The 133,644-nt window shown below is 42.9% G+C and overlaps 1 protein-coding gene, 1 long non-coding RNA gene and 1 pseudogene across 3 annotated transcripts; 1 reads left to right on the top strand and 2 right to left on the bottom strand.

Annotated features, from left to right (window-relative positions):
• Window positions 1–8,628: 8,628 nt before the first annotated feature.
• Window positions 8,629–9,387, bottom strand: LOC145422485 (uncharacterized). Its single transcript, XR_013903773.1, has 2 exons — window positions 8,748–9,387; window positions 8,629–8,658 (listed from the first exon to the last, which is right to left on the bottom strand). It is a non-coding gene; the product is annotated as an uncharacterized LOC145422485 (long non-coding RNA).
• Window positions 9,388–50,773: 41,386 nt separating this feature from the next.
• On the bottom strand, window positions 50,774–103,761 carry galcb (galactosylceramidase b). 2 transcript variants are annotated; one of them, XM_026151948.2, is made up of 17 exons: window positions 103,000–103,761; window positions 102,779–102,847; window positions 102,640–102,703; window positions 102,201–102,314; window positions 101,564–101,703; window positions 100,634–100,672; window positions 100,320–100,447; window positions 70,209–70,364; window positions 69,879–70,003; window positions 69,367–69,494; window positions 69,191–69,280; window positions 69,016–69,105; window positions 68,783–68,927; window positions 68,496–68,676; window positions 68,159–68,322; window positions 52,302–52,378; window positions 50,774–51,667 (listed from the first exon to the last, which is right to left on the bottom strand). In XM_026151948.2, the coding sequence occupies exons 1-17, from the start codon at window positions 103,138–103,140 to the stop codon at window positions 51,524–51,526; spliced, it is 1,995 nt and encodes a 664-aa protein (XP_026007733.1). In that variant the 5' UTR covers window positions 103,141–103,761; the 3' UTR covers window positions 50,774–51,523. The 2 variants fall into 2 exon arrangements, with proteins under 2 accessions (XP_026007733.1, XP_026007732.1); XM_026151947.2 differs by lacking the exon at window positions 100,320–100,447 and adding an exon at window positions 91,473–91,603.
• Window positions 103,762–107,666: 3,905 nt separating this feature from the next.
• Window positions 107,667–125,090, top strand: LOC113012719 (GTPase IMAP family member 8-like; annotated as a pseudogene).
• Window positions 125,091–133,644: the final 8,554 nt, after the last annotated feature.

Below are 133,644 nucleotides of genomic sequence, written 5' to 3'. Positions count from 1 at the left end.
TGCCCTGATAAAGCCGTGACGCGTAAGGCGTGGGGTAGTGACTCCACAGTCACACAGAGTCGTTTAGCTAGTTCAGAGTCAATGAAATTTTGTTCTGCTCCAGAATCAATAAGCACAGAAAGTGAATGACACTCGGAGTGGACCAGCAGCTTAGCCGGCAGGGCTAAACGTGGAGGAGATTTATCCTGATTCAAACCGCCCACCAGTACTCCTACCATCACTGGCGGGCGCGGCCTTTTGCTTGCGACGGACAGGAGGCAATCATGTGTCCCTTATTACCACAATACAAACACTCACCGGCCGTGATGCGTCGCTGACGTTCTGCAGCGGTTAGGTGAGAGCTGCCGATTTGCATGGGCTGTACCTCTTCGTCGGCGCCCCCTGATGTCCGGGAGGACCGGTAATCGGCCGAAGCCTCCGCCCCTCGCGGCCCTGCGGCCTCCTGGGAACTGGAGTTCCGTGCTTGCCGACGAGCTCGTAGTCGCTCATCCACCTTAATACATAAAGACATCAATTCATTAAAAGCAGTGGGTAGGTCCCGCATAATCAATTCATCTTTCAGATCTTCCCGGATGTTATTTAACAATGTGCTCCTGAGCGCATCCGGTCCCCAGCCAGTTTCTTCTGCCAAAATCCAAAAGTCGATTGAATAATCTGCCATACTCCGTTTACCTTGCTTAAAGTTAAGGAGGCGGAGCACCGCAGCCTCAACTCCAGAGCCCTGATTAAACACAGTCTTAAAGTTAATCACAAACCTCTCAAAAGAGATCTCCGGGTTGGAGTTTAACACGACCTGGGCCCATTTCAAAGCCCGGTCACCAAGCATCTGTACCAAAAACGCAATCTTCGCCCCGTCATTGTTATGAAAACGCCGCTGTTCGCGGAAAATCAATGAACACTGGGCCAGAAAGCCAGGGCACTTCTCTGTCTCCCCCGAAAAGGGCTCAGGTGAAGGCAGAGGACCGTCAGAGGATGGGGTGGCTGCCGATGAGGGACCGGCCGCAGCCGCCGCGAGTGTCTCCTGCGAGGCAGGGCGAGCCGGCTGGGAGGTCCCTGGCTGTACTCCCCCTGGCGTAGTCAAACCGGAAACAGCTTGAGTTAGTGCAGCGATCTCACCTCGCAGCTGATGTAACATTTGTTCGTGGCGAGTCAGCGCCGCTTCTTGGGCAGCCAGTGCCTGACCGATGGTATTCTGATCTGCTGAGTCCATGTTGTGGCTGGATCGTTCTGTCAGGTTTCGTAGATTGGACTCACGCGCAGACCACTAGTATCTTCAAAAGGTGCATTTATTTACAGTGTTTCCTACAGTGAAATTCATATATACACATAATGGTGCCAAAGGAAAAAAGGGGTCGGGGTTCCAGGGTCCAGGAATGAAAGAGGCAGGAGTCCAGGAAGGGAAGGTTTCCATTCAGTCCTAACACATCTCCTCTCCTTTCCTCTGTCTCTCTTGCTCCCGTTCAGTCGCCAGGCACGGGGAAGAACAAGTCCAGAGGCAATCTATGCACAGGCAGAAAAAAAACATTAGTCTCCTGGTTCAGACATGCTCACAAACTGACTTTATAAAATACAGGACGACTGACGCTGAAGGCTCAACGATCCAGCGACGAGTAGAGCAGACTCGCCCTCTTAAGAAGGGTTCCAATCTCTCATGATCACCGACAGGTGTGTAGGCCAGGGGCAGGAGCCCATACTGAGCTCCGCCCAGGCAGGAGAAAGAGAATGGGAGAGGGCGAGAGAGAAAGAGAGAGCAGAAGTGAGAGAGAAAGGTAAACAAAAACAAAGCACCTGACGGCTGTCAGCTGACGAGGAGCGGAGACCATGACAATATCCATATTTCACCAGGGCCTGTGCTACTCGTTGATACCATCCACATTTCACCAGGGTTTGTGTTGCTGGCTGATGCGATCCACAATACACAAAGGCCTGTGCTACTGGCTGAAGACATTCACATTACACCAGGGCCTGTGGTGCTGGCCAATACCATCCACATTTCACCAGGACCACTGTTTTTGGCTGACGCCATACAATTTACATCATGGACAGTGCGTCCTGTGAGGCCATCTTCAACACAACAGGGCCTGTACTGTTGGCTGAAGCCATCCACATTACTCCAGGGACTTTGGTGCGGCCAATACCATCCACATTTCACCAGGGCAAATGTTGTTGGCTTCTACCATCAACATAACACCAGGGACGGTGCTTCCTGTGAGGCCATCTTAACCCGACCAGGGCCTCTGCTACATGTTGATGCCATCCACATTACACCAGGGCCGGTGCTACTGGCTGATGCCATCCACAATACACAAGGGCCTGTGCTACTGGTTGATGCCATCCACATTACACCAGGGCCAGTGGTGTTGGCTGAGGACATTCACATTACACCAGGGCCTGTGGTGCTGAATGATATCATGCACATTTCACCAGATCAAGTGGTGTTGGCTATGGCCATTCACATTACACCAGGGTGTGTGGTGCTGACCAATACCATCCATATTTCACCAGGGACAGTGTTGTTATATCAGGGCATCCACATTACAACACGGTCTGTGCTACTGGCTGATGCCATCCACATTACACCAGGGCCAGTGCTCCCTGTGAGGCCATCTTCACCACACCAGGGTCTGCGTTGCTGGCTGATGTGATCCACAATTCACAAGGGTCTGTGCTACTGGCTAAGGCCATTCACATTAAACCAGGGTGTGTGGTGCTGACCAATACGATCCATATTTCACTAGGGCCACTGTTGTTGGCTGAGACCATACACATAACATACTGGCTGATGACATCCACATTACACCACTACCAGTGCTTCCTGTGAGGCCATCATCACCACACCAGGGCCAATGTTGTTGGCTGAGGCCATACACTTTACACCAGGGACAGTGCTTCCTGTGAGGCCATCTTCACCACACCAGGGCGTGTATTTTTGGATGAGGACATTCACATTACACCAGGGACAGTTCTTCCTGTGAGGCCATCATCACCCCACCAGGGCCTGTGCTACTTGCTGATACCATCCACATTACACATGGGCCTGTGGTGCTGACGAATATCATGCACAATTCACCAGGGCCAGTGGTGTTGGCTAAGGCCATTCACATTACACCAGGGTGTGTGGTGCTGACCAATACCATCCACATTTCAACAGGGCAACTGTTCTTAGCTGATGCCATACACATTACACCAGGGACAGTGCTTCCCTTGACGCCAACTTCACCCAAGCAGGGCCTCTGCTGCTCGTTGATGCCATCCACATTACACCTGGGCCTGTGGTGCTGACCAATATCATGCACATTTCACCAGGGCCTGTGGTGTTGGCTAAGGCCATACATTTTACACCAGGGACAATGCTTTTGGCTGAGGCCATCATCACCACACCAGGGCGTGTGGTGCTGGATGAGGCCATCCACATTACACCAGGGCCTGTGGTGCTGGCCAATACCATCCACATTTCACCAGGGCAACTGTTGTTGGCTTCTACTATCCAAATTACACAAGGGACAGTGCTTCCTGTGAGGCCATCTTCACCCGACCAGGGCCTCTGCTGCTCGTTGATGCCATGCACATTACACCTGGGCCTGTGCTCCTGAATGATGCCATCCACAATACATAAGGGCCTGTGCTACTGGCTGAGGATATTTACATTTCACCAGGGCCTGTGGTCATGACTGATCCCATCCACATTTTACCAGTGCCTGTGCTACTGGCAGATGCCATCAACATTACACCAGGGCCAGTGCTCCCTGTGAAGCCATCTTCACCACACCACTGCCTGTGTTGCTGGCTGATACCATCCCCGTTTTACCAGTGCCTGTGCTACTCGTTGATGCCATCCACATTACAGCAGGGCCTGTGCTACTGGCTGGTGCCATCCACAATACACAAGGGCCTGTGCTTTTGGCTGATGCCATCCACATTACACTAGGGCCAGTGGTTTTGGCTGAGGACATTCACATTACACCTGGGCCTGTGGTGCTGAAAGATATCATCCACATTTCAACAGATCAAGTGGTGTTGGCTATGGCCATTCACATTACACCAGAGTGTGTGCTACTCGTTGTTACCATCCACATTTCACCAGGGTTTTTGTTGCTGGTTGATGTGATCCACATTTCACCAGGGCCAGTTTTGTTGGCTGAGGCCATCCACATTACACCTGGGCCAATGCTCCCTGTGCTGCTGGCTGATACCATCCACATTTTACCAGGGCCTGTGCTTTTGGCTGATGCCATTCACATTACACCAGGGCCAGTGGTGTTGGTTGAGGACATTCACATTACACCTGGGCCTGTGGTGCTGAACCATTTCATGCACATTTCACCAGATCAAGTGGTGTTGGCTATGGCCATTCACATTACACCAGGGTGTGTGGTGCTGACCAATACCATCCATATTTCACCAGGGACAGTGTTGTTATATCAGGGCATCCAAATTACAACAGGGCCTGTGCTACTGGCTGAGGACATTTACATTTCACCAGGGCCTGTGGTCATGGCTGAGGACAACTACATTTCACCAGGGCCTGTGTGGGTGGCTGATCCAATCCACAATATACAAAGGACTTTGCTACTGGCTGATGCCATCCACATTACCCCCGGGCCTGTGGTGATGCCCGAAACCATCCACATTTACCCAGGGCTTGTGTTGCTGGCTGATGACATCCACAAAACACAAGGGTATGTGATACTGGCTGATGCCATCCACATTACACCAGGGCCTGTGGTGTTGGCTGATGCCATCCACATTTCACCAGGGCCACTGTTGTTGGCTTAGGCCATACACTTTACACCAGGGACAGTGCTTCCTGTGAGGCCATCTTCACCACACCAGGGTCTGTGCTTTTAGCTGAGGCCATCCACATTAAACCAGGGCCTGTGATGCAGAATTCTACCATCCACATTACACCAAGGACAGTGCTTCCTGTGAGGCCATCTTCACCCAACCAGGGCTTCTGCTGCTCGTTGATGCCATCCACATTACACTTGGGACTGTGGTGCTGACCGATATCATGCACATTTCACCAGGGCCAGTGGTGTTGGCTTCTGCCATTCACATTACAACAGGGCCTTTGCTATTGGCTTAGGACATTTACATTACACCAGTGTGTGTGGTCTTGGCTGAGGCCAAGTACATTTCACCAGGGCCTGTATTGGTGGCTGATCCCATCCACAATATACAAAGGTCTGAGCTACTGGCTGATGCCATCCACATTACACCAGGGCCAGTGTTGTCGGATGAGACCATCCACATTACACCACTGCCAGTACTTCCTGTGAAGCCATCATCACCACACCAGGGCCTGCGTTGCTGGCTGAGGCCATCCACATTGCACCAGGGCTAATGCTCCCTGTGAGGCCATCTTCACCACACCAGGGCCTGCGTTGCTTGCTCATGCCATCCACATTACACCGGGGCCTGTGCTATTCGTTGATGCCATCCACATTACGCCAGGGCCAGTGGTTTTGGCTGAGGACATTCACATTACACCTGGGCCTTTGGTGCTGGCCAATACCATACAAATTTCACCAGTGCCAGTGTTGTTGGCTAAGGCCATCCACATTACACCACTGCCAGTTCTTCCTGTGAGGCCATCATTACCACACCAGGGCTTGTATTGCTTTCTGATGCGATCCACAATATACAAGGTTTCTGTACTACTGGCTGAGGCCATAAACATTACATCAGGGCCAGTGGTGCTGGCCAATACCATCCACATTTCACCAGGGCCACTGTTGTTGGCTGAGGCCCTACATTTTACACCAGGGAGAGTGCTTCCTCTGAGGCCATCTTCACCACACAAGAGCCTTTGCCCTGGGCTGAGGCCGTCCACATTACACCGGGGCCTGTGGTGCTGACCGATATTATGCACATTTCCCAGGGGCAGTGGTGTTGGCTAAGGCCATTCACATTGCACCAGAGACAGTGCTTCCTTTGAGGCCATCTTCACCAAACCAGGGACTGTGCTTTTGGCTGAGGCCATCCGCTTTACATCAGGGCCTGTGATGCCGACTTCTACCATCCACATTACACCAAGGTCAGTGCTTCCTGTGAGGCCATCTTCACCCCACCAGGGCCTCTGCTGCTCGTTGATGCCATCCACATTACGCCTGGGCCTGTGGTGCTGATCGATATCATGCACATTTCACCAGGGCCAGTGGTGTTGGCTAAGGTCATTCACATTACACCAGGGCCTTTGCTACTGGCTTAGGACATTTACATTACACCAGGGTGTGGTCATGGCTGAGGCCAACTACATATCACCAGGGCCTGTATTGGTGCCTGATCCCATCCACAATATGCAAAGGCCTGTGCTACTAGCTGATGCCATCCACATTACACCAGGGCCAGTGCTCCCTGTGAGGCCATCTTCACCACACCAGGTCCTTTGTTGCTTTCTGAGGCCATCCTCATTTCACCAGGGCCTGCGTTGCTTGGTCATGCCATCCACATTACACCAGGGCCTGTGCTACTGGGTGAGGCCAACTACATTTCACCAGGGCTTGTGTTGCTGGCTGACGACATCCACAATACACAAGGGCATGTGATACTGGCTGATGCCATCCACATTACACCAGAGGCCAGTGGTGTTGGCTAAGGGCATTCACATTACACCAGGGCCAGTGGTGCTGACCAATACTATCCATATTTCACCTGTGAGGCCATCTTCACCACACAAGAGCCTTTGCCCTGGGGTGATGCCATCCACATTACACCGGGGCCTGTGGTGCTGACCGATATCATGCATATTTCCCAGGGCCAGTGGTGTTGGCTAAGGCCATTCACATTACACCAGAGACAGTGCTTCCTGTGAGGCCATCTTCACCAAACCAGGGACTGTGCTTTTGGCTGAGGCCATCCACATTACATCAGGGCCTGTGATGCCGACTTCTACCATCCACATTACACCAGAGACAGTGCTTCCTGTGAGGCCATCTTCACCCCACCAGGGCCCCTGCTGCTCGTTGATGCCATCCACATTACACTTTGGCCTGTGGTGCTGACCGATATCATGCACATTTCACCAGGGCCAGTGGTGTTGGCTAAGTCCATTCACATTACACCAGGGTGTGTGGTGCTGGCTGAGGCCATCCTCATTTTACCAGGGCCTGCGTTGCTGGCTCATGCCAATCACATTACACCAGGTCATGTGCTACTGGCTGATGCCAACTACATTTCACCAGGGCCTGTGCTACTCGTTGATAACATCCACATTTCACCAGGGCTTGTGTTGATGGCTGATGCGATCCACATTACACCAGGGCCAATACTCCCATTTAGGCCACCTTCACCACACCAGGGCCTGCGTTGCTGGGTTATACCATCCACATTACACCAGGGCCTGTGGTTCTGGCTTAGGCCAACTACATTTCACCAGGGCCAGTGCTCCCTGTTAGGCCATCTTCACCACACCAGGTCTCTGCTTCTGGCTGAGACCATCTTCACCAGACCAGAGTCTGGACTACTGTCTGATGCGATCCACATGAGCAAGGTCTTCATTTGAGGGCATCTTCCCAACAGCAGGGCCTTTGCTTCTGGCTGATGCCATCCACATTACATCAAGACCACTGCTTCCTGTGAGGCAATCTTCACCACACCAGGGCCTGTACTGCTTTCTGAGGCCATGTACATTGACCAGAACCTGCGTTACTAGCACTAGGAAGGCCCAGAGCCCAGCCATTTGGCTTTTCTACCTTTAAAACCCGGAGAGCAGCCAAATGGCTGGTAGGCTTTTAGCTAAGCTTTAGCTTCAGGCAAGTGGAAGCTAAATTGGCTAGTCATTCATATGTAAATTGGGTTGTTACCTGGGAATTCTGGAGGGAGGGGAGTGGGGGTGTGTGGATGAGGGGGTGGGGGAGCTGCTAAAAGCGGTGAGCTTCCTTTTGTTTCATCTTGATGCATTCTCAATCATCCAGGGAAACAAATCTCCAAAAGTCACCAACTTGGAGTGTTTCAGTTTGCCATCTTAGGGAGAAATCAACACACATGGGTGTATGTCCTTTGTTGCTGAGATTTATTGATAAAAACAGTACAAAAAATCAACCATTTGTACACATTTTTACAAATAATTATAAAAAGTGAGTGAGTACATTTCAACATTTTCAGCAATCACTCACAATCCTGGCACTGCCATGGTATCTGTAGTCTGCATTTACCACATGTGTATCTGTTGCAGTGAACACATCGCACAGTGGCATGATTGTTCTTGCAATTGTGTTTGACCTGACACATGGCTCTTTTTCCAGGGCTCGGTGTGGAGGGTTGTGTCAAAGGCAACTGTTCTTTTCTTGCCTTCTTCGCAGCTACATGAGAGTGAGCTAACTCCCTTGCAAGCTCCACCAGGAAGTCCACCCGTCTTTCCTTCGTCCCGGAGCATGCTTGATACAGCACATGTGCATTCAGTGCTGCCATGTCAATCATGTTATAAAACACGGCAACTGGCCAGCGCCGTGTTCCTTTGCGGACAGTGTACTCCCGAACCATCTGGTCCATCACATCCACGCCACACTTTGTTTTGTTGTAAAGGGTGACAGTGTTTGGCTTCCTTTTGGTAGTGTTATCAGTCTGAACCACGCCGTGCATGCTGCTAAGAATATAGACTGTCTTCTTCCGTTTGGCCGCATACGCCGTCAGCGTGGCAGCAGAGGTTGAAAACACCTAAGAAATAAGATAAATTGTTATTTCCATAGCACTTTTACACACAATGAAACACATAAACATAGAACCAGAAAAGACCTGCAACATACCTGAGTGGTGAATTCATTGCGATCTGTCTGTCTAGTGGATTGAGGAATTTCCCTGCGAATCTTGTTGACTGTGCCGAGGATGGTGGTTTTCCGTCTAAGAAGTTTTTGCGCAAGTGAAAGCGATGTGAAAAAATTGTCCGTGGTAACATTTCTGCCCTTGTCTAGGAATGGTTCCATCAGCCTCATTACTACATTTTCAGAAAGTCTCTCCCCAGTGGGACGACTGGGGTCCTTGCCAAGATATGGGAAGACATTGCAAATGTACTTGGATTTTAGGTCGCAAGCCACCCAAAACTTGATCCCAAACTTGTCCGGCTTACTTGCAATATACTGCAGGAAACTGCACCGAGTCTTTGATGATGCCAAGGTAAATGCAGACTACAGATACCATGGCAGTGCCAGGATTGTGAGTGATTGCTGAAAATGTTGAAATGTACTCACTCACTTTTTATAATTATTTGTAAAAATGTGTACAAATGGTTGATTTTTTGTACTGTTTTTATCAATAAATCTCAGCAACAAAGGACATACACCCATGTGTGTTGATTTCTCCCTAAGATGGCAAACTGAAACACTCCAAGTTGGTGACTTTTGGAGATTTGTTTCCCTGGATGATTGAGAATGCATCAAGATGAAACAAAAGGAAGCTCACCGCTTTTAGCAGCTCCCCCACCCCCTCATCCACACACCCCCACTCCCCTCCCTCCAGAATTCCCAGGTAACAACCCAATTTACATATGAATGACTAGCCAATTTAGCTTCCACTTGCCTGAAGCTAAAGCTTAGCTAAAAGCCTACCAGCCATTTGGCTGGTGGCGGGTTTTAAAGGTAGAAAGGTAGAAGCCTGGGACTGCCAGTGCTAGTTGATGTCATCTACATTACACCAGAGCCTTTGGTGCTTGCCAATTCCATCCACATTTCATCAGGGCCAATGTTGTTGGCTGAGGCCATACACATTGCACCAGAGTCTGTGCTTTTGGAAAGGCAATCTTCACAAACCAAGGCCCTTGGATGTTGGCTGAGGCCATCCGCATTACACCAGAGACAGTGCTTCCTGTGCGGCCATCTTCACCCCACCAGGGCCTCTGCTGCTCGTTGATGCCATCCACATTACACCTGGGCCTTTGGTGCTGACCGATATCATGCACATTTCACCAGGGCCGGTGATGTTGGCTAAGTCCATTCACATTACACCAGGGTGTGTGGTGCTGGCTGAGGCCATCCTCATTTTACCAGGGCCTGCGTTGCTGGCTCATGCCAATCACATTACACCAGGTCATGTGCTACTGGCTGATGCCAACTACATTTCACCAGGGCCTGTGCTACTCGTTGATAACATCCACATTTCACCAGGGCTTGTGTTGATGGCTGATGCGATCCACAATACACAAGGGCTTGTGATACTGGCTGATGCCACCACATTTCACCAGGGCCTGTGGTTTTGGCTTAGGCCATTCACATTACACCAGGGTGTGGGGTGCTGACCAATACCATCGATATTTCAACAGGGACAGTTTTGTTAGATCAGGCCATTGTTACTGATTCAAATATTGGGGATGGATACAAGAGGAAAAACCACAATAACAACACTGGTCCATCCGGGTTGAGTCAAACGATGATTTTAATGGTCACACGCGTGGGAGATGGACACCGTACGCAGACAGCATCAGATCTCAAAATGGTGGAGCATTGATCAAACTCTTATAGCATCTAGTGGCCCCCACCTAATCATAAAAGCCTAAACATTCACATGCTTTCTCTCACACAGCGCCTAAGCTACGACCTTGGCTCCCTGTTTATCTGCTCCTGCTGAGATGGGGCAGAAAACTCCAGTATGTTCTGTTCTCTTCTAATCACACAAATAAGGCGACGACTTTCTGCGAACAGTATTTCTTATAACTCAGCAGTATAATGCATCATAAAACAATATCATTCATTCACAATAAATCAGCAGTCTAATGTAATGCAAATCAGTTTAACAAATGCAATAGTTACCACCTTCTTCTAATTCAGGAGAATAATGCAAACTAAAACTACATAATAATTCACAATCTTTAATTAGGGGTATAACATGGCATAAAATAATAGTGTAATCTCACACCATCCACATTACACCAGGGCTAGTGCTCCCTGTGAGGCCATCTTCACTACACCAAGGCGTGCGTTGCTGGCTGAGTCCATCCACATTGCACCAGGGCCAATGCTCCCTGTGAGGCCACCTTCACCACACCAGGGCCTGCGTTGCTGGGTCATACCATCCACATTACACCAGGGCCTGTGCTACTGGCTTAGGCCAACTACATTTCACCAGGGCCTGTGCTACTCGTTGATGCCATCCACATTATACAAGAGCATGCGGTGCTGTCCGAAGCCATCCACAATACACAAGGGCCTGTCATACTGGCTGATGCCACCACATTACACCAGGGCCAGTGGTGTTGGCCGAGAACATTCACATTATTCAATCCACATTGCTGCAGGGCCAGTGCTCACTGTGAGGCCATCTTCACCACACCAGGGCCTGTGCTGCTGGCCAATGCCATCCACATTTCACCAGGGCCAGTGTTGTTGGCTGAGGCCATCTTCACCACACCAGGGCCTGTGCTGCTGGCCAATGCCATCCACATTTCACCAGGGCCAGTGTTGTTGGCTGAGGCCATCCACATTACACCAGGGCCTGTGCTACTCGTTGATACCATCCAAATTTCACCAGGGCTTGTAGTGCTGGCTTATGCGATCCACAATACACAAGGGCCTGTGCTACTGGCTGATGCCATCCACATTTCATCAGAGCCAGTGCTCTATGTGAGGCCATCTTCACAGCACCATGCCCTGTGCTTCTGGCTGAGGCCATCCACATTTCACCAGGCTCTGTGTTTCATGGTTTAGACCAAGTACATTTCACCAGGGCCTTCGTTGCTGCCTGATCCATCCACGTATACATACTGTTTCGCCCGAAACAAAGTATATTCCCCAGCACAGGGATATTGATTTCTATAAGATAAAGCCATGAATACGTATATCTGAGTCTTCTATCAAAAGTTACAGCTATTTATATGAAGTAAACAATAGAGTAAACAATAAATAAAATATATAAAAATATACAGAGTTGAGACATGTGCAAAACAGTGGCATTACTGTACAGTATGGAGTGCATAATGTTGAAGTTCCAGTGGTGGAGGTGAGGTGTCTATGACGTGTTCAGCAGTCTGATGGCCTGATGGAAAAGCTGTCTCTCAGTCTGCTGGTACGGGACCGGATGCTGCAGAACCTCCTTCCTGATGGAAGTAGTCTGAACAGTTTATGGCTGGGGTGACTGGAGTCCTTGATGATCCTCCCCGCTTTCCTCAGGCACCGCTTCCTGTAGATGTCTTGGAGGGAGGGAAGCTCACCTCCAATTATCCGTTCAGTGCACCGCACTACTCGCTGGAGAGCTTTGCAGTTGTAGGCGGTGCTGTTGCCATACCAGGTGGTGATGCATCCAGTGAGGATGCTCTCAATGGCACAGTGATAGAAGGTCCTGAGGATGCGAGGGCTCATGCCGAATCTTTTCAGTCTCCTGAGAAAGAAGAGGCGCTGATGCGCCTTCTTCACTGTTTTGTTTGTGTGTACTGACCACGTAAGATCCTCAGCCAGATGTACACCAAGGAACCGGAAGCTGCTCACTCTCTCCACAGCAGCGCCGTTGATGGTGATGGGGGTGTGTACTTCTCTGCACCTCCGGAAGTCCACTATCAACTCCTTTGTCTTTGCGACGTTGAGGGTGAGATGGTTGTCTTGACACCAGTGGGTCAGGGCGTTGACCTCCTCCCTGTAAGCTGTCTCATCACTGTTGGTGATAAGACCCACCACTGTAGTGTCGTCCGCAAACTTCACAATGATGTTGGAGTTGTTAGTGGCTGTGCAGTCGTAGGTGTAGAGTGAGTATAGGAGAGGGCTCAGCACACACCCCTGTGGAGCACCAGTGTTCAGTGTGATGGGGGATGAGGTGATGCTGCCCAGTCTGACCACTTGGCGTCTGTCAGACAGGAAGCTAAGGATCCAGCTGCAGAGGGAGCTGCTCAGTCCTAGATCCTGCAGTTTACTGTCCAGCTTCGAGGGAACGATGGTATTGAATGCTGAGCTGTAATCTACAAACAGCATTCTCACATACGTGTCTCTCTTCTCCAGGTGTGACAGGGCAGTATGTAGTGTCAGGGCTATGGCATCATCAGTGGACCTGTTGTGGCGGTATGCGAACTGTAGAGGGTCCAGTGAGTCGGGTAGTGCAGAGCGGATGAAGTCGCTGACCAGCTTCTCAAAGCATTTGCTCACGATGGGGGTCAGGGCTACAGGTCGCCAGTCGTTCAATGAGGAGATGGTGGAGGATTTGGGTACAGGGACGATGGTGGCCATTTTGAAGCAGGCTGGGACTACAGACAGAGAGAGGGAAAGGTTGAAGATGTGTGTGAACACTCCAGCCAGCTGAGCCGCGCATGACTTGAGGACGCGGCCGGGAATCCCGTCCGGACCAGTAGCTTTGCGTGCGTTCACCTTCCTGAAGCACTTCCGCACATCCTCCTCAGACACAGTGTGCGCACTGACGTCATCCGCGGTGCGCACACTGTCCGGTCTCATGGTGTTCGCTGTGTCGAATCTAGCGTAGAATACGTTTAGATCCTCACACAGAGAGGCCGTGGTCTGCGGTGTGCTGGTTTTCCCTCTAAAGTCTGCGATCGTGTTTAGTCCCTGCCACATACTCCGAGGGTTGTCAAACTGTTGCTCCACCCTGTCCCTGTACTCACGTTTGGCTGCTTTGATCGTCTTCCGGAGTTGGTAATGTGCGTGTTTGTAGTCCGATGTGTTCGCGGAGGCAAAGGCAGTGCTCCGTGCCGCCAGTGCCGCGCGAACATCTCCGTTAATCCAGGGTTTTTGATTTGGGAAGGATTTAACTGTTCTGGATGGGACGACATCTTCCACGCATTTCCTGATAAATCCGCAGACTGAGTCTGTGTACTCATCAATGTCCCTAGCAGCCACGTGAAACATTTCCCAGTCCGCGTGATCAAAACAGTCCCGCAGCGCAGACTCCGATTGGTCCGTCCAACAGTGCACCGCCCTCCGGGTTGGAGCTTCCTGTTTCAGCTTCTGCCTGTAGGCGGGCAGGAGCAGGATGGAGCAGTGATCTGATTGGCCGAATGGGGCGCGGGGGAGGGCTTTGTACGCATCCCGGAAAGAGGTGTAGCAGTGGTCAAGTAGCCAGTCTCCACGAGTGTTGAAGTGGATGTGTTGGTGGAGTTTCGGTGAGACTTTCTTCAGGTTTCCCTTATTAAAGTTCCCGGTCGTGATAAACGCTGCCTCTGGGTGTGCGGTTTCCTCACTGCTGATCGCGCTGTACAGTTCCCTGAGTGCTCGCTCAGTGTCGGCTTGCGGGGGAATGTAAACAGCCGTAATAATCACTGCTGTAAATTCCCTCGGTAGCCAGAATGGCCGGCACTTAATCATCAGGTACTCCAGGTCCGGTGAGCAGAAGGATTTGACCGGGTGCACGTTCGCATAATCACACCAGCTGTTGTTGATCATGAAACACACACCACCGCCTCTGCTTATCCCAGTAAGATCCTGTGACCTGTCCGCGCGATGCACGGAGAACCCCGGTAGTTGTATTGCGGAGTCCGGTACCTTGTCCGATAGCCAGGTTTCTGTGAGGCAGATCACGCAGCAGTCCCGCATCTCTCGCTGGAATGAGATCCGTGCCCGAAGCTCGCACAGCTTGTTCTCCAGAGACTGCACATTAGCCAGTAATAAACTGGGTAACGGTGGTCTGTTAGTGCACCGTCTCAGTCGAACCAGAAAGCCAGATCTTGTCCCCCTGCATCGGCGTTTGCGGCCTCCAGGGCCAGAGAACAAAGGCGTCTCAGGTGAGATGAATGGGGGGTCTGCAAATGGAGCGTCCGTGTTGCCAAACTTGAACTCCGGAAAGTTATAAGAAAGACCGTCTTTTATGTCCAGTAAGGTTTGTCGGTCGTACACAAGGAGACATGTGCTACTCGCGAAAAAATGAAGGAAAAGTAAAATTAAACACAGAAAAAAGCTGTTGCTTGGGGGAGCTCATGACGAAGCTGCCATACTCGGCGCCATCTTGTTGTCAGGCTCATTCATTATGTGAATAACTTTAAAATCTTAGCTCAAACGGCTGCAAAACCTGTTTGCCCAACACGGGGATATTGAATTCTATAAGAGAAAGCCATAAATATGTGAGTCTGAGTCTTCTATCAAAAGTTACACATATTTATATGAATTTGTACAAAAATGCTGTCTTTCGTTAAGACAGTACGGTTCTTGCGTTTCCTGTTACATGCGCCGATATCATGCACATTTTACCAGGGCCAGTATTGTTAGATGAGGCCATCCTGTGCTACTGGCATCCACATTACACCAGGGCCTTTGCTGTGCCAATACCATCCATATTTCACCAGGGCCAGTGTTGTTGGCTGTGGCCATCCATATTTCATCAGGGCCAGTGCTCTCTGTGAGGCCATCTTCACAACACCAGGGCCTGTGCTTATACCTGAGACCATCCACATTTCACCAGGCCCTGTGTTTCAGGTTTAGGCCAACTACATTTCACCAGGGCCTGTGCTACTCATTGATGCCATGCACATTACACAAGGGCCTGTGGTTTTGGTCGTTACCATTCACATTTTTACCAGAGCCTGTGCCACTGGCTGATGCAATCCACATTGCACAAGGGCCAGTGCTCCCTGTTAGGCCATCGTCACCACACCAGGGCCTGTGGTGCTGGCTGAGGCCATCCGCATTACACCAGGGCCTTTGCTGTGCCAATAACATCCACATTTCACCAGGGCTTGTGTTGATGGCTGATGCGATCCACAATGCACAAGGGCCTGTGCTACTGGCTGAGGACATTCACATTACACCAGGGCCTTTGGTGCTGGCCAATACCATCCATATTTCATCAGGGCGACTGTTGTTGGCTGAGGCCATCCACATTTCACCAGGGCCAGTGGTGTTGGCCGAGAACATTCACATTTCACCAGGGCCAGTGGTGCTGGCCAATACCATCCACATTTCACCAGGGCCGGTGTTGTTGGATGAGGCCATCCACAATACACCAGGGCCTGTACCACTCGTTGATGCCATGCACATTACACCAAGGCTTGTGGTGCTGGCAAATACATCCACATTTCACCAGGGCCAGTGCTTCCTGTGATGCCATCATCACCACACCAGGGCCTGTGGTGCTGGCTAAGGCCATCCACATTTGAACAGGGGCACTGTTTTTGGCTGAGGCCATACATTTTACACCAGGGACAATGCTTCCTGTGAGGCCATATTCACCACACCACGGCCTGTTATGCTGGGTGATACCATCCTCATTTCACCAGGGCCTGCGTTGCTGGCTCATGCCATCCACATTACATCAGGGCCTCAGCTACTTGTTGATGCCATCCACATTACACCCGGGCCTGTGGTGCTGTCCGAAACCATCCACATTTCACCAGGTCTTGTGTCTCTGGCTAATGACATCCACAAAACACAAGGGCCTATGATACTGGATGGTGCAATTCACATTACACCAGGGCCAGTGGTGTTGGCTGAGGCCATCCACATTACACCAGGGCCTGTGCTTCCTGTGAGGCCATCATCACCACACCAGGGTGTGTGTTGCTGGCTGATGCCACCACATTACACCAGGGCCAGTGGTGTTGGCCGAGAACATTCACATTTCACCTGCACCTGTGGTATTGGCCAATACCATCCACAATTTACACCAAGGACAGTGGTTCCTATGAGGCCATCTTCACATCACCAGGGCCTGTACTGTTGGATGAGGCCATCCACATTACACCAGGGCCTGTGCTACTGGCTTCTACCATCCACATTTCACCAGGGCTTGTGTTGCTGGCTGAGGACCTTGACATTACACCAGGGTCTGTGGTGCTGGCCAATATCATCCACATTTCACCAGGGCCACTGTTGTTGGCTGAGGCCATCTGCATTACAACAGGGACAGTGCTCCCTGTGAAGCCATCATCACCACACCAGTGCCTGCATTGCTGGCTGAGGCCATCCACATTGCACCAGGGCTAATGCTCCCTGTGAGGCCATCTTCACAGCACCAGGGCCTGCGTTGCTTGCTCATGCCATCCACATTACACCGGGGCCTGTGCTATTCGTTGATGCCATCCACACTACGCCAGGGCCAGTGGTTTTGGCTGAGGACATTCACATTACACCTGGGCCTTTGGTGCTGGCAAATACCATCCACATTTCACCAGTGCCAGTGTTGTTGGCTTAGGCCATCCACATTACACCACTGCCAGTGCTTCCTGTGAGGCCATCATCACCACACCAGGGCTTGTGTTGCTTTCTGATGCGATCCACAATATACAAGGTTTCTGTACTACTGGCTGAGGCCATAAAAATTACACCAGGGCCAGTGGTTCTGGCCAATACCATCCACATTTCACCAGGGCCACTGTTGTTGGATGAGGCCATCCACATTACACCACTGCCAGCGCTTCCATTGGGGCCATCATCAACATACCAGGGCCTGTGGTGCTGGATGAGGCAATCCACATTTCACCAGGGCCTGTGCTACTCGTAGATACCATCCACATTTCACCAGGGCTTGTGTTGATGGCTGATGCGATCCACATTACACCAGGGCCTTTGGTGCTGGCCAATACCATCCACATTTCACCAGGGCCAGTGTTGTTGGATGAGGCCATCCACATTACACCAGTGCCTGTGCTCCTCGTTGATTCCATTCACATTACACCAGGGCCAGTATTGTTTGCTGAGGCCATCCAGATTACACCACTGCCAGTGCTTCCTGTGATGCCATCATCACCACATCAGGGCGTGTGCTACTCGTTTATACCATCCACATTTCACCAGGGCTTGTGTTGCTGGCTGATGCAATCCACAATACACAAGGGCCTCTGCTACTCGCTGAAGACATTCACATTACACCAGGGCCTATGGTGCTGGCCAATACCATCGATATTTCACCAGGGCCACTGTTGTTGCCTGAGGCCATAAACTTTACATTAGGGACAGTGCTTCCTGTGAGGGCATCTTCACCACACCAGGGCCTGTACTGTTGGCTGAGGCCATCCACATCACACCAGGGCCTTTGGTGCTTGCCAATACCATCCACATTTCACCAGGGCCACTGTTGTTGGCTGAGGCCGTACATTTTACACCAGGGAGAGTGCTTCCTGTGAGGCGATCTTCACCACACAAGGCTCTTTGCTGTTCGCTGAGGCCATCCATATTACAACAGGGCCTGTCCTACTGGGTGAGGACATTTACATTTCACCAGGGCCTGTGGTGATGGCTCATGCCATCCACATTACACCAGATCATGTGCTACTGGCTGATGCCATCCACATTACACCAGGGCCAGTGCTCCCTGTCAGGCCATACTCACCACACCAGGGCCTGCGTTGCTGGCTGAGGCCATCCTCATTTCACCAGGGCCTGCGTTGCTCGCTGATGCCATCCACATTTCACCAGGGCCTGTGGTGATGGCTCATGCCATCCACATTACACCAGATCATGTGCTACTGGCTGATGCCATCCACATTACACCAGGGCCAGTGCTCCCTGTCAGGCCATACTCACCACACAAGGGCCTGTGCTACTGGCTAAGGCCATTCACATTACACAAGGGTGTGTGGTTCTGGCCAATACCATCCACATTTCACCAGGGCCACTGTTGTTGGATGAGGCCATCCACATTACACCACTGCCAGCGCTTCCATTGGGGCCATCATCAACATACCAGGGCCTGTGGTGCTGAATGAGGCAATCCACATTTCACCAGGGCCTGTGCTACTCGTAGATACCATCCACATTTCACCAGGGCTTGTGTTGATGGCTGATGCGGTCCACATTACACCAGGGCCTTTGGTGCTGGCCAATACCATCCACATTTCACCAGGGCCAGTGTTGTTGGATGAGGCCATCCACATTACACCAGTGCCTGTGCTCCTCGTTGATTCCATTCACATTACACCAGGGCCTGTGTTGCTGGCCAATACCATCCACATTTCACCAGGGCCAGTATTGTTTACTGAGGCCATCCAGATTACACCACTGCCAGTGCTTCCTGTGATGCCATCATCACCACATCAGGGCGTGTGCTACTCGTTTATACCATCCACATTTCACCAGGGCTTGTGTTGCTGGCTGATGCAATCCACAATACACAAGGGCCTCTGCTACTGGCTAAGGCCATTCACATTACACAAGGGTGTGTGGTGCTGACCAATACCATCCATATTTCACCAGGGCCACTGTTGTTGGCTGAGGCCATACACATTAAACCAGGGACAGGGCTTCCTGTGAGGCCATCTTCACCACACCAGGGAGTGTACTGTTGGATGAGGCCATGGACATTACACCAGGGACATTGCTCCCTGTGAGGCCATATTCATCCTGTGCTGCTGGCTGATACCATCCTCATTTCAGCAGGCCCTGCGTTGCTGGCCCATGCCATCCACATTACCCCCGGGCCTGTGGTGATGTCCGAAACCATCCACATTTCCCCAGGGCTTGGGTTGCTGGCTGATGACATCCAGAAAACACAAGGGCCTGTGATACTGGCTGATGCCATCCACATTTAACCAGGGCCACTGTTGTTGGCTTAGGCCATACACTTTACACCAGAGACAGTGCTTCCTGTGAGGCCATCTTCACCCGACCAGGGCCTCTGCTACTCGTTGATGCCATCCACATTACACCTGGGCGTGTGGTGCTGACCTATATCATGCACATTTCACTGGCCCTGGTGGTGTTGGCTATGGCCATTCACATTACACCAGGGCCTTTGCTACTGGCTTAGGACCTTTACATTACACCAGGGTCTGTGCTCTTTGCTGAGGCCAAGTACATTTCATCAGGGCCTGTATTGTTGGCTGATCCCATCCACAATATACAAAGGCCTGTGCTACTGGCTGATGTCATCCACATCACGCCAGGGCCAGTGTTGTCGGATGAGACCATCCACATTACACCACTGCCAGTGCTTCCTGTGAGGCCATCCTCACCACGCCAGGGCCTGCGTTGCTGGCTGAGACCATCCACATTGCACCAGGGCTAATGCTCCCTGTGAGGCCATCTTCACCACACCTGGGCCTGCGTTGCTTGCTCATGCCATCCACATTACACCGGGGCCCGTGCTATTCGTTGATGCCATCCACATTACGCCAGGGCATGTGGTGCTGTCGGAAACCATCCACAATACACAAGGGCCTGTGGTACTGGCTGATACCATCCACATTTCACCAGGGCCACTGTTGTTGGCTGAGGCCGTACATTTTACACCAGGGAGAGTGCTTCCTGTGAGGCGATCTTCACCACACAAGGGCCTTTGCCCTGGGCTGAGGCCATCCACATTACACCTGGGCCTGTGGTGCTGACCGATATCATGCACATTTCCCAGGGCCAGTTGTGTTGGCTAAGGCCATTCACATTACACAAGTGTATGTGGTGCTGACTCATGCCATCCACATCACAACAGGGACTGTGCTACTGGCTGAGGCCATCTACATTTCACCAGGGTGTATGTTGCCAGCTGAGGCCATCTACATTTCACCAGATCCTACTTTGCTTGCTGATTCCATCAACATTACACCACGGCCAGTGTTGGTGTTTGATCCCATCCACAATATACAAAGGACTGTGCTACTGGCTGATGCCATCCACATTGCACCAGGGAGAGTGCTTCCTGTAAGGCGATCTTCACCACACAAGGGCCTTTGATGTTGGCTTAGGCCATCCACATCACACCAGGGCCAGTGGTGTTGGCTGAGGACATTCACAAAACACAAAGGCCTGTGCTACTGGCTGATGCCATCCACATTGCACCAGGGCCAGTGCTCCCTGTGAGGCCATCTTCACCACACCAGGGCCTGTGCTTCTGGCTGATGCCATCCACATTACATCAGCGCCACTGCTTCCTGCGAGGCCATCTTCACCACACCAGGGCCTGTACTGCTTTCTGAGGCCATGTAATTTTGACCAGAACCTGCGTTACTAGCTGATGTCATCTACATTGCACCTGGGCCTGTGGTGCTGACCGATATCATGAACATTTCACCAGGGCCAGTGATGTTGGCTATGTCCATTCACATTACACCTGGGTGTGTGGTGCTGGCTGAGGCCATCCTCATTTCACCAGGGCCTGCGTTGCTGGCTAATCACATCCAGAAGTGTATAATCATTTGTAGGTTGAAAGAATGTCTCATCCTAGGAGGTCTGTAACGGCTCTGAGTAGCATGAAGGGGGAGTGCGTTCACTCCCTCTACAGAGTGTTCTGGCATAGATCACACACCTCCTAGGAGAGGTCGTATCTTCTCTTGCTGATATATGGTATAGCAAACACACGTATATCTGTTTAAGTATAAGAGCCTTTTGTTCAGATGGACCCGCTCCTGGCACCAGCGTTTGGGGAGTCTTCACAGGGTCACACCTTGACCTCACACACACACACACACACACACACACACACACACACACACACACACACACACACACACACACACACACACAGTATTCTTTGTTCACATGTATACCTATGTAAGATGTCATATGTTAATGACCCTATGCATATTCATGTAACCACAATAAAAGGAGTGCTATGGGGAGCCTGGCTGAGAGTCTGACGGAGGCTAGGTGGTGAGACGACACTTGGCCCCAGCCAGATTTCCCTCATGCATGAGTAAACCAGCCTGCTTGTGTCTTGCTTTGCAGTGTAATTATATTGTCTTCAACGTTCCAGCGGATAGGTACAAGCTACAAACCTATCACCAACTACATATCAGCAGGGCCTGTATTGGTGGCTGATCCCATCCACAATATACAAAGGCCTGTGCTACTGGCTGATGCCACCCACATTACATCAGGGCCACTGCTTCCTGTGAGGCCATCTTCACAACACCAGGGCCTTTGTTGCTGGCTGAGGCCATCCTCATTTCACCAGGGCCTGCGGTGCTTCCTCATGCCATCCACATTACACCAGGGCCTGTGCTACTGGCTGAGGCCAACTACATTTCACAAGGGCATGTGATACTGGCTGATGCCATCGACATTACACCAGGGCCAGTGGTGTTGGCTAAGGCCATCTTCACCACACCAGGGCCTGCGTTGCTGGCTGAGGCCATCCACATTGCACCAGGGCCAATGCTCCCTGTTAGGCCACCTTCACCACACCAGGGCCTGCGTTGCTGGGTCATACCATCCACATTACACCAGGGCCTGTGCTACTGGCTTAGGCCAACTACATTTCACCAGGGCCTGTGCTACTCGTTGATGCCATCCACATTATACAAGGGCATGTGGTGCTGTCCAAAACCATCCACAATACACAAGGGCTTGTGATACTGGCTGATGCCACCACATTTCACCAGGGCCAGTGGTGTTGGCTTAGTCCATTCACATTACACCAGGGTTTGGGGTGCTGACCAATACCATCGATATTTCAACAGGGACAGTTTTGTTAGATCAGGCCATTGTTACTGATTCAAATATTGGGGATGGATACAAGAGGAAAAACCACAATAACAACACTGGTCCGGCGGGTTGAGTCAAACGATGATTTTAATGATCACACGCGTGGGAGATGGACACCGTACGCAGACAGCATCAGATCTCAAAATGGTGGAGCATTGATCAAACTCTTATAGCATCTAGTGGCCCCCATCTAATCATAAAAGCCTAAACATTCACATGCTTTCTCTCACACAGCGCCTAAGCTACGACCTTGGCTCCCTGTTTATCTGCTCCTGCTGAGATGGGGCAGAAAACTCCAGTATGTTCTGTTCTCTTCTAATCAGACAAATAAGGCGAAGACTTTCTGCGAACAGTATTTCTTATAACTCAGCAGTATAATGCATCATAAAACAATATCATTCATTCACAATAAATCAGCAGTCTAATGTAATGCAAATCAGTTTAACAAATGCAATAGTTACCACCTTCTTCTAATTCAGGAGAATAATGCAAACTAAAACTACATAATAATTCACAATCTTTAATTAGGGGTATAACATGGCATAAAATAATATTATAATCTCACACTCCCCCTGATGAGCTCTTTAGAATAGAGAGCTCACCTACACCCTGTAATCCAGTGTGGCCAGGTTCATTTCTTCTCACTCCTGAGGCCCTTTGTCCCCCTGTTTGGCGAACCATATGTGAGATGACCTCTGTCTTTGCACAGTTCAGATGCCAAAAAAACTATTATTACAACAATAGCAGGTACAGATGACACTCCCCAGTTCTTCCACAGCTTTATTTTGGTGCTACCTTATACCCTTCAGACGTACTCAGACTAGAACCTCTGTCCAAGGAGCTTTTAGTCTTTATTTTATTGCTGCAGCCACCAGTGTCGTCCAGTTGGGTGATCTTCTGCTCTTCTTTCTTCAACCTCAGGGGTTAGACAACCCTTCAGTCGTTGCACAGATCAGGGGATTATTCTGCCCCGATTTCAAACAACGACCTGTGTATCCTCGGGTCCTGTTTGTCCTGTGTATCCTGTGTATCCCCCAGAAAAAGGAACAGGAACGTGTCCCCCTTTTGCCCAAGAGCCTCTCGAACCTCGTTGGTCTGGTGTTCCTGGATTTCCGCCAACCCCTTCATGGTTGTGTGTTTATGGGATCCATCCTTTTGAGGTGACTAATCGGACCCCAAACGCCATGACAATTGAACCCATTTGGTGTCTCAGCAGTCACTGTGTCTGTCTCTGCTGCGAAGGATCCTCGTATATCTGTGACCTCGTCTGGTGTCTGTTCCTTTCTCTGTAAGAGACAGAAAACCAAAACACCTCTCTTCCTAGCTCTAATAATCTAATGTTGTTATCTACTGACCTTCTGGTGATTCAGAATTGGTTTAGAATATTCAGAATGTCCCAGGGACTTATTCTAATCATATCCTGTGTGTGTGTAAGCGTGTTTGCATTTAGCCCTCTGCACTCAAGGCATTTCCTACACTTTATCAGTCCGGACCATCACGCCGAACGAAGCTTATGACCTTCAAAAGACCAAGTGCTAACTCATTATAAGCACATTTGCAAGGTGTGTCTGAAAATTATTAAAACCACTCATTTTAACAAAAGACACCAAAAACAAATTAGCCATTTTTAATCCTAGCATTTGCCCCCCAAAAATCATGTGTTTGCTTCCGCCTACTGTCCCACGGTTTCCTCTCCAGTGTGATACTCAGCTTCTCATGAACACAGGCATTTTATCTTCTAAACGCTATTCAGTTCATTTCAATAATTAATGCTTAAACATGGAAATAATGATTAATGCTTCTCACTGATTCTCTAAAAAAGTCTGGAAACCTTTTGGGACATTATTAGCCTAAGTTTTACCATACCTAAGTTATTAAAACACAAATGAAGTCATAAAAATGTTCATATAACCCTTGTTTGATGTTAAAACTCAACTTCCTCCCCCTTTTTTGACACATTCCCATGTGTCAAATCAACGGAGCTAGAAAATTGAAAGAAAAGGTTAGTGACCTCATATCTTAGAAAGTATGAGACTTCCTCCTATCCAGTGTCGTCGCTCCAGTCCTGTCATCCTGTGTCAGGGAATGAAATCAATTTAATTGTCATGTTAGATCTGTTCAACCCCTGGCTCCGCCCAGAGCCTGCATCTGCAGAATTGCCAAGAAACAAAACCTGTAATAATATGAACTTCACGTTTATATGAACTTGTTGACTACTTGTGACACAGCAAAGGAAGATTCTCTCCTTCTCGAGGACAGGCACTGACTCCCACTTATCTCATGGAGCCAACTGTCCCTTATGGAGACACAATATTGCAGCTACAAGGTTTTGCAGATTGTTAAGTTGATCTGTGTGTAATGCTCCGAATCAGGTATGTTATATTAAATGAATGTCGTTTAATTAACTGCCACTACTTAAAACTTAGCAAAAGACATAACCGAATAAAAGATCACAAAGAAAAGCATGATATCAGTGTTATGTAAGCGCGTGCGGCCTTCCATGCCCAATGTCACTCCAGTCCATAGATCAGCCAAACATCGCGCTGACTGTAGCTTTTAACCCTTATTAACTTGAGCACAACTCTATCATGAGCAACAAACTGCAATATGTATAAAAATGATCATGGTTACACCTGCAATGAAAGATCATATGATTATCCTGACACCTGTAAATAGAAGATTAACCTGAGGTTATAACAATCACTGGAACACAAATGTTAATATAATGTCAGAAGCTTCAATAAATGATCAATGCAATGCTTGTTATATGATTCTGATGCAATAATAATGCTGATGCTAAAATAACACCCCCTTTTTATCCCGTTTATAAACTTGACACATAAACGTTTATAAATGCCTCTTTTAAATTTTATTTCCCCCTGCTTTTCCCTTACTGACCACAGCAGGGGAATCTTTGTCTTGATTCAGCCATGAATCCAGCTCACCTGATTCATCACTGAGCCCCACCGTGACTGGCATCTAACAGGGTGGAGCTGCATACACTTCCTTTAATGTCTCTATGTTCAATCTGTTAATTAGAGTGCTTAAACATGAAGTAGACTACGTCCACAACAAGTCAATACAGCTGTAAATGTGGCCAATTATCAATGTATTACCAATCAATAACGAAAAATAGCTTTTATTTTATGCATGCTTTCAGTCAACCACTCACCCAGAGGATCTTCAATCCCAGGAAATTCCTTCTCCTCATTTAATGAGTCTGTCCTCCTTCCATGCCCTGGTAACTGGTCCATCCAGAGCCATATGATCTTGAAATATACATACAACAAGCCAAACCACACCTTGGTCACACCAACCCTTTTCCGCCCTGAAGATGTCCAACATGGCGTCGGACATCTTAGTCTGGACTGTCAAAGGTGACTTTAACGCTGACTGTTCCGACAATCCATTTTATAACATTTCCTGGTCAGATTAGCCAATCTCTGCACCAGGGTTTTAATCATTTTGCAATTTTCATTAGTTTTTATTTTTATTTAGTCTTGACTCCAGATTTTCAATTTTACATCCGTTTCTAATTAGTTCTTACCAATTGTTTGCTAGTTTAGTTTAGTTTTTATTTTTTGAAAATCCTTAGTTTCAGTTTAGTCTAGTTTTGATTAGTTTCAGTTTAGTTTTGGTTGTGTTTGCGATAATTAAGTGTAACAAAATCCCAGTTTCATCATATCAGTAATGCTCTTCTGCTTATCCTCGGATATTGAGTAGACCAGGGCGATATGGCCAAAAATATTTATCACGATATATATTTGAAAATTTGCGATAACGATATGACTGACGATATAATTGATGCGAGACAAAATACAACTCCACAACATTACTAGCGCAAAAAGACTCCCTTCCATTTATTTTCACTTAAACAAGAAGCTGGTTTAGCTTTATAAAAATGTAACAGTGCAAATGGAAATTCCTTGCTGAAAGTTTAACCAAAAGGCATTTCCAGTAGAAATGGGCTGACATATCCCGAGCATAACCATGTATAATATCCACTGAAGTTAAAAAGAGGTGCTTTGCAACATTAAACTGCAGTGTGCAGTACATATTTTTTGGACCATAAGGTGCACGGGATTATAAGGCACATTAAGCGAAACAAAGCAGTCAGATAAATCAAACTTTATTAAACTCATTCTTCTTGCTTCCTCCGCTTCTGTACCATTGATTCATTAATGTTGAATTCTCTGGCAGCTGCTCTATTCCCATGTTGTTGCAGTATATTAATGACTAACCTTGTATTGTGGATGGATTATCTCAGTTGTTCTCCTGACTGAAGTTTGGTCCGTTTACAGCATAGGTGTCAAACTCTGGCCTGCAACCTAATTACATTTGGCCTGTGAAGCCATACCAAATTACTATCAGAGCTGGCCTACTGGTATTATACAGCTAATATATATATTGTTTAAAATTAAGCTTTGCTTGTTCCATATTCAGTTTTTCAGCAAAACGTGTTTGAGTCCATAAGAAAAGATTCATTCTTATATCTGGAGGAATAAATATATTTCAATAAATATTAATGTTAGCCCGCGACTTTGTTCCAGTTTTGAATTTTGGCCCACTGTGTATTTGAGTTTGACACCCCTGGTTTACAGCATCCTGCCATGCGATTGCATTTGTCTCTAACCATGAGGAACCTTCACATTAACTTTTATAAGTGGAAAAGTGTTAGTGTTCGTCCTCCAGCTTCACTGTTTATGTTATGCTAACATAGCGGTGTCGCTAGCGATCACGTAGCACATCATTATATACCAGCTAGCCCTACTTCAGTAACCCTACAAACGTCACTGCTGTTTAGTTTCCTGTCTTCATTTATGTTGGAAGTGATAGCAGAGCTGTACGTTTAATTTTTTTTCAGAAATCTCAGTCAGAACATGCAATATCATGCTTAGGTAACTAGCGAAACTAGCGAGCTAACTTCCGCTAGCTTCCTGCTAACTTCTAACCCTGTTAAATGTAATAACTTTTGTTTTCATGGATGCCTGGAAGTTAAACTTTATAGTTACACCTGGTAAAGCAGCGATGCTGATCGTTTTATTACAGATGAAAGAATTTAGACAGTTTTTAACTCTCAGTGATGCTGCAGTGTTGTTTGACCTGAAGCATACAGAGTTTAGGACCCAGATTACTCCCAGATTTAAGAGCATCTTAGTCTGATAAATATGACAATAACAACGGCCGCTTGCATGTTCTGCAAAAAATGTGCTTTGTTGTGTATCTGACGGACAAACACCAATCCAGTTCCACATCACTGAAGTTGCACCATTTTTACAAACCAATTCTGGTTCATTTGTTTCACTCAACAATCGGCCATGTGCGTATGAAAACAAAGGCACTGCGCATGCGCGTTTTACTCCCATTCTATCGAGATATTTCATTTTCCTATCGTTGCCTAACATTATACCGGTATTACCGTGAACGGTATAATATGGCCCAGCCCTAGTATTGAGACTATTAACTCTTACAGCACCGGGTGTTCCTAATTTTGGTTCAATTGAATTGATAAACTTTGTGAAGGCAATTGACTCACACAGTTATATAGATGTCCCCGTCCTGTTGTCTCGGGATGCATCACGCTGCCTTGCCTGGGGTTAGCTTCTGTTTTCTGGGGATGAGGGTTGAGTGTGCTCCCTTACCTTCTCAAGGTAAGCTAGGTTAGCCTTCTTGTGTGAGCTTTTCAAGTGCATTTTAAGGTTTGTGGGAATTTTCCCATTAGAAATGTCCCTCATAATTTGTCTCTTTCAACTACAACAGACACTTGCTTTATCCAAAACACAGTCATATTCAAATTGGACTCTGGCGCTTTCCCCCGACTTTTCCTGACATGATTCTGCGCGTGGACGGAGCAGCAACACAGACGACTCAACTAATGTACTGCCACCTGCTGGCATAATTAGACAGCAAGCAAAAATCTGGAAACTAAACTTCATTTTCACCCTTAACTATTGTAGGACACGAACACATCAATGAAACGAAACACATTTTGCTGTAAATTCAGTTAATTTTAGTTAGTATTGTGAACACTCATTACAGTTTTAGTTAGTTTTCCTTTTTTGTTTTTATTATATTTCCGTTAACGAAAATGTTTTTTCACTTCTAGTTTTCGTTATTTCATTTGTTTTCGTTAATAATAATAACCTTGCTCTGCACACTGGAATAAACATAATCAACATGATCAACATTTTACTGCATGTTATTTCACCATCTTATCGATTCAAATGCTCCATCCTTATGTGGTTTGCGACATTATGTTTATCCACTCTGTCTCTAAATGTTTGAAGAATTTTCAAGTTTGGGATCAAATTTTGAGAATTTGACCATAAGTGAAAGTTATGGTATTATCACCCCGTTCGGGGCTTACCTTTCCCATTTTTGATGATATTCCTCCCTATTCTTTGCAAGTACCCCCTGTTGGTGGCGAGAAACTGTTGGTGTGGACAAGTGGGTGCTGTAAAAACAAAAGCTCAGGACAGAACAGTTATCAGTCATGTACTTCATACAAAATTAGCATATATCGAATTTCATATTGATCTTCTGAGTGTAATGGTACATTTTAATTTGAATTTATCAAAGCTAAACACAATAATTTTTCTTTATTTTGCTCTTGTTCTTGTGCAGCGCCACCTCTCAGCACATGCCCCTGTCGGTTCTATCCCGCTTTTAAATTGCTGACTATTTCAAGAAAGCACCCAAAAGACGGGGACCAGTGTTTATTATTACATATCTCCATTTTGAGTGTGACAAGTCTATCATTCCCCTGTTATTCATAGACCTCAATAGAGGGTTGGAGGTTTTTTTGGGGTTTTTTTTTTTTTTTTTACCTCTATAAAAGTTAATTGACTCTTTACAGTGGCCTGCTATGGTTAATAATAACATGCTCAGTCATGAGTGAAATCAAACCTTTTCTTCACTTTAGCATTTAACATTCCCAACAATATAATGCGATACATTAATCGAAACACAGCTACTAAAACACAATTTTCTTAATTTTATTTATAAAGACTGTGTTATGCCTTTCTCAGTGACCCACGTAGAAACGGGACATGCTGACGAAGCTTTCCTCAGTGGCCCAGATAAATGGGATACACTGACGAATCTTCCTTAGTCCCCGAATAAAGTAAAATAAAGCAGAAAGGACACAGGAAGTTGCCTGTTGTCATAAAGTGAGAAGTTGCTCACCAGCAGAAAGGACACAGGAAGTTGCCTGTTGTCATAAAACGAGAAGTTGCTCATTAAAGAGTGAGAAGCTGCTCACCAAAAAAAAAAAAAAAGAAAAGATAAAATTGCTAGCAATAATCAAGTAACCTCAGGTATGCCACAGCAAAAATACTAACTTAAATCCTTCAAGCGTAAACCCCTCTGGAAATCACTGAACATGGGTCAGAATAATTCAAAGACCTCAGACAGGTCCGAGGAAAAATCTAAATTAACTGTAAAACCGAAAAAAATAAAATATAAAGTCACAAATAACGGCTCAGTACGACTCCCACTTCCGGATTACAGGTACATATTGTGTCAATGCATTCCTGGAGTAACCGAGTCACAACTCATAGAAGAGTTGTGACTCTTCTATGATCTAGATCCAAAGTATGATAAAGCATCCACAACTGCAGAGTTCTTGTGGGTAAATGATGACAAAATCACCGATTTCTTTAGGAATCTAAAGAGATTCCTGCTAACAATGTCCAGAGACAAAATTGACTTAAATGCAGTAACTATGTGTAAACAAAAGCCTGATGAATCTATCCTAGTATTCATAAAACGCTTTATGCACTGTTGGACCAATGAGGCATGCATGCCTGAGGATGGAAATGATCAGATTTTCATTACTACCTTTTTGAACAATATCCACCCTGAATGCTCTCAGTTGCTAAAAGTGACAGCTACTAATAATCTCTATGAACTGAGTAAAGATGCTTTTTTAAAGCTTGTAAAACTGAAGGCCAGTGCAGAACTTTTCCCTACTACCACGAAAGCTAAAAGTGTTAAAATGATGCTGAATTTTGATGTTGCAGATCCAGAAGAAAGTGAGAAACTAATGTATGCAGGAGTACCACCTGCCCCAGCACAGCAGGGAGGTTTCAGAGGGCGGAAAGATAAGAGTAGAGATGTGTGTTTTTGCTGTGGAAAGATAGGACATTGGTTTAGGGAATGCAAATTTGCAGCTTCCAATAGAGCACGCGAGCCTCAACCACAAAACGCAGGACAAGTTCCTGCCACTAGGCGCCACATCTAGGCAGCAGCCTTATAATCCGCATTTTAACCCACAAGGTAGACAAGCTAGAGGTGCAAATTTAGCTCAGTTTTCCAGCAGCCGCAGACACCCAGAGCATGAATCAGAATGGGAGAGAGTGCGTTACAATTCCCACCATGATCTCTTCCCATCATCTGATAACCCCCGGCTGGACCGCCAATAGGGAGGCCCAGGTGAGGATGAGGGACAGCAGTGTGAAGCACTACACACGATGCTGCATTTGCAACTGTCCCCTAACACAGAGCACTTGCCCATACTAGAGGTAGAAATAGATGGTAAGAAATACCCATTTTTAGTGGATAGTGGAGCCACTAAAAGTTCACTGTCTGGAAAATTCTATAATGGGCCTGTTTCCTCTGTGTGCATCAACACTATGGGAATTAACGGAACTGTAGTGCGATGCCCTAAAACTCATTCTCTAAAGACACGCTGGGGCCCAAAACCAGATGAAATCCCATATCATCCATTCGTAATTATTCCAAACTCGCCTGTGAATCTATTAGGCAGAGATTTAATGGCAAAAATGAATTTGTGTATTTCATTTAACACAAAGGGTGAAATGTTTGCTGACACTGATAACAGCTATGTTTTCTCTGCCCTATGCACCGACATCATGGAGAAGGAACAGCCTCTGTGTCAGCTGGACGCCTCAGCAGAGAATGAACTCAACATCTTTTTGTCCGGTACTCCATGTCACACACTGTGCCAAACACGTGTACAGACACCACTACCAGGTAACCCCATGCCTGGGAGCCACACTTTTGTCTCTCTCACACTGTTCAACAACATGATAACTGCTCACACCAGTGAAGGTCAAACAGTGGTTTTGTCACATAACTCAGACATAGGTTATGACATAACTACACCATGTCGACACATAGATCTAACCTACCGTATCCACTGTACTATTTCTGCAGTTACGTTGCCAGCTGAATACCAGAATATGACATTATGGTCAAAAGTTGAGAATGATGTAGGATTTATTGACTGTACACCTTATCACGCACAGCTGAAATACAACAAGCCAGTATATGTCAAGCAATATCCCATTTCCGCCGAAAAAGCCGCAGCCCTAGATGTTATCATAGGAGATTTATTGACTACAGGAGTAATAAAGCCCACAGTATCTCCATATAACACTCCTGTCAATCCTGTGCCAAAGCCTAACAAACCTGGCGTATGGCGTTTCACACAAGACTTAAGGCAAATTAATGCAGTCATTATGCCTCTGCCACCTCTCGTCCCAGACGTTCCCAGCATATTGACATCCATTCCATCCACAGCTACACATTTTACCGTGGTGGACCTGTGTTCCGCTTTTTTCTCAGTGCCTGTGCATGAAGACACACAGCCGATATTTGCATTCACACATAGAAATAAGCAGTACACCTGGACTCGTCTGCCCCAAGGCATGGTGGATAGCCCTGCTGCTTTCTCAATGGTGGTCCGTGCTACCCTGGACAGCTTCACTCCTCCGGAGGGCTGTACCTTGATACAGTACGTGGTTTGATTGATTGATTGAATCTTTATTTTGAACATGTTGAAAAAGTACAACAAAATAGAATTAAAAGAGACAAATGAACAAAGCAAAACAAAAGGAAAACAAGCAACCACAACTCCAAATAAAGTTCATGTTCAAAAAGGAGCAGGAAGAAGCATAAGCTTATTTAATCCCACCCCTTTTCCACTATATAGTATCAATAGACTACAAAAATACCTCCTTGCAATTACATTATATGTCATGTGTAATTTTTTTTTTGTTTTTTTTAATATATACATATATGTTTCTGTCTATCCATACATACGTATATACACATACGCACATATACACATTTTCACCTCAAGGATACACAACCTACAAATATATATATATATATATACCCATACCAACATACCCGTGCACCCGCACACACATGAAAATATTAGACAAGAACACCCTATCAAATCTCTACCTTTCCCTGTACCCTGTAAAAACCATATCCTTTTTAAACTGCGCCATGCTTGGACATTGCTTCATATCTTTACTTAGTCTGTTCCACAGCTTCACTCCACACACAGAGATGCAAAAACTTTTTAATGTTGTACGGATATGGATGACCTCCTCCTCTGTGCTCCGAGTGAGGAACTATGTCAAACTGCTACACACATGCCTCTCCAGCACCTCCAACAGACTGGCCACAAAGCATCGGCAAAGAAAATGCAGTACTGTCAGACTTCTGTTCAATATTTGGGATTCACACTGTCTCACGGAAAACATTCCATGACTGCAGACAGGGTCAAAGCTGTGACCTCCGTCCCTCGGCCCACTACACAGAAGGAAATGCTGTCCTTCCTAGGCATGGTGAACTATTGCAGACAGTGGATACCAGACTGTTCTTTTCATGACCACATTCTGCGTGACTGTTGTAAAAAAGACAAGCCTCCTCGAATACTGTGGTCCACAGAAATGACTGCCTCTTTCAATGCATTAAAGGGAGCGCTGACCTCCGCCACTCAAAGGTGCTGCCTGAATTGTTCAGGGAATGCCGGCCTGCCTGAGGGCAGTAGCAGCTTGCTCTATCATGATAAGGGACTGCGAGAAGCTCACACTCTCACATGACACTATTCTACACACCAATCATCAGGTCACGACCATTCTAGCAAACATAACTACACAACGGTGTGGGACGGAGAGATTTCGCAGGTCTTTCCTCCCCACTGCTGTCAGACTCCATAATAAAGACTTTAACTGATCAAGCACACACATCCATACATATGCAATAATACTAAGTGCAATAATCCTTTCTGTCATCGTTGTATTTTTACTCAGTTGTATATAGTATTTGTATTTGTATTCTATTTTTATCTTATTGTATATTTATTTTATTGTATTCTACTGTATATAGTATTTTATTCTATTCTGTACAGTTGTGTATTGTATTTATTCTTATTGTATTCTAATTTTTGCCTCATAACTTTTGCACTGTCCACTTCCTGCTGTGACAAAACAAATTTCCCACGTGTGGGACTAATAAAGGTTATCTTATCTTATCTTATCTTATCTTAACATATGACCGCACAACGTCGCTCAGGTTATGAAGCTACACTGACCTCAACAGCAAATCTCACTATAAAAGCAAGCAGCACACTCAATTCGCCAGCACACTTACTTATTCGTATGCTGTGTTCCTCTGACCGACAGGATGGTTCAGACGGGCCTGATGTTCACAATTGCATGACACGCATACAAGAATCTACAGCACCACGCCCAGATTTAGAGCAGACACCTATCACTGTTTATGTGGACGGATCCTGTTCAAAACCAAATGACAACTCATTTCTTTGTGGCTATTGGGTGGTGACATTGCCTGACATTATACTAGAGGCTCACTCATTACCATTTCACTCAGGACAAAAAGCAGAGCTTTAATACGCGCCTGTGAGCTACATGTAGATAAGCGGGTGACAATTTATACTGATAGCCGTTATGCGTTTGGTGTGGTACCTGACTTTGGCACATTGTGGAGACAGAGAGGCTTCAGATCTGCTGACGGAAAATCAATTGCTAATTCTTATCTTGTTCAAAGACTTTTGCAGGCTATACAGCTAACATCGGCCGTTGCAGTCGTTAAAACGAAAGGACACAGTACAGCTGACACAGACGAAGCAGCAGGTAATGCCCTAGCAGACGTGACTGCCAAGGCTGCAGCTGCGTCACAGCTCCCACCTCCACAGGAAGTATTATCTGTGCCCCTACAGCTGCCACTTGTTACACTCCCAGACAAGAGCAGGCATCTGCATCTGATTACACCTATTGGGAGGATAATGACTGTACCTTAGATGACAGAGATGGCCTATACAAAAATCTTGAGGGTTTGATTGCCCTCCCATCTTCCCTACTGCCAGTCCTTGTCCGACATTTTCACGGTGTGAGTCATGTCGGACAAAGAGGGGTAATAGGAGCAATAAAATCAAGATTTGTAATTGAGAAAACATCACACGCAGTAAAATGCATATTAGCAACCTGTCTAACATGTGCACGAACTAATGTAGGGAGACCAAAAGCAAAACATCAGCATTTACCACAACCAGATTTTCCATTTCATACATTACAAATTGATTTTACACATATGCCAGCACAAGGAAGCATCAAGTACTTACTGGTGATAGTGGATCAATTTAGTAAATGGGTAGAAGCTTATCCAACATCAAAAGAAACTGCAGTAGTAGTCTGTCAAAAGTTGTGCAATGAAATAATACCCAGATTCGGAATACCTCACCAAATTAACAGTGATAGAGGACCTTCATTCACATCAGAAGTAATTCAAAAGTGTGCTAAAACTTTAGGAATAGACTGGAAATATCATGTGCCATACCACCCTCAGAGTTCAGGAGTTGTAGAAAGAATGAATAGGACCATAAAAAATCGCCTGACTAAAGCAATGATAGAAACAGGAATGACCTGGGTCAAATTACTTCCTCAAGTCCTCTGCGAGATTAGAATGACTCCATCCGCAGCAACCAAATTATCTCCATTTGAAATAATCATGGGAAGACCATTCCCAACACCATGGTCAGCCTCCAGAGGGGCACCGCTATTGGAAGGGGACATAGACATTGCATTGTCGGACTATGTTCACAACCTGGTAGAAACACTGAATAATAACCATCAGAAAGTTTGTCTCTCTCAGCCTCTCCCTTCCTCAGGAAACCAGGAGACGCGATGTTGGTGAAGTCGCTAAAACCAGGGCCACTCGGGGAGGCCGCGTGTTCCAACCCCCAGACTGTACTGGCAGTGACGAGAACCAGCATCCTCACAGACGGACAACCTCAGTGGATTCATGCCAGCAGGGTTAAGACCAGCCCAACCAGACCACCTCAGGTGTCGGATGAAGCAGACGACGACTCAGGCGAGCCAGCGCCGGGAACCAAAACAAATAAACACACACAGGTAGATAACGACTCAGGCGAGCCAGCGCCCGGATCCAATAGAGATTGAAAATGTGACGTCACTCAGGGGTAAAACCGCAAAGAATTCTGGGAACTCGTGGCAAGAGGTACTAGCGCACGCAGGTTTTCAATTGAAATTAGTTACACAGCGATAAAAAGAAACACAAAAAATGGCAAGAAGCTGTTGTATTATTAACTGCAATAGCCGGTCGCATGACAGCCACGGGAAGCTGACAGGTAAAGAGATCGTTTTTTTTATCGGATTACGTCGTTGAAGAGAAATTGTTCGAGCCATGTTTCCGAAGTAACAAAGAGGCGACTGGATTGCAGCCATTCAAAGACCAAATATAACGTCCCAGAACACTCCAGCTCACAGGTTAGTCTGCTCCAAGCATTTACACGAAGGCAAGTCTGCTGTTGTAGTTAATGCGTCATTTTTCTTAACATAATTAGTGATATAGGTTACAAGCAAGTCTGGCACTGAACAGAAATTGTCGCGCCTTTGTTTATTGTGCATAAATAGTGAATTGTCCTGACACAATATTGCGTTTCGCTTCTGTTATTGCCATGGAAGGAGAGTACAAACCACCCTTGGTCCAGAAGCTCTTGGTCAAACAATGATTTTTAATGAATACACACGTGTGGGAAGACAACTCTGTACGCAGACAGCAATTGATCTTCAACTTACTCAAAGCATACACAGATTTTTATACTGTCAGGGCTTAAATTTAATGACGCCCCTTTAACGTCACAGATACATTTTATACATAGATCAGATCAACACCACAATGACTTTTAACCCAATTTGAAAGAACATCATCTTCTATTTTCATAGCCGGCACTTCCTTTCTACCTTTCAGTTCTTCTTTCTTGCCGAGACGACAAGGACGGTTCCTCTTTTACCGAGACACTTTCGCAGTTCCAACCAGACACGACGAACCTCTTTCCTATAAATAATTCTAACTCATGTGTGTGTGTCACGACCTCACTCAGCCTCTATGTCACCTCTCGCACTTCTGACCTTTTACCAGACCAGAGGCTCATCCTTATGTGTTACAACTTAACTGAGACTATGTATATGTCCTCTACTAAATAAATGTTTTAACCAAGAACCTCTACTAAAACCTTAATATAAAATGACCTGATATAAGTGTTTTGTAAGCATGTATTGCAATTCCTTCTATGTTCTAGTTTTCCCTCAGCATGGATCATCTAGACACTCTCACTCTCACTAGTGAAGCTTAAGACCTTTAAAGAACCTGAACATCAACTCAAATAAGCACAGATATGCAATGTGTACAAAATAGCCATAACTGCACCTGAAATACAAATTTAACATCATCATAAACATCTTAAGGCCATCTTAAAGCTATCTGTTACATTGTTAAAGCAATGATCGTCTTAGCCTGCTGCTCAAAATAACTTCCTGCTTTCACTTCTGCAAACTCTCTGCAACTTCCTGTCAGCCTGCCACTTAGTCTTTCTGAAAGACACACACTGTTCAACCCGTGAATGCGATATAAACTCCAGATTATATTATTAATGCAATGGTAATAATGATGATTATTTAACAATAGCAGTAAAATAATTTCCCTGCTCCACAACTGCTACATTTCTGTAATGCGTACCAGAAATTATTTCCACTACTAATTAATTACCGTTGAGCTTAAAGGTCCTATTAATAAACGGTTAACGAATGTGTATTTATGAAGACAATTTGTGAGACTGGTAAACTTATGATGTGTACAATGGTCTTTACTTTCTACACGGTGCATTTCAAGGTCCTGTACCCATCCGTCGGTAAACTGTACCTGGGCTTGTTGCAGTGACCTGAAGTTACTAAACTTCACGAGTGTATGCACTCACTCCAAGAACCGTATAATTATAAATCTGAAAGTTGGGCAGCACGCTAACGTATTTTGTCACTCTGTGTGCTCGTACGGGTCTGACCCTTTCACTGGCTTGATTTTTTTCCTCGTATCTTTTCTTTGACTTTTCATCAAGTCTGTCTTTGTACGGACCGGCATTGTTCTCCTTCGTTTTGTACATACCTTTTTGGGGGGCAAAGAAAAAGCAAGAATTTATTGGAACCGAAGAATGAACGTTTTGCGGTGCTGCAAATGCTTGCATTTGATGCGGTACTTGGATTGTTTTGCCACGAGTTCACGGCATGCAATGCGCGAAAGTCACGTGGTCTGTCAATCTCTATACACACAACGCCTGAAAAAGCCAAGACTCAGAGAGCTCTTTGATCCCCCACCTGAACAACAACAAGGTACTCGAACATCAAGCAGGAACAGAAAGCCTAGAGTACCACACAATGTCTGAGCTGACTCATTCCATCCTGATAATAGAGAAAATGAAATGCCCATTGTCATCACTCGACACTTATACGAGGTCTCTCGAACCTGGGACCAGGCCAGGAGACGACAGAAGAACTGTATGTTTTATATTTTTAGGTTGATTGTTGTATCGATCGCATTAACTTTAGGATTTTTTATTTACTATTTTGTATTGAAAGCTGTAACCATGTTTATATTTCTGCAAGCCACATTTTGCTGACAATACTTCATGCTCCACTTGGCAGGACACCCACCTAGTACAGCTACCTCAATATATTTACAATTAGCACAAATTGACCCTGATGATGTGCCAGATGTCACCAATGATGATCCTGATGTATATATTGAGCATTAGGTTGTGAATTACTCCGTTATCCAAGAAGGGAATGAAGGTTCGTTCAGAATTTTGATATTAAGCTTGCTCGAAGGACCAGTTACATTTATGATTTACTTCACATTTATGATTTGTCTTTATATTATGTTATTACATTTGTGATTTTCCTTTATATTGAGTTATTATTTTAAATATAATAAAAGAGTGGAACTGTTATGTATTTTAGCACCATGGGAGCATTTACAGGATATTGTTTTATAGTGATATTATACAGGAAAACTGTTACTTAATAAGGCCCTTTTACTAGTTGTTTTTCTCTTTCTCTGTGACCCAAGAATTGATGTGTAAGAATCACAGGCTGGTACCTCAAGGTCGAAAATACCACAGAGATCACTCCCTTACTCCCATCCTCCCTTCTTTATCTCTTAGAAAAGGGCTTGTTAAAGGCCAGGTGGTTTGTTTCAAAATTCACTAATGAAAGAACTCTGTATTCTATGTCTAGGAGTGTATTTCGCTGGGATAATCATAAATTGTAGCTGAACTGATAAACTATACGAAGGATACTTCTTTGCTCAGAGGGCAGGAAGACGCTTCCTTATTTGGTCTGTACCGGTTTGAACTGAGAATCTGCTGACACACGAACCTTTTTCCTCTATATAAACTGTTGTATGACAAATAAACTTTGAGTTGGTTTGGGAAGGCAACCTGAAGCAGTCTGTGTTTCCTTGTTCTCCCAAGCTACTCCCGGCGCTGTAACTAACACGCTGAATGGCATATTTGACTATTACTTGAGAAAATATTTGACTGTTACTTGAGAATATTCCTTTGAGTTCTATAGGTCATGGACAATCTTTGCTGATAGGTGCCCACGCCTCGGAGGAAACCCGATCCACGGATGACCCGGGACAGAGTTTTCTTTCACCATCCACTTTACACAAGGGCATGTGTTGCTGGCTTAGACCAACTAAATTTCACCAGGGCCTGTGCTACTCGTTGATGCCATACACATACACACAACCAGGGCCTTTGGTTTTGGCCGTTACCATCCACATTTTTACCAGATTCTTTGCTACTTGCTGATTCAATCCACATTGCTGCAGGGCCAGTGCTCACTGTGAGGTCATCTTCACCACACCAGGGCCTGTGCTGCTGGCCAATGCCATCCACATTTCACCAGGGCCAGTGTTGTTGGCTGAGGCCATCCACATTACACCAGGGCCTGTGCTACTCGTTGATACCATCCAAATTTCACCCGGGCTTGTATTGCTGGCTTATGCGATCCACAATACACAAGGGCCTGTGCTACTGGCTGATGCCATCCACATTTCATCAGAGCCAGTGCTCTCTGTGAGGCCATCTTCACAGCACCATGCCCTGTGCTTCTGGCTGAGGCCATCCACATTTCACCAGGCCCGGTGTTTCATGGTTTAGACCAAGTACCTTTCACCAGGGCCTTTGTTGCTGGCTGATCCATCCACGTATACATACTGTTTCGCCCGAAACAAAGTATATTCCCCAGCACGGAGATATTGAAGTCTATAAGATAAAGTCATAAATATGCATATCCGAGTCTCCTATCAAAAGTTAGACCTGTCTTCATGAAGTTGTAAACGCATTATTTCGCCAAGACAGTGCGTTTCTGACTATTACATGCATTTGAATGGAGTTCTCACACGAAACAAAGTATAGGTTTTCATTATGTGAATAACTTTAAAATCTTAGCTCACACAGCTGCAAAACCTGTTGGCCCAGCACGGGGATATTGAATATTATAAGATAAAGCCAGGAATATGTATATCTGAATCTTCTATCAAAAGTTACAGCTATTTATATGAAGTTGTACAAAAACGCTTTATTTCATCAAGACAGTGCGTTTCTGACTGTTACATGCATTTGAATGGGGAACCCGCCAGAAACAAAGTATAGGTTTTCATTATGTGAATAACTTTAACATCTTAGCTCAAACAGCTGCAAAACCTGTTTGCTCAGCACGGGGATATTGAATATTATAAGATTAAGCCATACATATGCGTGTCTGAGTCTTCTATCAAAAGTTACAGCTATTTATATGAAGTTGTACAAAAATGCTTTATTTCGTCAAGACAGTGCGTTTCTGACTATTACATGCATTTGAATGAGGAACTCGCCCGAAAGAAAGTACAGGTTTTCATTATGTGAATAACTTGAAAATCTTAGCTCCCACAGCTGCAAAACCTGTTTGCCCAGCACGGGGATATTGAGATAAAGCCATGAATACGTATATCTGAATCTTCTATCAAAAGTTACAGCTATTTATATGAAGTTGTACAAAAACGCTTTATTTCGTCAATACAGTGCGTTTCTGACTATTACATGCATTTGAATGGGGAACTCGCCCGAAACAAAGGCCTGTGCTACTAGATGATACCATCCTCATTTCACCAGGGCCTGCGTTGGTGGCTCATGCCATCCAAATTTCAAGAGGGCTTGTGTTGATGGCTGATGCGATCCACAACACACAAGGGCCTGTGCTACTGGCTGAGGACATTTACATTTCACCAGGGCCTGTGCTCCCTGTGAGGCCATCTTCACCACACCAGGGCCTGTGCTACTGGCTGAGGCCAACTACATTTCACCAGGGCCTGTGCTACTGGCTGAGGCCAACTACATTTCACCAGGGTCTGTGCTACTCGTTGATGGCATGCACATTACACCAGGGCCTGTGCTGCTGACCAATATCATGCACATTTCACTAGGGACAGTATTGTTAGATGAGAAAATCCAAATTACACCAGGGCCTGTGCTACTGCCTGATGCCATCCACATTACACCAAAGCCACTGCTTCCTGTGAGGCCATCTTCACCACACCAGGGCCTGTACTGCTTTCTGAGGCCATGTAAATTTGACCAGAACCTGCGTTACTAGCTGATGTCATCCACATCACACCAGGGCCTTTGGTGCTGGCCAATACCATCCACATTTCATCAGGGCCAATGTTGTTGTTGGCTGAGGCCATCCAGATTACACCAGGGAGAGTGCTTCCTGTAAGGCAATCTTCACCAACCAAGGGCCTTTGATGTTGGCTGAGGCCATCCGCATTACACCAGGGACAGTTGTACAAAAACGCTTTATTTCGTCAAGACAGTGCGTTTCTGACTATTACATGCATTTTAATGGGGAACTCGCCCGAAACAAAGTATAGGTTTTCATTATGTGAATAACTTTAACATCTTAGCTCAAACAGCTTGGTGCTACCCGTGCTGCTGAACTTGGGGAGCCGCTACAACGAGTCTTCAATCTCAGTCTGCGACTGGGGAGAGTGCCCGCCCTATGGAAGACATCCTGCATCATCCCGGTCCCCAAAAGGAACCGGCCCAATGAGCTGAATGACTTCCGACCGGTGGCACTGACGTCACATCTTATGAAGACTCTAGAGCGGCTCTTCCTCAACCTCCTCCGACCACAGGTACAACATGCCCAGGACCCACTACAGTTTGCATACAAGGCGGGTGTCGGAGTGGAGGATGCCATCCTGTACCTCCTACACAGAGCCCACTCACACCTGGATGGGGGAAAAGGCACGGTCAGGATCCTGTTTCTTGACTTTTCCAGTGCCTTTAACACCATCCGGCCCTGTATGCTTCAGGAAAAACTGAACAGGATGGAGGTGGACCCCCGCCTGGTGGCTTGGATCTCCGACTACCTCAACAAGGGCCATAGTACGTCAGGCTGAAGGACATCACGTCTGACACTGTGGTCAGCAGCACAGGAGCAACACAGGGAACCGTGCTGTCCCCTCTTCTCTTCACCCTGTACACCTCTGACTTCTGCTACAACTCTGAATTATGCCACATTCAGAAGTTTGCAGATGACACAGCCATCATGGGGTGTATCTGGGACGATCATGAAGAGAAGTACAGAAGTCTGGTGAGGAACTTTGTCGCATGGAGTCACACAAACCACCTGCAACTCAACACCTCAAAGACTAAGGAACTGGTTGTGGACTTCGGGAGGTCCAGAGAAGGTCCACTGCCGGTTCAGATAGAGGGGGAGGAGGTGGAGGTGGTCAACAAGTACAAGTACCTCGGGCTGTGGGTGGACAATAAACTGGACTGGTCATGCAACACAGAGCACCTGTATAAAAAAGCCCAAAGCCGACTATACTTCCTCAGGAGGCTGAGGTCTTTTAACATCTGCAGGAAGCTCCTGAGGATGTTTTACCAGTCGGTGGTTGCTGGAGTACTTTTCTATGCTGTGGTGTGCTGGGGGAGCAGCACAGCAAAGAAGGACTCATGCAGGCTAGAGAAACTGATCAGGAAGGCTAGCTCTGTGGTCAGCATGAAGCTGGACACTCTGGTGACAGTGGCAGAGAAAAGGACACTAAAAAAACTGCTAGACATTATGAACAATGCTGGGCATCCTCTGCACACGGCCATTAACAACCAGAAGAGTCTTTTCAGTGACAGGTTGCTTCTCCCCAAGACAAGAACTAACAGACTTAAAAACTCCTTTGTCCCACACGCCATCAGACTGTTTAACTCCTCTCTGGAGGGGAGAGGGAGGGGAAACAGGAGGACAAAGGAGGGGGGAACAACTAAGCTGTAGTGCCTCTTCACTTCACTGTGCAATACCTTTTGTGCAATACTTTTGTTAATAGTCAACGGTGCAATAGACCTCAATACTTGAAATGTGCAATTCACTTGTATTTTTATTTTTATTCCTATTTATTCTATTTATCCCCTTCATATATTTTATTTATATATGTCTCTGTATTTATATGTGTGTGTGTGTATATATATATATATATATATATATATATATAATATTCTGTAACTGTAACTTCTGTCGGTGCTGTGCTTTTGGAAACCGAATTTCCCAGAGGAACCCACCCGACGGATTAATAAAGTTTTATCTTATCTTATCTTATCTTATTCCTTTATTTACTCTAAAATAATAACCAGCGATAATACGAAAATAAACTGGCCCAGTGTTAAATGATGTAATTACAAATTTTATTTTTTTATTTTCTTTTTTTCAAATTGCAATATTTATCTACAGCGCGCCTTTAGCGACACGTCAACAGATCTTAAGCAAGGCGATTGGATGGTTTTTACTGCAATGCATCTTGGGAGTCGTAGTAAATGTATCTTTCAACTCACGGTCCTGCAGCGAATTTTTCGACTCGACACGAGGCAGATCCTACCTAAGTAAGTTGTGACAAACTGTGGGTTATTTGCATGTTCACTGAAATATTAATTTCAGTGATATTAAACTGATATTAAACTTGAAATGTTTTCACAGAGCAGTCTGTGTACCAAGAGAACTACTTCTGCAAAAGTTTATTAAATTTTTCTTTTGTGATGTATTCTCATGTGAAAGACACTTGCTTGGCCACACTTGCTTAGCAATTTATCTTTTCTGTAATCAATTCAGTTTTTTTTTTAACCCTATTCACGTAATTAACTCAATATTAATGACTTTAATCTCGTAATTGATTTTTTTTCTAAATATGGTGTAATACTGCCTCGTAATACAAGTTATTTCTTTGGTCATAAATTATTTTTGTAATAATTTAACCAAAACAGACCTGAAATAATCACTACATGTTCCATTTTCATTTGCAGAAATGACAAAGCCAAAAACCAAACCATGCCCTTCCTGTCAGGCTCCAAGCACCTGCAACAGGAAGACATGCAGTGGATGCCTGGGCAGCCTGAACGTAAAGGAGGGATTGGAAAAAAAAAAACAAGAACAGTTTAAAAACAGTAACTGGGCTGCCTCTGTTAAAAAAAACAGAAATGCGAGCAGGGTGGTTAATTCAGCCCAGTTGTCAGTAAGTTTAAAAGTTCTGATGGTTGGTCTGCTAGACAATTCTTTATTAATCACAGTTGTCAATGTTTTCTTGTATATCATGAAGTAAGAAACTAACAAGACATGTATATACACATAAACTATTAATTTATAAAAGAGCATAAATAAAAAAAAGTTATTCACATCAGAATAACATCATCACACTAAAGATATCAAACTAGAAAAAACTTGTTAAAAACTTTTTATTTAAGCTACTTCTGATTTTTAATTTAATCGGCTATTAACTGAGAGACAAAACATTTTAAGATGGATTTTATCATACATTTACAGGTTTGGTCACCATAAATACTTTTTAACTATCTACAACAATAAAACAACAAAGATGTGAAACTTAAAGGTTTGTTATACATCAATTTTCTTACATGAAAGACTGGCTGCATGTTTTTCTTTGTTGTTCTTGCAGGTTTCAAAACTACATGCCCTGGGCTACCAGCCAATTCTGTTTCTTGGACAGTTTGACCGTAAGGGCCTTATAGTAGGGGACGTGATCACTCAGATCGAACCAGCGGAAGGTGCTGCACGTGACATCCTCATGAAGATGAGTCCATTATCTGTAACCAGGTGTCCTTATCAGGTAGCCTATCCTAGCTGTCTTTGGGTGATACTCATAGTACACCCTAGATAAGAAGGCAGATCACCACGGGGTACACAGAAACAAACAAGATGGTGAGGATGAGGATAGTTAACAGTCACCAGCTATTCTATTCTACTCTATTCTGTTCTATTATTCAGCCAAGGTTCAGACCAGTAACCTTCTTGTATGTCTGATCTTATTGTAAAGCACTTTGTGATTTTTATTAGAGATGGCACGATACCACTTTTTTATGTCCGATACCGATACCGATATCATAAATTTGGATATCTGCCGATACCGATATGAATCCGATATAGTGTTTTTTAATCAACAAAACTGTTTTTTAAATATCTTGCTGCATTTTGTATAAGTTCATACTCAAGTTTAAAACAACAACTACACTAAAGCTATTCTGTTATACCTGTATGCAAAAAAAAAAAATTTCATAGTTCAGCAATACTGATCAATCTAATAAACTTAAACCTACACCATCCTCCCTATTCTGGTATTTTAAAGAGTACTTAGCATAAATATTAAGCAACCTAACTAATAGGGTTCCAACTCCCAGCAACAACAAAAATAAATAACCTCACCTCATGATGCTTAATCGACGTAATCAACCTTAATTTGATGCAGTGTGAAAAAAAAAATGCACAGAAATCAATTATTTTTCAAGAAATATTAAATAGATTCAACATCTTTCTTCAACAAAATTGCAGACTGCACAGATGGTACCTTCCCAAAGGAAAAAGTACTATAGCTTACTAGGGTGTGTGTATATATATATATATATATATATATATATATATATATATATATATATATATATATATATATATATATATTTATTAGACTTAATAGTTACTATATACAGTAATTGACTTCTATTCATTTTACATCAAATTAAAACTTTGGGTGTCAGATAATTATTTATTAAAAGCTAGACATTTTAAATGAGAATAAGAAAGAAAAGTATGTCTTTGTGCCCCCTTTTCCCTGTTAATGCCCTATCAGCCCCCCTGGCTAAACTTTGCTAGATCCGCCCCTGCACAGTTACCAGCCGTCAGCTACGTAGAAAAGATCCTGGAGTAGAAAGTAATATTAAATAAATTCTAACAACAGCTGATCAAGCTTAAACGTGCTGCTGTTGTTCAGCCGCTGGTTTCCTCTTTCTGGTGCAAAATGGGCCAAAAGCAAACTAGAGACACGGACTCGCGACAGAAAAGCCGATCAGCTGATCGTTAAGCAGTTTCATGATTGAAGTAGCAGCAGGAGAGGCAGTCGCTTGTTAAGCTTAACGCAGGAATGCTTTACAAACATTCAGAGATGGACTTACACACTTGCTTTACTTCTCTCGGGATAACTTTGTCGGAGATGAAATGCCGGGTTGCTAGCGAAGCTCCAAATGCTATCCAGACCACCGACAGGTCCCGCATGCCACAGCCGCTCTATCACGTGATGCATACTGCTCCGACGTGCTAACGTTCTGAGGTGAGTTACGGCGTGTTGCAAGTTTTGTGAGGTGCTTTCGTGATATTTAATGGATCAGATTACATTTTTTAGTTTTCTCCGATATCCGATCCAGTAATTTAGGTCAGTATCGGACCGATACCGATACGTAATATCGGATCGGTCCATCTCTAATTTTTATCTGTGAAATGTGCTATATAAATAAATTTTACTTACTTACTTACTTGCTGTGAGGTGACAGCTGCCCTACATGTCCTGTTGCTAACGTGAAAATAGTGTTATATATGCCTTATTACCTCCCCGTGTGTCGTTCACATCACCAAAGCTAGCCATACTGAACCTCTGGTGTTACCCACCTGAACAATTTTGTGTGTGTGTGTAGTATGGTCTTCACACTCATGTATATACAAATGTAATTTTAAAAATCTTCATGAAAACCAGACCTGATAATTCTCTTCGAGACTTTCTAGTATAACAAATGTTATATAATGTTACCAATATGAACACCAAGATTCTTATATAACTTATATACTTCTTAAGAGGTTACCTGATTACCTCCCTGAGGTAGTTAGCATCATCATTGTACAAAACTCTTAAGTCACAGTACTAGTTTGAAGTGTCAAATGTTATGCACTACAAAGTAGAGCTGGGCGATAGAACGATAACATATGTATTGCGATATAACTTTTTCTCGATAGAAAAATTAAACTATTGCGATAGACCTTGCCGCTCGTCTCCTCTTAAAAAAAGAAAAAAAAGAAAAAAAGAACAGCCAATCCAAATTAAGTAGCACAGAGCCGAACCAATCACAGCCGCAGCGTCACGTCACGTGACTTGTTACGTACAGCACAAGTGCCAAGCCGCACATGTGTATTTGTTTGGGAAGCAGCCACCCACCGTACCGCCCGGGTAATGGAGGAAATGAGTGTGCCGACTAGAAAAGTCAACCGAGCGTGACCGAAGGTTACCGAAGAGAAAACAGATGATGGTTCCAATGCCGGAGAGATTGTCGAACGGAAGAGCCATAGAAGTTCCGTAGTGTGAAGGTATTTCGGCTATTTCAACTCTGACAAAAAACAGTAGCGTTCACTGTAAATTGTGCCGAAAGCAAGTCTGGAAATACAATAGACTGGTGCATGCGCTACGTCCACACGTACAGGTATTTTTGAAAACGCAGATTTTTCTATGCATTTGCACCTTTTGTCCACATGTAAACGGCGTTTTTGGTCACTGAAAACGGAGATTTTTAAAAACTCCGGCCAGGGTGGATATTTTTGAAAACTCCGTTTTTGCATTTACGTGTGGACTAGAAAAACTGAGAAAACACAGCGTCAAAGGTGTGCGCATTTTTTTACGTCACGCTGTGTGCCACGTTATTGTTTCGGTGAAATGAATTTCTACAATACTGTTACTGTTAATTCTACTCTCTGCAGTGTTTAAATGCTTACATATACACAAAGTTACTATCCGTCCACACATACGACTCGGTTCTGCTTCTATGCCCCAGCTTTGTTTACTTTTTCCCACCGAGGCTTCTAGACTTCTGATTGGCCAACATTTCTGCACGGTTAGGAATCTAGCTCCACCTGCTGCTTTGGCATGTTCATAGCAGCGTTTTCCTTCATTTCTGCCTTTATGTGTGGACGGGATTATTTTTTAAAACGAAAACGGAAAATCTCCGTTTTCAAAAATACCCGTGTACGTGTGGACGTAGCCTCAGTCTCTGACTGGAAGCGCTAATTCGTCATTCGGCTTTTGTCAGACTAAAGTAACTGTTAAAACTGTTTGAAAAGCTAAGCTATACAACAAGGAGAGATTGAGAATTTCCTTTTAGTTCTCAGTTTATTTGATATTGACAAAAGTTAGTCAGTTTTGTCTGTTCTTCTGTAAAACAAACTAAGATTTATTTTTAGAATTAATATTTTGTTTCTAAGTGGAATTGACAATTTAGTCTGTTTCGTTTGTTCTGTTTTGAAACTTAAACGCTTTAGCGGCTGCCTTTTGTGTAGTTTGCAATATTTGCCTTTATTTATCTGAAAAAGTCTCATGTTCCTTAAGTACATCTACCCTGTTGAACTTATTATGGGAAATAAATATTTAAATAAAAACAAGCTGCTGATTATTTAAAATTTTACTTGTGAGCAACGGCACATTTAAATCTTACAAATATAGTTATTTGGCTTATATCGTGATAGATATCGTTATCGCCTGAAATGAAAAAAACATATCGTGATATGAAAAAATCTTATATCGCCCAGCTCTACTACAAAGTCAGGAAAGTAGTGTCAAAAAGTCATTAGCTATCTGGATTTATAGTCACACTCATTAATTTATTAATGTACAATGTAGAAAAGCACTACAGATGTCACACTACCCTAGAGGGCACTTGTACTGAATGATTTGGGTCAGTGAGTGTGTGAGATGACTTATTTGATGCCAATATTTAAAAGTTGTAACTTTAGTAAAAACTTAACTGAAAACATGCAAATCACTACTTATTATGTGTACTGTACATTTATTTCAACCCATTTTAATGAATGTTTAATATTTAACATTTTTCAGCTTCACCTCCTGCTAAAAGTTCTACACTAGCAGCTGGACCATCCTCTGCTGACAGTGTCGATGCTGGATCAGTCCCAGACCCAGAGGCTCTAAACGAGGAATTTATTCTTCAGGCACAACAATAAAACAGGCATCTGTAACCAGAACAGTTACAGATGCCTGTTGCCACCAAGGTGTTACTGCGCCAAGACCAAATCCTCCTCTACCCTGTTGGACGTGACCACATCACAGTGCCGAAGAGCGGATTTCGCCTGTAGCACAGATGTGGCTGTGGTCCACCTCCTCCCCGTTGCTAGGGTGGGAGCAGTGCCTCTCACTATGGGGTCCCGGGAGCCCGTGAGTGACATCTCAAGCCTTACTTTTGCACATTTAATCTCCTCAACCAGGCTAGGGATAGGCAATGACAGTATCCCGTCGCTGTAGAGTCCAACGCTGCTGAGGCATTTGGGAAGTCCGAGCCACTTCTTAATGTAGGAGCTCACTAGCCTCTCTAGTTGATTGGCATGATTGAGTGAGACCTCGTACATTGTCAGCGGCCACAGTAGTCTGGGTAATAACCCAAACTGGAAGCACCAGAGCTTCAGTTTCCCTGGGAGTGCAGTGTTGTTAATCTGCTTGAGGTCATCAGCCAAGATCTGCCTTAGTTGTTCTAGTTGCCACGTATCATTGAGGTCTGCATTATACCACCATCCCAGGCTCTTTATGGGCTTCTCTAAGACTGCTGGAATTGGTTCTCCACTGATATAGAATTGCTAGGCTGTCAGTTTTCCTTTTATGATGGAGATACTGCAAGATTTACTTGGCTTAAACTCCATTTTTGCCCATTCTATGTTTTCCTGGAGCTTCTGTAGCAATCGCCTAGTACATGGTTTTGTTGTTGTAATGATGGTCATGTCATCCATGTAGGCCCTAATGGGTAGAAGACGAAGGCCACTCTTGAGTCTCTCACATCCCACTACCCACTGGGATACCTGCATAACCAACTCCATTGCCATGATAAATGCCAGAGGGGAAATTGTGCAGTCTGCCATAACTCCAATTTCCAGGTGCTGCCAAGGAAATTGGAGTTATTAGTTATTATTAGTTATTAGTGATGTGTGAATGATGAGCAATACCTTTGTAGAAAGGCAATTTATAAAGTTCGTCCATTTACTAGTATAAAGGGCAGATCTGCCAGATGCAATGTGGTACGTGCTGACCAACCCACTCAATATGCTGTCTACGTCTGAATATAGGTTTGAAACCTTATACCTTAAATTCCCCACCCCAAATAAAAAATAAAACTTCGTTTACGCCCATGGAGCTTAACCTAAACCTAAATCCTTGACTTTAATCCCACGATTTTTAACAGCTTCTGAGCTTTCTTAATATTATTATACATTTTAGTGGGGAACGCTGCCTTGTTTATTGTTGTGTCATGGAGCCTTATGCAAACTGCAAGAAAACAGAGGCAACTGTTGCTACTTTTTTTCCATCTTGTTCTGTGTGTGTAAGGTTCTTCAATGAAAATAGCTGCAGAGTAACTTGAAAGCTCTACTTTGGAGCTTGGAAGCCTGACACCGGACCAGCATGGAACAATGGAACTGTGAGAAGAGCTTGATGATTGGACTTTTCAACAACCCCAATCATGGTGCAAAGAAAGAACACAGATGTCATGAACAGCATGGAGTAGAGTGAGTGTTTAAAAAAACAAACACAAAAACAACACAAAAACAAAACATGTGATCACCTTTGGTAAGCCTGCTTAAATTCTCATATTCATGGGATGCAACAGTGTTATAAGAGTTTCTGAAATTAAGATTTCCATATCCTTTGGCCATGGTACTCAGAAGTTTACATTAGTTTGGACAATCTAGGACTGGAAAAATGAGTAAGACAAACACCTAGACCAGTAGTTTTCCCTGTCCTTCTCCACAGAATTTGTATATCTAATCCTAACCTGGAGATTCTACTGACTAAACCAAATCCCAGCGTTATTCCACTTTTGACAACTAGGGTATTCAAAGCACAGGGAATAAATCAGGATTGGACCCTAAATTTAGCTGATTTTAATGAATGTAAATTAAAATGTAGTGCTTGTGTTGCCATCTTAGGTTATCCTGGTGACTGTGCAGTTAGCTATATGGGAGTAGAGAGCAGACATGATTAATGGGGAGTCACGGATTACACTACACTTGTGGTTGGCTTTCTATTTGATTTATTCAAAGCAGTTAAGACAATATAAAGTCAAACTATAAAATCATTTACAATCACATCAAACAAAGTTCCAGGATTCAGTGCCATATGATATATTTTTTTCCTCCACATACACTGTATATAAAAAGATGGAGATGGAGGAAACCACCAAGACACTAAGTATTATTTCCGAGAAGCGTGGTGTGTTGAAACTTAGCTGTTTTGAAAACAGATGCAACAAATGAGGGGTGGAGCCCATTGAGGGAACTGAGGGATGCTCCTATGGTAGTGACAAGCCAACTACACGGCTAACACCAAATACTAATATGGTCATTTGATTCTAACACCAGGCTATAAGGCACATCCTGTACAAGTGTGATGGATTCTGATGTGCTACAAACACACGATTCACTACAAGTTATGCCCCAAAACAATTCCAGCCTTATCTTGAAGTCTTGGCATCTCTTCAAAGAAAGGTCTTAAACCAGTGTTTTGTTGGCTGTGAGCTGTAGAGAGACATTAATTTCTGTTCAGGACTGAGGTTTGATATGACAGGATCATTCCAACAAAAAAAAACACAGTGATGCATAATTACATGGTAATTAAATACTATAACCCATTTCTGTCAATACATCGCCCAAAATTTTACACACAACATTATTATGCTTGAAGCTATCGGCTGTAAAGTACTAATCAAGTCCATAAATGAATCAGGACATTCAGCATAGTGTAAATCATGATTTAAAGTTAATTCATCACTCAGCCACCAAAGCAAAGTTATCAAACTGGGCCAGTTCAAATGAGCGTGTTCCTATGGCAGCCCAGCCAGCCTTTGGGGTCAGTATCACAGCATTCTTCCACAGAGGGTATCCATTCAGTGACCCTGATGCATACTGTCCCTACAGTAAAGAGAAAAACATCTTTACATTTTCAAATCCGTGCAAAAAGATAGACTTTTCATAGGTTAATTCGTAAATTAATGTGGCTGTGACAAGACAGGCATATTGCTGAAATGTTCAGTTACAGTGTGTCAACACAATAACCTACACCAGAAAGGACTGTTCCTGCACAGCTACCAGCAAGCAGGACTGATTACTGCCCCAGTTAACTGTGTCGTCAAGGTTATAATCCTTCACTTTTATTTTGTCTTCATATATGATCACAAACTGTTTACCTTGCCTTTTTTCAGAATAACCTCAAGTGTGACGTCTGTTATTTCTTGATTTTGACATACTGTATTAACACACCTACAAATCTACAAATCACCTAAAAAACAAACAAACCTCCATATAAAATCCAAGTAGGAAAAAGGCAGATTTTTTGCTCTGTCTTGCTAATACATCATCTTAAATCTCTCATGTGATTTAGATGCTGACTCAAAATACTATTGATAATGAGAGTAGCTAATCTGAGTTGATCTAATCTCCACGTCCTAACATGGTTTATTGGATTACAAACTCCTTTAATCATCATAACAGTGGAAGAAGTGAGAGTATAAAGAAACATTAGAAATAGTAAAAAGTGTCTACTTACTTTTACAGTGAGTGACAAGGTGTACCAGCTATGTACCTCAGTACCAGACTGTCCCTCTGCAAGTACAGTCTCGCCAACTGTTGACAAAAGAACAGTGATGAGAGGCACAGAAACAACAAACTGTCCAACTATGGAAATTATGGAGAAACTGTCTACGAAATAAAAGACTATAAGTGATGATTTTGGTTTTCAGTTTGGAGTTAAGTGTGATGAACCAATTCAATTCTATTTTATTTATACAGTGCCAAATCTTAACAGCAGTGGCCTCAAGTTTCTTTGTCAGTACTGTCAGTACTCTTGCTGCAGGATTTTGGATCATCTGAAGGCTTTTCGGGGAGTTTTTAGGACATCCTGATAATAATGAATTACAGTATAGTATGCCTTCTAATGACACTTCCTTTTTTTTTTTTTTTTTGTTATTCTCTTTTTATTAAACAACCTATATAAACACAAATAATCCAAAATAAACATATAATCAAGAACAGACGTAAATAATAAAAAAAATAAATAAATAAATAAATAAATAAAAATAAGAAAAACAGACGGGTGTACCCTCTAGTGTGTATGTACTCGCACACACATATTCACTCACACACCCATATTCTTAAGCATACATACACATACCTACTTACATATGTGTTCACTTATAGTCTCATACATACTAACATATACATATAAACACATAACGATTCAGAAATGTAGCATATATAGTTACAGAGATTCAAACAAGATCGGGTCTCCTTAACCGGATGTAGTGTTTCCATTTACCCCAAATTTCACTAAATATATCAAACTGGAGTCTTTTAATGAAGGTAATTCTTTCCATTTTAAACATCCCATGTACAGTCTCATGCCAATCACCCAGTGATGGAATTTTCACACTAAGCCATTTCTTGGTAATAATTTTACGGGCAGCCAAACTCAGGATACCATACAACTGCTTAGACATTTTATCTACATTTACTGAGTATAAATATCCAAACAAAAGTTCGTCCCAATTAAAGGGAAGCTGCATACCAAAAATAATCTGCAACTCAGAGTGGATCAATACCCAAAAAATGTTGATCCTTGGGCAAGACCAGAACAGATGAAAATGTTTTACTCCTTGGGCCCCACAATTTCTCCAGCAATTAGAGTGATTAAAATAATGTTTACTTTGTGCAGGGGTAATAAAAAACCTACAGATACTCTTCCAACCGTAACATCTCCATGTATTAGAACTAGAAATTCTCCACTGAAAAGCGCACTGCTCATACCAAATGTTATCTGATATTGCTATATTTGTTTCATTTTCCCATTTTTTTTTGATGTAGGTAGTATTCCACTTCTTAACCTCTTGTATACCCTTGTACAATCTTGAAATCACCTTAAGGCCTGTGTCAGCCTGATAAGCCTTGACAAATATACTCAGAACAGGTAAAGAAAAAAGATCTGTTCTCTTAGGTATAAAATTATATAGATGATGCCTAATTTGTAAGAACCTAAAAAAGTCCGTTTTACTTAACTGGTATTGATCTTTTATTGATTGGAAGTCCCTAAGAATTCCCTTATCGTAAAACATACAATATGCCGTTAAACCTTGTCCAGACCATTTTTTATATCTTACGTCTAATTCATTAGGTAAAAAATCACTGTCAAAAGCGCACCATCTTAAAATCCTAACCTCTTCAATCCAATCATTCTTATTAAGAAATTGTAACCAGAGTTTTAAAGGTAGGTTAATCCATTGGTTTCCTTGATGAATTTGTTTTTTAATAAGTGTCACATCCCCTAGAATTGCCTGAATTGGAGAATCTTTTAAGGTCACTGTTTCTAGTTCTTTCCATCTCGCTTGATAATCTACATTACACCAACACACTAATGTCCTCAATTGAGCAGAAATATAATAGTCTTTCAAACATGGGAACCCCAACCCTCCTTTGTCTTTAGCCAACTGAATAGTTTGGTACTTAATCCGTGGTTTTTTCCCCTGCCATATAAACCTAGAGATTATTTTGTCCCATTCCCGAAATTGTTTGTCAGTTATTTCTACAGGGAGTGTTTGGAATAGGTAGAGCATCCTGGGCAAGATATTCATTTTAACTGTATCTATACGTGATTCAAAATTTAAAAATGGTAATAAATTCCATCTTTTAATATCCTCATTTATTTTATAACTTAAAGGATTAAAGTTTGCATTGTATATCTTAGACAGATCTTTAGTAATATTTACTCCAAGATACTTCATCTGCTCCGTTTCCCATTTCAAATTGGCTTTAGCCTTAATTTCATAATTGGGCTCATAGTTAAAAGTTAATATCTGAGTCTTCGATATATTTAGTTTATAACCTGATATTGAACTAAAGATCTCCAGAAGTGACAATAGCTTGGGGAAAGTAGTGTTTGGATTTGTCAAATAAATCAAAATATCGTCAGCAAACAAGGAAATCTTATGCTCTCGACCCCTAATCTTGACTCCAGTAATAGTATTGCTTTGTATTACACTTTGACTCAGGGCCTCTATGAAGAGAGCAAAGAGTGAGGGGCTTAGAGGACAACCCTGACGTGTCCCTCTCTGTAGGTTAAAAACATTTGAAAGCGCCCCGTTAACTTTGATTCTTGCCTTTGGTGATTTATATAATGCTTGTATAATCCTGATAAACGATTGATGGAATCCGAATTTATCCATGACTTTGTATAAAAATTCCCAATTAACCCGATCGAAGGCCTTTTCTGCATCTAAGCTCATAAGGACCATCTGAATTTTATTTTTCCTAACATAATCAATAACGTGTAGTGTTCGGCGAACATTATCTTGCGTTTGTCTCTGCTTAATAAAACCAGTCTGATCCAAACTAATTATCTGAACAAGAATATTTTCAATTCTTTTGGCAAGAATGTATGTAAATATCTTAAAGTCCTGGTTAAGAACACTAATGGGGCGGTAATTTCCACAGTCAAGCCTGTCCTTTCCTTCTTTAGCTATTATAGAGATAGAAGCCTCATTCCAAGATGGGGGAATTACTCCCGTCTTTAAAATATAGTTGAATGATGTTCTCATCAAAGGAATCAGTACCTCTTTCATTTCTTTATACCAGTCTGATGGGAATCCATCTGGGCCTGGGCATTTATTCGGTTTCAATTTTGTAATAGCTTTTTTAATTTCAAATTCAGATATGTCCTTGATTAGGGTTATATTCTGTTTTTCATTCAACTTTGGTAAGTCGAATGAATCTAAAAAAGATATCATACCTTTAATATCCACTCTAGGTTGTGTATATAGTTCTTTGTAGAATTTTAGGAAGGCTGACTGTATATCTTCAAGTTTATACACAATGTTATTTGTTTGAGGGTCCTTTATTTTATATATTGTATTTTCTAATTGTTGTTTTTTTAATTTATAAGCCAGTAATTTAGCGGATTTGCCTCCTACCTCATAGTATCTTTGTTTTAAAAAAACCATATTTTTTTGTATTTCACTTGAAAAAATTTCATCGATTTCATTTTTCTTCTTTTGTATTTCTACTTGTAAGTTTGTAACTGCGCTTATTTTATGGGCATCTTCAAGATATTGTAGTTGTGTCTGGAGTTTTCTTAAATGCTCATTTCTCTTCTTTTTTAAATTAGCGCTGTAACCTATGAGTTTTCCTCTTATCACTGCTTTTAGGGCGTCCCATAGAATACTTGGGGAAACTTCTTCATTATTATTTTCCGCTATATAATCTATTATATCTTGACTAATTTGTTCTTTCATCGTGCTTAGAATACTTGTATTTAATCTCCAGGATGTAACTCTTCTTTCGTATCCAAGCACTACTTCCAGGTACAATGGGGCATGGTCTGATAAATCCATCACTCCTATCCTGCAATTGATCACCCTGCTAAAATCTTTTTGGTACATAAAAAAATAATCCAATCTAGAATAAAATGAATGAGGGTGAGAAAAAAAGGTATAATCCTTCTTGTTGGGGTTTTGTTCTCTCCATACATCTATGAGCCCTACGTCCTTTAAGATTAATTTGATGTTTTTGGTTGTTTTATTCAATCCCGGAGCGTGTGGGTTTGATGAGTCCAAGGACGGGTTGAGGCGAACATTCCAATCTCCTCCCAAAATCAGAGTACCTTGTGCCTCTCCAACAATCAATTCAAAAACCTTTTTAAAAATTTTTATCTCTGATCCTGGGGGAGCATATACATTTATAAGAGTAATCAGTATACCCTCCAGGTACCCTTTGACTAACACAAACCTCCCCTCCTTATCACTGATTTCTTGGATGCATTCAAAATTTAACCTACTAGAGATTAGAATTACCACACCCCTTTTAGGGCTCTGAGGGCAGGACGAGGAATACTGATTAAATTTCCATTTCTTTAATTTATCATGTTCGAGCTTCGATAAGTGAGATTCCTGTATAAAGGCAACTTCTATTTGTTCTCTTTTTATTTTTGACATAATTTTACTTCTTTTAATATGGCTCCCCAGACCATTTACATTAAATGACACTATTTTAGTTACCTTACAGGGCATTGATGTACGACCTTATATAATTCCAATCTCTGTACATAGCCAAAGATCGAAAGGTACTCCCCCAAAACAGAAAAAAAAGAGAAAAAAGAAAAGAAAAAGAAAAAAAAAACAAAAAAAACAAAAAACATTATACAACGAAAACATATAATCATGTTGACTTCCAAAAACATAATCGCTATATTAGCTATATTTGGTGAGGGAAAAACTCTTCTGTCCACTTGTGGAAGAGTGCCCTCTCCGGCACACAGGCCGAAAGCCCAGTGGTCTGTAGGGTCCAACTTATTGTGCAAATAAATGACCCGACTTTAATGTAATTTTATATGCCCTCTTTATAAGATTAACTAATTATATAACAAAACAAGTAAATCGAAATAAAGTTCATATTCTCAGTTCATCTTAGGTCTCAATATTCTTGAGTTTACCTCTAGTATAGTGCTCCATCACACACTTGCTGTTTATCCACTGTCATCTTGGTGCCTAAATATCTGAAGGCGTTCCTTGAAACCCAGCTTTGGAGTCGAGTTTCCACCTTTCTTCTTCGTACTTGTTTGCCAAGTGTGCTGTTTTATTTGATCCAAGAATGAGTCTCTGTCTTTCACAACTTCTACCGATAATCCCCTCTTCACCATATCGGTAGTCGCTTCGTGCGCCGTGTTGTATGTCACAATTCCCTCTCTGTAGAACACCCTTAGCTTGGCCGGGAAAGGCGTCTGGAAGCGAATATTGTTCTCTTTAAGCACCTTCTTCGCTGTCGCATATTCCTTTCTTCTTCTTTGTATCTCCGGGGCATAGTCATTGTCCACATATATCCTAGAATCCATAAAGTTGAAGCCCTTAGCCTGCCAGGCCTTCTTAATAATGTCTTCTTTGTTACGATAACTTGCGAGTTTAACTACAATTGAGCGTGGAGGGGCTCCTTCCGGGGGTTTTTTGCCACCGGCTCGATGTGCTCTTTCAATTCCCAACACCGTGGGGCGGGAGAGACTCATTGTCTTTTCAAATAGAACCTCTACAAAATTGACAACGGATGGAAATTTGTCCTCTTCCCCTTCCCTCACGCCATATATTCTAAGATTCTTGCGACGTGACCGTCCCTCTAATTCCAGTAGCTTAGATTCGCATCGCAACTGAAAATTTGCCATTTCAATTAGCAGCTCCTCCGAGGCCTGGATTCGAGTCTCCATTACGTCTATGCGTCCCTCTGCTTCGTCGAGTCTTATACCAATGCCGACGACCTTCTCCCTTATAGCATTAAACTGATCATTTGTGTCTTTTCTAAAAGCACGTAATTCTTTTAATATCATGTCCATCGTAGCTGGGTGGTCCTTCGCTGTGGCGTTAGCATCGGGTTGCTGGTCTTCTTCCATATTGCTGCTAGCTTGCGACGAAGCATCTTCTTCCACTTCAGTACGTTCTCCTACATCCTTTTTCTTGGATTTTCTGGGCATTTCTATTCCTTGGTATAGTACCCCACAAAGATAAATCCAAACTTTTTATGTTTCGAGTTAGGTAAATTGGGGTAGAAAAAATGTCCGGTTTGGCGGGTCGTGTGATGGCTGTGTAGGATAGTTGCTCCCGACATTTTTTCGACATTTTTTCTAATGACACTTCCTAAAGAAAGCAGGCATAATGTACATACAATTAGCCTAAGCATAGAGCCCTGTGGAACTCCATAATTAACCTTACTGTATGAAGACGACGACTCCTTAACAGGAAAAATTGGAGTCTACAGGGAGTGCAGAATTATTAGGCAAATGAGTATTTTGTCCACATCATCCTCTTCATGCATGTTGTCTTACTCCAAGCTGTATAGGCTCGAAAGCCTACTACCAATTAAGCATATTAGGTGATGTGCATCTCTGTAATGAGAAGGGGTGTGGTCTAATGACATCAACACCCTATATCAGGTGTGCATAATTATTAGGCAACGTCCTTTCCTTTGGCAAAATGGGTCAAAAGAAGGACTTGACAGGCTCAGAAAAGTCAAAAATAGTGAGATATCTTGCAGAGGGATGCAGCAGTCTCAAAATTGCAAAGCTTCTGAAGCGTGATCATTGAACAATCAAGCGTTTCATTCAAAATAGTCACCAGGGTCGCAAGAAGCGTGTGGAAAAACCAAGGCGCAAAATAACTGCCCATGAACTGAGAAAAGTCAAGCGTGCAGCTGCCAAGATGCCACTTGCCACCAGTTTGGCCATATTTCAGAGCTGCAACATCACTGGAGTGCCCAAAAGCACAAGGTGTGCAATACTCAGAGACATGGCCAAGGTAAGAAAGGCTGAAAGACGACCACCACTGAACAAGACACACAAGCTGAAACGTCAAGACTGGGCCAAGAAATATCTCAAGACTGGTTTTTCTAAGGTTTTATAGACTGATGAAATGAGAGTGAGTCTTGATGGGCCAGATGGATGGGCCCGTGGCTGGATTGGTAAAGGGCAGAGAGCTCTAGCAAGACGCCAGCAAGGTGGAGGTGGAGTACTGGTTTGGGCTGGTATCATCAAAGATGAGCTTGTGGGGCCTTTTCGGGTTAAGGATGGAGTCGAGCTCAACTCCCAGTCCTACTGCCAGTTTCTGGAAGACACCTTCTTCAAGCAGTGGTACAGGAAGAAGTCTGCATCCTTCAAGAAAAACATGATTTTCATGCAGGACAATGCTCCATCACACGCGTCCAAGTACTCCACAGCGTGGCTGGCAAGAAAGGGTATAAAAGAAGAAAAACTAATGACATGGCCTCCTTGTTCACCTGATCTGAACCCCATTGAGAACCTGTGGTCCATCATCAAATGTGAGATTTACAAGGAGGGAAAACAGTACACCTCTCTGAACAGTGTCTGGGAGGCTGTGGTTGCTGCTGCACGCAATGTTGATGGTGAACAGATCAAAACACTGACAGAATCCATGGATGGCAGGCTTTTGAGTGTCCTTGCAAAGAAAGGTGGCTATATTGGTCGCTGATTTGTTTTTGTTTTGTTTTTGAATGTCAGAAATGTATATTTGTGAATGTGGAGATGTTATATTGGTTTCACTGGTAAAAAGAAATAATTGAAATAGGTATATATTTGTTTTTGTTAAGTTGCCTAATAATTATGCACAGTAATCGTCACCTGCACACACAGATATCCCCCTAAAATAGCTAAAAATAAAAACAAACTAAAAACTACTTCCAAAAACATTCAGCTTTGATATTAATGAGTTTTTTGGGTTCATTGAGAACATGGTTGTTGTTCAAAAATAAAATTATTCCTCAAAAATACAACTTGCCTAATAATTCTGCACTCCCTGTATTAGATGAATGTAATTCAAACCACTGCAGTGCAGTCAGCCATGGAGCTACTCCAGCGCTCGATTAATAAACAGCTAACAACGCACCCGGACTGCGCTGTGACCATGGCAGGAGATTTTAACCATGCAAACCTGAAATCTGTCCTGCCTGGATTCTTTAAAAACTTGAGCTTCCCAACAAGCGAAAACAACACACTTGACCAGGTCTACACCAACATCCCAGATGCTTACAAAGCCACCCCACTGCCTCATCTTGGACTCTCAGACCATCTCTCTCTGTCCCTGATCCCTCCCTTTAAACCTCTAATTCAAAGACAAAAACCATCTGTAAAAACAGTACGAGAGTAGACCATGGAAGCCACCACGGCCCTACAAAACTGTTTTGATAACATGAATTGGAGTGCATTTGCAGAAGGATCAGACTTGGGGGGCCACACATCTGCTGTACTCTCATTCATCAACTTCTGTAGCGAGAGTGTAACAACAACAAAGACTGTTAAAGTGTTCCCGAACCAGAAGCCATGGCTCAACAGTGAGGTGCGAGCCCTACTAAGAGCATGGGACAGTGCCTTCAAATCAGGAGACCAACAAAGAGGCACGCCAATCTCTGCTTAAACGCATAAAAGAAGCCAAGCGGAAATACAAACAGTGCATCAAGGAACACTTTAACACAAACAATTCCAGAAACATGTGGCAGGGGATCAAGACACTCACTGGCTACAAGGACAGTCGCACACAAACTCCCCGGACATCACCTTACCTGACACCCTAAACCAGTTTTTTGCCCGCTTTGACCAACAAAACAGGGACACCAACACCCATCCTGCTGTTTCAGAGAGGGACGACATGCTTTAACTGCTCTAATAGAATATTATGGGCAATAGTGATGTGTCGTTCGCGAACGAAATGGCTCTTAGAGTCGACTCTTTGAAGTGAACGACGCGAGCCGTGGGGTTGTTTTTCTTTCTCTCACCCTCTCTCTCTCTCGCACCTTTTTTCCGCTTCACTCCGCATGCGAGGCTTGTACTTTGTGCTGGGAAGAGGGGGGAGGGGCGGTAGTTACACTTGCAGTAGCACAGGAACAGAGCGGGAGAGAAAGAGAGCCAGGGACAATAACGTCACATTAGAAAGGTATAGTAATCATCCACAACTATTTTCAGTTGCGGATGATAACGGATTCAGAAAGCTTATTCATGCAGGCCCATATGACAGAATATGCAAGCTCTTTTTGTTTTTATATTTTAATTTATATTTAATTGTGTTGTGGTTTGCAGTGTTTTGTGTTGTTTCACTTTAAAATTGTTTAAAAGGAAAAAGCTGAAAATTTAAATTGTTAAAAGTTTAAAATGTAAATAGTTGGTTTTTGTATTATATGATTTCAAAGGAGCTTGCAAAGAAAAGCGTCTGGACTTCTTTAAGTTGCTTGAAGACGTTTCACCTCTCATCCGAGAAGCTTCTTCAGTTCTAAGGTCAAATGGTGGAGAGTCCCAGATATAAACCTAGTGGGAGTAACCCCCCACAGAGGGACAAAAGGACCCCCTGATGATTCTCTATTCGCCTGAACCAAGGTGTGAAACTGGGTGTGGGTCCCAATCAGCCAGAGTTTCGGGTGAGTTCATTGTGAAACCTGGCCCCACCTTATCATGCGAATTCCTGAGGTCAGATGGCCCAGGATGTGAGTGGGCGTTAAGGCGTCTGGGAAGGGATCTCAAAACTGGATTATAGATGGCAGAGAGTTGGTGTCGTAAACCCCCGCCTTTGTTCAAAGATGGTCGCTCACAGTGGACATAGATGGCTTCTTTCACTCCTCTTTCAAACCATCTGTCCTCTCTGTCCAAAATGTGAACATTGGCATCCTCGAAAGAGTGTCCTTTATCCTTAAGATGCAGAGGGACTGCTGAGTCTTGTCCTGTGGAGGTGGCTCTTCTGTGTTGTGCCATGCGCTTGTGAAGTGGCTGTTTGGTCTCTCCAATGTAGAGGTCTGAGCATTCCTCGCTGCACTGTACAGCATACACCACATTGTTAAGTTTGTGTTTTGGCGTTTTGTCTCCACCATTTGACCTTAGAACTGAAGAAGCTTCTCGGATGAGAGGTGAAACGTCTTCAAGCAACTTAAAGAAGTCCAGACGCTTTTCTTTGCAAGCTCCTTTGACTACGATGACCTGGATGACTGAGAACCTTCACAGACATATTACAGTGGGGCAAAAAAGTATTTAGTCAGCCACCGATTGTGCAAGTTCCCCCACCTAAAATGATGACAGAGGTCAGTAATTTGCACCAGAGGTACACTTCAACTGTGAGAGACAGAATGTGAAAAAAAAATCCATGAATTCACATGGTAGGATTTGTAAAGAATTTATTCGTAAATTAGGGTGGAAAATAAGTATTTGGTCACCTCAAACAAGGAAAATCTCTGGCTCTCACAGACCTGTAACGTCGTCTGTAAGAAGCTTTTCTGTCCCCCACTCGTTACCTGTATGAATGGCACCTGTTTGAACTCATCATCTGTATAAAAGACACCTGTCCACAGCCTCAAACAGTCAGACTCCAAACTTCGCCATGGCCAAGACCAAAGAGCTTTCGAAGGACACCAGGAAAAGTATTGTAGACCTGCACCAGACTGGGAAGAGTGAATCTACAATAGGCAAGCAGCTTGGTGTGAAAAAAATCAACTGTGGGAGCAATCGTCAGAAAATGGAAGACATACAAGACCACTGATAATCTCCCTCGATCTGGGGCTCCACGCAAGATCTCATCCCGTGGGGTCAAAATGATCATGAGAACGGTGAGCAAAGATCCCAGAACCACACGGGGGGACCTGGTGAATGACCTGCAGAGAGCTGGGACCAAAGTAACAAAGGTCACCATCAGTAACACACTACAACGGCAGGGAATCAAATCCCGCAGTGCCAGACGTGTACCGCTGCTGAAGCCAGTGCATGTCCAGGCCCGTCTGAAGTTTGCCAGAGAGCACATGGATGATACAGCAGAGGATTGGGAGAATGTCATGTGGTCAGATGAAACCAAAGTAGAACTTTTTTGGTATAAACTCAACTCGTCGTGTTTGGAGGAAGAAGAATACTGAGTTGCATCCCAAGAACACCATACCTACTGTGAAGCATGGGGGTGGAAACATCATGCTATGGGGCTGTTTTTCTGCCAAGGGGACAGGAAGACTGATCCGTGTTAAGGACAGAATGAATGGGGCCATGTATCGTGAGATTTTGAGCCAAAACCTCCTTCCATCAGTGAGAACTTTGAAGATGAAACGAGGCTGGGTCTTCCAACATGACAATGATCCAAAACACACCGCCCAGGCAACAAAGGAGTGGCTCTGTAAAAAGAAGCATTTGAAAGTCCTGGAGTGGCCTAGCCAGTCTCCAGACCTCAACCCCATAGAAAATCTGTGGCGGGAGTTGAAAGACCGTGTTGCTCGGCGACAGCCCCAAAACATCACTGCTCTCGAGAAGATCTGCATGGAGGAATGGGCCAAAATACCAGCTACTGTGTGTGCAAACCTGGTAAAGACCTATAGTAAACGTTTGACCTCTGTTATTGCCAACAAAGGTTATGTTACAAAGTATTGAGTTGTATTTTTCTTATTGACCAAATACTTATTTTCCACCCTGATTTACGAATAAATTCTTTACAAATCCTACCATGTGGATTCATGGATTTTTTTTTTCACATTCTGTCTCTCACAGTTGAAGTGTACCTCTGGTGAAAATTACTGACCTCTGTCATCATTTTAGGTGGGGGAACTTGCACAATCGGTGGCTGACTAAATACTTTTTTGCCCCACTGTATATGATTTATTTATTACATTTTATGTGGAGTGAATAAATAAAGTATATTTATGGTGGCCCTTAGAGACAAAGCACGTACAAACTCCAAAACATGTAAAAATTCCAAAACACATAAAAACCCAGAAGCATGTACAAACTCAGAATCACGTACAAACTCCAAAACACGTAAAAACCCAGAAGCATGTACAAACTCTGAAGCACATACAAAAGACAACAGAAGTGCTCCAGGATGCTAGGGCGCAGTGTTGAGCTTTTGTTACCTAGTGGCTACACAAGCCAGGAAGTATCAACAATCGGATTTGGTGTGTGGTAGTAAGTCAAGTCAAGTCAAGTTGGCTTTATTGTCACTTCAACCATATACAGTTAGTACACAGTGAAGCGAAACAACGTTCCTCCAGGACCAAGGTGCTACATGCAACATAAATTTACAACATAAATTAACAGAAAACACTAAACTAGCTAACTAAGAGGCCTAGTTAGCTGGCTAGCAGAGACAAGACAGACTGACCTAACATAGACTAACAAAGACTTCACGCCCCAAGGACCTCAACAGCTACAGGCCGGTGGCTCTGACATCCCACCTGATGAAGACCCTGGAGCGGTTGGTCCTGGCTCAGCTTCGGCGCCTAACAAGCTCATCACTGGACCCACTTCAGTTTGCCTACCAGCCTGGCATTGGAGGGGATGATGCCGTCATTCACCTCCTACATCGTTCCCTCGCTCACCTGGAGACCGCTGGAAGCACTGTGAGAATCATGTTCTTTGATTTCTCCAGTGCCTTCAACACTATTCTTCCCTCGGTTCTGAAGGACAAGCTGGAGAACTCTGGAGTGGACCATCACCTCACTACCTGGATTTTGGACTACCTCACCGACCGACCACAGTATGTGAGGACTCAGGGCTGTGTGTCGGACAGGGTCGTCTGCAGTACGGGGGCCCCACAGGGAACGGTTCTGGCTCCGTTCCTCTTCACCATCTACACTGCAGACTTCTCCCACAATTCCACCCAGTGCTTCCTGCAGAAGTTCTCTGATGACTCTGCAATAGTCGGCCTCATCACTGATGGGGACGACAAGGAGTACAGAGGACTGACTCAAGACTTTGTGGACTGGTGCCAGCTGAACTACCTCCAGATCAACGCCAGTAAAACCAAGGAGCTGGTGGTAGACTTCCGCAGGCACAAGCATTCTCCACTGCAACCACTGAACATCCAGGGTATGGACATAGAGGCTGTGGACAGCTACAGGTACCTTGGTGTTCATCTGAACAACAGACTGGACTGGACTCATAACTCAGACGCCCTCTACAGGAAAGGGCAGAGCAGGTTGTACCTGCTGCGGAGACTCAGGTCGTTTGGGGTGGAGGGCCCACTCCTGAAGACCTTCTATGACTCTGTGGTGGCTTCTGCTATCTTTTATGGTGTGGTCTGCTGGGGCGGCAGCATCTCTGCTGGGGACAGGAAGAGACTGAACAGGGTGATCCAAAGGGCCAGCTCTGTTCTAGGATGCCCTCTGGACCCAGTGGAGGTGGTGAGTGACAGGAGAATGGCGGCTAAGCTGTCATCCCTGTTGGACAACGTCTCCCACCCCATGCAGCAGACTGTGACAGCACTGAGCAGCTCCTTCAGTGGGAGACTGCGGCACCCACGGTGTGGGACGGAGAGATTTCGCAGGTCTTTCCTCCCCACTGCTGTCAGACTCCACAACAAAGACTTTAACTGAACAAACACACACATCCACACATGTGCAATAACACTAAGTGCAATAATCTTTTCTGGCATCGTTGTATTTTTACTCAGTTGTATATAGCATTCGTATTCTATTTTTATCTTATTGTATATTTTTATTCTATTTTATTCTACTGTATATAGTATATTATTTTATTCTATTCTGTACAGCTGTGTACTGTATTTATTCTTATTGTATTCTAATTTTTGCGTCATAACTTTTGCACTGTCCACTTCCTGCTGTGACAAAACAAATTTCCCACGTGTGGGACTAATAAAGGTTATCTTATCTTATCTTAAATTACAACATAAATTAACAAAAACTAACTATCTAACTATCTAAGGAAGACTTTTTTTTTCTTGTTAACAGACAGCAGACAACAAAGTGCACGTGTAAATGTGCAAACAAGAGCAGCAAAGTGACAGTGTGACAAAAAAACACAACGTAACATAATAATAAGGTTTTGTGATGATGAGTTGAGGTAGAGGAGGAACAGTAAACATTCCTTAGTGTAGCAGCAAAAATTAGGAAGTAAAGAAGTTAGTGCAAAAAGTCCAGTAATAGGTTGGTGTGTACGATAGTTTGGTGGTGTAGGTCAGTGTGTTTGCACTTGTGTTGATTAGTCAGGGCAGTCTCAATGTTTTGAGGTAGTTGAGTTAAGCTGAGTGATAATGTGTGTGTGTGTGTGTGTGTGTGTGTGTGTGTGTGTGTGTTTATCAGTCCAGTCCCTTTTTGCTGAGGAGACGGATGGCTTGTGGAAAAAAGCTGTTGCACAGTCTGGATGTGTGTGCCCGAATGCTTCGGTACCTTTTTCCAGATGGCAGGAGTGTGAAGAGTGTGTGAGAGGGGTGTGTCCGATCAGCCACAATGCTGGTGCCTTTGCGAATGCAGCGTGTGGTGTAGATGTCCTCAATAGAGGGGAGAGAGACCCCGATGATCTTCTCTGCTGTTCCCACTATCCGCTGTAGGGTCTTGCAGTTCGATATGGCACAGTTCCCAAACCAGACAGTGATGCAGCCGCTCAGGATGCTCTCGATAGTTCCTCTATAGAAGGTGGTCAGGATCGGTGGTGGAAGCCGAGCCTTTCTCAGTCTTCTCAGAAAGAAGAGACGCTGTTGGGCTTTCTTGTGCAGGGAGCTGGTGTTGAGGGACCAGCCAAGGTCCTTCTCCATGTGGACGCCCAGGAATTTGGTGCTGTCGACGATCTCCACAGAGGAGCCGTTGATGCTCAGCAGCCACATGCGCCGTGTGTCGCCACTGTCCTTGAAGTGGTTGTGGATTCTCTGGGCGTGTGCGCGCTTCGCCTCTCTGATGGCCCGAGAAAGTTCGGCCCTAGCTCTTCTAAGCGCCACTCCGATAATGAAAACAGTGGTGAATTCCCGTGGTAAATAAAAAGGTCTGCATCTAACAGTCACAAACTCCACCAGCGATGAGCAATAACTAGAAACTAGCACAGAGTTCTTGGACCATTTCGCGTTGATGTAAACACACAAGCCGCCACCGCGAGTCTTACCACACAGAGCTGCATTTCTGTCGGCGCAAAACGAGGCCAGCCCGTTTAGCTGAAACAGGTAAATGAACTTTTTTTAAAAAAAAATATTTGAATATATGTAAGTGCTTGTCTATAAATACACAAACAATACACATATGCTTTCAATTGTGTAATTTAAGTGATCTAGGTAGCTCTGTTTTGGAAGTTCAGTTAACGCTAGAAATGTGTTTTGGAGTTTGTATATGCTTTAGAGTTTGCACGTGCTTTGTCTCTAGGGGCCACCGCATATATTTATATTTAAACATATATAAATAAAACCACTTTTTTACATTAGTAATTCCTTTTGCGCATAATTTTATATTATTGTTGATAATAAATTAATTAAAGCAACAAACCAACCTGAAGAGCCGGTTCTTTTTAGTGAGCCGAGCCGAAAGAGCCGGATCTCTAAAAAGAGCCGGAAATCCCATCACTAATGGGCAACAGTATGGAACGCTGTACTGAGATGATGTGCAACCTTAACTAATGCTGTTTCAGTACTTTGATAAGTTGTGAAACTTGACTGAAACTATTCTAATTTTATATTTGTGTTATGTCTTATGTTTTTATGATTATGTAAACTGCATGCTTTTATGTTACTTTTATTATTCTGCTGTGTACAGTGTCCTTGAGTGTTCTGAAAGGCGCCTTTTAAATAAAATGTATTATTATCATTTTTAATAAGAATCAATCCGCTGTAGATGATCAGTTACTTGTTTTAGGACTATTCTTTCAAAAATTTGAGAAAGAGTTGACAAATCTAATATTAATGTTAGGCCAATTTTCAAAAGGTTGAAGACTGGCCTAGAACTAGCTAAGACAGCGGGATCAAGTGATTGCTTTGTAAGTAATGGTTTAACTAGTGGAACATCAAAACCCTGTGGTACACGGCCCATTAATAAAGACAGATTGATCATTTTTTAAGACTCAATCATTAACTAATGGTAGGACATCTTTGATCATTCTTATAGAAGGTTGGAGCAGAGACAGATTGTACTGACCAAGATCATTGGTAACTTTGTAGGTGCCATCAGCAAACACCCAGAAGAAGACTCCTTTAGCACTGCGGATTGACTGTCCCCCTTTATCCACTCTGGCTGCTATGAACACACCACCAGCATTCATCTTCTCCATGAAGACGTCACATGTCACTGTCAGGCTCTGCCTGTATAAAATAACAATGTAACAGGGTGGAGAAAAAAATATATATATTTTGTGTGTCTGTGTGTGTCTGCCTACCTCCTCAGCCACAGACACCCCATGAATTACTTTAGTTGGGTTAGTGATAGTAGTGACTAACCCAACTAAGGTAATCATAGTAGTCACAGGACTACTCACCAGTAATAGTCTCCGATGACACTAATGGTCTGATCAGCATCCGTTGCCCATGTGATGGGCCTTTCTGTTAGAACCTGTCTTAAGGTGAAAACGTGAGGTCCAGGATCAGTCAGGTTAATGTAGTACTCAAACACTCCTGTCTGATCAGCAAAGTATGGAGCTTCTGAAAAAGGTGGGCTTCCTATACATACACAGAAGCAGATTTAAAATAAAGGTCACATTTTATGTCATTTTAATGGACGTTAAAAATTCGGTGAGTTTTGGGTTCATGCACATGGTTAACTTACGAACATCAAAGTCATCCTTGTACACTTTAGGAAAGCGAGCTGAGGGAGGTGGGTCGGGATAGCTGCCTTTGCTTCCTGTGCTAACAGTGGTCAGTGTGTAAACCTCGTCTTCAGCCAGATTCAGGGTAAACGAGCCATCTACAAGCTAATGTCATATAAAGACAGTGTTACAGTTGACAAACTGGTGCCCACATATCACTGAGGTGCATCTTTCTTCAGAGTGTAAACAGCACCTTCAGGGGTTTTAGTTTCTCAAAAAAGGAGGGCTTGTTCGTCTTAAAGTCAAACTGTGACCGCCACACTTGGAGCTCTTTAATGGATGCCTAAGAAGAAATAAATAATCTTGAACATGAGAGATGTACAAGTCAGAAACTCTAAGCAAGATTCAAGAAGATAACATGAACTTACAATAGACCCCTTTAGCCAGAAAGTTGCATTTTGGGATGTTACATTAAAGGGAGGTAGTGGAGGTCTTATGCACACTGAATGATTGTGAGTCTATAAAGGAAACAAAAAGCTTTGTTAAAAGGAGCATTCATGTGTGTGTGTGTGTGTGTGTGTGTGTGTGTGTGTAACTAACTTACCATTGTTTCTATGACAACAGTGAGATTTCCCTTCCCATCAGTCAAGGCAATATAGCTTCCACCTTGTGCCAGATGTCCAACAGTCTGCAGGTAGGTCCATCCTGGCTGGGTGAACTGTGTGGTGTGGGCTGCAAGGAAAACATTTGAAAACAAAGGGTTACAAAACAATCACTAGCCAGACCTAACAACTACCAAACTAATTCACTTCTAAAAAAAAATCAGATTGCTTTCATGCCAAAACTTTCGCCAACCCATCAAATCTGTCTCACAAGTGAGATGTCTTCTATGCAGTCTACCCCATCAGTATGCAACATACAGTCAACACTAAAAATGCAGTGACATAATGAATTATATTTACTCAGAACCTTAAGGGTTGGTGTCATGATTTCTGGATTTAAAAGTACACTGCTGACCTTTATGACCACTGACCACTCTCTAATAACTTTGCTATTATGAGAAATGTTATGTTGATCTGAAACACATTTTCAAACTATCTGTCTCTGTATGCAGACCCGTGATCCAAATTGGAGACTCGACCACATAGTTGCCACTCCAGGGCTCCTCAGCTGTCATGAGCCCATCCCTGCCGAATGGGAGATCCTCATAATAACTGGCCACCAGATTCCAGGAGATGGTGCTGGAGGAAGGATCACAGTCATATTAACCACATTGTTCAACATTAAGGCTTAACAGTCTGTCCAAAGCATGTATTCACCAAGTTTACACTTTATTCTAACTAAAAATAAACTTACCATCAAATTGATTAAAATTCAATAAATTTAAAAACATTCTGTGTAATGTTTAATATTTTTACTGGCATGTACTGCTTGTTTTTAACTTACGCTGTCATTTGTCCATTGACATAGTTCTGGTTGAGGATACGAGCCCAACAACCTCCTCCCACCTCATTGTTAAAGGTGCTGTAGTCCTCTGACGACCACAGCTTCTTCTGTGTCTTCAGGGCCTCTGTTATTGTGGTGGTACCCGGGTAGTGAGCCCTGATCACCACATACAAAAGTCAAGTCAAGTCAAAATTAATTTCTATAGCACATTTGAAAGACTAGTGTACTGCAATGCGGGCAGAACAAGGAACAAGTAGTACAGTTACAATTAAAATTACATTGCATGGTGTAGTGCAGGACACTTGCCATCCCCAAGTTGAACAGGTGTGTTTTAAGCATGATTTGAACGACTGAGTTGATTCCAATTTACGGATATCAACTGGGAGATTATTCCAGAGTCTAGGGGCGGTAATGTCAAAGGCATGGTCACCTCTGTTTGTTTTTTTTTTCCTTTCTTTATTCAAATCAGGCAACAAAGTATATATCTCATTTACATTGACATCGGTTTTTTTTTCCCCTTCTCCCTTCCCCTCCCCTCTTTTTCCCCCTTCCCTCCCTTCCTCTCCCCATCCTTTTTACATAAAATATAATTACCATTATATAAACAATCATATCTATGTCTATACATACACATTTATTATCCTAAATAAGTATATTCAAAGGAGGGAGAGAGGGAAAAAACAAAAACAAACAAACCAACAAACCAACAAACCAAAACAAACGAACCCCCCCCCCCCAAAAACAAACAAACAAACAAACAAACAAAAAAAACAACAACAAAAAAACAACAACACCTGCGTAGACCCATATATATATAATCTTGGGGCAGATATGGGAGGAGGCCATACCTCCCAGTTTTACTTATTAAAGTAATCTATAAAGGGTTGCCAAATTAGGTAAAACTGTTTAACATTATCTCTTAATGAAAATTAAATTTTCTCCAACTGTAAATGATACACTGTGTCTCTTAATAAAGCAGAATGAGTTGGGGGGGCTTTATTTTTCCAATTTAGAAGTATAAGGCGTCTTGCAAGCAATGTTATAAAACTCAGAGCACGAATTTGTTTATTATTTAAGTTTTTAACTGTAGCTACAGCAAATAGTGCCATTACTGGGTCTGGGGGGAGCTGTTTTTTAAAAATATCAGACAAAGTTTTAAATATTTTAGACCAGTAGGTAGCGATATTAGGACATGTCCAAAACATATGTGACAATGAGGCAGAATTCTGGCCACATCGATCACATCTTGAGTCAGCCCCTGGAAACATCCTTGAAACCTTCAATTTAGACAGATGGAGCCTATGCAAGACCTTAAATTGTAGTAGTCTGTGCCTGCAGCAGACAGAAGTGGAGTGAACCAGTTCTTGTGCCTTAGTCCATTGATCTTTAGTGATGTTAGTAGCCAGTTCTTCACTCCAAGCATATCTCAAGTGGTCCAATGTAGTTGTACTGTCTATTTGCAAAAGTTGGTTGTAGATCCTAGAAATAGCTCCTTTCTTTAGCGGGTTCATTAAGAATAGATCATCTGAAACTAGCTTTTGTGGTTCATTGGGAAAGGATGGAAACGTTTCTTTAAAAAAATGACGTATTTGTAAATACTTGAAAAAATCTCTGTTTTCTATGGAAAATCTTTGCTGAAGTTGTTGAAACGAAGGAAAAAGATTATCAATAAACAGATCCTTGATTGTGTGTATCCCTTTGGAACTCCATAGCTGGAATGTTGATCCTGAGAGCAATGTGTATGCTTGATTATGAATTAATGGTGTAAAGATTGAACATTGACGCCAATGAAAATGCTTTCTAATTTGAGACCAAATTTTTAGTGAGTCAGACACTACCGGATTTTTACATTTATGCTTACCCAGATCTGAGTTTGAATGAACCAAAGATTTAAGAGTATTGGAGAAAAAAGTCATACTTTCCATCCGTTCCCAATCAGGTCTATGTTCCCCGCCCCAGAATGACATACAACGTATATTACAGGCCCAATAATAAAACTGAAAACAAGGCAACCCCATTCCTCCTGTAATCTTGGATCTTTGGAGAAATATCTTTCTTATTCTGGGTGTCTTTTTGTTCCAGATAAACTGAGAGATTAACTGGTCTATTTTCTTAAAAAAAAATTTGTGATCAATATTGGGATACATTGAAACAAAAATAACAATTTGGGTAAAGTGCTCATCCTAATGATATTTACTCGGCCAGCAAGCGAGATGGGCAGTTTAGACAGTCTTTCCAAGTTCTGTTCAGTTTGATGGTATAAATTAACAAAATTATGTTTAAAAAGGCCAGAGAATTCACGGGTTACAGTTATTCCAAGATATTTGAAGGTATTTGAGATTGTAAAAGGAAACGAGATCAATGTAGCGCTATCTAATTTTTCTAAAGAACTAATCGGAAACAATATGCTTTTTGTTAAGTTGATTTTGTATCCAGAAATTTTCCCAAATTCAGTTAAAACTGTCATAATTTTTGGCAATGATTTAGTAGGGTCAGTGATATATAGCAAAAAAATCATCTGCATAGAGAGACCTTATGTTCTACACCAAATCTCCTTATTCCTTTATAATCTTTTGTAGAGCGTAATTGAATGGCAAGAGGTTCTATGACAAGTGCAAATAGCAATGGGGACAAAGGGCACCCTTGTCTTGTAGAGCGGTGGAGGAGGAAAGGACTAGAAGATATATTACTTGTATTAACCGAGGCCTTAGGTTTTGTGTAAAGCAGCTTAACAAAGGAGATATAATTAGGGCCTATGCCATACTTTGATAGGGTCGAGAAGAGGAAATCCCACTCAAGTAAGAAAGGCTGAAAGACGACCACCACTGAACAAGACACACAAGCTGAAACGTCAAGACTGGGCCAAGAAATATCTCAAGACTGGTTTTTCTAAGGTTTTATAGACTGATGAAATGAGAGTGAGTCTTGATGGGCCAGATGGATGGGCCCGTGGCTGGATTGGTAAAGGGCAGAGAGCTCCAGTCCGACTCAGACGCCAGCAAGGTGGAGGTGGAGTACTGGTTTGGGCTGGTATCATCATAGATGAGCTTGTGGGGCCTTTTCGGGTTGAGGATGGAGTCAAGCTCAACTCCCAGTCCTACTGCCAGTCTCTGGAAGACACCTTCTTCAAGCAGTGGTACAGGAAGAAGTCTGCATCCTTCAAGAAAAACATGATTTTCATGCAGGACAATGCTCCATCACACGCGTCCAAGTACTCCACAGCATGGCTGGCAAGAAAGGGTATAAAAGAAGAAAAACTAATGACATGGCCACCTTGTTCACCTGATCTGAACCCCATTGAGAACCTGTGGTCCATCATCAAATGTGAGATTTACAAGGAGGGAAAACAGTACACCTCTCTGAACAGTGTCTGGGAGGCTGTGGTTGCTGCTGCACGCAATGTTGATGGTGAACAGATCAAAACACTGACAGAATCCATGGATGGCAGGCTTTTGAGTGTCCTTGCAAAGAAAGGTGGCTATATTGGTCGCTGATTTGTTTTTGTTTTGTTTTTGAATGTCAGAAATGTATATTTGGGAATGTGGAGATGTTATATTGGTTTCACTGGTAAAAATAAATAATTGAAATGGGTATATATTTGTTTTTTGTTAAGTTGCCTAATAATTATGCACAGTAATAGTCACCTGCACACACAGATATCCCCCTAAAATAGCTAAAACTAAAAACAAACTAAAAACTACTTCCAAAAACATTCAGCTTTGATATTAATGAGTTTTTTGGGTTCATTGAGAACATGGTTGTTGTTCAATAATAAAATTATTCCTCAAAAATACAACTTGCCTAATAATTCTGCACTCCCTGTATATAATATTGAATAGCCTTCTAATATTAAAAGATAACTGTCTATTTTTTACAAATCCCGTTTGGTCCTCCGACACAACTGTTGGGAGAACTATCTCTAATCGCATAGCCAGAATTTTTGCCAATATTTTATTATCTACGTTCAATAGACTTATTGGTCTGTACGAACCAGGTTCCAAAGGATCCTTACCAGGCTTGTGGATTAGAGAGATAGTGCTATCATACATGGTTGAAGGTAAGCATCCTTTAGTTAGAGCTTCGTTATATACCTCCAAAAGAACGGGTGAAATTTGTTCACTAAAGGTCTTATAGAATTCAGCACTATACCCATCTGGACCGGGACTTTTCGAGCACTGCATACTTTGAATAGCCTGATTTATCTCCCTTAATGTTATTGGTTGTTCTAACAATAGTTTGTGTTCTATATTGATAGATGAAACTTGAATAGAATCGAAAAAACTTTCGATTATGTTTGGATCTTTTTTTAAGTCTGAAGAGTAAAGTGCTTTATAATATTCTCGGAATACATCATTAATTCTCTTTGGGTCAGTTGTTAATTGCCCTGCACTAGTTCTTATTTCTGTAATCAGTCTTGAAGCTGCAACTTCTTTAATTTGCCTTGCTAGTAAACTACCTGTTTTTTCCCCGTGTTCATAGTATTTATGTCGAAGTTGTGTAAGTAATCTTATCGTGTCATTTGTATAAAGCAATTTAAGTTCTGTCTGCAATGGGACCTTTTTATAAAGTTTCGATGAAGGAGAGATAGCATATTCCTTGTCTATTTCTAAAAGTTCCATTGTTATGTTTAACTCTCTTTCTTTTCGTTGCTTATTCCTATAGCTACTCAATGAGATAATTTGGCCTCTCAAGTAGGCTTTTAATGTGTCCCATAGTATGGATCTCGTAACTTCAAGTGTGCCATTTATTGAAATAAATAGCTTGATTTGATCCTTTATTTCATTTACTAAGATATTATCTAACAGCAAACCATTATTAAATCTCCATTTTGGTGCAGTAGGTCTATCTCCTATTGCTAGTTGTAGCAATACTGGACTATGGTCAGATAAAACTATTGCCTTATAGTCACAACTTTGGATCTGTGTAAGAAATCTATAATCTATTAAGAAAAAGTCTATTCTAGAATAAGTATGATGAACAGAAGAGAAAAATGAAAATTGCTTAGAGTTAGGGGAAATAGCTCTAAATGGATCTATCAGTTTATATGTCTTCATAAATTCTTGAATAGTTTTCACAAATTTTGATTTAAATACTGATCTTTGTGATGATCTATCAAGACTAGAATAGAATCCAAAACGAAATTAAAATCGCCACCAATTATCAGTTTATGGGTGTCCATATTAGGTAAAGAGGATATAAATGATTTAATAAAACCTGCATCCTCAACATTAGGGGCATAAATATTTGCTAGTGTAACCTGATTGTTATAAAGTTTTCCTGTAACTATGATGTAACGTCCACGAGGGTCCAATAATACTTTTGACGCTATGAAGGGAATCCCTTTTTTGATAATAATGGCTGCACCTCTATTCTTAGCTGTAAAGTTAGAATGAAACACCTGCCCAATCCATCTGCTACATAGCTTCTGATGATCCTGATTTCTCAAATGGGTTTCCTGCAAATATCCTATACAGTATTTGTCCCCAGTTTTTTAAGGTGTGCTAGAATATTGCCCCGCTTAACAGCACTATTGAGTCCTTTACAATTCCATGACACAAAATTTACTAGGTTTTTATAATTATCAATAACCATTATTTAACTTATAAATAAAGATTTGCAACCCAATTAAACCCTTTCCCCCCTCCTTTTTTAATAAAATGGCCTCCAAACAAAATACAAACAAAAGTGCAGGTGAGAACCCAAACAAAAAACCCCACAAAAACAGTCCCTACTTCCTCTCTGCTCCTCCCTGACCAAAGCACTCCAACAGAGCTTGGACAGAGAGGGGACTCCATACAACAAAAGTATTTAAGTCTCAACTCAGAGAGAGATATGAGCATCTGACTTACCACTAAGCTCCTAAAGAATTATATTATTCATATCCAGTTTAATTTTGATAAAGCACACTCACAGTAATAATAATATCAATAATAATAATAAAATTAATAAATAAAGGGGGGAAAAAAGTAGTTCAGGCTCTGCCATTACCCTTAATTCCTATTATGATGGTTTACATACAAGAAGAGATTACATTGGTAAGAGAATAAACATCATCTTATAACTTAAATTACCTTAATATTAATCAATTTAAATATTAACTATGAATTTTCTTGCGAACACATTCTAATTCATTCTCCTTCTATAAACTTATTCATTCTCTCAAAACAGAACAAAGAAAGGAAGAAGATGTAAAAATATCCTCAACAGCATAATAATATATTTCACCTGAATAAGAGTTTATCAACTCAGTCAGTGAGTGTGACCATCCAGTAATGTCTTTCTCGATCAGCTGGCCAGCGCCTCCCATTCAGTTTCATCTTCCGATGTGATCAGCTTGTTGGACAAGATAAATTTCTCAGCTGCTTGTGCGTCGGTAAACGTGTATCTGGAGCCGTTTGCCGTAATCACCAATTTGGCTGGATAATACAGGCTGTATTGGATGCCAGCGCTGCGGAGTTTCTGCTTCAGTTGATTGAAGGTTGCTCGCATCCGCCCAACCTCAGGACTTATATCGGGGAAAATATAAACTGGAGACCCGTTGAAGCGTAAGTTTCCTTTATTACGAAACAGTCTCAGGATCTTCTCCTTGTCTGTGAAGTAGTGCAATCGGATAATAATGGGCCTCGGTCGCTCCCCGCTGCGTGGTTTGGGGCTTCTGTGAGCTCGATCAATAACAATAGGGGAGTCAAAGTTGTCTGCTCCGAGGACCTCCGCCAGAAACTTTGCGGCAAAATCGGTGATGTTATTCGCTTCTGCGCCTTCTGCAACACCAACTACTCTGATATTCTGTCTGCGACTTCTATCTTCTAAGTTAGTGCATTTCTCTTGTAGCTTCTGATGGTCTGCCTTTAGAGACATATAGGACTTTTCCAGTGTTGTCAGCCTGTCAGTCGTGTCACTCAGGGACTTCTCCATCTCTTTCTGTGTGCTCGCTGCCTCTGCTTGCATAGTGAACAGCTGTTCAACTTTTCCCATGAGTTCGTCTCGGGTGGTTTTAATATCTGCTTTAGCTTCTTCTTGCAACACAGATATATCACTGCTGATTCCTTTATGTATACTAGCCAACTGGATTTTAATGCTGTCCAAACTGTCTTCATACGGTTTCAGTCCTGCACGTATTTCTGGTCGCAGCGTACTCACAGATATAGGCGCTTCCTCCCCCGTCTCCACGTTAGCATTAGCTTTAGCTTTAGTTGCTTCGCCATATTCCCCGCTCGAGATGGTCGAATCGATGTCTATGGTCTTTTGTGTGTATTTTCTGGTCTTCTTAGTATCCATTTTAGCGTGGCTTCTGCTAACCAAGAATTAAGTATGCATATGCAATATTTAAAAATAATAAGCGGAGCTGAACGCACCCACTACTTCACTCCATGCGGCCAGAAGCGAAAGTCCCTCTGGTTTTTAAACAAGACCTCGGCTGCATTACGAGCAGTTGGCTGGAGGATCTTAGTGCTCTCTTTGGGTTGTACAGATCAAGGAGATCACTTAGGTAGCTAGGGGCCAGGTTATTTAGAATTTTGAAAGTGAGCAGAAGGATTTTGAAATCAATGCGATATTTGACAGGAAGCCAGTGTAAGTTAGCGAGGGTAGGGGTGATGTGCTCATGCCTTCTAGTGCCAGTTAAGAGGCATGCTGCCACATTTTGGACTAATTACAGGCGCTGAAGGAGGGAGAGTTGGAGGCCCAAGTAAAGAGAGTTGCAATAGTCCCATCTGGACATACAAAAGGTCAAACTTGGTGATCACAGTTCAGATTTCTGTATTCAAGCTGTTCCCATACAGCAAAAAAACAAAAAACAAAAGTAGCTACAAAAGGAGTTAAAGCTGAGTATCAAACAGTCACAGATTGTAAAGCCTGTATTTTATAGCTTGTGAAGCAAACAGTTATGTCTATTTGTCAGGGTTATATAGCGGATTGTCATTTATGCTTAGAAATATCTACTCATTTTATGCTTAGAGTTTTATAATCAATGTCGTGTTGGTAGAGGTTTGATCCTTAGTAGTCTGTGGAGACACTTACACAACGCACAGGCAAGGTACTCTTTGTGTGTATGTAGACGTCATATGTTAATGAACCTATGTATATTCATGTAACCACAATAAAAGAAGTGCTATGGCTGAGAGTCTGACGGAGGTCAAGTGGGTGGAACGACACTTGGCTCCAGGCAGGCCTCCCTCATGCATGAGTAACACAGAGAACTTTGCCTACTTGTGTCTTGCTTTTGCTGTGTAGTAAGTTGTCCTTAACGTTCAAGCGAATAGGTTTATGCTACAAACCTATCACTATTACTTCTGTTCCTTGAAGGAGAGGAACGAGGTACAACACATAAGTATGGGATATCATGCCCTCACGTGTCCTGTCTGAGGAAACCTTTATTCATGCCTTTAAGTCAGATGACCCGTGATGACATGCGTATAGCGCCGCCTGCACATATAACCGCTGTCATCACAGACATCCCTCAGTTCGATAGCCGCTCTTCACCGAGCCAAACTGCTCAGTGGGGCCACCTTGTGTTGTACCGAGTGAATCAACTGAAAGGGAACACACAGTTATGTCTATAACTTCTGTTCCCTGAAGGAGAGGAGCGAGGTACAACACATAAGTATGGAAGATATATACACACCCTGCAGAGCAGCCACTGAACTGGAATTGGACCACCACCACCTTAGTGTGCAGTAGACCCAGCAGAAAGGACAGTGCGAGCCACCAAAGGGGCTTTAATGTCGAACCAATAAAACCACACAAAAGTGTGTGGTGATGCCCAACTAGCTGCTGCACAAATATCAGCTATAGGCACCCCAAAAGAGCCCATGAAGTTGCCATCCCCCTGGTGGAACCTCTGGCTGGACTAGCGAAACAGATGAACAGCTGGTTACATAAACGCATATTCTGAGTATGCTCAATGTAGGTACGTAGCGCACGCACAGGACAATGAGAATGTAGCCCTCTCTGCTCCTCAGATACAAAAGGAGGGGAGCAAAAGCTCAGCAAATCAAACTCCATTGAGCTATAAGATGCTGGCATGATCTTGGGAAAAAAGGCAGCATCTGAACGCAATACACAGACATGTGTTTGGTGAAGCCAAAGTGAGAAGTAATGCATCTTATATGAGAGAAATTTCATATCCAAAGTCTCAATGTGTTCAAAGTGTTGGCCACAAAGGGCCTCCAGCACCAAAGATAAGACCCAAGCAGGGACACTGGGCAGAAGCATGGGTCTCAGCCGGTGAACCCCTTTCAGAAAACGTAAGGCAAGGGGAGATGCATCTGATGTCATCCCGTCAAAGCCAATATGACAAGCAGATATAGCTGCTAAATAAACCTTATTTGTTGAAAATGAAAGGCCCTTATCTAGCAGCTCCTGCAGGAATGTCAAAACAACCACAATAGAGCACTGAAATGGGAGAGTATGGCAATCCTGGCACCATTGCTCAAAGCTCACCATTTGTAAGCATACAAGCCTCTAGTGGATGAGGCCCTAATGCTCTGAATTGTCGCTATCACACTTATTGGCAGACCCTTAGCAATCAAGTTTGACCTCTCAGCAGGTAAGCATAAAGCCGCCACAGATCCGAGCGTGGATGAACCACTTCTCCTCGCACCTTGAGAGAGGAGGTCCCCGCGGAGAGGAAGCTGCCAAGGACTCGCTGCTAGCAGGCTGATTATTTCTGCATACCACAACCTTGTGGGCCACCAAAGGGCCACTAGAATCAGAGAGAGCGACTGCTGATGCACTCTCTCCAGAACTGGAGATGTCATTTTCACTGGGAGAAATGCACAAGGGAGCACGTCTGGCCATTGGTGTGCTAACGTGTCCATGCCCAACGGTGCATCGTGGTTGATTATGGAGAAAAACATGTGGAAGTGAGTATTTACCCTGGAGGCAAAAAGATCTACTTGTGCCTTGCCTAACAGATCCTAAATCTGAGCCACTATCAAAGGGTGCAACCTCCATTCCCTCACCAGAGGACCCCCCGCTAGAGAGAAGGTCTGGCCCCAAGTTCAGGTAACCCAGAACATGGATGGCTCTTAGAGACAGAAAATGAACACTGCACCATAACAGCAGAGCGAGGCAGCTTCAACAGTTGAGAGGAGCGTATTCCTCCATGCCTGTTTATGTAAGAGACTACTGTTGAATTGTCCGTCCTGACTAGGACATGTTGGCCCTCCAGGACTGGACGGAAATGTTTGAGAGCTAAGAACACTGCTAACAGCTCTAAGTGGTTGATGTGCAGCTCGCACCGGGCTGGGGACCAGATCCCTCTCACTGATGCACCGCACAGCGCTCCCTACCCCCTTAGGGAAGCATCTGTGGACACCACCTAGCAAAACAACACCCTCCCAGTCCAAGAGCCCTGATGCAACAGCCTGGGCTTCCTCCAGGGACGGAGAGCTAGCATGCCTCCTCCCGAGGTGACACGATGCCCACAGGCAATGAGAGAGAATCCAGCACTGAAACACTCATCTTTAAAAGTCCAAGCGGCACTACGGCGATCATAGATGCCATCATGCCCAACAAACCTAATATCATCTGGAAATGCAGTCTGCGTCCCAGCTGAACCTGAATGAGGAAGCGATGCTCTGACAAACGTGAGCGGCTGGAAAGCAAGCATATTTCTAAACCGAGGAAATAAATCTGCTGACTCGGGATTAGCGAGCTCTGAAAGTTCACAGAGAAACCCAGTGTGTGAATGTGTCACAAAACCAGTGACAACTGAGTCTCCACCTGCTCTCTGGAGCAAGCTACGAGAGTTCAGTCGTCTAGGTAGGCTAAGATGCGGATGCCTCTCTCTCGGAGGGGTGCTAGCGCCACCTCGGCACATCTTGCAAAGGTGCAAGGAGCAAGCAAGAACCCAAAAGGCAGCACCAAGTATTTGTAGTTCGGGTGTATAGTCATATGAAAATAAGCATCTGTTAGATCGATTGTTGCAAACCAATCTCCCGGACCAACTGCATTCAAGAGCTGTCTGAGTGTTAGCATCTTGACCTTGTACATTCGTAGATACATGTTCAAGACTCACAGGTTGTGGATGGGATGAAGCCCTCCCCCCTTTTTTTTTGAACCAACTAACGGCTGTACTTGTATTGCTCTTTTCTGCAATAGCACCTTTATTTTCTTCCTGCTGCTTTGATGCTGATTGTCTTGTTTACGACTCTGCGGAAATGAGGCAGCTCGTCTAGAGTCACCATGGGCCTCTTGGCTGCATTTATGATCAGCGCTCTCCTTGTTCGGCCTGTGAGTTTAGGTGGACGGCCTTGTCTTGGTAGGTTTACAGTTGTGCCATACTCCTTCCATTTCTGAATGATCGCTTGAACGGTGCTCCGTGGGATGTTCAAGGCTTGGGAAATCTTTTTGTAGCCTAAGCCTGCTTTAAATTTCTCAAGAACTTTATCCCTGACCTGTCTGGTGTGTTCTTTGGACTTCATGGTGTTGTTGCGCCCAATATTCTCTTAGACAACCTCTAAGGCCATCACAGAGCAGCTGTATTTGTACTGACATTAGATTACACACAGGTGCACTCTATTTAGTCATTAGCACTCATCAGGCAATGTCTATGTGCAACTGACTGCACTCAGACCAAAGGGGGCTGAATAAATTACGCACATCCCACTTTGCAGTTATTTATTTGTAAAAAATGTTTGGAATCATGTATGATTTTCGTTCCACTTCTCAAGTGTACACCACTTTGTATTGGTCTTTCATATGGAATTCCAATAAAATTGATTCATGTTTGTGGCTGTAATGTGACAAAATGTGGAAAAGTTCAAGGGGGCCAAATACTTTTGCAAGCCACTGTAGGAGGGCTGAGGCTTCCTCCTGGGCGTCGGGTCCCGCCGGGGGTCCAAGGGTTGTCCTTTGCTCCAGGCTGACTGGTGCGGAGCTCAGGGTGGAGGATGTGCTCCCGCTGGCGGCACACCCACTGCAGCAGTGGGCGCCGGTCTTTTGCCAGTTGGCAGAGGAGTGGCGGGCCTGTGCGAGGTAGCTGTGGGTTTGGGTTTCGCCTGACGTTTGGGGATGATGTCGCGCAAAGCTTCTGTCTGCTTCTTCCTCAGATTGAATCTAGTGAATGTCCGAATAACTTAGCCGCAGACACTGGTTAGTCCGGGACGCCAGAGAAGGTCAGTCACAGGTGCCTCTGCGCTACTACTGTCGAAGCCATCCCTCTGCCCAGGGAGAGCGCTGCACAGCGGGACGCATGGATGATGTAATCCGTGGCAACTCTGACCTCGTTAAGAAGAGGTGCCAGCAGGCTTGTCATCAGGAACCAGAGATGGAGACTAACACCAACAGCGGCAGTTAAGTTAAGTTCAAGTCAGCAGACAACGGACCTAACTAGCAGCAGATAGCTAGCCCAACTCAGCAGAGGTGTTCTCAGCGAGGGGAAGAGCGTAAGAACTGAGAGACGTCTGTGATGATAGGGGTTATATGTGCAGGTGGGGCTGTGTGCATGTCAACACAGGTCATCTGCCTTGAAGGAGTGAATAAAGGTTTCTTCGGCAGGATGTGCGAGGGCTATCCCATACTTATGTGTACTGAGTGAATAGACTGAAAGGGAACTGATTTATTTACCAGAGGGGAAAACAAGAGAAACAGAAAAGAATTATAATATTATTGAAATTGGATGATACGGTTACAAAAATCATATATTTTTTAAAATTCCATTTAATCCTTGACTCCTTTCTCAGTTTTTGTTTTGGAAAGAAGAAATAGTTTTTCTTTGTCGCTATCACATTTTTAAACTGCATTTGGTTACAATTTGAAAAATAAAGCTTGGAACAATCAAGTTATTGTTTGGTGTGTCACTGGATTACTTTAATGTTGAAACAATATTTTAAACCCGAGGATTCTAAGATAAGCTCTGAATCCTCTGCACTGCTGTCCCATTGATGCTGTGTAATTCTGTGCTTGTTGCACAGCATTACATAGCATTACATAGCTTCTATGATTTAAGCATGCAGCATTCCTAAGAAAGGTAAAATTGTTTCTTAGACATCTGGCTGCAGAGCTCCACTAACTGTGAGTTTAGAGAGCCTGAAATATTACCTAGATGAACCTGAACAGACAATCTGTGGAGTGGACAGAAGAGAAGGATGTGACAGGGTTTCTTTAATAGTCTAAGGCGCTTGGAAAGAAAAGGGTTTGGACATCTTTAGTAAGTAGCTCATTGGTCTGAACATGCTGTGTAAATCTTATATTATATTACATTACACAGCAAGCTCGTAGCACACCTAGCTTGCAGCAGCTAAGTTGTTTATGCTTTGTGGTTATCTCTGTGCAGGTAACCACTGGATTAACTTTAGTTATATCTGTTTTAGATCCATCAGTCTGGTCTCTGGGCCTGGACTTGCAGACCACAGGGAAACATCACACATCTATTAGCTGTCTGACAAATATTTGCACAATTTCCTTGAAATTCTTTTAATTTTTGTTTAATAAGTTTATATATTTGTTTATTTTAAATCTTAAAAGTGTTCAGAAAGGTGCGAGCAAGAACAATATTAAAAAGCTGTTTCTGCTCTGTACTTCCCTGGTTATTAGTAAAATTACTGATCACTGTTTTGATGAACAGTGAACACATGCTCTGATCAAATATTGATTAACTTTTTACAATTGTGGAAGAAGTACCTATCCTAAATCCAGGATGCCATCCAGGCCAAGGTAATCCCATCCAGAGTAAGCATCTAGTTAGATACCATTTTTCTGATACTAGAAGCAAAAACAAATTAGAAGTCATCAAGGTCAGTATGAGACATCTTTATGAGCTTCTTAAGACATTACTACAGTCTAACTAATTGGTGTGTGTGATCTGGCTCCATGGATAGATAAAGCTGGGTGTCATCTGCATGGCAGTGAAAATGTATGCTGTCTTTTTTTTTGTTTTGCCTGTCCCGTTTGGTTCTTTTGCCATCAGAATTATTGTCTAAAGGCCAAGAAAGATGCCCAACGGATTTACTTTACCAAATTGAACATCCCAGCCTTTGCCGTAATGGTTTATTTGATTCACCTTTTATTGTTTATTTTATTTATTTTTTTATTTACACTTGCTAGATACGGGACAGACTTGAATGAGGAAAAGAAAAGGGAGAAAGGAAGAGGGGGGGGGGAAAAAACAGCGGAGAAGACAGACGGGGATAAAGGGCAAAAAAAACAAAAAACTAAATAAGCAGACAAAAAAAAAAAATACATACAATACAATAACCTAGATCACCTGAGAAAGAAAAAAGAAAAACAGCAGAAGAAAAGGAGAGCAATACAATAAACAACATCACGATGATATATGGGAATATGACAGTAAATACTAAATATTAAACATTATTGTGCAGCACGTAATATCAACAGCGCACAGTGTGCTTTGAGGTAGGAGCCAAAAAGGGTGTAGCTTGTGTGTGTGATCACCCGTGTGTACACCTGTGAGCATGGACGCGCTTGTTTTTAAAAGGTTCCTTCATGTAATGATCTGCTAGAGGAGGTGTGTGTGTGGGGGGGGGGGGGGGGGGGGGGGGGGGGGGCACAGCCCCGTCCACCAGGGCATGAAGCAGGTATGGAGGAGATCAAAACTCCAGACATCCAGAGGCCCTCAGAACACAAGAGACCAAGGAAGACCAACAGAGGGGCAGCTGCGCCACTATCCCAGAAAGAGCTGAGGAGAGCCCCAGATGAGGGGTCACTCAGCAGCCGCGGAGCAGAAGCCAGGAGGGGGGGGTTGCAGTGACGTGCCCGTGAGCTCCGCCGGCAGCCAGCTGTGCCAGAGTGACCGAGCCCCAGGCCGAGAGGCCGAGGGCACCCAACCCCCGAAGTGGCCAAAGCGAGCCCCAGGCTCCAGGCCCCGACAAGCAGCCACCAAGGAGTGAGCCGGTGTGTACCCGGGCGCCCATCCCCGGACACAAAGAACCACCAAAGCACCGATGTCTGAGGGCGTCTGCCACTGGCAGGGGAAGTGGTGGGGGGAGATAGGCCTCCATACCTTAGAGGGCCTGAGATGTCCCCAGAGAGGTGGCGTCTGATACCCAACCTGACATATAGACACAGACATACAGGCACACACAGATACAAACATCCATTCCCACCCTTATGCTCTCATATGCAATTACTCAACACTCACCCAACGTGGAGACAGACATAGAGAGACACTGTACACACAATCACACTCCCCAAGCGTACTCTAAGAACCGGGTCTAGGTACCTTTGCCCCTGGAGGGGGAAACTGCACCCAGACCCAGGTGGTGTTACCCTTTTCCCTGAAGTGGGGAAAAGCAGACCGCCCCGACTCCGCAGCAGCAGGGAGGCCCCACACTCCAGACCCCAGTCGGACGGCCAACTCCTCCTCCTGGCCCCCCGCTCCAGCAGGTCGCAGAGAACGGGGGTGAGAGAAGACTCCAAACCTCCCTCCACCCGCTCATATGTAGTGCTGATGCATGTGTGTTCTAGGGTGCATTTAAAACCCAGGAGGGCATGGAGCTACCTGCCAGAGAGCAGCAGGTAAGCGCATAGCCCCTCCTGATAGCCCTCAGTGTCTACGTGTATTTAAAATTGAGAGGTGGGCAATGACGCCAGGGGTGAGGTGTACACCCTGATGGTCTTTTGGAGTCTGTGTAGCGTGCCCACCCCCAAGATCCTATGTGTATGTGTTATGAGAGTGTGAATAATGTGAATGTCTAAGTTGTGAGATAAAATTGAGGCACAAGAAGCCAGAAGGGGACAGAGGGGGGATGCTTCCCCTGCACCCTGGTGACACACCCCTACTCCAAGGCCCTGCATGTGTGGGTGATTGTGGTGGAGCGGGAAGAGGGAGGCAGCTGGAGATGGGGAGGGAAGGAAGGGAGGGGCAAGTGACCTCTCCCTGGGGCCAGCTCCCCCGCTGACCCCAGTAGGCACCCCCATACTCTGCAACCCGCCAGGGAAAGGGGGCACAGGCCCATCCGGACCGGGGCACAGAACAGCAGCGCCACCCGGCCCCACAGAGCCCAGGACAGCCCATCTGACCCCACCACAGAGAAAACTGCACCCACCCCACCATCCACTCATCTTCCAGACTACATGAGACAATAGACGCCCAGGCTGAAATCTTCCTCCACCTCTCCTGTATCTCCCCCTCCTGCAGAGTGAGTTCCTGAAGAGAGGAGAGCTCCTGCAAGATGTAACAACCTCCCCCACCAGTTGAAGAGCCCCCCAGGTGGCTCGATGCACTGGCGGAACCCTGCGCCAGGGCCGGGCCCCCATACACCCACCCGCCCACAACCCCAGCAACATACCAACCAGGACCCAAGCCCCCGAGGCCCGGCCAAGGCCCCAGCCCAGAGACGGAGCGCCCCAGAACCTCACGCCCGTCCCGGACCCACCCAGGGGCAGCCAGGCTACCAGGTCAGTAACCCACGTCCGTCAGCACAGACCCTCCCTTAGCCCCGCTGCATGCAGCCACAAGGAAACCGTCACCTAAGAGCCCCTAATAGGCCATGACCGCTACCCCGGGTTGAGCCCCCCAAGGAAGATGCTACTGGGGAACCCCCCGACGCCCTAAGCCTGTCCCTACCCCCACACCAATCACTACAGCGAAGGTGGGACCAAACTATGACCCCCCACCCCCACTAGGTGATGGAGCTAATCAAAGGAGCCCAGAGCAATTGATCTGATGTGGTGGTAGAGGCTGTATCGAGACTAATGTAATCTAATAGATAATTTCTATATTGGTTAGAATTAAGATTATTTTTGTTTTTTCCAGTTCATGAGGACTGTTTTCTTGGCTATGCATACGGCAGTGAAAACCATATGGGCTATATTCTTATCTGTAGTGACATTATCTAAGCTGCCCAACAAACACACTAAAGGGGAAGTTGGAATGTTACATTTCAGACACTTTGGCTATGTTCACACTGCAGGCGAAAGCGCATCAAATCCGATTTTTTTGACCCTATGCGACCCATATCCGATCATGGTATGACAGTGTGACCGGCACAAATCCGATATTTTCAAATCCGATCTGGGTCACTTTCGTATGTGGTACTGAATCCGATACATATCCGATGTTTCAGAAAGCGACTGCTGTGTAAATGGTCAAGTCGCATTAAATCCGTTTTTTACGTCACTGACACAAGACAGACGCCAATTATCACCGCCGGAGAAGCGCTCGATAAGACATCGCGAACGCATTTTATTGTAGTGTGAACGAGCAGACAAAAAAAATCAGATTTGATCAAAAAATCGGAATTGAGCATTAAGACTTGCGGTGTGAACGTAGCCTTTGATAAGTCTTCACATATCTCGCGCCAAAACTTCTGAACTGGTGGTATGCTATGCCTTCTAATGATACTGCCATAGGGATATCAAGAACCCAGTGGAACTCCATAATTAAATTTAGCGTGTGAAAAGGACTCTCCATTTCCTGACGTGTTCGGGTCAAATCAGACCGATTTACAAATTTAAAAACTCCTAAATATTGTGTTTTACATCCAATTGCCTAAAGGCCTTATGACATCCTCCACACTATGCACTTGAACATATTAAAGTGATGAGCACTTCTTTCGTTGAATTTTGAGTGTTTTAATCAATTTTGTTACATCTGTGGTGTTCAAAAGTGACCGTCATAGAAAATGAATGGGAATCCATCATCATTTATTTATATAGCACTTTAAAAAGTGCTGTACAATACAAATATAAATATAGTAATAAAATAACAGAAATCAGACATAGCATCAAAATTAATAAAAATGTCAGTTACCCACAGAGTTAAAGGCCAGGGAATAAAAATAGTTTTTTAATAAGGACTTAAAAACTGTCACTGATGTAGCCCGTCTAATATGGAGAGGAAGGTTGTTCCAAAGCATCGGCGCTGCAAAAGAGAACACTCTGTCTCCTCTAAGTTTCAGCCGTGACTTTGGGACCAAAAGCAACAACTGCTCAGCTAGAGCTGGGCGATAGAACGATAACGATATGTATCGCGATATAACTTTTACTCGATAGAGAAATTAAGCTATCGCGATAGACCTCGCCACTCTTGTCCTCTTAAAAAAAAAAAAAAAAAAAAAAAGGTCAGCCGATCCAAATTCAGTAGCGCAGAGCCGAACCAATCACAGCCGCAGCGTCACGTCGCGTGACTTGTTACGTACAGCACAAGTGCCAAGCCGCACGTGTGTTTGTTTGGGAAGCAGCCAGCGGGTAATGGAGGAAATGAGTGTGCCGACTAGAAAAATCAACCGAGCGTGACCGAAGAGAAAACAGATGATGGTTCCAACGCCGGAGAGATTGTCGAACGGAAGAGCCATAGAAGTTCCGTAGTGTGAAGGTATTTCGGCTATTTCAAGTCTGACAAAAAACAGAGTAGCGTGCACTGTAAATTGTGCCGAAAGCAAGTCTGGAAATACAATAAACTGGTGCATGCGTCACACTGTGCGCCACGTTATTGTTTCGGTGAAATGAATTTCTACAATACTGTTACTGTTAATTCTACTCTCTGCAGTGTTTAAATGCTTACATATACACACAGTTACTGTCCCTCCACACTTACGACTCGGTTCTGCTTCTATGCCCCAGCTTTGTTTACTTTTTCCCACCGAGGCTTCTAGACTTCTGATTGGCCAACATTTCTGCACGGTTAGGAATCTAGCTCCACCTGCTGCTTTGGCATGTTCATAGCAGCGTTTTCCTTCATTTCTGCCTTTATGTGTGGACGGGATTATTTTTTAAAACGAAAACGGAAAATCTCCGTTTTCAAAAATACCCGTGTACGTGTGGACGTAGCCTCAGTCTCTGACTGGAAGCGCTAATTCGTCATTCGGCTTTTGTCAGACTAAAGTAACTGTTAAAACTGTTTGAAAAGCTAAGCTATACAACAAGGAGAGATTGAGAATTTCCTTTTAGTTCTCAGTTTATTTGATATTGACAAAAGTTAGTCAGTTTTGTCTGTTCTTCTGTAAAACAAACTAAGATTTATTTTTAGAATTAATACTTTGTTTCTAAGTGGAATTGACAATTTAGTCTGTTTCATTTGTTCTATTTTGAAACTTAAACGCTTTAGCGGCTGCCTTTTGTGTAGTTTGCAATATTTGCCTTTATTTATCTGAAAAAGTCTCATGTTCCTTAAGTACATCTACCCTGTTGAACTTATTATGGGAAATAAATATTTAAAAACAAGCTGCTGATTATTTCACATTTTACTTGTGAGCAATGGCACATTTAAATCTTACAAATATAGTTATTTGGCTTATATCGTGATAGATATCGTTATCGCCTGAAATGAAAAAAACATATCGTGATATGAAAAAATCTCATATTGCCCAGCTCTATGCTCAGCTGATCAAAGAGAACGAATGAGAACTTGGGGCTTCAACAAGTCAGACAAATAAACAGGTGCCAGACCATTTAGAGATTTAAAAACCAATAAAAGGACTTTAAAACAGATCCTAAATTCAATTGGAAGCCAATGTAGAGAGGCCAAAATCGGAGTGATGTGGTCAAATTTCCTTTTGCCAGTTAAAAATCGTGCCGCAGCATTTTGCACTAGTTGCAAGCGTGACAAAGTGCCCTGCCCAACCCCTATTAAAAGTGTGGAAATAAAAGAAATTATTTTACTGCTACAATATATTCTTTATCATTAACATTGCATTGATAATATAACCTACAGCATTGATATAGCATCAAGATGTTTATTAAAGATACTGGCATTGGATTAACCTTTTATTACAGGTGCAGCCATAATCACTTTATACACACATTGCATATTTGTGCTCATTCAGAGATGATGCTCAGTCTATTAAAGGTTTCAAGCTTTGTGAAGCGCTATGTCTTCACAATATATTGTGTAGGTGACTTGGAGCAATAGAAGGATAAACAGCATTCATGCTTACAGACATATGATTTAAACATAGGCCAGGCCGAAGGCCTGGTATTCATTTAGCTTCTAACTGCATTTTAGTTTGCTTAGTGACAGATGACAGAAGATGAGTCAAGAAGAGGACAAGCCCAGAGGGACCGTCTGTGTCTGAACCTAATTGCCTTGTATGGAAGATGTGACTTCTTTGTCTAATTTTAGCGGTTTAAGATTGACCATTTACTGAAACTGATGCATATTATGTTAATTTGTGACGCAGAAGGGGTTGAACCCTGACATGAATAAAACCATTCTGAATTGAGCTGTTCGGTGAAGATCGATGCTGGTGTTGCTGTATACATCTTCCCACGCGTGTACTCAATAAATCATTGTTTGACTGCACTCTTCTGGGCCTCTGTTGGTTTGTTCCATTGCTCAATATTTTCGAATTCGGGACAAAAGAGAATTGCAATAATCTAAATGTGAGGTAATAAAGGCATGAATAACACTTTCCAAGTCACGCTTGGAAAGAAAGGGCTTAACCTTCATTAAACGTCTGAGGTGATAGAATGCTGATTTTACCACCCCGTTTACGTGGTCATGAAAGGTAAGTGATCAACAGTATCAAACGCTGCACTGAGGTTTAGCACAATAAGCACAAAGATGAGTCCACTGTCAGAGGCCATAAGAAGATCATTTGTAACCTTCACCAAAGCTGTTTCTGTGCTGTGATGGGCTCTGAAACGTGGATGAAATCCGTCTTAGAAGGTATTAAATGCTGCACTTTGTTTAAACGCAAAAGAAAGAATAACAAACGACTCTGTGCTATACTGCCATTAGAAAAAAGCATGTTGTTTTTACTGCTAGTAGTTTACATAATAATAATAATAATAATAACCAACAACAACAACTTATAAACTTATAAAGTGCTTTCAGACAAAGTGCTATACAGCTATTTGAAAATAAAGAGATAAATAAATAAAAGTGATGCATAGCAATACAAGTTAGAAACACAAATTAACAAGTTAAAAACATAATAAAAGTTAAAAACGATAAAAAAAACAAAAAACAAAACTAAAAGGCAAAGAATTAAGACATGTAGGATAGGGTGAACAAGTGGGTCTTCAACTTAGCTTTGAAAACCTCCACAGAGCATGCCTGCCTAATATCTTGAGGAAGGTTGTTCCACAAAAATGGGGCATGAAAAGAAAAATCATGTTCCCCGATAGTTTTTTTTTTCTGGCTCTAGGAACCTTTAAAACGGCAGAATCCTGGGATCGGAGAGTACGAGATGGAACATAAGGGTGCAAAAGATCAGAAAGGTATGAAGGTGCCAAACCATTTAAAGCCTTGTAGGTGGTTCATTTTTAAGCAGCAACCATCAGCTGGCTGAAGTTTTAGCTGCTGAGGATAGAGAACATAAGCTACGTATACAAACTATTGACAGAGGAGGATCCTACCCTATCACGTCTACAGCTGTGCTCAGCTCAGGGTCTAGCAGCAGAGAGAAGGCAATGGGCTCCCACAGGTTGTCACTGGCTATGATCTTGACCCTCTCCAGACCACTCTTATCCAGAGTGTATCGCAGCAGCTGGTGCAGACAGTCACAGTCATAGAAGGAGATTGACAGCAGAGAAGACGGATTCACAGCTAGCACAATTCAGAATTTGTCTATACAATGTTTGCTGCTTTCCACATAAAACTTTTATATCCAGAACTAGTTTCTCAAGAAACTGGTGGCATTAAAGATGCTTTTGTAGAGACTTGATGCAATAGGAGGGATAAACTACTGACTACAGTTAACATTTCAGTGATTCTGTCCATGTTTGGGACAATTTATTATAAATCAAGCAATCAAGGCTTTATTCACCACATGCAGGGTGCCCTGCAGTGAAATGGGACGCCCCCCCCCGACCATACACACACAACACAGACATCACATGGGGAAACAGGTCCGAGATCGGTAGCATTACAGAAAAACATTGAAATATACACTACAATGGGAAAGTACAAAAGGAAAAAAAGAGACCTCTACTCATGCTGGGCTCCGGGAAGGACAGCATGAGAACAAGAAACAAAAAAACTCCTCTGCACAAAAAAGCACATAAATGTCCACAGCACAACATTATGTAACACGTGACAAGCCACAGGGATGGGTAGGGGGTGAGGAGTAATCCGAAGCAAACACAGCAGCCATCCTGCCCAGCGCTACCATTCCAGCACGGGCTCAGACCCGCCGTGTTCCCCAGGAGGGAACAACCATCGAAGGCGTTTGGAAAGGGAGGGGTGATGAGTGTGTGCATATCAGTGTATGTGTATGCATGTCCATAGTTCAGCTGAGACAGTGTCCTTCGCCTGCCAGGCTAAGTAAACAGTCTTCCAGCCAACCCAGGTGGCCTAGCATGGAATGGGAAGGAACAGTCTAAACACAGTCGTTATCAGGGAGTTTTTGTTCGGCTCCAGCCTTGAGCCCACAGCTGGCGCCGAAGGGATAGCCGCAATAAATGGTGATTTTTCTTTTATGCGAGCAACTCATGAGAATTTCAAAGCTGCTCTTTAACACACACTGGTCTCTCAATCTCCTGTTGGAGAGCCGCGAGCCTCTCCATGATGTTATCAAACTTGCGCTCCGTGGTCTTGTCATTCTTGTGCTCTGATAGCCGATTCTGAGAACTCACGACTAGGGATGGTTACCGGTATCCGGTGCCATGATGGCACCGGTTCTGACATAAACGGTAGTAACCAGACCGAAAAGCAGCGCACATTTCGGTGCTTTATTTCGGTGCTTTTTTTTTCCCTGAGCTGTGATACACTTTAGATTCTAGCCAATCATTTTACGTTTCCGAGGATAGTAGGCGGGCCCAGGTACGTACGTTCTTTTAGAGCAGAGCTACAGATTAAAAATGCCCAAGGCGAAGCGGTCAAAAGTCTGGCTGTACTTCACAGCAAAATATGCAAACTCAGCAGCCTGCAAGTGCTTTAAGCTGATACTGTGATACTGTCAAAGGAAGTAACACCTCATATCCGATGAAACACCTGGCGACGCATAGCGGGTTTTTTTAAAAGCCGAGAAATGCACCGTATTTGATAGCTTGCTGCGAGACCTCACACCGTGCACATCTACTGCGGGTGTGGCGCCTGTTATCGGACCCGGAGTTAGCAACATCCCCCAAAAACTCGAAGAGGAGAGTCCTGGCCCCTAGCCCTGCCAGTGTAGCAGAAATGATGACGGATGATGATGCAGCAGCAGCCGTTCTTCTCTGTGTGAGTAGCTTAATGTTGTTCGTGTGTAATTTACGTTGAGTAGGCTGACCTAATGCAGTAAAGTGAACTAGCAAACACCATCATAGCTACATGCGGCTGTCTTCTTGTTTGATGGCAGATACTCCCTTCACCCTGGCCAAAAAGGCTAAAATGACTATAGAAAAAGTGGAAAACAGTTAAACATGAGAGGTTTTTGGACAAAGTTTGTGTTTTTTTCCATTGATTAAGCACTGCTTCCATCCAAGAGCGATACCATATATGCCCCATAGCTGCAGAAAAGGCTAACATTGTTATCTTTTTACAAAAAACAAAAACAGCTGAACATGAGAGGTTTTTCGACCAATTTTGTGTTCTCGATTCTTTAAGCACCGGTTTGAGCACCGTTTAAGCACCAGCACCGTTTCAAAAGTACCAGTTTGGCACCGGTATCGGATAAAACCTAAACGATACCCATCCCTACTCACGACTGCAGTGAGCTGCTCCACGATGTAATCCAACTTTCCCTCAGAGATGTTATTCTGAGTGATCTTCTCCTTGATGTAATCCAATATATGCTCAGAGGTAGAGCTGGGCAATAGAACGATAACGATATGTATCGCGATATAACTTTTTCTCGATAGAAAAATTAAAATATCGCGATAGACCTCGCCGCTCTTGTCCTCTTACAAAAAAAGAAAAAAAAGAACAGCCAATCCAAATTAAGTAGCACAGAGCCGAACCAATCACAGCCGCAGCGTCACGTCACGTCACATGTGTATTTGTTTGGGAAGCAGCCAGCCACCGTACCGCCCGGGTAATGGAGGAAATGAGTGTGCCGACTAGAAAAATCAACCAAGCGTGACACACACATACGACTCGGTTCTGCTTCTATGCCCCAGCTTTGTTTACTTTTTCCCACCGAGGCTTCTAGACTTCTGATTGGCCAACATTTCTGCACGGTTAGGAATCTAGCGCCACCTGCTGCTTTGGCATGTTCATAGCAGCGTTTTCCTTCATTTCTGCCTTTATGTGTGGACGGGATTATTTTTTAAAACGAAAAATCTCCGTTTTCAAAAATACCCGTGTACGTGTGGACGTAGCCTCAGTCTCTGACTGGAAGCGCTAATTCGTCATTCGGCTTTTGTCAGACTAAAGTAACTGTTAAAACTGTTTGAAAAGCTCAGCTATACAACAAGGAGAGATTGAGAATTTCCTTTTAGTTCTCAGTTTATTTGATATTGACAAAAGTTAGTCAGTGTTGTCTGTTCTTCTGTAAAACAAACTAAGATTTATTTTTAGAATTAATATTTTGTTTCTAAGTGGAATTGACAATTTAGTAGTCTGTTTCGTTTGTTCTATTTTGAAACTTAAACGCTTTAGCGGCTGCCTTTTATGGAACGCCAGGACTGGCATAATGAATTAATTAAATACACCATTAAATAATTAATTAAATGTGACAATAATTAATAAAATTGGAATTAATTAATTAAATAAATAGTTATGACACATGTGATTAATTAATTATTGACACATTTGATTAATTAATTATTGACACATTTAATTAATTAATTATTGACACATTTAATTAATTATTGACACATTTAATTAATTATTTAATGATATATTTATTTATTTCATTTTGGCAGTCCTGGCGCCTGGCTCTCATCTTGAAATAATTTTATCTGTCAGCCTCACCCATCAAACTCAGGGGGCGGGGTTAACGCTGATCGAGTCAAAACCATTGCTTTGGCCTGGTGGCCATTGTTTCTAGCACACAACAACCGGCATGTGGAAGCTGACAGAACTGAACTTTGAAAAACCCTGTTTGTGTGTCACCAAATACCGTTTTAATATTTTTGTAGCCGAGCATGTAGTGGTTTAATCTTCATGTGTCTGGTCGGTTTGTCAAGATACAGCCTCTTTGCAAAAGTGTTTCGATGATTTCGGAGATGTCTGCCCAGTCTCACGGCAAAGCGTGGGATAGACCCGCTTGCCTCGCAAGCAATCCCACCGACAAAGCGCAGGCCCCGGTACACAGCTGTAATAACCCCCGCTGACTTCTTTTACTGAGGTTATATTTATCTGTGTTTTATTTCCTGATGTTCTTATGTGTCCTACGTGTTTCAGTCGCCAATTCTGAATTATAACTAACATTAAAAACATGTTTAAGGAGGAGAAAGTGCAAATAAATCTGTTTAACATCTGATCTTTGGGTTTTTGTTCAGTAATCAGCGTCATCTGTGTATAAACGCATAAAAGAGATAACGTTGGTGTTTCCGTCATGTAGTAACTGCTGGCTTTAACTGTACAAAGGTTGTTCGACACTATGAAACACATACAGACTTCATGATGTTCGGCTAATATTTTTATTGTGAATATTAATCATGAGGGTAAACGGCCCTGTACACCACGGAGCGAGGTCAGCATATCCACGATATCCTCAGCTCCATGAGTTAACACAAAGTTTCCCAGCTGACTATCTAACTGCCAACTATTCCAGAGACGTGAAAATATACAGCATAAAGAAAAGTGTAAGAGACTCAGCAGCAGATTAGAATAACATTTATACATTTAATAAATCACCAAATGAATCCAAGAAACGAGCAAACCTGTTCCGACAATTTGAGTTTGTATTCCCTCAGCTGCAGACTCGCTGCTGTTTAAATGTTTGAAAAGGAAGATTAGATATTAAAAAATGTCAAACATAGACTCAGTCTGCCTTCACATTTGATATGAGGCCAGCACGTATAGTGGCTGTGTCCTGTTTTAAGATCATACATGTAAAATTGTTGTCTGACCTCCGTCGATCCAGCCGCTCAGAGTCCGTGGTTACCATGGTTACTGCATAAGCAGCTATAATGTTAACAGCTGGCACTGAGGAAGCTTACCGGCAGCATGGGTGTTTATGTTTTTCATTGCAAAAGAACCGTCTGAATGGTTAACTGAAGTTAACTTGGATAAATTATAGTTAAGGAGTATCACAGATAACGCCTACGTGAGCTGTGCGACTGTTCACCACTACACTGAAATCAGCAGGCTATTACTGAAATACACGTGCTATATCATAAACTATGATATAAATAGGGAGGTCCTATTAACATGTTTAGTTTTAAAGGACACCTTCCTGCCTTTAGTCTCCTTCATGAGCAGTATTAGTTTTCTTCTAACATCCAGAAGTCTGCACGATGTGTTTCATAGTTTGTAACAAGCCTTTGACAGGTAAACATAACATGACCGAAAAAGCAAAAAAATGGTTCATTTATGTTTGATGTGTGTTTATTCCTCCCTAAATATTGTCGGTGAAGTTTGCCATGCACGTCAGATTTTCCTGCGCATTTTTATACCTCTGCCAACAGAGAGAAAGAAAAAAAAATCTCATTCTAACAGACAGCTGGTGCTTAGAATACAGTTGAATAACTATTAAAAAACAGATGATATAATATTTCTGTCCATGTTGCAGACTTCATGATGAACATGCTGTTGCAAACTCTGCTCCTCTCGGTGGAAATGCGCCTTCTCTTTCCTCTTTGTATAAAAACGTTATAAAAGTCAGTTTAATCTCAAAATTCACTGTTAAATCCAAAACACACCAGATAAAGAAAAGCGAATAGTTCAGTCTAACACATGTGCCAGTGAACCATTAAACGTCTGTGAAACTATGCAGTTATGAAACGTAACTTTAACCTCAGCCAAACCGATTTGCTCAGTTGTAAATAAAACAGCGAAGTAAACGTGACCCGACAGACAGAACCTGAGTGAATGAAGTCCAGCGTTTAACCACTGAGAGCTAAAACTCAGCTGAGGTTTGAAAGCTGTGTGCCGGTGATTGGACATCAGCCGCTGATGAAGCTGTTCACCTATAAAGTCCTCTGTAAGGAAACAAGCTCCAGCAGCTCGGGAAAAATACTATATTTACTTATCTTGTGCAGAAAAATGCGCTGACATTGCTTTATATCGAGCACCGGCTGCCCAGTTAAACTGTGACTATCACCAGGTAACGTAGGCGTGTTTCTTGAATTAGCAGCAGGTGTTAAACAGCTGACAGATGAGGAGGAGGATGCATGCAGGTAAACTGAGGGTCTGTTGAGCTGATCGCTGGTTTCGTGAGAAAAATGTCAGCTCGTTCTTTATGTTACAGAAGCACAGAGACACAAAACCAGGCGGAAAGAGACGATTGTTCGGTGAAAATGAGAATCTGCGAATGCAACATGTGGAACACGGAGAGTGGAATATGTAAACAAACCGGTTAACGTAACCCCCTGGGTGCACTCTGCATGCTAATTGTTAGCAGAGCTAGTTAAATCTCTGAAAACATCTGAGCACTTTTGCAAACATGTTCTATGTTGACAACCTGACCAGACATACGGCGCGACATTCGCGGCTAAAACACTGTTAAAAGTGTAGTTGGTGACAGAAAAACGGGGTATTTTAAAACTACACCACCACTGCTGCCTGTGATTTGATCTGCATTCTGGGATACCTGGCTTCCCCAAGTCTACACAAGCAATCGATTATCTAGGATCGACCTGTTTTGACTTACTTTGCACGGCAACCAATCAAATGTTAGAGAAGCTGCATGGGCAGCGTTAACCCCGCCCCCTGAGTTTGATGGGTGAGGCTGACAGATAAAATTATTTCAAGATGAGAGCCAGGCACCAGGACTGCCAAAATGAAATAAATAAATATATCATTAAATAATTAATTAAATGTGTCAATAATTAATTAATTACATGTGTCATAACTATTTATTTAATTAATTAATTAATTCCAATTTTAATTAATTATTGTCACATTTAATTAATTATTTAATGGTGTATTTAATTAATTCATTATGGCAGTCCTGGCGTTCCATAGCCTTTTGTGTAGTTTGCAATATTTGCCTTTATTTATCTGAAAAAGTCTCATGTTCCTTAAGTACATCTACCCTGTTGAACTTATTATGGGAAATAAATATTTAAATAAAAACAAGCTGCTGATTATTTCACACTTTACTTGTGAGCAACGGCACATTTAAATCTTACAAATATAGTTATTTGGCTTATATCATGATAGATATCGTTATCGCCTGAAATGAAAAAAAACATATCGTGATGTGAAAAAATCTTATATTGCCCAGCTCTACTCAGAGGTCTTATTCTGAGTATTCACGGCAGCTGTAAGCTTCTCCAAGATCTTAACCATGCTGCATTCAGTGAGCTCTTTCTGAGAAGTCGCGCCTCGTCCCACCGTTTCAATCCCAGTGGGCAGCCTTGGAGGGGTTTGAACAGCCGGTTCCGCTTTCTTAATTCTCCGATAAGCCAGGGCCAAGCCAGCTCCGATCAGCAAGAACCCTGTTATCATGGTTCCGAATAGGTAGATATCTTCAGCGTCCTCGATCGACAGTCCCGCCAAGCACACGATCCTCCATGTCTGCCACCCGTCCATCGTGTATCCGGCAGGGAAAGTACCTCCAGGGCACTCGGGCTCTCCCAAGCCCAGACTTCTCGTTGAGAAAAGGGTGTCAATAGCATTCAGAGACCAGTTGATCAAATCCATAATTCTTTTAGGTTTTAGAGAACGACAGTGACAGACTGTTCCAGGGAAACTAATGCACACGAGACAAGACAAGGGCACAAGAGGCTAAGCAGGGAAGATAAGGGGAAGGAGGAGAGGAGAAAAGTGCAACTGCCTTCGCCGAGAGCCAAAAGAGAAGAGAAGATATTATAAGTGATCATTGAGGTTATGGCTCCCAGTCCTTCATATAATGTTTGATATATTTTGGTGCTCTCTGATGCTACAATGTTACTGTAAAGTCTTGAACCTTTCCTTTTTTTTTCTTTATATTACACTAGGAAACGGAACATAGATGCATTCACTCCAGCTGTCTCTTCACCAGGCCAGCTATCACAGTCATGTGTCCAGGAAAGGGAATTTGAGGGGGGCAGGGATTGAGGCTGGTGATCAGCTTCATCTGCTTTTACACTAACTCTTGATATTTGGTATGGTTACCTTTATTCCTTAACAAGCTGCCTCTGTCAGTGCGCCCCAGGGTGGCTGTGGCTACAATGTAGCTGCCATCACCAGTGTGTGAATGTGTGCGTGAATGGGTGGATGACTGGATATGTAAAGCGCTTTGGGGTCCTTAGGGACTAGTAAAGTGCTATATAAATACAGGCCATTTACCATTTACAGGCCATTTGTTCTGTTCTGTCAAGATGATCCTACACTGCTTCAGTAATGTTAATGGGTCAGTCCATGACTGACAGTGTTTCACTATGTGTTTGTAGTGGGGTGTGGTGTGTGGGGCAGTGTGGATGCAACTGCGTGGCATCCGCAATCACGCCTACTGAGTTAAAACCAATAAATCAATAAAATGGCTCAAAACTGTGATCTATGGACTGTTTCTTTTCACTGGAAATAAGAGGCTGAACCCAACTCTTGAAAAACAACTTGTTGTCCTGGTGGCATCCTATCACGGCATCACACTGGAATTCACTGAGCTCCTGAGAGCGACCCCTTCTGTTACAAATGTTTGTAGAAGCAGTCTGCATGCCTAGGTGCTTGATTGCATAAGTGTGTGGCACAACTGTAGTCATTCGTTTTTTCCTACAGTAGCACATCAACATGCTGTCACCCAGGAGAGACAGATGCAAATTAGACTCCAAATTCAATAAAAAAATTTCTCAGCACTTATGATTACTTTCTGTATTGGGTCAATATTCATATTTAAAAACATTTTTTTAATGCAGCTTTAAAACCACCTAAGAAATGTGGCAGATCTGAAATTTTTTTTTCAGCAGCAACACACCTACACATGATTCAGCTCCGACTTTATCTTTCAAGTCCAGCAAAATAACAGCCACAAACATTCAGCTGGGTACTTGTGGAAGAAGAGTGTGCTTTAACAGAGACGCACCCAAACTCAGTGGACATTTCGGATTTACGCAATCAGTTGTCAAGCACCAAATAGCCTTCAAGTAAACTTATAGCACATGGTAAAAGTTCTGCTTTTACTGTGCCATCTGGTCCAATGATTTACGCAGTGGGAGCATTTCATTTCAAACTTCTTGAGACTCTGTACTTACCCAATCACATCAACAGAATTATTAAGATATGGGTCAAGGATCATAGAATTAGCGACGCTCCAATCGCCGTCTGCTGCGATGATGCCAACACCAATTAGACCAACTTTATCCAGCATGTTCCGGAGCACCTTTGGCGACAAAGACATGCTCTCAGTGGAACTCGGCTAGAGCTTTAAAATCATCCCAAACACCGTCACACTGCATCTCTCAGTAGGACAACTCAATGTTAGTGGCTGTTTTTCTACTTCAATTTACACTGCAGGCTACTCATTATGACAAAAGTACAATGAAAGATAACAGTAAGTTATGTTTACCTTAATGTACTTGATGTCAAAGCTTCGCTCATTCCAGATCTAAATGGATGAAAGAGAATTTTAGTTTGCAAACAAACTTTTGCAGGCTCAATTTCCTGCAAATCCATCAATCCAGTATCACGTGGTAAAGCTTTTATATTCCAGGCAGGCCTTCAGTACTAAGCAACTAATAAATGTCATCTGTCACATTTTACAACAAAGTCAGGTTTTGATATGTTCCCACTTACCATGTTAAAGTCACACTTTAGTGGACAGAAACCCTTCATTTTCTAACAGGGCTAATTCCATGCAACAACAGCCGCACAGGATTAAGACAACATGAATGAATCAAAGCCATGTAAGTTACTGTAGAGAGCAATAAGTAACATTTAACATTAACAGAACTACTTTTTTCCTCCCTGTGTTTGTGGGCTGGCTTTCACTTGGTCACATTGACCAGATTCACATCTGCTACTAGAGGTCCATCTTTGTTCCAATTCCTGGTTTATATTTGATGAAATACAGAAGTTGGTAACAGGACTTACATTAGAGAATTTACTGTCACTAGGTGGCTGCAAATAACTGCTTAGTGTTTAGAAGTTTTGACCATTACTACTTTTGGTTATTAAAATCCTGAGAATGCCAGAGATACTGAAAGATAATGCAAGCAGTCAGATGTTCAAACAGTTTAACCAGAGCTCAAAAATGAATGTGTGTGTTTGAAATGTAACAAAGAATTATAATTAATAGCTATATTAATTAATTATAATCCTGTTATGAAAGGAAAGTTCAAAACATGCCAAAAGCCACCAAGCTGCAAAGCACTCACTTTTTGAGGAAGCAGCCTTTGTAAGGACCACAAAAGCAATGTGTTGAAGTAGAGATGATTATTGCATGAATTTTGTGGGTTTGTGCAGAGCTGCATTCTAATCTGAGAAGTGGTATACACACCCCAACATACTGAATGTCTAGGTCATGGTACTGCTTGGCACCAAGGATCCAGTTCACCACATATGTTGCAGTGACATCCGGGTAGTCATAGGGCCAGTTCTTGCCACGGCCCACCCAACCGGGAAACGCCCAGGGCAAACCTATATGAAAACAAGCAGACACACAAGAAAAGACAATGATTCTTTTTGTGTTACATTTAATATAAATTTCACTATCTGGTCACATTTCCAATCACCCCCACCATCTATCCAACAAACTGAGCAGACTTGTTAAAGTTTTCAATAATATCAATAATATTATTGTATTATTTACATTCCATATAAAATAACTGCATGCATTGAATTGTAACCTTTATATCAAAACTACTTTATTCAAATTTTTAAAAAAAATAAATGAAAAAAAAAAAAAATCTCCGGATAGAAGTAAATGGGTGGAAAGTTCTGGCAGAAATTCCATGAGGTTTGCCAGTAATACCAAATGTGTTCATGCCAAGAAAAGCAGGAGTGGTCATTTGTAACAACACATGTAGATTCTAAATCTCAGTTTCCTACTATGACATTTTCCCTCTGATGTCTACTGGTTTTGGTTTACTGCTGTCAAGTTATCAGACAGAAAAGGAAACAATGTTCCTTCTTACCTATGAGTGTGATATTTGGGTTCCTCTTCTTGGCCTCTTTCATAAGCCACCACTCGTAGCCTCTGTAGTAGTTCTCATCATTTTCATAGCGCATGTGAGACGGCTCTGTTCCATCTGATCAAATCAGAGGTTCAATAATACCAAAAAAATGGAGAGAGTCAGTTTATTCTTGAAGTTATACTATGATCCAAAGTGTCTATCACGACCCCAGCACCAAAATATGTGGTAATTATAGCCAATATCCTATCCATACAAGACTTTAAGATCCATATGAAGCAGATGTCACAAGTGTTTCCTTGTTAAGAAGGAATTTATGTCATTCTGCTGGACTTTAGCTGTGTGTCATAATGCATTTCAGACCTGGCAGCAGAGAAATGGAAATGTAACAAGTAACAAATTAGAAACTGTCAGAAATGTAGTGTGACTAAATGTACTTTACCAGTAGTTTGCGCATCTCCTCCGATCTCCACCTTCAGAATGTGCAAAGAAGCTCCAAAGTTTGGCTGAAAATAGGAACACAGAGCAGTGAGTTCCCGTGCTTAAAACTGAACTGTGTGAATGAGTTGCTTCTGTCGTACCTTAAACAGGAAGTCTAGTATCTGGCTGCGGTACGGCTCCGCATAACTCACCAGTAACCGAGACGTCGCCTACATTAAGGCACACGTAGAAATGTTATGTTAGTAAAATAATAAGCTAATCAGAGAAACAGAAACATGCAGGCAGGCATGCATAGATCAGATTGTTCCTGTGGAGGCAGTGTTGTACAAGGAAGTACTCTAGTAAAATACACTAAACTCACCCCTCCGCCGCTTAAACCTCCAATTCCATCAAAAACCCTTCCCAGACCCCCGTCATCGCTCAGGACATAATTCTGAGCAGAGCACAAAGCCAAAGCCAAGAGGAGAACGGACACTAATAACGCCGACTCTCTGCAGTCCATCCTGAGCGCTAGCTGACAAGACGCTGTACGCGCGCGCACATTCTCTATCACATGACAGCGCAGCTGAGCGGCCACGTGATGTTGAAACCCGTCACACCGGTACTTACTTTTAAACGTTTATTTCGTTCTACGAACGTCCGCAATTTAAAAAAAAAAAATCTTCAAACAGTGTTCGCAATGATTTTTTTAAGGGTACACACGACCCACCCTTAAAATCCGGGGAAAAACGGTGAGGCATTTGTCTGCTGCATTAGAAGAGTTTTTTTTGTTTTGTTTTTTTTATTGACGCAAAAACAAGAATTAATATATAACAACATGGCTCCTGCAAGATTCCTTTGGAGCAGGTGATTACAAGAAATTAGCTTTCAGTTTTTTTAAAAAAGGAAGAGAAAATAAAGGGGTAAATTTGGGCTTACTAACTAAATCACATTCTTCAGTTGTGTTCAAAGGTTTCACTGCATCTTTTGTTTTCATAAAATAAGGGCTTTAAAGTATGAAATAAAAATTTTACAAAAGCCAGCTTTGTATGTTTAGATCTGTGTATTTAAAATGTACAAAGAGTGATTATAGCATTCACCAGAAAGTCATCTTTGCTATTGTGCATAATGAGTCCATAAACAATATCCCTTTTAGTGAAGTCTTCTAAATGAGAGAACTTGTAAAGTAATGGGTTATTAAATATATTTATTGTGAAACAAATTAAAGCAAGTCTAATTGAAAAACAAGACTGAAATGAGGAAAAACCATCAAATGACATATTCATTGTTAAAAAATAAAAATAACACGATTTGTGTCACGGACCCGGCTCTGTCTATTTTGAGATGGGTTATTAAATTCATATACACATATACACTGATTAGGAAGTTATAACAATCTCAACTGTGTGATGTCTCTTTAAGACAACCCAAGTTAATGTTTAGTGATGTCACAAGTATGTGCTACTGCCCTCTGTAGAGTGTGGGAGAAACGTGCTTACACATGGACACATGGACTGAGATGGACCTCGTTTTTTCAGCTCCCAAACTCAAAGTAATGTTACAGGTTGTATGAACATTGCTTGCTCCATGTAAGACAGCAGCGGTTGGTGAAGAGTGTGTTTATTAAAAGACGAACACTGTGGAATTTCCAGTACCAGTGTGGTCATGAGTGTCCTGCTGAGTGTTTCTACGGCCTCCTCTCAACCACTTAATACAACCCACGTTACAAATTAGTAATGTTTATCCATGTTTATAACACAAATTACCCAGTGGTCACTGTTGTCATGTTTCGCTGTGTGGCAGGCAGGAGAAAGGACCTACATACAGGAATCGAACATGGAAATGTAACTTAAAATGGTAGCTTTATTACTGGGAAAAACACTCCATTAAATAAACACATGAAAAGCAAACCAACACCCTGAACATGGAAACTAGGAATTAACACTGGAAAACTAGGAACTTGCTCAGGAACTTGCTGAAGCAAAAGTAGTTCGGCGAGGCCATGAAACTCAGGTCTGACTCAAAGCGATTCTAGCAAACCATCAGACAATTCAGAAGGGGAATATAGTGCATTATTTACACAGTGGATAGTGGCAGTTGGGGTAATACTGATTATAACTGGGGATATAGACAGGCGGTGGAAGGAATACTTTGAGGACCTCCTTAATACCACTGACAAAGAAGAGTCTGGGGACAGCTCATTTTCTTTTCCTTTCAGGAATCAACTTAGCTGTGTGTAGCTTCTGGCTGAGCTTGCTGCTGTGTCCTGCTGATCTATGTCAGGGCAGGACCAGGCCCACACAAGGAATACTTTATTCAAACTTGTCAGCTTCATTTTCTCATGCTGGGGATTTTTTCTTATTTGATCAATACTTGATTGTAATCTAAATCTAAGAAACCCACTGAACTGAAAGAAATCCACTTGTGAATATCTTTACAGTTTAATATTGGAACAAGCTGTCATACAAGAACAGAAACATGCTTCATTAGAATTCTTTGAATCCGAACTGTTTCCAAAAGGGTTTGTATAAAATTACAAAAAGGTCTGAACACCCCCTCAGACCCTCTGCCAGGGTTATACTTATTGCTTTCCAATTAGCATAAGCATTATTTATTTTTAGGTTCAGAATTTCTAACAGTAGTTATTATGGTCCGTGAAAAACATGTCTTTTCTTTTTAAACTAAGCCTCCTGATAATGATGCTAATTAAAGTACTAGTGTAGTAGCAGCTGTCTGATTTTACAAAGAAAGATAAACCTATACTATGGGAAAAATATGAAGCGACTAAATGGGTTGCTTGATAGGACCAGGGGCCTGTTCTTCGTACCTCGCTAAGTAGGTTAGCCGGATTAGATTGTTGACGATTTCGCGTGATCCTGGATCAGTCGGTTCCCCGAAGCTCATCCGGGACTTGCTGTCATAGCAACAGAGCCGTAAGCGTAAACCTGCTCGGGAGCAGGTTCACTTTATGTAAACAGGATTAGATCGCGGCCACGCAGGTATGTCCGCTTCATTTATACGAAAGCAACAGCGATATTCCACCACTGTTTCACCATAAATAAATATTATCAATGTAACTAAAGACAATGCAGCACCTGATCCATTTATTGATTTCACACAGATACATACAGGTCATTTCCTAAAAAAGGGAAATGTACTATTAACATTCTATTACATGTATGTGATTATTACAGATGTAATTCATATTTCAGAGTAGTAATTGTAAATTACTTCGTGTAATCAAGATGAGAGACCACGGCTATAAAAGCGAAGGTGGATTTGGGAAGTCTGTCGCAGCCATGTCCTGTCCGTATACGCGAGCAGCCCATTGCGGAAGGTGCAAGATTGATAAGGAGAGTCCTCAGAATTCAGCGTATATTGTGGGATAGACAGGATCCTTTAGCTCAGCGCGACAGTGTGCTCATAGAGAGATATCGATTTTCCCGTGAGGGTATTATTTACTTAACCAACTTGTTGACGAGGGGGTGCAGGACCACCACCTGTCTTTTTTTCCTCTGCCCTTTTCTTGGTTGCTGTTATGAACAAACTAACAGAGTATTACAGGCCAGTATTACCTTGCCAAGAGACGCAAAGCAATCTAAGAGATAAATATTACCATTCTGTAGAATACTCCTGTATTCCACTTTTACTTGTTCCCATGTTCTTGTGGGTCCTGTTGTGGCTCTAATGTGAAAGGGGATATAATATAACATATTATAATATAATATAATGCCATATGATATTGGACAATATAGTGTCATATGATAGATCTACCCTACCGCCTACTGGTGTTGGCCAGAGGGGCCGATGGCGCGATATGGCAGCCTGGCTACAACCGTAGCTGCCTCCACCAGTGTGTGAATGTGGGAGTGAATGAATAGTGGTATCGTAAAGCGCTTTGGGTGCCTTGGAAAGCGCTATATAAATCCAATCCATTATTATTATTATTATTAAATTACCTACGAGTTTGATTTGTCAGCAACTTTCTGCCAGCCCTCTCTCCTTGCTTTTGCAGCCTTTGCAGTGTTCTCTTGCGTTTTAATTAAACTCTGAAACTCCTGAAATCCCTCACTCAAGAGTTCTTGCTCTGCTGCCGGAAAATACCGAGCACGCCCCTTCGACATTTTCGCCGACCAATCAGCGGGTTGCCGATCAATGTTTCTACTATCGATGCGTAGCCCCTTTTACGACGCCCAGTGATGTCACATTCCTGCGTCCAGCTGTAGTAATCGTCAACAGCAGGTGTGTTCGGGGAACCGGATTAGCGAGCTCACGGTTAGCGCGATGATTTGATCTTGGATGTGTCATTTGATCTTGGATGTAGTAAGCGACGTACGAAGAACGGGCCCCAGATTTTAAAATCCCTAAAATAATTAGCACAAGTCTTGAATGGGTTGGGGGGGGGGGGGGGGGGGTGTGAGGTAGCATAACATAAGCAGCATGGAAAGTGATAGCAAAACAGCATCTGCAGACTGTTCAAGTTTCTTTTAAGTAGGGATGGGTATTGAAAACCGGTTCTTGTTGAGAACCAGTTCCCACTGTTTCAATTCCTTGGAATTGTTTGCCATTTTTGCAAACAATTTCCTTATCGATTCCAGTCACCCCGAATGATGTCACTACGTTGCAGAGCGTCATTTACAGTACCTGGCAGGAAACATGGCAAACGCTAAAAAGTTTGGTCATACTTTACGAGAACAACAGGGCAACTTGCAATACTTGCATAGTAGATATTTAATTTAAGGGAGGAAACACTACAAATACAGAACCGGAGACAAAGGGCAGCCCTGGCGGAGCCCATCACCCACCGGGAACGAGTCCGACTTATTGCCGGCAATGCGAACCAAGCTCTTGCAACGGTTGTATAGGGATCGAATGGCCCGTAGCAATGGGCCAGACACCCCATATTCCCGCAACACCTCCCACAGGACACCCCGAGGGACACGGTCGAATGCCTTCTCCAAGTCCACAAAACACATGTAGACTGGTTGGGCAAACTCCCATGCACCCTCAAGTATCCTGGAGAGGATAAAGAGCTGGTCCAGCGTTCCGCCAGGGCTGCCCTTTGTCTCCGGTTCTGTTCATAATTTTTATGGACAGGATTTCTAGGCGCAGCCAAGTGGCGGAGGGCTTTCGCTTTGGTGGCCTCAGAATCTCATCTCTGATTTTTGCAGATGATGTGGTTCTGTTGGCTTCATCGGGTGAGGGCCTCCAGCTCGCACTGGAGCGGTTCGCAGCCGAGTGTGAAGCAGCGGGAATGAGGATCAGCACCTCCAAATCTGAGGCCATGGTTCTCAGCCGGAAAAGGGTGGAGTGCCCACTCCGGGTCGGGGATGAGTTCCTGCCCCAAGTGGAGGAGTTCAAGTATCTCGGGGTCTTGTTCGCGAGTGATGGGAGAAGGGAGCCGGAGATCGACAGACGGATTGGGGCTGCAGCTGCAGTAATGCGGACGCTGCACCGGTCCGTCGTGGTGAAGAGGGAGCTGAGTGTAAAAGCGAAGCTCTCAATTTACCGGTCGATCTACGTCCCTACCCTCACCTATGGCCACGAGCTGTGGGTAGTGACCGAAAGAACGAGATCGCGGATACAAGCGGCAGAAATGAGCTTCCTCCGAAGGGTGGCTGGCCTCTCCCTTAGAGATAGGGTGAGAAGTTCGGCCATCCGGGAGGGGCTCAGAGTAGAGCAGCTGCTGCTCCACATCGAAAGGAGCCAGCTGAGGTGGTTCGGGCATCTGACAAGGATGCTCCCTGGGCGCCTCCTGGGTGAGGTGTTCCAGGCATGTCCCACCGGGAGGAGGCCCCGGGGCAGACCCAGGACACGCTGGAGAGATTATATCTCTCGGCTGGCCTGGGAACGCCTTGGTATTCCCCCGGATAAGCTGGAGGAGGTGGCTGGGGAGAGGGAGGTCTGGGCCTCTTTGCTTAGGCTGCTGCCCCCGCGACCCGGCCCCGGACAAAGCGGATGAAAATGGATGGATGGATGGAACACTACAAATATGCAAAAGCATTTGCTCACAAAACACGCGATGACCTTAAATGAATGTCGTGATTTTAATTCCACTCCAGACTCATGAATCTCAACCCAGCAGCAGCGGTAACGTTTGTACGTCCTCTCCCGTTAATGCAGCAGGTAAATAATCAACTAACAGTGCATATTATGTTAGTGTGATCTGCCTTATTACAAAACCTGCCATTACTGTGTGCTGCATTTAGGTGACCATGATGAGAGAGACAGACAGAGTCTGGCTGGCGCTCGCTGGCAGTTGTCGCTGCAGTCTACCGGTAGCGTCTACTTTCAGGCCAGGATAGACGAATGTCACCGAGCAGTGACTCAGTTTGTGGTAAAAGGCTTGCACCCATTTGCCACAGCAGATGCCCTCAAATTTTCGGTAAGGGAATGTGTTTAATTGTAGGCAGGGACATTACTGGATATTCTTGTGTAATTGTTACAGAATAATTTATGTTATACTTTGTTATTGCTACAGAAGAATATTTATTTTATTATTTTACATTTACAATTTTTTTCCCCGGGGACCCTGTGAAACCCCATTGAAGAGCCATAGGCTAGATCTCTTAATATCTCACTGTTGGGTTTATAAGGCCATGCTACTCCTAAATTTCTATCTTGTTCAAAGGGAAGATATAAAACAAAGTTCTAAGCTAATCGGCCTTAGTGTTCTCCTTTTTTTTTAAAAGAATCAATAAGAGAATCGATAAAGAATTGAATCGTTAAACAGAATCGAAAATGGAATCGGAATCGTGAAAATCTTATCAATACCCATCCCTACTTTTAAGTCTTCTTTATTTTCTAGCATTGCCTTTCAACAAATGTTTCACAAAACATAAGAACCTGACAGTCAAAATCTCACCTGCTTTATACAGAATTCCATTCACATCTGAACCTCATTAACCTCTACCATCGAGAATATAGGGTAGGCTAAATAACACAGTCTAGACAAAGAAACAGGAATAAAATCATTTTTCCACTTAACAAACTCATTTACCCAACTAAACGGTGTGAAAAGTCAATCTCTTCACTTAATCTGACTCGTGAGGTTATTTTAAATGAAATAAACAATTTTACACAAAAGAAACAGCCCTTCATTTGGTTACACCCAATTGATATGATCAGTGACATCATATCCTATAAAATCAGGAAGTACTGGGGCGGCCATTCCCATATACCTGTTTCACATATAGGACCTGCACCAAGGAACACACAATGGTAAGTATAACCAAACTACATAAACAAATGAAAGATTCAAATCAACTAATGATGAAGTGACATTTCGCTTTAAGAACATTTGCAGAGATGTAATGAATAAATGGTAAATGGCCTGTATTTGTATAGCGCTTTATTTAGTCCCTAAGGACCCCAAAGTGCTTTACACTACATTCAGTCATCCACCCATTCACACACACATTCACACACTGGTGATGGCAAGCTACATTGTAGCCACAGCTGCCCTGGGGCGCACTGACAGAGGCGAGGCTGCCGGACACTGGCGCCACTGGGCCCTCTGACCACCACCAGTAGGCAACAGGTGAAGTGTCTTGCCCAAGGACACAATGACTGAGACTGTCGGAGCAGGAGCTCGAACTGGCGACCTTCCGATTACAAGACGAACTGCCAACTCTTGAGCCACGATCGCCTCAATATATAGACAATGCTACCACAAACAGACCCGGGATAGTATGTAGAGCCAAGGTTACATGTGCAGTGTCTACATTAAAGCTAGAGATGTGCTGATTGATACTGAAATATCGATTCCTCCGATACCAGTCATTTATGTTGTAGAATCGATTCTCACATTAAAATATTGATATTTTAGTAATTTAGGGTAAATTTGTAGTTTATCATTAACAGGACTTACTTACTTAGACTTAGATCCTCCCATGCCTTATGTGGCATATCGGGTGGCAAACGAACGCCACCAGGCTCGATCTTGTGTGCGGGCTTCAGCTTCTTCCAATGATATGTTCGATGTCTTTAGGTCTTGATGGACCTTCACCAGGTGTTGCGGGGATGTCCTCGTGGTCTTTTAATGCCCAGGGGTTGCCAGCACATCGCTGTTTTTGGAATCCATGCATCATCCATGCGGAGGATATGGCCGGCCAGTCGGAGTCTTTGGCATGCAACGATGTTGTGAAGTTTGACTGTGCCACTCCTTCGCAGGACCTCCTCGTTGGTGATGTGGTCGGTGTAGCGGATCTTCAGAATCCGGCGAAGACATCGCTGCTGGAAGACGTCGAGCTTGGTGTTGATGCAGGCCGATACCTTCCAAGTCTCGCTGGCATAAATGGCAGTTGGGATCACGATCGAATTAAGCACGCGGAGTTTGATCTTGAGAGAGATGGTCGGGGAGAACCAGATCTTGTTCATCCTCCGAAATACCGCAGCTGCCTTTCCAGTGTGGCACTTGACATCCACCTCCGCGTTGCCGTCATGGGAAATCGCGCTACCGAGGTAGGTTCTCCACTTCTTCTAGCAGCTGTGTCCCGATGTAGATCCCCCGTCGTGGGTCCATGGAGCTGACGTGCATGAGCTCCGACTTTTCAGAGCTGATCCTCAGGCCAGTTCCATTAATGGGAACACAATGGAAAGAAACTATATCATTCGGATTGTCTACATAGGAAGGAACTACTTCCTCTTCCGCCTTTCATAGTCATGTGCGAAATACGGATGTATAAATGTGTTGCAGCCCCTTGGCATGCACACTCACAACAATGGCTGCGCATAAATGGAGTCATGTGCGGACGTATTTTACATCCACAAACAAGCCGAGGCGTGGTTTGCGATACATGTGGCAAAAAAGTAAGGTGTTGTGGCAGCTCCACTAACCTTGTCAAACACCTCAGAGTAAATCATATCACAGAATATGATGAGCATATGTTGAGGCAAATTCAAGAGGAGGAGAGGAGAGGGACAGGACAGGTGCTGCTAGGGCGAGACAGACGTCTTTCACGGAGTCCTTTAGTGCCGCAGGCAGGCAACGTGTTCAAATAGCGCACAACTTCAGTTTTTTTATTTCTATATGATGAATTCTGCATTATTAAGTGATAAGAACAATTAATCGAATGTCCTGTAATCATTATGACTCTATAATTTGAGATACAATAAAAGATGCAATAAATAAAATACGTTTTTGTACAAAGTATCAGTATCGGATCAGTATCGTCGATACCACCCTGAATTTTACTTGGTGTCGGATCGGAAAGGAAATCAGTGGTATCGCACATCACTAATTAAAGCATTATGATTGACTATAAGATAACAGAACACAAAATAACAATATATGCAAGTGACAAATGGCATTCAGTCCAGCCACTTTGTCACAGGATCAGTGAAGCAAGTTTTCTTTAACTGACCTTAGGTGTTTTCAGTAATGTAATTCTTCAGTTAGTTGAAGACTAATGTAAACCACCATTTGTCACGAATACGAAACATCATCAGTTGTGCACCCCCAACTCATTGGGTGTTTCAGCTGTTTATCACAATACACCCTCATTTACAGAGTATTTTCCAAAAGGTCTTTGGGATCATCAAGATGTTTTCTTCCAGACACATTCTTTTGGTGGAGTCATGAACACTGACTTCAACTGAGGCAAATGTTCTGGGGTCTTTTGTGACTTCTTGGATGAGTGATCACTGCACTCTTGGTCAGCTGGACACCCCTGGGAAGCTTCACCATGGTTCCATGTTTTCGCCATTTCTGGAAAGGGGAGCAATCACTTTTCACACAGGGCTTGAGCACTCTGATTGAATACTAGAGAAGCCTTTTTCCCATGAAATCTGTTTAAATCCCCCAAAACATTTCTTTAGAATCTTTTTGTTTATTTTGGCATTATCAAAGACAAGAGATAAGCATTTAAATCCAATATTAACTGAAACTGAGAATCTCTGAGCTGTTTCACCTGTTGGATGTCAGAATTTCCTTATCAGTTCTCTTATTGATTCTTATTAGGTTCTCACTGGTTCAGCTTTAAGAGTTACCACCATCTCTAAGCAGCATATAAAATATGTTTTTTGCATTTTGCATGTGCATGCCACCCTGAACAACAAAGCACTGTATGATGAACAGTGTGTTTCTGTCCAACAGGGTACAAAGGTGCCATGGATTCAGATGAAAGGAGGATTGTTCTTGTGGGGAAGACGGGAGTGGGGAAGAGTGCAGCAGGAAACACAATCCTGGGGAGAGAGGCCTTTGAATCAGAACTGTTACCATCCTCTCTGACATCTGAATGCCATAAAGCAAAGGGGAATGTTGACGGTCGAAAGGTAGCTGTCAATGATACTCCAGGCCTTTTTGACACGAATTTCACTCAAGAAGAAGTATTGAATAGGATCAAGATGTGCATCTCTCTGTCTGCCCCTGGTCCTCATGCCTTCCTTGTGGTTCTTCAGCTGGGCAGGTTCACTCAGGAAGAGAAAGATACTGTTCAGATGATCCAGACCACCTTTGGTGAAGATGGAGCAAAATACACAATGGTGTTATTTACACATGGAGACCAGTTAAAGAAGCAAACCATTGAAAACTTTATTTCAGAAAGTCCTGATCTCATAGCCATCATTCGAAAGTGTGGTAACAGATACCATGTCTTCAACAATGAAATCAAAGATCCCAAACAAATCTCTCAGCTCCTGGACAAAATTGACAAGATGACTGTGGTTAATGGTGGAGGTTACTATACAAATGCAATGTTCATGAAAGCAGAGGCAGCCATAGAAAAGGAGAAAGAGCGACTCCTGAAGGAGATGGAAGCACAGAAGCAGAGAGAGCTTGATAAACTGAGAGCCAAATATGGAGGAAGGGCCACCAGAGAGAAGTGCAAGGTGCAGATGAGATATCATTATGAAGCCAGAGCCAGAGCTGAAAAATCAAATGACTTCACTTCAGCACCAGCAATAGCTGTTGCAGCAGCCTGTGGTGCTGCCATTGGAGGTGTGTTTGGAATTGCAGGCGGTCCGATAGGTTTGGCAGTTGGAATTGCTGCTGGAGCAGCTGTTGGAGCTACAGTTGGTGCTTTAGCAGTGAGAGTCTCAGATTGCTGCCACATACAATGAAGATTTTGGAGGATTAAATTATTCCCCAGGAAAATTTTGGCAGTTTTGGTCAACTGCATCTCAAGAAACATTTTTGCACAAATAAAGAATACGACTTTCCTAATCACTTTTTAATACTTAGAGAAATAATTTGAACATGTACAAGTGAGAGATACTCAACTGTTAATAACTTCACTATTATTTGTAAATGATTATAATCACTAATGGGGTGGCTGTAGCTCAGGTGGCAGAGCAGGTCAGCCACTAATCAGAAGGTCGGTGGTTCGATCCCAGGCTGCATCCTGGCTGCATGCCAAATATCCTTGGGCAAGATACTAACCCCGTGTTTGCCTACTGGTGGTGGTCAGAGGGCCCGGTGGCGCCTGTGTCCGGCAGCCTCGCCTCTGTCAGTGTGCCCCAGGGCAGCTGTGGCTACAATGTAGCTTGCTATCGCCAGTGTGTGAATGTGTGTGTGAATGGGTGGATGACTGAATGTAGTGTAAAGCGCTTTGGGGTCCTATGGACTAGAAAAGCGCTATACAAATGCAGGCATTTACTAATGGAATATCAGTATCTATGAAGCGCCTTGAGGCGACTTTTGTTGTGATTTGGCGCTATATAAATAAAATTGAATTGAATTGAATTGAATTGAATATATAAATTCTGTTCTGGGAATATTTTGTATTTTTTTTGTCAGACTGGATTGAAAAAGTGTCATTCTAAGCAGTGTTGGTCAAGTTACTTGAAAAAAGTAATCGGATTACGCGTTACTGCCCATCTCTGATTCTAAGCTTGTTCAAGCACAAACATGAAACCAGCCAGTCATGCTGGTACGATATTCCACAACCTTGGACATGTGAGCTCTAGGAGAGATGTAGCTATCTATGTGAAATCTCTATACCAGCGGTCCCCAACCCCCGGGCCACGGACTGGTACAAGTCCGTGAGTCATTTGGTACCGGGCCGCGAGAGTTGAGACTTGGGTGTGAAATGTATGGTTTTCAGGGTTTTTATCGGTTTTTAGCGTAATTTTGTTATCGTTTTTTTCATTAACTCGGTTTTCCTGGGTCTTTTCACGTGTGTTATGAATAAATCTTCTTTTTTCGAGACCGGTAATAGTTTTATTTTGTTTGTATTTATCCGCAACTCCCTAAAGGCCAGTCCGTGAAAATATTGTCGGGCACAAATCGGTCCGTGGCGCAAAAAAGGTTGGGGACCGCTGCTCTATACTATTCTCTCTAATATTCTGGGGATTTTGCCTTGCTGTTGATCAACAATGGACTTGCACATTCAACTCAAAGTTCTTGATTAATTCTAATTAATTCTTTTGATGCTGGTGTTTGAAATGGAAGAAACTCATTTATTTTGAAATATGTGTCACCATTTAAATGACCTGAACCCAATTCAAAAATGTTCAGTGTTCATCTTTTGGACATGGATATACTGATATATGGTTGTTGTGTTTTGGCTATCGGTGATTGCCTTAGAGCAGGGGTCTAGTAAGGAAAAAAGATTGGCACTCACTTTTGCAGTTTTGTGTTATACAATATTTAAAATTTAAAAAACCCACTATATTTTCATAAATATTTGTCAGTGTATTTTTTGTTTTGTTTTTTTGTACTTCTCGAACACTTGAGTGGCCCTCCAATGAGATGACAGTGCTAGCAGTGGCCCCCAGCTCATTTGAGTTTCAGACCCCTGCCCTAGAGTGACTGTCTGCTCAACCTGGTATATAGGTGTATAGACATGTTTGTCTGGCAGTCTCTCTAAGGACTTCAACAGTAAAATCAAGGCTTGAACCTCACACAGACCTTTGAAGGGTTGTAAACACACACGTTATCCTGTATATATCGTACTTACTATTGTTTGAGTACTTGCGATTATTTTATTGTACTTTTTATATTTTACATTTATATTTATTATTTATCTTGCACCAAGGGAGTGGCACTCCAATTTCATTGTACTCTGTACAATGACAATAAAGGCTATTCTATTCTATTCTATTCTATTCTATTCTATTCTATACACACACAAATGTTTTAAAGAAATTGTAAGTCAGCATGTTCTTGTAGGGTGAAAACAAAACCTTTTAAATTAAGTTGCTTACATTGTGTCATTAGGGTTTTTGTATTTAAAGTTTCTTTTTTTCCATCTGGGTGTTCCAAATAGGTAAAAATACGATTTAAAAAAGGGTCAGTAACGTAACCCTAGATTTGTTGTGGGTGGCCTGGTAGATAGAGGTTAAAATAAAAATGCTTATTTGCTAATGAGGGTCGGCACCAATTTATGCACTCATATTTTATTAGTTTATGGAGATAGTTTTTTCAGTCTCTTAGAATTGGGTGCTTGACAGTCTAGAAAGGCCAGCTTTTATCTTACACTGTGATGGTGAGCAAATAACTTGTACACTGTACAATCTACACTAAAGTTCAATATTTTATACAATGACGGCAGAAAAAGAAAAAAAAACTGAAAAAGAAAAAAGATGTTCCTATGTTTTATGTCTGCAGGTTCTAGGAAGCAGAAGAAGAGTGATGAACTACGAATTATTTTGGTGGGAAAAACAGGAGGAGGGAAGAGTGCAACAGGAAACATCATCTTAGGAAGAAAAGATTTTCAGTCTGAACTAGAGATGGCACGATACCACTTTTTTATGTCCGATACCGATACCGATATCATAAATTTGGATATCTGCCGATACCGATATGAATCCGATATAGTGTTTTTTAATCAACAAAACTGTTTTTTTTTTTATATCTTGCTGCATTTTGTATAAGTTCATAACTCAAGTTTAAAACAACAACTACACTAAAGCTATTCTGTTATACCTGTATGCAAAACAAAATATTTCATAGTTCAGCAATACTGATCAATCTAATAAACTTAAACCTACACCATCCTCCCTATTCTGGTATTTTAAAGAGTACTTAGCGTAAATATTAAGCAACCTAACTAACAGGGTTCCAACTCCCAGCAACAACAAAAATAAATAAATAAAAAATAGGGAACCACCCCTCACGCTCCACCTCATGATGCTTAATCGACGTAATCAACCTTAATTTGATGCAGTGTGAAAAAAAATGCACAGAAATCAATTATTTTTCAAGAAATATTAAATAGATTCAACATCTTTCTTCAACAAAATTGCAGACTGCACAGATGGTATCTTCCCAAAGGAAAAAGTACTATATCTTACTAGGGTATATATATTAGACTTAATAGTCACTATATACAGTAATTGACTTCTATTCCTTTTACATCAAATTAAAACTTTGGGTGTCAGATAATTATTTATTAAAAGCTCGACATTTTAAATGAGAATAAGAAAGAAAAGTATGTCTTTGTGCCCCCTTTTCCCTGTTAATGCCCTATCGGCCCCCCTGGCTAAACTTTGCTAGATCCGCCCCTGCACAGTTACCAGCGTCAGCTACGTAGAAAAAGATCCTCGAGTAGAAAGTAATAATAAATAAATTCTAACAACAGCTGATCAAGCTTAAACGTGTTGCTGTTGTTTATCCGCTGGTTTCCTCTTTCTGGTGCAAAGTGGGCCAAAACCAAACAAGAGAGACGGACTCACGACAGAAAAGCCGATCAGCTGATCATTAAGCAGTTTCATGATTGAAGTAGCAGCAAGAAGAGGCAGTCGCTTGTTAAGCTTAACGCAGGAATGCTTTACAAACATTCAGAGATGGACTTACACACTTGCTTTACTTCTCTCGGGGATAACTTTGTCGGAGATGAAATGCCGGGTTGCTAGCGAAGCTCCAAATGCTATCCAGACCACCAACAGATCCCGCATGCCACAGCCGCTCTATCACGTGATGCATACTGCTTCGACGTGCTAACGTTCTGAGGCGAGTTACGGCGTGTTGCAAGTTTTGTGAGGTGCTTTCGTGATATTTAATGGATCGTATTACATTTTTTATTTTTCTCCGATATCCGATCCAGTAATTTAGGTCAGTATCGGACCGATACGTAATATCGGATCGGTCCATCTCTAGTCTGAACTGTCCCCACCGTCCTGGACATCTGAGTGCAAGAGAGCTCAGGGAGATGTGGAAGGTCGAAAGGTGACCATCATTGACACTCCTGGGGTATTTGACAATAATGTGACTGAAGAAGAAGTGTTAAAAAAATTAAAATATCTATTTCTCTGTCTGCTTCTGGCCCTCATGCCTTCCTGATGGTCCTAAAGCTTGGTAGGTTCACACAAGAAGAGGAAGACACTGTGAAGATGATTCAAAGTACTTTTGGTAAAGAGGCAGCCAAATACTCGCTAGTTCTGTTCACACATGGAGACAAACTAAAGAAACAAACTACTGAAAATTTCATCTCAAAAAATTAATGACTTCAAGAGCTCATTGAGGGTGTCTATGGCAGATATCATGTCTTCAATAACGAAGTGGAAGACCCAGAACAAATTAGGCAGCTTCTAGAGAAAATTGACAGAATGACTGTGGAGAATTGTGGGGGTCACTACACAGTAAACATGTTGAAAAAGGCAAAGAAGGCCTCAAAGAAAGAGAAACAGAGACTTGCAAAGGAACGAAAGGATGAAGAGCAACAGAGAAAGAACAACCTAAAGGCTGAAGTCAAAAGAGAAATGAATTTAACAGGACAGTCAGTGAAGCATGCAACATGTCTGTTGCAATAAGAAATTCTAACTTCATAGAAGCAAAAAACTATTGCCTAGTTTAATGTATTACTTTTATAATATTGCTTTTTGGCTGTAGACTATGTTGTTAACTTGTTTTAGTCAGAGCCAACTTTGCTTAACAAAGCATTATCTACATTGCCAAAAGTATTAGCTCATCTGCTTTACCACGCATATAAATGTGAGTGACATTTTATTTTTAATTCATTAAAATGTGATTTAATATGTAGGTTTAATCTGATGTTAGCCCACCCTTTGCAGCTACAACAGGATTAGTTCTTCTGGAAAGACTTTCCACAAGGTTTAGGAGTGTGTTTATTGGAATTTTTGACCAGAAGCGCACTTTTCACAATCTTCCTCACCAAACTCACTTATTCATGTCTTTATGCACTGTAAAATGTAATATTGTGTTTAATTAAAAATATTAAATAAGCTGAACTCAATTTTTATCAATTTGTTATTAGAACTCAATTTAAATAAGTTACAAGTACTTTTTATGCAAAATGCTGATAAACTCAATTTATTTGAGTTGTCTTAACTTAGAAAAACTAAATAAGCTGGAAGTTTTGCTTCTCAGTGCGGAAGGATGAAAGATGTGTTTTGAAAATGCCACGTCACTACCGTCCTCCTCCCTCTTGGATCAGTCCGCATGTTCATGGTGCCAGCATTTGTTATGGAATATGTTGAGCAAACCTGGAGAAGCGTCAGCTCAAGAGATTATTGTCATTGCTGTGAATCTTTACCTGATACACTGACTTGGTAAGTAAATGTTTACTCTTATTCAAACTGATTTTGTGGCTTCTCTTAGTTTAGCAGCAAGTTTATAATCTTGCTAGCTAGTTAGTGTTAGCCTAGCGTTGCTGTTGCCGCTGGGCTCATGTTACTTAAAAATTAACACACCCTTAAAAACCTTACATAAAACTATGTCGGTGAAATTTTCTGTTGATTGTTTGAAATAAAAAAGTGAGATAAGAGCCCAGACAAAATTCTTCGGGAGGTGCAGCCATTAGGGGTGTGGTGTGGGGGGTATTTTCAATCCATAGCCATAACTAACTAACTAACTAACTAACTAATTATATATATCATGTTTAACCTGAGTAGCAAAAGACCGCAGGGGGTTGAAAACAATAAGCCAGGAGTTAGCTGTGCTCATGGACTCTATCAAGCCTTAACCTCCCGGTCAGCTATCGCGCTGGTGGATAACAGAGCTCTCCGAAAACGTGGAAGCACTTTTGCAAATATGTGATATTTTGATAAATTAAGTAGATATTTGAGCATTACACAGCTACATTCTCACCTGAAAATATCTTAAAAGGTTATTTTGTGACCCAGAAAGGGTAGTCTGGGGAAAAGGAGGATGGCATTTGTCGGCTGCGGTTGTCGGAGCCTGTGCGTACTTATTGGCCAATGGCGGAGGAGCGCGGCTAAAAAACTTATTACTTTTTCTGAGTCACAAAATCAACTTTTAAGATATTTTCAGGCGAGAATGTAGCTGTGTAAAGTTCAAATATCTGCTCGATTTATCAAGACATCACATATTTGCAAAAATGCTCAGACGTTTTCGGAGACGTCCATTTTTTTCATGCTTTGTGGCAGCTTTTGAACATCTGTGGCATCTATTAATGTCAAATCTAGCCTTTATTTAACAACATAAGCAAACTCCATGTTACAATGATTGCACAGCCATTAAGGATCAAATCAGTTTCTGAAAAATGTTCTGTTTTTTCTCCCTCTGCTTGCTTCTTACTGTCTTTGAGGCTCGGGACCAGTACTCCTGCTGTTGGACAGAAAGACATCAGTAAGTATTCTGGTTTTCCAATATATTAGCAACTGTCAGCGACATTTATAATAATCAGGCTGAACTTTAATCATACTTTAGATCAGCCTGTTTTACTTATTGTTTTATTTGTGCTTTGGTTTGGGGAAGTTGTTTCTTTACTGATCTTTTCCTGTCTTCTGTTATTAGACTTGAGATATGACTGCGCGATGCTGTTGCTGGTGACTCCAGTTAATTCTACAAGACATGCTGTGTAAGTAAACAAACAACAACAGTTTGGTCTGCATTTCTTGAAAGATCACATCCCCCAAACTTAGTTTAGAGGGTCTACACTGTATATAGTGAAGTCTGCAAGTTTTCTAACAACAAAATTTGTTTTGTGCCCAAATCATTTTGCACATCATTAGAATGAAAGTTATTGGCCATGTTTGCATAGCCCTTTTTAAAATGATGCTTTCATGACATTATTGTGTGTTGGGTGGTGGTCAGGGCTATCCAGACTGACAATTGGGACACTGAATGTCACCTCTCCGGTGGGGAGGGAGCCTGAGATTGTCTAAATTTGAGTCTGTTTATACCAAATGCAGAAAAAATGTTTTAAGAAAGCAATTAAGTTCATGTTCCAAAAAATACGATTGTTTGCTTGCAGGACAACAGGAGAGATGAGTCCTCCATCACAGATGGTGTGGTCAGTGAAGATGGTCGCCTGCAGGTTCAAGCTCATTGCATCTCCAACCCACATCCAGTGACACTGTACTTAAGGGAAGTTAAAGACTTTCTTCTGCACTTACATTTGGATCACCTCGATCCATGATAGTCATTCAGGCAGTAATGCCTGGACTGGAAACAAGCCATCCTTAAAATATTACAACATTCCAGCTCATGTGTTGGAATGCAAAACAAATGTGTTGTTTAAATCAGAGACTGCACTTGTGACAGAACAACAAATATTTTATTTTGATTATATAAGTAATGTAAGTACAAAACAAACTTGTGGTAGGCCTAAACTTATTTTCAGAATAATTACATCTGAGACTTTGTTTCATTGTAAGATTACAACAGTGATGGCAATATAATTGTTTGTTGTTCAGCAGAACAGTGTCCAGTATGTTGGCTTTTATACTTTGTTGTGTTTGAAAATAAAAGTTGGGCTGATTTTAACATCGTTACAAAAAGTGTTGTTAATTATTTTTAATCATATTCAGGTTACCACAAATTGTTTTTTCATTTAGTTGAACTTGAAATGTTTGTCAGTAGGTAAACAATTAGTATTGTACAGTCAGTATCAAGTTATTCTTAATACTGTAGACTTGCACTGTATAAGTTGTCCTAACAGTCATCTTAAGTAAGCTTTACTTAGTTTTGTTCAGGCAACGAGTTTCCTTAATTTTTTTGAGTTCTGCGAACTAACAAGGCTGTATAGTGTACTCAAAATGAGTAAGTTGCCCTAACTTGGTCATCTTACGTAAACTTGATCCAATTTTCTTGAGTTCTGGGAACAAATGAGCTTGTACAGAGTACTCAAAATAAATAAGTTGTTCTAATTTAGTCATTTTTAGCTAAGCTTTACTCAATTTTTTTGAGGCAACGAGTTTCCTCAATTTTTTTGAGTTCTGGGAACTAATTAGATTTTACAGTGTGGACCTTGCTTTGTGCACTGGTAAAGAGGCAAACTACAAACTGTTTATACAATGCTTGGAGCATAAAATTGTCCAAAATGTCTTCGTATGTTGAAGCTTTAAAAGCTTCTTTCACTGGAACTAACTCCTGAAAAATAACTCTACACATAACTCCCCAACAATAAAACTACACTTGGCACTGTGCAGTCAGACAAGTACCATTTTCCTGGCAATGACCAAACCTAGACTCGTCCTTTGGATTGCCAGACACAGAAGTGTGATCGTGACTGTAGAGAACACATCTCCACTCCTCTAGAGCAGCGGTCCCCAACCTTTTTTTGCGCCACGGACCGGTTTATGCCCGACAATATTTTCATGGACCGGCCTTTAAGGTGTCGCGGATAAATACAACAAAATAAAACTAGTACCGGTAGAAGATTTATTCATAACACACGTGAAAAGACCCAGGAAAACCAAGTAAACGATAAAAACGATAACAAAATAACTCTGAAAACCGATAAAAACCCTGAAAACTATATATTTCACACCTGAGCCTCAACTCTCGCGGCCCGGTACCAAACGACCGGGGGTTGGGGACCGCTGCTCTAGAGTACAGTGGTGGCATGCTTTAGACCACGGATGCAGGTATGGTATGGATGCAGCTGCTGCCAAGGAAATCCATTGCTTGAGGCTCTCTACACACTGTTCTTGAGCTAATCTGAAGGCCACATGGAGTTTGGAAGTCTGTAGCAATTGATTCTGCAGAAAGTTGGTGACTTATGTGCACTAGACCCCCACTTTGTGATCTGTTTGTTATAATATTATATACTATATATATTAATGTTATAAAATTTGTTATAATATTACTACCTAGGGCTGCCACGATTAGTCGACTAGTCACGATTATGTCGACTATCAAAATTGTCGACGACTGATTTAATAGTCGACGCGTCGTTTGAAGCTTTGTAAGATCACAAAAGACGCAAGAATAAGTAGTAGGATTTAAGAGTGTAATAACGGACTGAAACAGAAGATGGCAGCACTGCATGTACAAGGATGCCAGCTGCTGTTAAACCCTGAAGAAGAAGAAGCAGCTGTGTCACAGAATTCATAGCGCGGCCCTGCTCAGTTTCCAACAATGGCGGCAGCTAGTTAGTTTTATTATTACTCTTATTATTCTTTCTGGGTCACAAAATAAACTTTTAACATATTTTCAGGCGAGAATGTAGCTGTGTAAACCTCAAATATCTGCTCAGTTTATCAAGACACCACATATTTTCAAAAGCGCTCTGACGTTTTCGGAGACGTCTGTTACCCACTAGCTGGATAGCTAGCCGGGGGCAAGGCTCACTAGAGCCCGTGAGAACACCGGACTCCCAACAAATCGTTTTCAAACCCACCGCCGTCTTTCGCTACTCAGGTTAAATATATATAACTCAATTAGATAACTTAAAAATGTTATTGTTTGGCTTTTTTTTGTATTTTATTTGTTCCTGAGTAAATCGGTTTGGCTGAGATTAAAGTTATAGTTTTTACACAGATGGATAAACGTCAAGCAGACAACTGATTATCAGAAGTGTGAGATGCTGGAGAATATACTCCGGTGTCCTGTTATATTTTAGATAGCAAGGAGTTTATTAAACTTCACCGAAACAATCTGCAAATTTCATTAAAATTTAATAAACTATCATCTTGTCTTTATTTTTAGTTAGCACAGACCTTACACACTTAAAGCTGTAAGCTAATGATAGTTATATAAGAGCAGATGCATGCTTGTGCAGTAAGCTGTACGTTTTAGGTCCAATGGATGCATGATCTGATTAGTCAACTAATCGCAAAAATAATCGGTGACTAGTCGACTATCAAAATAATCGTTTGTGGCAGCCCTATTACTAACACATGACTGTGGAATATTTAGTTGTCATGGTCCGGGTGAGTGCTGGGATTTTCCACTGGAGCGTGGTCACCACCCCTGGGCGGAGTCACCCTGCACTTGCATTACCACACACCTGCGAGCAACTGAGCTGCCGGCATTTAAGACCAGCATTCACCACTACTTGCCGCCAAGTGATCTGCTAACCTCAGTTAGTGTCATCCGTCACAGGTCTTGTTAAATTTTAGAGGTCGTTATTCTGCCCTCATTAGGGTGGTTTCTAGCTTGACAGATAGCTAACAGGGCCACAATAAACATCCGGGAGTCCGGAAATCCCATAGACGGGCTAACGTGTTAGCATCGCGGCCATTTCTCACACAAAACTCTAAACTGCTACGCATAACTATCGCGGGAAAGCTTACACAACATATAGCAACTACTTACAGGCATGTGCTCTCTCAGGCTCAGCAAGAAAAAGTGAACAAAAAGTGGAACTGCTTGAAGAAGGTGTCTTCCAGAAACTGGCAGTAGGACTGGGAGTTGAGTTTGACTCCATCCTCAACCCGAAAAGGCCCCACAAGCTCATGTTTGATGATACCAGCCCAAACCAGTACTCCACCTCCACCTTGCTGGCGTCTGAGGCGGACTGGAGCTCTCTGCCCTTTACCAATCCAGCCACGGGCCCATCCATCTGGCCCATCAAGACTCACTCTCATTTCATCAGTCCATAAAACCTTAGAAAAATCAGTCACAGAGATATTTCTTGGCCCAGTCTTGACGTTTCAGCTTGTGTGTCTTGTTCAGTGGTGGTCGTCTTTCAGCCTTTCTTACCTTGGCCATGTCTCTGAGTATTGCACACCTTGTGCTTTTGGGCACTCCAGTGATGTTGCAGCTCTGAAATATGGCCAAACTGGTGGCAAGTGGCATCTTGGCAGCTGCACGCTTGACTTTTCTCAGTTCATGGGCAGTTATTTTGCGCCTTGGTTTTTCCACACGCTTCTTGAGACCCTGTTGACTATTTTGAATGAAACGCTTGATTATTCGATGATCACGCTTCAGAAGCTTTGCAATTTTGAGACTGCTGCATCCCTCTGCAAGATATCTCACTATTTTTGACTTTTCTGTGCCTGTCAAGTCCTTCTTTTGACCCATTTTGCCAAAGGAAAGGACGTTGCCTAATAATTATGCACACCTGATATAGGGTGTTGATGTCATTAGACCACACCCCTTCTCATTACAGAGATGCACATCACCTAATATGCTTAATTGGTAGTAGGCTTTCGAGCCTATACAGCTTGGAGTAAGACAACATGCATGAAGAGGATGATGTGGACAAAATACTCATTTGCCTAATAATTCTGCACTCCCTGCACTGTTGTTGCCTGTGTATGCTCATCTACCTTTGTCGAATCTCCCTCCAGAGTCTTAGCACAGGATCTGACTTTCTGGATGAGCTTCGCTATGCCACATACAAGTGTCTTCCAGCTGGAAAAGCTCTCAAACCTGTGTGAACCAAGCAGTCTTTCAGAAGCTTTCGTAGAAAAGGTTGCAATCAGTGGACGCACATCTGCATTCTTTTCTGGTTCTACAAGCTCAAAGAACTGTGGTGGAGTAAGTGTAACTCCCTTTTCATTTTCAAGAACATCGGCCCAGAAAACCAGTTTGTATCTCTCAACAGTGCAGCTGGAACTGGTCTTGTACCAGGATTGTGTTCCGAACTGAGAAAGTGCCACTGTTCAGGCTGCGAAGACTTCCGGATGCGTGCTACTCTGTTTGCAACATACACATAAAACCTTGGGTTGGCGTTGTAGATGTAGCCCAGCACAACTCTGGAGTTGGTGTAAAACTTCACTTTGTGGATTTCGACATCTAGCTCATCCCTCAAGATATCAGCCAGCTCAACTGATAGTACGGCTCTAGACAGGGCACAGTATAGGAATTTAGATTTCCCTATGCAGAATCCTACAAGACAGTGTCCTTCATCATCAACTGTCCTGAGGTAGGCATCTGCCAGAGATGGCCATGGTGGACGCGTCACAAAAGACACATAACTCCCTGTGCTGTGCGGAAAGCAGGGGAAACAGGTAGATACTGCCTTGGTATGTGAAGTTGCTCGAGTGCCTTCAGTGAGTCTCTCCAAGACTACCCCTTTTTCAGCAGGTATTGGGGTGTCCCAATCGCAATGCTCCATGCATAGCTCTCTGACTATAGCCTTGCCCTGAACTACTATTGGAGTTGCAAACCCCAACGGGTCAAATATGCTGTTAACTGTGGAGAGAATGCCTCTACGGTTAAAGGGCTTCTCTTCCTGGGAGACAAGAAAGGTAAAGCTGTCGGTTTGAAGGTGGCAGTTGAGACCCAAGCTTCTCTGCATAGGCAACAGATCCACACCTAGCTCTAGGTCATTCAGCTCTTTAGCACATTCCTCAGGTGGAAACGCCTCCACTACTATGTTGTGGTTGGAAGCTATCTTATGTAGCCGTATGTTGGAATCAGCTAACATTTCCTTGGTTTCCTTCAGGACTTGGATGGCGTTCTCATTGGTGGAGAAGGAAGCAAGACCATCGTCCACGTAAAAGTTCTTTAGAACAAACTCTTTTGCCTCTGCACTGTGTTCTTCCTGTCCTTGCAGAGCTGCTCTTCTCAAGCCGTATATGGCAACAGCGCGAGAGGGGCTGTTGCCGAATACGTGCACGGTCATCCTATACTCCGTGATGCGCTTGGTGGGGTCATTGTCCTCAAACCAGAGGAAATATAGGAAGTCCCGGTGATCATAGCAGACTTTGAAACAATAGAACATCTGTTCTATGTCTGCTGCCACCACTACAGGTTCCTTGCGGAAGTGAATGAGGACTCCTAAAAGTGTGCAGCAAGAGTACTGACAGGGACTAGAAAGAGAGAGCATATTTCTCCTGTTTTGGCTTCCCTTCATTGGCTTCTTGTTAAGTCCAGAATTGAATTCAAAATCCTGCTCCTCACATACAAGGTCTTAAATAATCAGGCCCCATCTTATCTTAATGACCTTGTAGTACCATATCACCCTATTAGAGCACTTCGCTCTCGCTCTGCAGGCCTACTTGTTGTTCCTAGAGTGTTTAAAAGTAGAATGGGAGGGAGAGCCTTCAGTTTTCAGGCCCCTCTTCTGTGGAACCAGCTTCCAGTTTGGATTCAGGAGACAGACACTATCTCTACTTTTAAGATTAATCTTAAAACTTTCCTTTTTGCTAAAGCATATAGTTAGGGCTGGACCAGGTGACCCTGAATCCTCCCTTAGTTATGCTGCAATAGACGTAGGCTGCCGGGGGATTCCCATGATGCATTGAGTTTTTCCTTTCCAGTCACCTTTCTCACTCACTATGTATTAATAGACCTCTCTGCATTGAATCATATCTCTTATTAACCTCTGTCTCTCTTCCACAGCATGTCTTTATCCTGTCTTCCTTCTCTCACCCCAACCAGTCGCAGCAGATGGCCCCGCCCCTCCCTGAGCCTGGTTCTGCCGGAGGTTTCTTCCTGTTAAAAGGGAGTTTTTCCTTCCCACTGTTGCCAAAGTGCTTGCTCATAGGGGGTCATAGGGGGTCATATGATTGTTTGGTTTTTCTCTGTATCTATGAAGCGCCTTGAGGCGACTTTTGTTGTGATTTGGCGCTATATAAATAAAATTGAATTGAATTGAATTGAATTGAATAGCTTGCTCGAACCATACCTGAACGTCTGTACTCTATTTACAGTGACTCTGACCCTTGCCCCGGACCCAGTTTGACTCTCCCTCCAGCCCAATCCCTGGAACAGCTGTTTCCACTGACCAACGACCAGATTGCTTACTTAGCCCAGGCTGCTTAAAACCCCTTTGGTTTAATTGTGGCATTTAGCACTTGTTAAACTCACATTCCAGTTTCCTGATTGTGAACACTTACTGAGAAAATAAACGTTGTCACTGAAACTACTTACGTGCTGTTCGGCGCCCAGCATTTGGGTCCTTTCCCTTTTGAGGCGGCCTCGGCCTCCGTCTCCATCTTTATTCTGACCTTAGCGCCAGTTTGTTCTTCTACCCATTATTCCCTGCAGTATTTCCGAGTCCAAAGCGCTATGTTTTTTCACTCAGTAACAGGTGTGATTGAAAATGTAGTGAATTACAATACTTTTTCAAAAACATACTTAAGGAAAAGTACAATTACAGATTTTAAAAACTACTTTAAAATGTACAAATACACAAAAATAATACTCAATTACAGTAACACAAATAAATGTAATTCATTACTTTCCACCTTTGGTGCCAGTTCCTTGTCTCATGTGCTTTGTGTTCAGTGGCTTCTCCTGTCTCATTATACTTAATTTGTTGCTTTCCTTGTCATCCCTCTGTGTAAAAATTGTTTCAGACTTCCCTTGTCCCTTTGTCCAAGTCTCTGCTCCCCTCCTCTCATTTCTTTAAGGTTTTCAGGTTTCTTAGTACTTTTCCAGTTTAGGTTATTTTTGTGTTCTTGTGATCGTGGCTCAAGGAGTTAGCAGTTCGTCTTCTAACTGGAAGGTTGCCGGTTCGAGCCACGGCTCGGACAGTCTCGGTCGTTGTGTCCTTGGGCAAGACACTTCACCTACTGGTGATGGCCAGAGGGGCCGATGGCGCGATATGGCAGCCTCGCTTCTGTCAGTCTGCCCGAGGCAGCTGTGGCTACAACTGTGGCTTGCCTCCACCAGTGTGTGAATGTGAGAGTGAATGAATAGTGGAATTGTACAGTGCTTTGAGGGTCTAGAAAAGCGCTATATAAATGCAATCCATTATTATTATCAACACTCAATAAAAGGCTCACTTTTGTTTTCAAGTTCCCCATTTCCATGCGTTGTCTGTGCCTGGGTCTGCACCTTGCCTCACATGATCTGCACCCGCAGATCATTGACAGAGGACGGTAAAGTAAATGTGGTTTTTAAGAATAACACCAAATAGTAATAAATAATGTCTTTGTACATATAGCAGTTTTTACATTTTACTGTTTCTAGTATTGTAGGTGGGGCAGATCTGCTGTGGTGGGCTATACCACAGCAGAGTCACAGTAGAGTCACTAATCTCTTCCTACCCCTACTGCCACTCTAGTTTTGTCAGCATCAGTGTGGAGAGAGAGGACCCAAATGCAGAACTTGCTGGCTGAGGATGTGGATAGTGTTTATTATAAGGACTGGATGGACAGAACATAAGCTGACTGAACTGAACCGGGAAACACACATACGGATTAGACAATAACAAGACAGGAACAGAGGGACACAGAGGACTACATGCTTATTTATTATATAGGCTATACAGTACATAACATCAAAATTCAAATTTGTTATGTAACTGAAATGTTGAATCTTTTGGTCTAAAGCTACTGTACTTTTCGGACCATGAAGCGCACTCAGCGGCCCAGAGGGGCCGATGGCGCGATATGGCAGCCTCGCTTCTGTCAGTCTGCCCCAGGGTAGCTGTGGCTACAACTGTAGCTGCCTCCACCAGTGTGTGAATGTGAGAGTGAATGAATAGTGGAATTGTAAAGCGCTTTATAAATGCAATCCATTATTATTATTATTGTTATAAGGCGCTCTGTCGATGAATGGGTCTGTTTTCTGCTTTGCTCAATGCGCCTTATAAGGCGCACCAGATTATAAGGCGCACTGACGATTTTTGAGAAAATTAAAGGATTTTGGGTGTGCCTTATAGCCCAAAAAATATGGTAATAACAAAGTTACAGACTATGTTCATATGAAAGAATAGTATACTTTCCTGTCTGTCTTTACTGTGTATAATTCCTACATTTGATGTATTTTAACCATATATAATACATACTCCAGAGTGTAACACCTGAAGTGGCTTTGATTTTGCCAACCCATCTGATTTCCATTCTACCCTCACACCATGCTAAGACAATTTCCCTTCATCTACGACTCATTGTAAGGTCTTTCCTTTACAATATAAAGTGCCATTAGATGACTTTTGCTGTGATTTAAATAAAAATATATACATTAGCATTGAACTGAACTAAAAAATTGATTTATTTGCCTGTTTAATTTGCATGTCTCCTCTGGAGCATCAGGGCCTTACTTTCCCTTGTATTTATCATGACTCATAGAGAATCCAGCATGTTTATCATCAGTTACTGTTTATACAGACTTCTCTGTGTGTTTTTGCAGTAATGAATACTATGATTAATATTTTGATGTATGCTTTATTGTTATATATAAGTCTGGTGAGAAATTAATGAAAATTGCAATTTAAAACTTGAACAATTTTTACTTAATTTTATTTTCAAATGTGCACTATAATGCAAATACACACTCTTGACCGGCATCTGTAAATCGCAATCCCATATTTTATATCCTTACTGGAAACATTACAGAGGAGAGTGTTGTATCTGCTTACTTATATTGCTCATGTTGCGAGAACATTAATCTAGTTACGCATCAATGTTGTTGGTACATCCATCTTCTAGATATGCAAGAAACAACCTCCATACCATAAATCAATACATTTTTTAATTAACTTGGTTTAAGAGAGAAAAAGGTTAGTCTGTAAAAAAAAAAAAAATAGGTCAATGAAATGCCCTATGATTTAATGGAAATATAACTGTGTGTGTGTGTGTGTGTGTGTGTGTGTGTGTGTGTGTGTGTGTGTGTGTGTGTGTGTTGGGCGGGGGGGGGGGGCTACACAGACTCTGCCTGACTCATTGACTTTGTCACAATTTATTATGTGCCATTTTTCTTCAAGCTGTGTCACGTTTACGGTATCTGCCACAGTGGTGACTGGGCAGCCTTAAAGAGTATTATCAGGAGAATAGTTTGCATATATTACAGGGTTAAGTGCAAACCAATCTGCTTTATCCAAACACAGCAATCCAAACAGAGCGCTGTGCCTTGGAGACTGATGAGTAACACACTCAACTGGGGCCCCAGCAAACCCTATACTCCCCTTTCTACCTTCCCATCACACATTGGGCTCACACTGATTGGCTCTGATTAGTTGTATAAAACACAGCTCTGACTTTTTGATTATATTACACATGGTCACGCATGGGTTGGTGCCCTGTGCTGCAGATAGCAGATCCTCAGCAGTACAATTGCCAGTACTCCAGATTACTGCAAGGACGAATGGGGGGCGGGGGGGGAGAGCTCATGGCTGTGATTGTAATTACTTCAGAAAACATATAACACTCTTTGGGATAGCCTCTGATGTTGATGACACAACTGTATTATGTGCATTCTTGCCTATGGTTTGCAGCATTTGAGTCCCACAGCAGGTCCAGAGCAGCCCTAAACCCTTTTGCAGGTTACTCTGGGTTCACTGATGTCACAAGTGGCAGATGACCTTCAAAACAGGCTTTCAACAGGCCAGAGGGAAATTGTTTTGGCATTTAAAATGGAACACCTCCATATACAATCCACTGTGACCTCTCATGTGCCCATGTATCCCTAAATGGAGATATGGGGCTGAGGCTTTGCGGTCAGGAGCACTGGCCTTGAGGGACCGAGGGAGCATGGAAGATAGAGTCTAATCCGTGAAGCCTTCAGCCAAAGCTGATTTCCCACATAGGCCCATCAGCTTGAGTTACAGATTAAAAAGACAGGATCCTGATTGTACCACTTGCCTTTTCACCTCTGAGCTCTGTGTATTCTCAGTTTTAGCATTCTTAATCCAACAAGAATTCCCAAGCAGTTCACTTTAAGAACACAGACCGAGCACACATGTTTTGGGGTTTTTTTTTTATTAATTGCCAGTGTGACGGTTTCATTCTGATCTGTTGTATCAAATTCATTGCATAATAAACATGAAGGAATACTCCTAGTTTGGAAGCTCTTGCGATTGAACATTTTCATTTTTTACAGCCTCAAAACATCATTTTTTAAACTTGTGTGAATCTAGATAGTTGCAGAAGAGGAGTGACCAAAGAGTTTCAGTGCCAGGTAACTTCACATTAAACTTTTCAAAAACACAAATTGTTACTTATGGTTACTGAGGGTTTGTCACCAGATGTGTCTGCTAGTCAAAGATACAGCTGCTGTATTTCCTAGGAAGGGAAAATTGTTAATATGCAAAACTAATAGAAGAAGCAAGATAAAGAGACAAAGATGAAAAGTTATTTTTATATGTAAGAACTGTTCAGCAAGTAAATTTTTATAGATTGGAAATTTAAATCTTGCATGTAAGACATGCCTTGTTTCCAAAGGCTTCCCAATGCTATGCACATTCAGTCATTTTCTTCTCTTAAATAGTCACCATAGACATTTTGGTAAATGGACTGGTTCTTATATAGCACTTTTCTACTCTAACTGAGCAATCAAAGCACCTTATATGACATGTCTCATTCACATATTTCACAAAGACTTTTTTCTTGTGCGTTTTCTCTGTAAATGCTTTATATCTAAAATTCCCACATAATCATACTCTGATGGATATATCAGAGAGCAACTTGGGGTCAGTATCTTGCCCAAGGATATTCAGCATGCAGGCTGGAGCAGTTGTTGATCAAACCACCAACCTTCCGATTAGTAGATGATCAGCTCTACCTCCTGAGCTACAGCCACCCCAGTTTTTCTCACGAAAACACTCATCATCTAGTGCTAAATGTTGCGGTATGTGTCTGTGAACTTGGGGCTTCCAGTTCACAACATATAAAGGTTGCATTCATACTAAGCATATTCATCTAAGTTATCTATCATGTGCAGCTTCCTGTCCAGTGCTGCAGATGGACAAAAAGGAGTGATGTTGAAACACTGTTGGGGGAGAAGTTGAAGCCCACCCAAAATACAGACACTCACACACACACACACACACACACACACACACACACACACACACACACACACACACACACACACACACACACACACACCCTTTTCACTGTTTGACACTTTGTTTTCTCATGGTCATTGTGGCGAGAGCTGTCACTAACAGAGAAACTGAGTGACCATGTTGATTAGATAAACCTTTGGGGCAAGGAGTGGAAATATGCTGTCAGCTCATTACCAAAATACATAAGCTCTCACTTCCAATTACTCACTTAGCAGTTGGAGATTAGACATGAGAACTGATGCCAACACCGCACTATTTCTGGGGTCAGAGGAGAAGACTGCAGTCACAAATTATAACACTTTATCCCCCCATACTTTTTTAAACATATCCTGCTGTCCTTGTACTCAGCTCACCTGAAAATTAACATTGAATATTTATACATGCATGTTAGCTGCCATTTAAGTGAATTCATGAAACATCACACTGGTTTTTGGATTAGTGTTGGCTTTTCTTTTACCCAGATCAAATGACACATTTTTGGGACACACTGGGTGATTGTCAAGTAGATCTGAAAATCTGGAACTCAGATTGCCTTGAAACCTGTTAAGTATTAAATGAGACGATCAATAATCTTACAGCTTTCCAGGCTTTACCTCATACTTTTCATCAACCAGTGATCAATGGTTGCCGGAGCATACAGCTGTTTTAGGTTGAAAAGCTCAGATAAATGAACTGCAAATTTTATGTTAAGTGTAAAACTCAGGAAAAATATAGTCAGAGGCTAACAGATGAAGGTAAGATGAGATGAGATAAACCATTATTATAAGTACCAAAGTGGGAAATGTTTTGGTCACGGCCGAAAGTGGAGAGTATAAAGTTAGGAGCAGCAAAAATTAAGAAAAACCCCCCAATAGAATAGAATAAAATAAAATAGAACAACATACTATACAAAATAGGATAAAATATTTTATCCAATAGAATAAAGTAATATACAAAATAGAATAAAAATACTATACAAGTTCGAATAAAATTGCACTGGTACTATTGCACATTACAGAGACTGGGTGAAGGCTGTCTTGGTGTATTGGATGTGTGTGTGTGTGTGTGTGTGTGTGTGTGTGTGTGTGTGTGTGTGTGTGTGTGTGTGTGTGTGTGTGTGTGTGCGTGTGTGTGTGTGTGTGTGTGTGTGCGTGTGTGATCATCTGTAAAGTCTTTGTTGTAGAGTCTGACAGCAGTTGGCAGGAAAGACTTGCGGTATCTCTCTGTCCCACATCGTGGGTGCCGCAGCCTGCCACTGAAGGAGCTGCTCA

Source organism: Astatotilapia calliptera, chromosome 19 (assembly GCF_964374335.1).
Source record: "Astatotilapia calliptera chromosome 19, fAstCal68.1, whole genome shotgun sequence".
Lineage (NCBI taxonomy): Eukaryota > Metazoa > Chordata > Actinopteri > Cichliformes > Cichlidae > Astatotilapia > Astatotilapia calliptera.
The sequence above is the reverse complement of the archived record's forward strand: the minus strand, read 5'-3'. Positions and strand labels throughout refer to the sequence as shown.

Excerpts from the sequence above, each read along its gene's own strand:
- galcb (XM_026151947.2), bottom strand. The coding sequence starts at position 103,140 with ATGGACTGCAGAGAGTCGGCGTTATTAGTGTCCGTTCTCCTCTTGGCT. Across the intron at positions 91,604-100,633 it reads TTGACATCAAGTACATTAAG|CTGCTGCGATACACTCTGGA; the intron begins GTAAACATAACT and ends TGTCTGCACCAG. Across the intron at positions 69,106-69,190 it reads TCTGGCTAAAGGGGTCTATT|GCATCCATTAAAGAGCTCCA; the intron begins GTAAGTTCATGT and ends ATTTCTTCTTAG.